The sequence below is a fragment of the Barbus barbus genome (genome assembly GCF_936440315.1).
Source record: "Barbus barbus genome assembly, chromosome: 36".
NCBI classification, from domain to species: Eukaryota; Metazoa; Chordata; class Actinopteri; order Cypriniformes; family Cyprinidae; genus Barbus; species Barbus barbus.
The window spans coordinates 13,126,187-13,235,775 of record NC_136714.1 but is presented as its reverse complement, the minus strand read 5'-3'; the positions used below and the strand labels follow the sequence as shown (position 1 = coordinate 13,235,775).

Sequence of the window (109,589 nt, the reverse complement as noted above, 5' to 3'; positions counted from 1 at the left end):
GAAAGCTGATGGTTTGCGTTTTGAATGTGTGCACTTTCTTCTCTCAACAGAGCCGAATGACTGGATGTCTTTTCCCACAGCTCATTTCAACTAACTGTTATTTGCTCATCAGTGATTCCCCTCTTTTTTGGTGCCTAGAACAAGCCCTAAATTGGTCCTGTGTGGAAAGCGAGACCTCGCGTCTTCAGGCACGTCCCCTATTACATTTCCTGTTTTTGTTACTAAAGACAGACAGCATTAAATTAATGAGGCTGTTAAATGCACACCATTTTCAAACCAGAAAGATTCTTTGTGTCCATCCCAAATGTATTAATCTGATAAACACGTGCATCAATTTACTAGATATTTGAATTTGAGAAGGAATTTTTTCCCCATTATGTTCTGCTATTCTTTGCCGGCACCGCTGCAAACCCAACAGTTTTTCTCTTAGCAATTATTAATGTGGTAGCTCTATACTCACATGCTCTTAATGGTGTATTTAGGAGCAAGATTCCTGATTTAGTCTACTTGCGCAAGTAAACAAGACATTGTCTCAATCTTCAGCTGTGCACTGTCACTATTTTTCCTCAAGAGTGAAACATGATCATTATTGGCTAATAGTTTCATCTACTCTGCTAGATGTTGTTGTGCTCAAATTAAGGTAGGTGATCCCTCCAAGGTATGAAAATGTGTATGTTAATGAAAAAGAAATGCAGTGAGAAAGACATTAGTACGATGGCATGCTTGAGACTGCCTGTTTTATTGCCCCTCATCAGTCGATGTGTCTCTGGAGATCTCCTGCAAGGGAACCCAGCTGAAGGGCAGATTCTCACTTTCAAAACTTATTTTGAAAGTCTTTATGAAGTGTAGTAATCCAGTCCATAGGAGTTTTATTTTTAATATGTAGGCAATTATTTGATTTTAAAGCTACACTAACTCCAGCAGATGAAGCCAACACACTCATTGCACTGGTGACTAATTCTCTGATCTCATTCATACTTTCTTACAATCTGCTTATTCCCCATGACAGTTAGGTTGAGGCTTGGGGTTAAAGGTGGATCTAATTGCATTTTTCTAAATATTGTATGTTTTTGTAAAAAAGCTAAATGATATGGATTTCGTATAAAATCGCCACTAAAATGGTGTTCTCTCATAAGATCTGTGTCACGTTTGCAAACTGTGGCAATACAAGGAACAAGGATAAACTCAAACTAAACCGTTTTTAATCCACAATCCAAAAAGGTTAACACAAGGCAGGGGGCGATACTCACATGAACACAACATAGACGTTAATACCAGACAGTGGAAAACACAGGATTTACCTAACAGAAACTAAACAAGGTAATTAATCAAACACAGGTGGAACTGAATTAACTAAATTGGGACTTAACAGGAATATGGACATAAGGGAACACAAGGGCGAACTAAGTCATGGGGAGCAAAAAGACTGAAAACACACCCACAGACAGTCCTGTTTTTTTGAAGCATAAAACTTGCAATAATTGTTACTTGGTAATTACATGAGTTTACACTTGAATTATGTATTGTGAAAATGACGAAACATTGAACCAAAAAGAATGAAGTTATAATAATAATTTATAATAGCTCCCACTGTTTGGCCTTTGATATTACTATTAATTATGTCTACACTGTAAGAAAAAAATCATTAAAAAAAGGTATTTATTTAAGGACATTATTTGTAGAGTTTACAGACATTTCCCTAACTCTCTAAAGCAGGGGTAGGCAACGTCGTTCCTGGAGTGCCGATGTCCTGCAGAGTTTAGCTCCAACCCTGAAAAAAGCCTCACCTGCCTGTCGTCCTAGTAATTCTGAAGACCTTGATTAGCTTCTTCAGGTGTGTTTGATTAGGGTTGCAGCTAAACTCTACAGGACAGTGGCACTCCAGGACCGACGTTGCCCACCCCTGCTCTAAAGTCTATAAGACATGTTAATATGAAGGGATTTTCTGTTTTGACTTTTGATTTTTTTTTTATCCATAGAAAAACAAAAATAGTAATTTTCTGACAGGACATTATCGGTTGTTTATGGACATTTCTTTAAGCCTTAAAACACAACACAATGCAATGCATAATTCAGATTGCAAGTAAAGAACCTGTGAAAAATCAATATGGAAGATCCTTCATACTAACACAGTACAATTGGTGATATTTTTACATTTAAAGGAAATGGCCATAAATCACCTTTTCTATGGATGGATGCATTTTTTTCTCTCGGTGTTGACATAACGATTAATATCAGATAAGGTCAAACGGTGAAAACTATTATGAATTTTTATTATAACTTCACTCTTAGTCTTTTTGGCTCAATGTTTCTTGGTTCAACCATGGTTGTTGCTTTGATCGATTCATTATTAATGTTGCTCACTTGTCACAGCTACAAGCTTCCAGCTTATTTCAATCTACCACCATACATGCAATATAGTAGAGCCATGCAATTTACTACGAAATACTTTGCGACAGTTCTAAAACATGAATCATTATTACAGATTTACCATAGAGGTGTCTGATGTACTTGCTCAGTAATGAAATTATGTGTATAGTAGTACAGTGTGGCTTTAATTAATGAATGTCACTAGGCCATAAGAAGTCAATTCAAACTTCTAATAGAATGTCGCACATTGAACTCTTTTTAAGTGCAACAAGAAATTAGGTAATAAAGGCTCAAAATCCAATTAACAGCAGCTGAGTTATTCATAGTAATTTGCATAACATCTGTCTTATCCAAATGATCTCAATCGGCTAATTACTGCCCATTTATTGTGTCTGCCTCGGTAATGTGCCTTGAGACAGAGTGAAGTGAACGTGACTTTAGAGTGCTCAGGTACTGTACTGCAACTCCAGAGCTTTCGACTGACTGCCTTTAGTCCGCATTTTAGACTCATGATTAAACAAAGGGGTTCTCTGCTGCATTAAATTGGAAGAAGAACATGACAGGTTTTAGAGCAGATTGTTGTGCAACCCCAAAGTAATGCTCTCAGGAGCTTCCAAACAAGAACATAATTGCACTCTTATACATAGATAAAATGTTTCGCCAAGCATTTTCCACAAATGTAATGAGCAAAAAAGCAGTCAGGATTATGGATCCTAAAGATACACAATGCAGCAAATTAGCTCAAAGTGAGATGAACATAATTAATCATAATGGGTTGTTATCAATTATATATTCATCTTCAGGAATTAACTGTAGCATTAATAGTACAATAAAATGATTTGTTCGTCCGCAGTATGGACAGATTTAATCGTCTATTGACTCTAAGGACAATCATTTCTCTGGCAATGGCAATTTAGCACCCATATAAAGGTAGAATGTGGGTCCAGGTCTGTGAATTATATGCAAATGTCAAAAGGCTAAAAGGGGCCTCTTAAGACATAAAGTCCCAACGACCATCAAGGATCATAAGCAGATGCTACAACAAGTAACATAATGCAACTTTGATTGGAGGAGTGCTTCAAATTATTCATCAGGCCCACAAGGATGGTTTTGCCTGAAGCTGATGGACAGTTTTTAGAAGCACTGTTGCATTAACAGTAAAGGCTTATTTATTTAGCTTACCACATTTTCCGAAACAAAGCTGGTCTTTTCTTAAACAAGAAATGTAAAGAGGGCAAACCCATTGTTTTGACCCCGCAAAAACTATCATGAGCAAGTAAAAATAAAATGGAAGAAAATAGGAAAGAAATTTTGAGCTACATGATAATAGCTAATAGTTGTTTCTGGCAAGGTGTCATTGACATTGCTTGAGATTGTATCCATTTAGAAGGAAAAAGGACCAATTTAAAAGCCAATATTTCTCACTGGAAGGCTCTCTGGGACGCAGCTGAGGGTTTCAGCATTTAGATGATTCATCATGGCAGATTCAGGGATCTCATAAAGCCTGTGTCAATTTATAGGATTCTCACCTAGCTAACAAACTAATCTCCATTTCAGGATCTGGTTGGAGGAACTGTGGCATCAAAAAAATACCATCCAATTCAGAAACGGTTACAACTCCCAGACGGTACACCCAACGAAGCAGTGATAACACTGAATGACCCTCATGCTCAGGCTTTATTCACGCTTCGGTGCTTTATTATACTTTTCCAGCTCATGATTATTATCACTATCATTGTGACATCACTTGCTATACTATCTACAGGTTGAAGGTTGAGTCCGGGGGGTTTGGTTTTAAAATTACTGTCTTTTTATTACACTTTGCAGTACTTTGTAACATTTATCAATCCTTGCTGTTTGTATTGCACTGATTGTTTTTCTGTATGAGAAAGTTTTTTAACCTGCATGAGAAAAATGTTTGTTATTGTTGTGAGTAGGGATGCACCAATATTACAAGTCAGGATGATAAACAGATCATTTTCAATTTTCAAAACTGGTAAATGGTTAGTATTCAAATAATATGATTTTGTCAGAATAAATTAAATATAAATTAGTCAAATAAATAAATAAAATAAGTAAAGGCTACAAATGGCTTCTATGCATCACAGTATGACCAAGTATAATATGAAAAATTAATATTCACTTTGAGAATTGCTAAGAAATAACATTTAACAGAGCGTTGGGTGATGGCAAAGGTAATCTAATCGTGAAAAGGGCATCCACAATTAAATGTCCAATATTGACCATTACTGATAAATTAAAAAAAAAAATCTAAATGCTAAAAATATTGTGCATACCTAATTGAGATCTATCAATCTTTGAATCATATGATCAATTAAATGCAGTACCACAAAAAGTAAATTAAAAAAAGTAAAAACTAAAAACTAAAAAAAAAATGTAAAAAAAGTAAAACTAATTATAGTACTTTAATTTAGTTAAATATTTAAGACTGCTCTTTTCGTATTATTCATTATGAATATTTGATATTTTTTCTGAGATGAATGGGTAGATCTTGTTTTATATTGTCAGTTCCGGTGAACAGATCAGAGAATTCTTTGTACAAAGTGGCAAAAAAGGAGGAGGGATCCATCAAGCGACTGGAAAAGCGGATGCTCTTTGATGGGACTGTGATAATAAGCGTTAAGATGCTCAATCACTAACAAACACCCACACGGCTGATCCCGTCACTGACTCATTCACAAAACAAGCTCTCCCAGTAGCATTTAATGTCTAATCCCACCTGATCCCATGTTTTACTTAGAGCAGTTGCTGAATAATCAGAACAGATCTCAACAAAGGACGATCAGATCACAAGCTCTTAACAAATGCAGCATTATGTTGTTAAGTTGTGTTACAGTGTTTCAATGGAGCAAGGCTTTGGTGTCATCTTTCAGATTTTGTGTTAAAGAATGGAACTTCCTGACACATAAGAAAAAAAATGCTTTGTTTAACCATATTTTTTTTTTAAATAAAGTCCTAATTATGACACGAAAAGTCAAAATTATGAGATTAAGTCATAATTATGAGATGAAGAGATAATTGACAAAATTGAGATATGACAAAAAGTGATAATTATGACAACTACATTTTTTATGTGAATTTCTATGTATGTATATTTTATGTGTAGGCTATATGTATATAATGCATATATTTATTTATTTATAATTTAATTATTTACATAATTTCACAGTTTTTCATCTTTTTATTATAATTATTACTCATATTTTCTCATAATTATAACTTTGTATCTCATAGTCATACCTCAAAGTCAAGTCATAATTATTTTTATGGTTCGACGAGTGTGAAAAAAATCTTCATTTTTGGGTAAATAATTCCTTTGTTGGTGTATCAAGGTGGAAGAATTTCTATCATATGGACAGATGTGATGTAGTGGGCATCAGGGAAATAACGTAAGCACACACCAAGCATCATGTAACTGTGAACATCACCCTTTTCAGGCATGATGAAATCTCCCAATGTCATCTGAATGTTGTGAGAACAGAGCCAGTGGATGTGCTCGCTGAGCTGAAAGAATAGTATTACCCCACTGTTGTGAGCTGATAAGTCCCGCTGAACTTCCAGAGGCCCCTCTGGCTGCTTGCTGGAAACTCTATCAGCATGCTGCAGTGAGTTTGTCTCGAGCCAATGAAATTAGACAATGCTGTTCCTCTACTGTCATGCCTTTTATATAGAGGCATAACACAAAGTGACTTTGCTTAATTTTTTTAACAGCACCCATGTTATGTTGTGTTGTTTGTACTTTGGCCACAAGTCACTGAGCCAAGCAAAAGAGCTGATCTGTCAATACCGAGGAAGTATTTGCTTTGGATAGTAAATGCTTGACAAATGCTGAGATGTTCCCGTAAGGCCTTATATAAACAATAGGCACTTTGGCAGCAACATATCTGCCATTGTAATGCAAATTCAGATCTCTCTCAAAAGGGCTGACTTGGAAAAGCACTGTAAGAACTTACAGATTTCAGTCGAAAATATTTCCTTATTCAGTCACACATCCTTTGACTGAGATTTCTTGTCCTTTGATTTTTTTTCAATCATTGCATAAACATGCATTTTTAATACATTACGAGAGATAATTGTTGACTATAAAAAAGACACTTCCAATTATGCAACTGTGCAATTAAAACCTTACATTACCTAGCAATGCGTTATTATAAATAGTTTTATCTCAGACTGAATTAGACTGGCCGGCACTTGACCCAACAAGCTCACTCTGGGTCCTAACAATTTAGACATGAATAATATTTTTATTTTAGCCTTATAGGTACATATAAATGATTCATGGATCTTTAATATATTAGAGTTAATAAGTGCATACATTTACAGAGTTTTAAAAAGTATCTGTGGCTATGAGAAGGATTTGAATGGCATTTAATTGAATACAACTGTCAAAAAATGAATCATGACATTTATTTTTGGCACCATTTAGTCTAACATATCCTAATATTGCACTCCATTATTTTTAAAACAAGTTCCTATGTAATTTTTTTTACAGTGATCTTTGCCAATTCGAACTTCTATTGTGAGCAATAATAATTTTATTGGAATGATATGAAATAGGGATGTCTAGGTCAGTCTGGCCAGACAAGTTCAATTAAGGTCTTCCTAAAAATCTCTTTCCGCATTTAAGATTGCATTTTTGAATTATTCATGCTTTTTATCTTTTATTTCATCAGACAGCTGCATGACTATATCTACAGTCTAAAATGAGTCACAAATCCCGCTTTAGAAACACTCCCTCAGCATGAACTTCCTTCAAACTTTGTTGTCCCGTCACACGACAATACAAAATCACAATGGCATGTCCTTCATGAAAAGAAGTCAGAATGTTTTCTGGCACATGTCACTAGTTAATTCAATAATCTTTGTGTCTTTCCTTGCAGAATGCCATCCTTTCCTTTACGTTTTACAGAACATTTATGAAAAAAATGAAGGTTACAAATATTTCAAATATGCATTACCTATCCACAATTGTTTAATGGCCTTTACGTTTGTACTGTCAGCTTTTAATTCAGATCCTTAAAACTCTAAGAGCATTTATTCTTATCATTAAGTTCCAGGTAAAGACATTGCATGATGCAGTCAGCTTTGCCAGATTTGTAGTCTATGCCTGTATGACTATGGGCAGATGTTGACCTTATAAAGATGATAAAAAGCTTTGTTATCTTGAGTGCAAGGACATGTGACCCCGTTTTTACTTAGCTGCTGCTGTCAGTTGTGTTTTTCACTTATTAGATGTGCATTATATCAAAGCAAACAACTGCTGGACACATTTTCTAGTTCCAGAGGGCCAAAAGATTTACGATGTCAAATGTTTACATGTGTAAAACATTCAAATAATAGCACAGAATATTCTTTTCCCTAATTGATTCTGCAGATTTCACTTAGCTACTTGGGTACATCTTGTAAATCCAGATTTAGAGTGCAACTTACGTCCTGGGGCCAGTAGGTCTCTCCTGCTCCTGAAAGATAAGCCTCCATCAGCTAGAGGACATGCATCATGCACAGGCCTCCTGTCACCCATGAACCTCTAGTGTCCGTCAAACTTGGCAGTGCTGAGGCTTCCTTACGCTGAGGAAGTCTGCAGATACCTTGGTATGTATGTTGGTAAAGGAGCAGTGGTCTGACAGTGAAGTGAGTGAAGTGACATTCAGCCAAGTATGGTGACCCATACTCGGAATTCGTGCTCTGCATTTAACCCATCCAACGTGCACACACACAGCAGTGAACACACACACACCGTGAACACACACCCGGAGCAGTGGGCAGCCATTTTATGCTGCAGCGCCCGGGGAGCAGTTGGGGGTTCGGTGCCTTGCTCAAGGGCACCTCAGTCGTGGTATTGAGGGTGGAGAGAGCGCTGGACATTCACTCCCCCCACCTACAATTCCTGCCGGCCGGAGACTCGAACCCACAACCTTTGGATTACAAGTCCGACTCTCTAACCATTAGGCCACGACTTCCCCTAATAGACAGTGATGAATGCAACCTGCAAGAGCAATGGTATGCAGGGGTTTTGAGGGTCTTTAGATTGTCAGGGGATGGCGATTCTCCACCACAGAAATAAAGCCACCTGAATGTGTGAAAAACGTCATAGGAACCAGTGATGTTGAAGGTATTATTTATGCCAAAATTAAAATTGTTCATCATTTACTCACCATGTGAGTAATTTCAAACGTCTATGTCTTTCTTTCTTTTGTGTAACCCAAAATGATAATGTACTAGCCAGAGGCATCGCTACATACTTTTTAGTGGGGCATGAGCACCAGTGAAATACCGCAGTGCCCCAGTAATGCAGCAATACACAATAAAGCGCTATATAAATGCATCATTCATTCATTCAGTAAAATATTACCAATAAATCGTTGTCTGATGGTGTAGATTACAGTATACAGACTTGATAATCATTATCCCTGACATTTTGGCAATAATGTTCTGTGTTTTCTATGAGCAGTTTAGAAACAGAACTAGCGATTCACAAATGAATCAATCAATCTATTCAGTCAAATGGATTTGTAAAAAGTTCTGAAAAAGGTTATTTAGACAGTTCACTCACACACTGAATAATTTGCAGTGGTTTCTCAAAACTTGAAGGGATAGTTCACTAAAAAATGAAAATTCGGTCATTAATTACTCACCCTCATGTCGTTCTAAACGCGTAAGACATTTGCTCATCTTCAGAACACAAATGAAGATATTTTTGATGAAATCCAAGAGCTTTCTGACCCTGCATAGACAGCAAGGTTACTACTACCGAGGGCACAGAAAGGTAGTAAGGACAGTGTTAAAATAGTCCATGTGAAATCAGTGGTTCAACTGTAATTTTACAACAATACTTTTTGTATGCAAAGAAAACAAAAATAATGACTTTATTCAACATTTTTTTTCTCTTCCACCATTTTCCACCACCACACACACACACACACACACACACACACACACACACACACACATATATATATATATTATATATATACAGTGGTGTGAAAAAGTGTTGGCCCCCTTCCTGATTTTTTATTTTATTGCATGTTTGTCACACTTTAATGTTTCAGATCAATCAAGAAATCATTTAAATAGGACCTGCCTGGCAAAGTGAAGTAGACCAAAAGATCCTCAAAAGCTACACATCAGGTTGAGATCCAAAGAAATTCAGGAACAAATGAGAAAGAAAGTAATTGAGATCTATCAGTCTGTAAAAGGTTATAAAGCAATTTCTAAAGCTTTGGGACTCCAGCGAACCACAGTGAGAGCCATTATCCACAAATGGCGAAAACATGGAACAGTGGTGAACCTTCCCGGCCGACCAAAATTACACCAAGAGCTTAGCGACGACTCATCCAAGAGGTCACAAAAGACCCCACAACAACTTCTAAAGAATTGCAGGCCTCACTTGCCTCAGTTAAGGTCAGTGTTCATGACTCCACCATAAGAAAGAGACTGGGCAAAAATGGCCTGCATGGCAGAGCTCCAAGACGAAAACCGCTGCTGAGCAAAAAGAACATAAAGGCTCAGTTTTGCCAGAAAACATCTTCATGATCCCCAAGACTTTTGGGAAAATACTCTGTGGACTGACGAGACAAAAGCTGAACTTTTTGGAAGGTGTGTGTCCCATTACATCTGGCGTAAAAGTAACACAGCATTTCAGAAAAAGAACATCATACCAACAGTAAAATATGGTGGTGGTAGTGTGATGGTCTGGGGCTGTTTTGCTGCTTCAGGACCTGGACGACTTGCTGTGATAAATGGAACCATGAATTCAGCTGTCAAACTAAAAATCCTGAAGGACAATGTACGGCCATCTGTTTGTGACCTCAAGCTGAAGCGAACTTGGGTTCTGCAGCAGGACAATGATCCAAAACACACCAGCAAATCCACCTCTGAAAGGCTGAAGAAAAACAAAATGAAGACTTTGGAGAGGCCTAGTCAAAGTCCTGATCTGAATCCTATTGAGATGCTGTGGCATGACCTTAAAAAGGCGGTTCATGCTCGAAAACCCTCCAATGTGGCTGAATTACAACAATTCTGCCAAGATGAGTGGGCCAAAATTCCTCCACAGCGCTGTAACAGACTCATTGCAAGTTATCGCAAACGCTTGGTTGCAGTTGTTGCTGCTAAGGGTGGCCCAACCAGTTATTAGGTTTAGGGGGCAAGCACTTTTTCACACAGGGCCATGTGGGTTTGGATTTTGTTTTCCCTTCATAATTAAAAACTTCATTCAAAAACTGCATGTTGTGTTTACTTGTGTTATCTTTGATTTATATTTACATTTGTTTGATGATCTGAAACATTAAAGTGTGACAAACATGCAAAAAAAAAAAAAAAATCAGGAAGGGGGCCAACACTTTTTCACACTACTGTATATATATAATATATATATATATCAAACATGTCCAATCAGTAAGTACCATAAAATCATAAGAGTAGCAAAATATAGCTACTTACAAAAGGATAGAAAACACTCCTGGTGCTAGCTCAAAAGAATCATAAAAGTAGCCTATATGACTGAATATTACAAGTCTTAAATAAAAAGTCTCTAAATTAAAAGTCTTAAAATAAAAGCCTTAAATTTAAATTAAAATGTGTGAATATAGCGAATACAGAATAGCCTACAGTGCACAAGGTATATAGCCTTTAGTTACAAAAAAAGTGGTCAGTGTATTCTTCAACATTTCTCTTCAAATTCCCCTGAAGAAATAATATCATTTGGGATTGGAAGCAAAGTTTTGTTTGACCTTTGTGTCTGCCTGAGAGAAAATAGGACTGAATTAAGTGAGAGAATGCCATTGTGGTGCCTCAGTGCAGATTGTGACAGGAGTAATGTACTGTTGTTAATGGTAGGTCAAATGAGAAGTGTCTGGGTTTGCCCTTGCTTCCAAGCATCCCAATGGGTACTCAGCTCAGAATACATCTCAGTCTCCTTAAACTACATGTTTATGAATCTTTGCACAACTGTAAGACCTCGAATCTGTTCTTGATATACCGTCACTGTGACTTTTTGTATCACTATGATTATCTTTGTTAATGCATTCCAGACAGACTGTCAGTTTATGCATATTTTAAAGGCCATTGCACACTGAGTCCGAAATTTTTGCACGTTGAAAAATAAATACGACCTCACGCTGTGTCAATCACGTTTACACACTGCCTCCGAAACGTTCGTCCATCATAAAAAAAAAAAAAAAAGGATCGGGTTCAATTTTCTGCGTTTTTCGCATCAGTAGCAAGCATTTTGAGAGGTGTTTTGACAATTCAGAGCCACCGTACAAGCGAACGCCAAAATCCAGTATGGCGATTGTCAAATTGATCCATTTCGTCTCCATTTGATCTTTAAGCACTGTAAAGATCCTTGGACACTGAGTTCACAGAAATTGGCGGTCTTCTTTTTAATACGAGGCTCTAGTATTGCTAGCAAAGCATCAAACTGATCCACTGACATCCTGAAGTAAACTTTGAATCACCCGGGATGATCCCGCTGCTCCTGATGGGGAACTCTCCTTCCTCTTTATATCTGACTCAGGATTGGATGAACCCAATATTTCCTTTCTTTTTCTCTTTTTAAGAAGCGAGAGGACAACAAAGTCATCCTCACTGCTTGAAGACTCCATTTAGTACTGTTTTGCTAATTTTTTCGCCACGGATTAATTTATACACATTGGACTCCGTGTGCAAGATTTCTGTGCGTGATGAATTTTTTAGGATAACGAAAACGCATATAAAAATTGCAGACTCATTGTGCAGTGACCTTAACTTCCTTTGCAGGTTACATCAGTATGCCAGAAGGTGGCAAAAAGTGACTGTTTCTTTGGGTGAGGCATTACATCACCGATTCATTCATAAACACTGATTCATTCAGGAATGAAACACCACTGATTTGAGTTTCTCAGAGACACACGACAGTTTCGTTTGGAATTATCCTTTAATGTTAGCTACTCCTATGTTAGCCTATTGAAAGCAATATCACACAATCAGGCTGTTGTTTGAATGACCCTGATTGTGTAAATTAAAATTAAACAAACACAAAACTAGTTTTCCATTAACAAACAAATGTTATACATTAACTGTTCATAATTTACTCACACATTATGTTATATTCTTCTATAGCTCTGGATCGTTCTGCATGGGAGCAAATTACCAAATGATTTTTTTTCTCCATCTGCTGGTGGAGCATCATCAGCATAGTGATCATTTAATGAACACTAGCCTAGCCTCTCTCCTGTCTGGGGCTTCAGAGACGCTTGTAATGGCCCCTCATTAGTGGCTCTATCTGAGAGAGTCCTGCTAAAGTCTAATTCGTGATGATTTCTGAATCCAAGCCAAGAGAGAAGTTTAATGCATGTTCAGTGGAGTAATTAGTCAACCAGAAACACTGACTTTAGTTTGAAATAAAAGTAGATTGCTATTTTGATTATGAAACTTTAAGAATATATTATGTGAAATATGATGAGAAATTCAGCCCTCAGATTTCACTTTCTTTCTTATGTAAAATGCATAGCACATAACAAACCTGGAGGAACCTAGATCACATATTTGGCATAAATAAGAGACCTATGAAGGGCATGCATAATTTGCAGTCAGGTTGGATTTATGAATGATTTATGATGTAAATGACATCAGTTCAGGCAAAGGTTAGATCCAATGACTTAATAAAAAATTAAGTTTCTTTTAAAGTTAAACAAATGTTTAACATTCAGTCGAAATTGCAAATTGTTCAACAGAAGTAGTGTTCAAGGTGACTCCAAGTGAGCTGACAATTACCTAATTTAAATACCAATATACAAAGCATTGGGAAGTTTGCTCTGTTATGATTTATGAAATCTTAATCTCATGTGTATCCATATTGTAGATGAATGTTTATTTCTCACTTTAATTTACAACATATTCCAGTGCCTCAAACATGTTTTATTTGTTGTTTCAACCTTGAGAAATGTTAAACATTTCACTGAGAGGCATTCATTGACAAATGTTGTATGCCCCTCTCAAAGCTGGTGCATGTCACAACCTTGATGAAGAGGCCAGTTTATTGAATTAAATATTGATCTTAATTGCCAGGTCATGGCCCTGTCACTGCTGGACTGTGGACCTCAGGTCTCTGATGACCAATTAACTTGAAGATTTGTCAGTTTTCATTCAGCTATGAATCCCATAGGGATCAAATGACTTAAACCAACAGGCTGCAGGGATGTATAATTCAAGCTCAAAAAATCCAGTGAATGAAATAAATAAATAAATCAGATTAACAGTATATTCGCTTGCAATATATTGGGAATTTATTACATGGCTCTCTAGAACTGGGGGTTTTACCTAAAAAATATGATGATGATAGTATGAAGGTTCTTTCTTAAAAATATAAAGGTAGCTATATATTTTTGGTTATAAAAATCCAATTTTATCATACCATTTTTTTTGCCTGCAAATTTTTCATAAAACTTTTTGTTTATGAGGGACCAATATTAGTCAAAATAAAAGCAAAAATGCATGAATAGATCAGATTTTATTCAGGCTACGATCCTGAACCGATAGGGGTGCGTAAATCAGACATATGGAAATATTTGATTTTGACTTAACGGAGTGTCTATTTACACTATGTGCAAATAGCCCATCTTGTTGGCAAAGGCTATTTACACTAACTCCGCCCACTAACGTGTGATTAGGTTAGTCAAAATTAAAAAAAGAAGCGAGTTTAACATCAGTTTCAGTGGCGTAGATGGTAACGCGCATGTTTTTGACGCGAGCGACCCGAATTCGATTCCACCTTTTGCCAAACATTTTTTTCTCCCTTTTCAAATCTCATATCGCATCAGAAAGGAATTTATTTTCAATAAAAATTAAGGAAATAATCAAAAAGTTGAAAATAAAGTATTGGGTAGGGTTAGGGTAGGTGTAGGGAGGGCTTTATTGTCCCAATAAGGTGGCATCCATTTAATAAATTTGAATTAAAATTATAATTTACACTCAGTATGTTATTATTGCGTACTGTTTTATAATGTACTACAATACTGAGGTGCAGATAATTGCCACTATTTGCAATAAGTAGTATAAATAGCAGAAAATCTTGCTATTTTAACTTAGTGTAAATAGAATCTATAGCTATTTGCACTTAGTGTAAATAGCATATCGTTAAAAAATACAACTATTTTCACTTGGTGTAAATAGAATCCATTGCTATTTGCACTTAGTGTAAATAGCATCTGTCACTAAAAAAATATGCTATTTGCACTTGGTGCAAATAGCCGCTGCCTTGACTTAATTTGATCATTCTGTTGGTTGAGGTCATCTTTGTCATACTGCTGTTTGGCTATTATACAAAATTCATCTAAGAGACTCAGCATCTACAAATGACTACCAGATGGTTGAGAATATGCCTTTTCACTCTCCTTTTCACCATCTTTACCTTGGCCTCCCTCATTTCTCCTATTGCTCCTCCTGTTCCATGCTTCAATGTTTTAAGTATCTTTCCATGCCATGCTGTCCTAGTGTCACCTCAAACCATGTCATGTTCACTGAACCTGGAAAAGAACACAGAGCCAGACTCTATACGCTCATTGTCCTTGCAGTTAAAATCAATCAGAGGTCAGCTCACATTGTCCACAAGGCCAGATTGATAGAGACCCAGAAACTTTCCTTCAAATCCCAACAGAAACATATGAACTCACAATACAAATGTCATCCAAGGCCACCCATTGTAATTTGTGGGCCCACCCCTTTACGCTCATACGCTCACCATTTTTCACTCAGTTGCCGAATTTAGAGCTGAACCCTGAGGTGCCCTTTTCTACCCGTAGCCTATTTCCAGATGGACCACGTGGGCAGCGAACGGCAGCGTTGTGATTAAATCTGGAGACCCACAGGTTCCTCAAAGCCCAGAGGCATCTCTCTGTTTTTCTCTTCGTATTGAGTCTCCTTTCTCTTTAATTAGTGAACATAGCTGGGGGGCGTACGTGGGTGTGCGGGTCTAGTGCACATAGGGGGCAGAACGGGAAAGATTTTGATGATTTGCATATTACAAACATCAGCATTTACCTGAGGAAACCAAAATAAACAACTGAAAAGGTAGCCAAGACTGAGAAATTTCAATCCATCATCCAAGTTTAGGTAGTGTAGGTGTTGAAGTATATTATTGTGTGAGATTAACACCTGCTGCTACTGTAGGTGCTTGTTGTTGAATGAACCTGCCATTCTTCTGTTTAGTGTCATGTAAAAGGGAGTCTCTCCTACATATTAAGCATGTCCTTGATTTCACTCCTCCACTAATGCTGTAATGAATCAGATCCTGCCCTTAGCAACAGTAGTCTCTCTCTCTCATTCTCGCTTTGTCTGTCTTTATCTTCCCCTTTTATACCCCATCATCCGGTTTATGTCTTGCATCCCTCTTTTCTTTCTGTTGACATGTACAGATACATTATCTGTCTGTCATTTTTTTTCATCTGTTCTGAGTCTCTGAGTCTACGAATGGCCCCTTCTCTCAATGAGAACAACGAAGTGTCATTTTTTAATTTCAAAATACTTTCTCTTAAGGCTGCAATTCACTACAGAACTTTTAAAATGTGAACGGATTCATACACTTACCAACTTAGTAAATGGTCACAGAGGAAAACTGGCCATCATTCACTAAAACACTGAGGATCATACTCTACCAGACTTTAAAGTCCTTACGATCACAACAAACTCATGCAGAAACATGCAAATTGTTGCTAGGAGACGCATGACAAATGAAAACAAGATGTGTTCTAAAATATCAAGCATGTTTGATACCCTCTGATTGGATGAATTCATAGTCTGACGCTAAAATAATCAGAATCTGTGACCATCATGCACTTTGCGATTTTCTATGGAATCCGTCAACTCAAATCTGCAGACTGGCTCTGATTTTGGGCAACTATCGTTGACTTATCAAAACTGTAAATCGTGGCAAAAGTTGTGTAGTGTATTCCATCTTTTACACAACTAGATGGGAGCCAATAAGATTTGTCTCCACTGACATTCATTCAGAAGTATTTGTATATGCTGATAACTTCCCTCCATTTGCGTACACTATTAAATATAATAGTTCCAAAGGTTTTTTTTTCGCAATGATGCAATAGAAGAGCCGTTTTTGGTTCCCCAAAGCACCTTTCAGTGAACAGTTCTTAAAATAGTATTTTTTTCTTAGTCTGAAGAACATTTTAATAATCTAAAGAACCTACTATAAAGAATCTTTTGTGGAATGGAAAGGTTCCATGGATGTTGAAGGTTCTTCATTATTAGTGGGTGCTTTTTTGAAGCACTCACTATTGTTATTCGGCATACTTATTATTATTTTCTTTATTCCGCCGTTATTTTGGCGCGCTACTCCTCCCGCATGAGGCGTCAAATCGTGCGGATTATTCGGGAATGGTGTGCTATGACTTTTATAAGCGATCGGGGGTACGGTGTTCGCCCCAGGGGCGAAAAAGTGGCCCAAAAATCGCATTGACTCAACATTGCGACAAACTTTGACGAATCATAGCTCAGAGCGAGGATTTCGCAGAAACTTGTGATTTGCCACATTTGAAGAGGCTGGCAGGCTCTGTAAGAACATACCTCACAATGGGGTAAAAGTTTCACCCCTAGGGCACAAGAGCCCCCCAAAGTTGCCCCATTGACTTACTATGGAGCAGGACGGCCCATGAAATGCATGAGTTTAACCTATATTGTAAATTGCATAGGGATTTTGTATTGAACATAGCTCTGGATCACAGTGTCATAGAGACAAGGGGGCGGGCTCATTTTACTCAGACGACCAATCAATCTCTCAGGATCATTTTGAAGCTATCAAGCCACGCCCTAGCAACCATTTAGAGCACCTTAGCAACAAGTTCCATAGACATCCATAGAAAGAGATTAAAGGGATATCTCCAGACTGAATTGTCATAGAAACATGAGGGTGGTCTCATTTGACTCGGGGCAGCAAACAACCTCAACACTTCCTAGCCCCTCCCTAGCAACCATTGTCGAGCACCTTAGCAACCAAAATCCAAAGAGGGATATCTTCCATTCTGAATGTCACAGAGGCATGGGAGTTGGTTTATATCATTCATAGTGACAAGAAGCCTTTGCAGTTTCATCATTGGCAGCTGCCAAGCAACTCCATAGCAACCAAACAGAGTACCCTAGCAACCAAAATCCAAAGAGGGATATCTTCCATTCTGAATGGCACAGAGGCATGGGAGTTGGTTTATATCATTCATAGTGACAAGAAGCCTTTGCAGTTTCATCATTGGCAGCTCCAAGCAACTCCATAGCAACCAAACAGAGTACCTTAGCAACCAAAATCCAAAGAGGTATATTTTCCATTCTGAATGTCACAGAGGCATGGGACTTGGTTTATATCATTCATACTGACAAGAAGCCTTTGGAATTGCATTATTGGCAGCTGCCAAGCCACTCCCTAGCAACCAAACAGTGTACCCTAGCAACCGAATGGCAAGACCTATATCTTTGCATCAGAATATCGTACAGACATGGGAGTTGGTTCTTTTGACTCATGCTAGCAAACTGGACTTCAAACATGCTAGCCATGCTAGCAGTGAATAGCTACATGCTAATAGTCATTAGCTAAGTGCTAATTTACGCTAAGAACATGCCAGGAACTCTTTGAAACTCCATAGTAACGATCTATGACAACTAAAAACTACCTAGCAACACCCTAGGAACCACCCCAGGTACCATAGCAACCTCCACTAGTACCCTAGCAACCGCATAGCAACACCATAGCAACCACCCCAAGTACCCTAGCAACCACATAGCAACACCTTAGTAACAACCCTGGGTACCCTAGCAACGGCTCTAGCAACCATCCTGGGTACCCTAGCAACCGCATAGCAACACCCTAGCAACCACCCCAAGTACCCTAGCAACCACATAGCAACACCTTAGCAACCACCCTGGGTACCCTAGCAACCATCCTAGCTACCCTAGCAACCATCCTGATTACCCTAGCAACCGCATAGCAACACCCTAGCAACCAGCCCAAGTACCCTAGCAACCACATAGCAACACCCTAGCAACCACCCCAAGTACCCTAGCAACCACATAGCATCACCTTAGCAACCACCCTGGGTAACCTAGCAACCGCCCTAGCAACCATCCTGTGTACCCTAGCAACCGCATAGAAACACCCTAGCAACCACCCTGGGTACCCTAGCAACGGCCCTAGCAACCATCCCTAGTGCCCTAGCAACCGCCCAGCAGTGCCAAGGAAACCACTCAAGCCAACCTAGCAACCGAGTGGCGAGTTTTGCCATGCCAAGCACCCACTCACATTTTCTTCAGGAAATGTACATTCTAGTTCTGTTATTACTATTCTGTATGTCTATCTCTTTCTGATTTGTATTGTGTTCATAGTTTTTTTTCATAGTTTTTGCCCTGGAGGCTATGCAGGACAGGAACAGGGAGGAGACAAAGAAGGCCTCCAGAGCGAATCAGGGAGTTCAGGGGACCATGACGGATCAGGGGACTCGGGAGGCCAAGGAGGAGCCAGCCCTTCAGGAGGCCATGGCTGATGGGCCTTCGTGGCCTTGCCCAAGGTCCCAAGCTCGTCCACTATTGCCACAGACATATGCCCCCCACCCCCAAAAAAACTATTCTTGGGGAAAATTAGGGCCCTGCAGGCCAGGGCGGGTTCTGGAGGAGCGGACACTGGAGGGTGCTCTGGAGGAGCGAAGCTGCCTGGGACCAGTGGAGACAAAGGAGACGAAGGAGGGCTGGAAGGGACTTGATGTTGCGACGGCTGGTGGGCTTGACTGGGGAACGGCTGACAGGCTTGACTGGGGAACAGTTGACGGGCTGGACGGCAGACACTCTCCAGACACCGGAGGATCCCTTCCCTCCAGCTCAGTCTTGTGGTGTCTGGGAGGTCCACGGGGCGATAGTAATTGGCCCCGATCCAGAACAAAGAGTGAAGCGTCACTTCATCCAGCGCCGTACACACAGCGAGCCTGCAGAACTCCCGTGCATACTCCACCAACATGAGATCTCGGCGGGCCAGGACGGAGAACCAAGCAGTGGTTTCCATAGGGAAAAACAGGAAAACCAAAAACTTTCAACAAACGGAAACCAAACGGGGAGAAGGGGCGCCGCTTACTGTTTTGGGTCTCAGATTCTATTACGCGGCCGTGGTTGTAGTAGGAACGCAAGAAGAAGGATTGGACATAGAGTGACCATCAACACACTTTGGCCATTCAAGATAACATTAATCTGAGACAAAGAACACAGAAGAACACAGGGCTTAAATGGAGTGGAGACAAAAGGGATAATGAAACTTAACAGGTGAACAGAATGAATGATGATTAACTAATAATGAGAACAGGAACCAAAACCAAATAAGGGCAAACAGGAACTAAACAGGAACGTGACAGTATGTGTGTGTACAGAGTATATATATATATATATATATATATATATATATATATATATATATATATATATATATATATATATAAAAACACACATACATGTATATATTTAAGAAATATTTACATGTATATACATATAGTATGTAAACAGAAACTTTTATTTTGGATGCGATTAATCGTGATTAATCGATTTGACAGCACTAAATATAATAGATGTTTTCTGAGTGATTGGTGAAATTACCAATGATTACAGATGATTAGGCATAGTTTTAGGCATAGTGGGGCTATGTGTTTTTCCAACCAATGGTAGATGGAGGTAGTGTTCAGGAAACCTATTTGAAACCAGTCATTATTATTTTTGCATTTCCGTTCGGTGGAGCTAGTGCAGAAATTATACACTTCAGCTGTTATTTCTTGGTAATTTCCATCTATTCGATTGTTTTCCTATTAAATTATCTCTCCCTTTCTGTATCTTCCAGTTCAAACTTTGCTGATTAGATGACCGCCTTCTTTTTGTCTTTTGCTCCTTTTCAAGGCCGTTTCCTCTCCCTTCTCGCAGTACACAGGCTTTGATCTCACTCACGTCTTCGTTCATAGCTCTGAATCAAAGCCACTAACCTGCTCTCTTTTCTCTCACTGAACAGCATGAAAATAATAATGGACAGATGAAAGGAAGAGGTGAAGCAAGCACACTAACCACCTACATTAATGAGAGATAAATTTCAGTATTGCCATGGGCTCCACACAGCGCACTTTGTCAATACCATCCCCAGCACGATTTATGCAATCCATATAGATGTTCAACTGATAAGCTGCCATGATTCAAACTGATTGCCGCTGGCTCACCGGTCTTGTAATTAAGGCGATGGTAAATCGAGGAGCCATGTTTTTTTCTTAGGCACTTATTGAGTTATGTTTAAGGAGCAGTCTGGGGTGAAGACGCTGCTAAATACTTCAGTTCTCTAATAGTTTGTCCATTCATTGACCATTCAGTGTTATTGAAGGAGTGTTAAATGTTGATGGTTAACAAACTACTTGAATTAGATAACGATCTAATCCAATTTGACATTTGAAATTTATATCTCACAACTTTGTCATAATTGCGATTTTATATCTCACAATTGTGACTGTATTTTTTCCCATAACTGCAAACTTGTCTCACAGTTACAATTTGTAATAATTCTACCTTTATTTCTCATAGCTGTGACTTTATTTATAATAATTGTGGCATAATATCTTACAATTACAGCTTTTTGTCAAAATTGAAACTTTAAATCTCACAATTGCGAATATTTCTCAAAATTAGGACTTTATATCTAACGATTTTGTAAATTATTTCTCACAATTGTGACTATATTTTCTCCGTAACTGGACACATTTACAGCTCTCACAATTATAACTTTATTTGCATAATTGCGACTTTATTTCTCATAATTTCAACCTTGTTCACAATTACTACATTGTCATATTGACTTTATATGACATAATTGCAACTTTATTTGTCATAATTGTGACATTACTTCTCACAATTGAAATTTTTGCTCACAATTACAACTTTGTCATAATTGCGAATGCACATCTCATAATTGCATCTTTTTTGTTATAATTGTCACTCTGCATCTCACATTTGTGACTTTGTCTGAAAATTACAATTTTATTTGTCATAGTTGCAACTTTTACCTCACAATTCCAACTTTATTTCTCATAATTGCCATGTTGTTTCTCTAAATTTGACTGTACCTCACAATTGACATAAACTTTATATCCTACAGAGTGACTTTATTTGATATTTTTAACATTATCTTGCAATTACCTATTTTATTTTTGGTGGGAATAGACTTGTAAATCTATTTATTTTATATAATTGATATATATATAAGCTCATTTATACATCCATTTTACATGCACTAGAAATAAACGAGAGATAGATGAGAAATAAATTGCCCCACTACTTCTAATAACCACCTTTACTTCACTATTCTGTGCACTGAACTGAATTAAAGTGGTTAAATCGATACAACAACGTATTGCTTTAAATTAGAGTTCCTTAAAGATGGAACCTGCTCTCTCCTTTCTCGCCCTCTCCTTCACCTGCATGCTGGAATTCCGGGGAAAGAGGTTAACTCAGATTTGTCCCATCAGTGCTTCAGTTAATGGATATGTTGTGTGCTCTGTTACTGAAAGAGAGGGGGCTGGGAAGCTCACATCAATGATTCATAACAGGTGTTCTACTCCAACAGACAGCAGATACAGTATTGTGTTAGGATGGTTTGTGGTTAGTAATGTGTATCTAAGTCGATGTGTGTGTGTGTGTGCGCATGTGTTTGCATGAAGTGTTATCCATCTTTTTCCCATATGTGTGTTTTGTTGAGGCCCTGCTGTGTTCTGCTCTGGATACTCTCTCTCATGAGACTGCCGCTGTGGCGTGGACAGTGTCCCAGTGACATAACGTGCTTATGTTTGATTGATTTAGTCGGGGTGAGGTTCAGAAGAATTGTATTTGTTTTCGAATTTCGTGGAAACACAGTGAGAAGAGAATGCCAGTATAATCTAGCCAATCGCAGTGCTGCAGGTAAATACATGGCATTTTGTTGGATCGATCTCCCAGCAGCCCTCCTCCAACTGACTATTTCTCTGAACAATACATCCTGTACATGTGGGGGTCAGGGTTGAGTATTTCGGCGGACATGTAGCGCACTTGCCACTCCACAACCTGTGTCTTAAAGCATAAAAACTTATTTTCCTATTAGGATTCCTTGTTCCAATAGAATAAAATATAGAATAAATAGAATAGAGTAGAATAAAGCGTTCACACAGTAAATTTCCTGGTGTTAAATCAACACTGCTCGCTGTACACAGTGTAATAGTTTTGTTTTTACTAACACCTAAGACACAGCAAGATCTCCCAAATCCATTATTTTTCTCTCTGTACTGTAATTCTGCCATATTTGTCATTTGCCAGGGCAGGAAATTTATTTTTGATTTACAATCGACCAAGCAATGCATTTTATCTGCCTCTGACATGGTTTGTGGAGCATATGTTCATCATTGCATCCACCATAAATCAAATACAGATAGCCAGTGCCATAAGGACAGAGAGAGACAAGGAGGCATCACTCTATGACTGAGATATTAAGGTTTTTGCACTGTTTAATGCCAAGGAAACTCCAAAATGATAATGCTTTATAAAGGGACCCTTATCCTAAAGCATCGTAAGGGTCTCATGTACATTCATTTTTATAGTTTGTACTGTGTATATAAACATGGTTTGTGTTGGTCTTAAAAAGTCTTAATTCTTAACAAGGCCTAATAAGGGCTTAAATCAGAGCAGAAAGTCTTTCTCAAAAAAACAAACAAAATGAATATCTTCCTCAGTATTTTTATTTTACATTTCAGTGTGGTCATTTCCATTTTGCAGTGCGATCAGCAGATACAGTAAAAGTTATTTCCACATTTTTAAAGGTTGGGAGGAGAGAGTTATTCAAGCCATAAGTTTCTCTTTTTTTTTTTTGTAGCGGAGATCTGTTGAAGCATAGCTAAAAACAGTAGTATATTAGCAAAATAATAAAAATAATAAAATAAGATAAATAATTTAGTTCAAATTGATTGGTACAGCTTTTTTTTATTATTATTTTTTTTTTTTTACAAAACATAAAATATTGGCATGTAACCAGTAAACAAGTTAAAGACGATAACAATGACTCTAAGAACTATTTTTTATATAAATGTATATACGTTTAATGGACTGAATGATTGTATAGTTGAAGTTTTTTTCTTTTTTAATTATTACTGCAGTTTTTTTTTCTATGTGGCCATGAACCTCAGTTTGAAAACCCCTTTTATCCCTCATCTAACTGTCTCTTTGTACTTTTCTTTGTAAGTTTCTTTTCCAGATCCTTGTTATCGTTTTTGTGACATTTCTGTTAGCTTTGCTTTTTCATTCTCATGTTTTTCTCTTCATTTCCTCCTCTATATTTGGCTTGTGCCTCCATTCTCATTCTCAATATCAAAGAGGAGCACACTTGCAGAGCGTCTCGATTGGTAAGATGAGCTAGTACACAGGATGCAGGAGAACATTGCCTCGCCGACAGTCATATTTTTGACTCCTCATAGCCTGTGCACACAATCAGAGAGCTCTCCCTCTGCCTAGTCAACATTGATTTATCAGGGAACCTTTGTGGGTGATCATTATTCCGCGGGGTTCCTCCGGCAGCTGATAAGGACCATCAGGATCATCAATCCCCAAGGCTCATACGCTTGTAGATTAGAGAACAATCACGAAAGCATGTTTGGCCCCATTTTTGCTGCTTCGGCTGTGCAAGTAGAGCCTCATTCCTCATGGGACTACAGACATCTACCTTGTACCATGACTGTTTATCCCTGTTTATATGCTGCTGAAGCTACTGCTTTAACCTGCCAGATTGGGTGCAGAAAAGCTCTTGGTGGTCATTGGTGGGTTACTGTACATCTGACAGCAAGATGGACTGAAAGGACATGCAAATTTAGGTTTTCTGAGTTCAGTATAAATTAAGCCCAGTCTTATGGCATGATGTTGACAAAATATCAACATGTCCCTCCTTTTATGGGTTATACAGTGAGGTACTTACAATGGAAGTGAATCCGTAAATGTTAGGCCTATATGTCAATGTAAATTAACACAAGTGTTAAATACACAGTAGTAGGTTTCAATAGCAAAGCCATAAGTGGTAGGCTAAACAATATTATATCACATTATATCATATCATATTACATTATATCATTGTCAAAAAGTTTAATGCAGTAAATACAACTTTAAATCTTTGTTTTCATGACAACCTAAAACCTTGAAATAACCGAAAAATTTACGAGACAAATTTACAGTTCAAATAATTTTTCAAATAAAATTATAAACCTCACATTTCTGCTTTCAATCATGCAAAAACTGGCTCCATTTACTTTTATTAGAAGTGCCTCACAAAGGCCCATTAACAAGGATGTTAATTATAATGATAAAGATATAGTTTTAAAAATCATTCGAAATTTAAAAGAATAGCAGAGTCCACACCACAACAACACTAACAGCACAGAGGAACAATATTGTTGGAAGTACTTTCAAAGCAATATTTTTATTTATTTATTTATTTTACAGCTTCTACTTGTATGGTGGTCAAAATGTCCAAAATTGTATTTTTTTTTTTTCATTGAAATGAATGTACAACAGGTTAGGTTAGGTTAGGTTACTTTATTCATACCCGCAGGTAAATATGTCTTGCAGTAAATGATAATGACAACCATCCATGACACAAATCACATAACATAACATAATAAGACATAATAAAACATAATAAGTAATATAAATACACCCAAACTCCCCCATCCTACAGCTTATTTAACACAGTTAATACAGCAGGAACAAAGCTATTTTTATGTCGCTTTGTTTTACACCTCGGAATTAAAAACCTCCATCCAGAAGGAAGAAGCTGAAACTCACTGTGCAAAGGGTGGGATTCATCATTTAAAATAGAAGTAGCCATTCGTTGCAACTGTCTGGTATACAACGAAGTTGGATCCAACTGTGACTCACCCACCAAACGACTCGACCATTTAACTATCTGGTTTAGAGAATTTCTTGCTTTTAAAGATGTTTGACCAAACCATACGACCAAAGAAAAAGACAAAACTGATTCAATAAACGCATGATAAAATATGATCATTAACGTTCGGTCAATATGAAATTGTGATAATTTCCTCAAACAATACAAGCGCTGGTGACCTTTTTTACACACGGCTGCACAATTAGCTTCGAAATTCAATTTATCATCAATAATAGTACCAAGGTATTTATAAGATTTCACGTACTCAATAGTCTGGCCTTTAATTAAAGTAGCTTTGTTCATGCGAGTCTTCCTTCTAAAATCAATAAGCATATCTTTAGTCTTTGATATATTAAGCTGAAGGTAAGATTTCTCACACCAATGAACAAAGTCATCGACAACCGGACCGTGGCTGATCTCATCCTCCTGAAGCAGACTAACAATAACCGAATCATCTGCATATTTTATGATGGTTCTATTGTCATAGCTGCTCTGACACATATTTGTATAAAGAATAAATAATAACGGTGACAAGACACACCCTTGAGGTGACCCAGTAGAGGAGCTTTTCCGGTCAGATAAAGTACCATTTACTCTCACTCTCTGTGTCCTATTTGTTAGAAAGTCAAGAATCCAACCTACCAGGTTATTACTTAACTCAAACTGTTCTAAAAGCCTTCTGATTAAAATGTGGGGTTGAATTGTGTTAAAAGCCGAAGAAAAATCTATGAATAAAATGTGTCCCATTCCCATCCAAATGTCTAAAAAGCAAGTTAAGCAATGTGACTGTAGCATCTTCCACTCCTCTATGAGGCCTATATGCAAACTGCATGGAATCCAAAGCATGTTCAGTCTGCCTCAAGATCTCAGACCTGACCAATTTCTCAAAATCTTCATTAAAACTGAGGTCAAAGCGACCGGCCTAAAGTCATTAATAATTTTTGGCTGACTACATTTTGGAACTGGAACAACCACTGCATCTTTCCAGTGATTGGGTACATGTTGTGTGTGTAGTGACTTATTATAAATATCATGAAAGACGAGACTTAAATCTTTTGCACATGATTTAAGTAGTCGACCACAAATATTGTCAGGTCCAGGGCTTTTGTTCACCTTTACTGACTTAAAAGCCTTTTCAACATCCTGAAGATCAATTTTAAAATGCTGATTATCCACATGATTAAGACTCATTTCATGAATTTCTTTGCTAAAATCAAAATAATCAAAACGACAATAAAAACTATTTAAAACATTTGCAAATTCAAAATCAGAATTAAAACCATCCAACATAACATGAGTACTGCTGTTTGAATTATTAAGGCCTGCTATACTTTTCATACTCGCCCAGGCCGAACCAGAATTATTTGCAGCCATCTTGTCTTCCAGTTTTACTTTGTAATCTTGTTTAGCTTTCAAAATTTCAATCTTCAGCTCTTTTGTAGCCAAAGACAAATCAGAAGCTGCTCCCTGTTTAAAGGCAAGTGTTTTCCTTTGCAAGCAGGACTTCACAGATTTAGTAACCCAGGGTTTGTTATTAGAATATATTTTAACACGCTTACTGGGAATTATCATGTCTCTGCAAAAAGCAATATATGAACATGTTACATCCACCAGTGAATCCAAAACATTACCACAGGACTGTTTAAAAATGTCCCAATCAGTACAACTGTAACATTCCTGCAAACAGGACACAGATTCTTCAGACCATATCCTTATGTCCTTGATCTTTGCTTTCTCTCTCTTTAAAACAGTCTTGTATATGGGCAGTAAATGAATGCAATTATGGTCAGCAGAGCCCAATGGAGGAAGCGGGAAGAAGAAACATGTGTTAATTCTTCTTCTTTTTTTTTTAGAGGATTTTATGCTACTAAATTATATTTATGGAATATTTGTGATCAATTTATTATCTGTTAACCACTTTTTGAGCAAAGAGCAGAAAATAAAATTTCCAACTTAAACTGTCGTAAATCTTGAATGCTTTGGAGCACAGACTTAAGTTTGGTCTCTTTTAAAGAAGACACTTTATTTCTGCAGTGAAAAAGTAAGTAAGTTGAAAAAAGTTAAGTTTATTGCTATGAAAAATATAAAAAGATACTATTTTTAGATTTTATATGAGATAAATATTTTGGAAAACATATTTTACTCTAAAACTGTGTGAAAATCAAAGCTAAACGAGTTGTGTTCAAAATTTATGGTTAATATCTAAAATCTGAGATTTTGTTTAGGCACAGTAACTTCACTTCCCATTCATTTCCAATGAAGTCATTTTTGACCGTGAACAGTACAAGTGTAACTATTTTTTGTCAGGACCATTTGACCTTTTTGAAACAGGTTTAATGATTATTTGTGTGTGTGTGTGTGTGTGTGTGTGTGTGTGTGCTTACATAGCAAGTGGTGAAACCTTTACCAAGTTTCATACCATTCCGATAATGTAAAAACAAATTCTAAAAATCTTTTCTGGCCAAAAATGATTGAATAGCACCAGAGGGTTAAACAGCTCGAACATTTAGAGCAGCAGAACTCAATCGTTGTGTACATCAACCGGCAAGGTGGTCTACACTCCTGTCACTCTGTGCAAAGTCAGGGAGGACCAGGAACCAGGGAACCAGGTCCAGTTGGGCCAGTAAGGTGCCACCAACAGGACCTGGTTCCCAGAACTGATGCTCCTTGCGACAGCCCTTCCCTGGCGGTATCCTCTGAGGAAGGATCTACTTTCTCAGAAATGGGGCATCTGCGTCCAGACCTCTGGAAACTCCATGTCTGGTCCCTGGACGGGACGCAGAGGTTCTAGGTGACCTACCCCAGGAGGTAGTGGACACCATCACTTCAGCACGAGCTGAAGACACGCGAGGAGAGGACCTCCGAAGGTGCTCAATCACAGCTATACTTTCCTTTCTGCAGCAAGGGTTGGATCGAAGGCTGTCTCCCTCCACCTTTAAAGTTTACATTGCTGCGATATCCGCACACCACGACCTTGTGGATGGTAAGACAGTTGAGAAGCATGACCTGGTTGTCAGGTTCCTTAGGGGGGCGAGAAGGTTAAATCCTCCTCAACTGCCCTACATACCCTCTTGGAACCTGAGTCTGGTGCTCAGAGCAATTCAGCAGGTCCCATCTGTGTCCTTGCAATCAGTTGAGCTTAAGTTTCTGTCAATAAAAACTCTGCTGCTGGTTGCTTTGGCTTCCATCAAGAGGGTAGGGGACCTGCAGGCAGTTTTGGTCGACGAATCGTGCCTAGAGTTTTGGCCGGCCCATGTATCTCTGAGACCTCGGCCCGACTACGTGCCCAAGGTTCCTACCACTTCCTTCAGGGATCACTGACAGGATCCCATATGTGTATTCTTCCACAGTATAGCTCTAAGCCCGTGTTTTTTAGACACTGAAGCTTCTTGGTAAGCAGAAAGATTACACCCGCTGTGATTACACTGAATATGCGTTGCACCTGCTGCCCATTTCTGCTCGCGCTGCTATGAACAGCAGCTATATGCAATCATCACATGCCAATGTCCATTGGCTCGATTAGTTTATACTCAAAGTAGATTGGTCTCGCTGGTGAGATTCCAACACTATCTCATGACCAATTCATACGTATTTTATGAGGTGGCTAACTTAACTTTTTTCTTTTTTAATTTCCTTTTCTTTCTTTCTTTCTTTCTTTCTTTCTTTCTTTCTTTCTTTCTTTCTTTCTTTCTTTCTTTCTTTCTTTCTTTCTTTCTTTCTTTCTTTCTTTCATTCTTTATATTTTTTTCCAAGTGACGGGCTGAAATAATTTTTTGTGGTAATCAACATTGTGCCACAAGTGCTGTTGACTTGTACTGAACCCAGAATATTCCTTTAAAATCTTGAGATGGACAACTGAGCCTCTGTAGTCTAACCACAATATTACTATTGACTTAATTTTCCCCTTTTTCAAAAAAGCAGCATGAAAGAATATTGCCAGAGATATTTACCCATGATCAGATGATCAGTCCCAAGATGGTCCCTTACAATAATAAGCTCAACAAGACCACATGTCTGGTATCAGTGCACTAATTTGTCATCTTCCTCATTTCTGTAAAGAAGGCGTGACACAGGACAGCTCGGAGGGGATTTAAAAATGTTTGCCTGACAAGCAAAGCCATTTTTTCATCAATGTTTGTCTTCATCTGCCACCTCAAAGTGAACAAACAGTGAGAGAGAGCCATTATTTATTCAGAAGTCTTGAGGTGTAAAACTAACTCAAGCTGTTTTATATTTAAAGGCATGCTGCTTTGATTTCTTAGAGCTGTACGTCTTGTGTCTGCCATGACTGATGGCTCAGTTCAGGATTATAAAACAAATTTTACAACTATACAAAAGTAATTTTACAGCAAACTTGTTCCTGAGAGTATTCTTTCATGTTTATTTGCTCTAAACTGAGTTGAATGGTTTTAATGATTAATTCATGTCTGTTGTGCCCATTTTTTCTTCTCATTTTGTGGTCATAGACAGCTCATTTAATTTCGACAAAGACAGATCTTTCTTACCCAAAGATCTGCGATCATAAAATTTAGATTACAGAAAGAATCATGAAACTGCATTTGTGTGGTATCTCTTTTTCTATTTTTTTTTAATCTAGATAATAGCACTCGGCTTCTGTCCATCATTTAGCACTCTTATTAATCTTTATCTCATGTGTTTAAACTTCCATAATAATTAATTGCACATGTAATCAAATAAGTATTAGTGAGAAAGTGTGATGAGGCATGTTTTTCCATATGAGCAATGAAAAATATTTTGAAGATAAGCAGGCTATGAGTATAAATGTGCAGAAGATAATTAATTCAGTTTTCCAATTAAAGTTCTCTGTGCATGTTTTTCCCCTCAGGGATTTACAAGCTTTAAATGAACTAGTGAACTGTAACTACATCTGATGGAAAGGTTGAAGTATTTTACAAGTGAGAGCACTGAAACATATCTGATTACATTTTATTGGCAATGCAACAACACTTTAAGTAAATTGTTCAAAAAAAAAAGAATATGGAGTCAATGATTGTTTCAATATCGCTGATCTTTTGGGCTTGTGAAGACAGCGTCGTTTGTAGCGTGGGCACAGATAACAACTCGGATCGTGGTGAAGAAATTTCAGAGCGAATGGTGGATGAAATTAAGTCCTTTAAGGAAGCTGGTGTTATCTCCTCCTCAGCTTGGACTGGAGCGTTAGCTTTAGCATTAGCTGCCTGTTCGTTCCCCTTGTCAGTCAGCATTTCTACAATGTTTCGTCCTGACTTTCCTGGTTTTGTCATTCTTCTTTAAAATTGTACAATCAAGTCGATTGCTAGATGTATATATAATGAAAATAAATAAAACTACTGAGAGCAAACAAATGAATGTTCATGGAGCGACTTCCAACCACATCTACTTGCCACAAGGCATACCCTGGAAGTCCCCCATGGAGTCAATGATTGTAAAGATTGAGGATTTTTAAATGTTTTTAAAGGCTGTTCCTATTGCATCAGAAATAACGGAAATTATGATTATGATGCTGATGATGGTTTTTGTCGTTGTAATTCTATGACTGTTTTTTATTGCTTTTTCATTTTAAACGCTTCCTTTTTACACTTCACTTGCAATACATATAACTTTCTCTTCAGCCCCTGTAATGCATCACATTTACATTCTGGAGGCCTAGAAAGAGTGACCCACTTTTTTAGGGCATGCAGCATCTTAATACTGACTCTCCTGTGGTGTCTGGAATACTGAGTCACTTGTTGTTCACAGCATTATGATCTGAAATGTTTCTTATGTGAATTGTGCGGCTGATTGATTCTTTCAAATCCAGTGGGGCCTATTATGGATTTAATGAAGCAGACCATAACATGGTCTTTTAGATCCACTTTGATCTTTACTGCATTAATGGGAGGCATCCGTGGCAGCATTATACTGGATTAGCCAAAAAAGTGTCTAGAAAATAGATGCATTTTGGAGCTACAGAGTGGTTTAATGAGTTCACATTTCCATGTAATCCTTTAGTGATAAGGATGTAAAAATATTTGTCTTGCTGTTCATGATGGACAGCCCCTTTATAAAGATGATATAATTAAGCAAAGCAGTGTTACTTTTATACAACAGTTCAATAAACAATATTAATATTAATATTAATATTTAGTAACCAAGATTTTACACATAATATTGACAGTTACTTTATCTATTTTTGCTTTCCCAACAAAAACAGTTTGCAACGAATCCACAGCAGAATTAATCACTTATCGTCTCTTATTCTGTTTAAATTCCTGAATAAATAAAAAAAATGATTGAATCAACAAATTGTTGAGTAAATGATCCAATGACTCTCTCATAAAGTAAGTCACACGTTCCATTCCTGAATGAATTAATGTTTTGAATGAATTATTTGAGTGAATGATTTAATGACTCACTCATAAAGACTTGCTTTGCAACAGATGAGTGCATGAAATTGACAGCATTTAATGCTTCATTTTTTTAAGTGAGAGGTTAAGTGCATCCTCCAGGTATTCGCAATGCACATTTTAGGAGGGTAATTTTTAATCCGAACACACCATTCACACTACAGAAAAAAATTGAATATTGCATAAGTATGTAAATTGGGACTTTTTAACAATTGCAAAGTAAATATTAAAAAGAAATACCTACTCACACAGTATACAATTTTGATATAACCAATATTGGTACCTATATCGATGTAGCCTGCAGAAAGAGTCCGTGAATATCTTCACCATTGAAGGATTAGATATTTTCCTGAATATAAATTTCCTGAATATTTACTCACCTCCATGTCATCCAAGATGTTCATGTCTTTCTTCAGTTGAAAAGAAATGAAGGTTTTTGTGGAAAACATTCCAGGATTTTTCTCCATGTAGTGGACTTCAGTGGGACCCAATAGCTTGAAGGTCCAAATTGCAGTTTCAATGCAGCTTCAAAGGGCTCTACATGATTCCAGCCGAGGAATAAGGGTCTTATCTTGCGAAACGATCGAAAAATACAAATTTATATACTTTTTAACCACAAATCCTTGTCATGCACTAGCACAACTTGCGACTTCCCATGCATTGCGTAGTCACGTTGGAAAGGTCACGTGTGATGTAGGCGGAAGTACCAACCCAGTGTTTACAAAGCGAACATGCAAAGAAAGTCAAACATCCTTTACAAAAAAAAAGGTAAAACAACAATGTTGAACGATTTTAGAGATGGAGTTTTTCGCCCTACCTTTCTGAACCGAAGTTAACTACTAACCACGCATGACCAATGCGATTATGTAATGCGTGAAGTCATGGATGCGCATCGTAGAGCTAGTGAAAGACAAGCATTTGTGGTTAAAAATAAAAAAAAATCACAATTGTGAGAAAAAGTCTGAACTATAATTTTTTTTTTTTTTTTTTTTCCTTATATTTTATTCCAAGCTTGTCTCAGTTCTCACAAGTCTGGCTTTTTTCTCTAAATTGTGAGTTTACGTAGAGTGATGAAAAACAGTGAAACGTCCAAGTGCTGTTGTTATTTTGGCACTTTTAGAAATAGAAGTGATTGGAAAAATGTGGTGGTGGTGCATGGTGGGATTACAGTAGAATTGTCATGGGAGTGAGGTAAGCGGTTGTTTATATTCCCTTGCTTTGTGACTGACATGATAAGATGAACAAACATGATCCTCCCAAATGTTCGCTTAGAGCTCCATTTTTGTTATCTGTGGTTTTCTTTCATCTATATCCCTAGAAAGTTGCTTGTGTAAGGATAAATGTTCCGTTCATTGGGAACAGATAACTTTCATCTTAGAATTATTCATTTCCCTGATGACTATATTTAGCTATTTATGTATTTGTTGGTTTGCTTTTTTTACCCTCAGCCAGTCCTGCCGCACTTTGTTAGTCATTTGATACATAATTCATTTATGCAACATGTATATGTGTTGAAGCAAGTCAATTTAATTTTCTGGCTCAAGGGCAAAGGCTCAGCAGACTTTATTCTGTGCTGAATCCAGGCAAATTCATTTCAGTGATGGCAGTAAAAGTAAATAAACAGATGGATGTTGGTGGTGATCGTGAGTGGAGTAGTAACAAGAGGAGAGGGGCCTTCACAGTTGATTTGTGAGTGAAGAGAAGTTGTCAAGGGGGTTGTATAGGGCTCTAATGTGCAATGACTTTCTGTATATTTTACCAAAAATCTAAGCCAACTTGCTGTTAATGCCCCCCAAAAGGAACATTTGGACCCTGGCCCAGTTTCTAAAACACAAACAAAGAAAATAAATAAATAAATAAACAAACAGGGTTGCATGTAGTTCAAGTATGCTGGAATGCTATGCAGTCAGGATTGCATACTTAAGAACTGTATCCGTATTTTTGTGACTGGTGTGAAAAAAGCATCTCATCCCGACAGCAATTTGCATTCAAATAAGAGCTCAGTTCGTCAGTGTATGAAATTCACAATCATGCTTCGTTCACTTTCCCGTCAGGGGGATTGTATGGTGAATAAAAGCTGTGCAAAGTATGGAGTGAACATGTCTATATCCATGAAGTCAGCATATGTCCTCTGATAGGCCTCCTATCTGCTCCATTATAGCAATTATTGAGAGGTTCATAGATCACATAGCACTATTGTTGCTTTTACAATTCTGAACATGTTACATCATGTTTGTTTGGTGTAGTGTGGTGGCAAACCTAGAAGTGACAGATGACACTAGATGACCATGGACTTCAGGAGAAACCCCCCTCTCTCCCCACTCACCATAATAGATAGCACTGTGGCTGCAGTGGAGACATTCAAGTTCCTGGGATCCATCATCTCTCAGGACCTGAATGTTGGACACTCACATTGACTCCATTGTAAAAAAGGCCCAACAAAGGTTGTACTTCCTTCGCCAGCTGAGGAAGTTTAACCTGCCACATGAACTGCTGAAACAGTTCTACCCAGCCATCATTGAGTCTGTCTTGTGGATCACTCTGGATCCCTCACATCCAAGTTATCCTCTTTTTTAACTTTTGCCATCTGGCTGGCGCTACAGAACCCCAAATACCAGGACAGCCAGGCACAAGAACAGTTTCTTCCCCCAGGCAATCTACCTTATAAACAGTTAAATGTTCCCCACATTATGCAATAAAAATGTACAATAACCATACATTTATTTGTTACCACCTCCATAGCACATCCCTGCATCTCATTCTATTTTATTCCATTCTATCATCTATAGCACAACTGTACATACAATTTATTTTAATTTTCAATTTATTTTTAAATTTTTGTCTATTTATATTTACATATGTGCATTTTTTTATTCTCATCTTATTTTTATTGTCTGTGTGTTGTTGTCTCTATGTACCGGAAGCTTATGTCACTAAAACAAAATCCTTGTATGTGCAAGCATACTTGGCAATAATGCTCTTTCTGATTCTGATTCTAATCAAATTGTCTTTTAAATAAGTACTTTAAAATATTTAATTTGAATCAAATAAGCATGTATTTTAAAAAAACAAATGCCTATTTGTTTTAAACATGTTGGCACATACTGAAATATGAAAAAAATGAAATGTAATTATAAAACATAATTGAAATATATTATATGATATTAAATGTCAATAGAAACAGAAAACAGTTTTATACTTGCCCACAAATACGAAATGATGATATCAGGAATTTTTTTTTAGCTATCTGTAGAAGGAAAAATAGTTTCACCTCCTTGAATGTCTTTTTGTTATTCTTCCACTATTCCCATGAAAATCTCTAGAGATCTCTTAAATGTTGTCACTTTATCTTTTGCAGTGAGCTTGTGTCATTTTTATTAAGCGACAGTAACAAGATCCACTTTCACAAGATTAAAAGGGCTCCATCGCAAATATTGTTTTTATGCGCTGTATCATTTTTGGTGCTCGACTTTACTTGCAGAGATGGATAAAGAAAAGAGAAATGGTGCATTTGTTAAGATAACTGTCTTCTTGTTTAAAAATGATTTTATCTTTTCATTTTAAATCCAAATTTATGATTAACATTTTTGTTGCATTCGTTTGTAATATCTGGCTTTGTGTAAAATCTTCCATTCATCTTTTGTACTGATAGGATCTCATTCTGATCTAATTAAACAGGAGCACACATTAGACAATGTTGCATTTGTATAATGTCTATGTAATTTTTGTTTACTATATTGCTGCTCAGGGGTTGAAGATTAACTTTATAGAATGCAAAAAGAAGAACTGAATATATGACTTGCAGATTTAGCACATTTTTAGGAGGGGTAATTTCCATTCCAAAGGCCTTGAAGCATTTTAATGAAGCTTGGATGAATTGAATTAGACCTGATCTATGAGGTAATGACAGCATCCATATGTAACATCTTGTTTTATGCAGCACATTCTTCAACTCTAAGTGTCATTTACAAACATTTAGTGTTTATGGTGTGTGTGATGGAATGGGATGGAATAGTCTATACGTCAAACCAACCATGACTTCGCATTCACATGGAGTCTTTCAATACAAAATCTTAAAATGACCTCATGAAATATGCAGGATGGATATTGAATCTTCAGACTCCTTGATGGAAGCTTGACCTTTGTTATGAATGATAAATGTAATGAATCCATAATTTGTAGTCAATATATGAAACATTTATTGTTTAATTTATCTCAATATACTGCAATATAAGAAGCATTTTTGAGGAATTTTTTTCAAATCTAAAGAACCCTTTTCCTCTCTAAAGAATCTTTAGTGCAATTTAAAGGTTCCATGAATGTTCAAGGTTCTTCACGGAACCATCAATGCCAATTTAGAACCTTTATTTTTAAGAACGTTGTAGTCAGTGTTCGTTTGAAGACTGTAGATTTATCATTTCTGCTCTGCAGTATAGCAGCAAGCACTTCGATGCCATCTCAAGGTCATTTGTGAAGCTGCTGATGAACTGATTTCTTCATGCCAACATGGCTTCAGTTGCTAATTAAACAGATAAAAGCTAAATATTTAATGCATTTGTGTGTCTTCCTTTATAGGTTCTCAGAGGACCAAATTCATTTCAAATAAACTTCAAATGAGAAAACAACTAAAGTAATTATCATTGACATTCATTCACACTTCTGCTATCGTTTCCTTTTTTGTCACAAACCATTAGGCAGTGCATGTTTACCCTTTGAGACTGTGTTAATGATCTTATTTTTAATTAGTAAGAATACACCATATTTGAAAATGCATGAACATTACATCTTTGGGCAATGCAGCCACAGCCTATTGAGAATAAAAGACGGATAATGATGTAATTCTGCCACTTTCGAAAGAAAGAAAACAGCATAAAATTCTCAATTTGCTAATATATCTTTAATACTGAAATTAATCTTTCAGTATTAAAAAATGAGTTTGTTTGTGTCTGACAGGCACCCGCTATGTCATCTAGACCTCATCTAGTGTTCAACAGGTAGAATATATATTATATATTATAGTCCCTAATGAACCGCACAATGGTCAATGTCATCATGAGCAATGAGTAAAGTAGGCCTATGCTATGACTAAAGTAGTCTACTCTACATATCATTTATCAGAACATGTTGAACATGTTCCTCCAGCTTTCACACAGTAATGTATAGATTTATGTATAGAGTGATGTAAGTTGTAAGACTCTCAGTATCCTCAATTATACATTTTGTGGTAAGAAGTTCAAATTAAAATGTTGTTTATGTGTGATCATTTTGATTATGTGAGGCCATCTAATTTGTAATTTTCTTAATATAAGAATGGGGTAGGAGTTTATATGATTTTTTTTTCTTCATCCTACTCCTATTCTTCTTGTCATGGAATGTATTTTTGTTGTGTTGTTGGATTGTTTTGGCATTTCGTGTTGGATTACCATGAAAAGAGAATAAATAAATGAAATGAAAAATGAAAAAATTATAGGTAAAATGACAAAACTGGTCACAAAATGTTATCAACCTGTCAACATTACAACTTACACCCAATAAATATTGGAATAGTAGGCTATAGCTACTAAATTAGCAAAAAATAGCAAAATACACAGACATAGAGTCAAAGAAGCAAAAACGAGACTCATCTATGTGTTCTTTCCGTCAAATTATAAACCTCAGTAAATGAACAGCAAAAATGTGTGCATTATTTTGTCTCTGTCTGCTAATAGTGATACATTACTGATCTATTTATAACTCCACCCTACACCACTCTCTCTGACACACCTGCCAGATCTCTGAAGGAGGGAAACATTCTGGAGCAGATCGGCTGTACCACTCAGCCGTTCAATGGCTGCAGGGCAGGGCGCCCATCTCAGACGTTATCAGTACAATAGATTTATTGCGACAAAAGAGAGTCGGGTTTTTTGGTGTTTCGGCAAGAGACACACAAGTGAAGGGGGACTCCATTTTTAAGACGCTATAAATCTGCCCGGGTGCATTCGTCAAGGACTTTAAATGCAACACACCCTTGGGCGCGCGGCGGAGAACGCCTGTTACGCACGAGGCGAGCGCGAGACGGGGGCATTTCCGAACAAATCTGTTAGTTGGTTGAACTTAAAAAAAAATACGACAGTGGCTTTTGAAACGAGCATTTCACCTGATGGATCTTCAAAAAAACTCTCCTGCGGTGGCAATGGGGCTGTCACATGCCAACGGGACCGAGAGGAGATAACTGGGGCAACTGAAAAAGCCATTGTTTTTCTTCTGAATTAGTCTGTTCAACATATGAGATCAACGACAACCATAACTCCAACCGGGAAAATTTCACAACACTGTCTTTATAGAAACGCTCTGAGACTTTGAGAATTAAGAAACAGAGTCTTTGAGGAGGTGAGTGGATTTCATAGAATGTCTTTACAATGACTATATGCATAATGCAGGTATAAAGAAGGCGAATAAAAATGGGGTTATATGGCACCTGTTGTGAAAGGAATAGGATGCAATAAACAGATGGATATTCACGACACGATCTTTATCAGGTGGCTTTTTTTTAAGTCTTGTAATCAATAGTCTAATAATGTTAATTTTGACAATTCACTTAAATCTTAGTTTGCTTGTTTTGCCAGTAAATATAAAACTTTATTACACAGTTTACTGGTCAATCACGAAACAGCAAAACAATATTTAGGAATAATGAAGCGCTGATAGAATAACTGACCATACCAGGTCACAATAGCCTAACTCTACATTGTTTATACATAATGCTTGCAGATTAAACCTAATCTAACTAACATCTACACTTACATTTTGACAGTAAAATATTTACAATTAAATGCCACCCAGTGATGCAAAACCTGTTTAAATAATGGTGGCCGGAGGCGTTCATTCACGGTAAGAGCAAGGTGATATTTGAAGGACTAGTGATGTATGGCCCGAGTGAGTTATGGCTTGTCACTCCAGTCTCCAGGGGCGAGGGGACTGTAGGCTACAAGTCCGCACTCCGAGCTTTTCGCCTGGGCTGTCCGTGGAAACGCTAGCGGCAGGGATTTCGCTCGAGTTTTGCTGGAACGTCAATGCTCTAATAGATATTTTCTTCTAAACTACCGATACTTTAATAAACGATAATGGGTCCGGAAAAGCATGGTTTAGAATTGCCTTCGCCCACCGTGAATGTGTCCGGTCCGTGTCCAACTAACGGAGAAGAGGAAACGGAGCTGTGCGTCCAGAGTCACTCAGAGCCCGCTGACTGCGATCCGTGGAGGTAACGGCGAGGCGCCTTGCGTTCACTGCATGTTGTTCGTAGGTTAACAGAGTGGATGACTTGTAAAAAAACGTTTAATTATTTTAAAAAAGGGGACGAAACACCCCATTGTTTTGTTCTTCATTATCAGAGGCAGTTTAGCTGTTACTGAGGGGAGTGAAGTTTTCTGTGCAGATGGTTTACTGGCACTGTGTGAGAGAGCTCTGTTTATCTCAGGTGTCTTTGAATCATAATTGAGTGTCAGAGACTGCTGCTTGATTTTTAGCTTTCACAGGGACCAAACAAGCAAGAAACAAACCTGTAGCTTTTTGAGCTGTAATATTTGACATCTGTTGAAGAGTTGATAACATTGCATTTATTTATTTGAAAAGTATACAATTCTCATTTTTAGTGTTTTGTCAAGTAAAAATATGCTTCATGTAACAAATTATTTAGTGCATTTATTCATGCAAATATATCTTGAATGATTTAACAAGACTACATTCGATTTCATTAAAATATTTCATTTTTATGGGCTGAACAAAGTGGACAACACTTTAGAATATAGGGAACACATATTCACTATTAACTATGACTTTTCCCTCAATAAACTCTTAATTTGCTGCTTATTAATAGTAAGGTAGTTGTTAAGCTTAGGTGTGGAGTAGGATTAAGGGATCTAAAATATGGTCATGCAGAATAAGGCATTATATATATATATATATATATATGTATATATATATTAACATTTAGCAGACGCTTTTATCCAAAGCGACTTACATTGCATTCAAGATACAGTTTCTACATTTTATCAGCTCTTGCTTTCCCTGGGAATTGAACCCATGACCTTGGCGTTGCTAGCGCCATGCTCTACTATTTGAGCTACAGGGAGGCCTATGTGGCCTATATAAAATCATAAAATGCATACTAATAAGCAACTAGTTAATAGCGAGAAATAGGTCCTTAAAATAAAGTGTTACCGAAAGAAAAGTAACAACCGCACATTTCCACTTTTAAACAGTGCATGATGTGCCATAATTGTCATGCAGTTGTCATTCTTCGGTATTTTAAGGTATTTTTATATGCTTCTTGGTTTGCATTAGTTTATCTGTATGAAGCTGGTGTTTCAGCCCTAAACTTCACATGCACGTTTTATGTTGATAAAAGGTGATTATTTAAACCATGGTGGAAGGGTTAAACTGTATTTTTGATGTGACTGTTATGAACACTCAGTGTTAAGTGCTTCACAGCATGCAAAGGGTCCCTGGAGCAGCTCTGACATTTCTCTGATGCAACTTCACTCACAATGTCAGATCTTTTACTGCTTCTCTAGCTCTTTCCTCATCTTTTTAAAAGACCATTCATAAGATTCATATTTGAAGTTTGGCATTATTTGTGGACTAAACATTCCGTTTTTGTATTTCAGTAAAAATCAGCTTCAGTCTGCATTTTCAGTCACCTTGTGAAGGTCACATAATTCTGTCTCAGATGCCATTTGGGTGATTTTGAGTCCCTGACCAGAGATGTCTTATGTGGTACCCTTTGTTAGGCAGAATCTCTTCTATTGCTTTAAGGATGCAGCAGCTGACCTTGTGAAGGTGCATCCATGTTGTTGTGGCTCATTATGTGTTTCTGTTTGTGGTCTTTAATGAACTGGATAACATGAAGGTGCGGCGTCTGTAACCCAAATGCTTGTGAACCCTCTTTAAAAGGTCCTGGATCAGAGCCAGGAGCAGATGTGCAAAACCAAAAAGCCAAGATAGCACCTGCTACACATGACGTGTAAGAGCCTCACACCTTTTCCGGTACCGGACGATGTGTTCGTCCCATGAGTCAGACCGCTAAAGGATGTCTGGAAAGAATCCATTAATATAGCATCATATGTTATTTATCATGCCAACAGTGGATGTCACTTCCTTTCAGTCCCTCGCTCTTTCTCGATCTCATTTCTTTTTTCATCTATTAAATAAACGCTCCCTGACGCACTTAGGGCTTTAATGTGATGGCAATTTCGCTCAATATCTATTCACATCAGCATTCACACATTGCCTGTGAATTAGATATGGGCCAGATTAGGATATACAGGCTTTGGAATAGAATGTTTGTCAAGGTTACTTTGGCAACTGCGGCATAATGTACTTCAGAATCCGTTACCAAAGCAACAACATACAGTACAATTTGGCCCTGGTTATTTGTAATTTGCATGTCTTTTAGCAAGTAAATGCCAAGAAATAGGACTGCTTGAACTGATGTGTTTCAAATGACCTTGTGTTGACTAATGCATTGTGTCAAATCATATTTTGATTTATAATTAGCTTCATGTACAGTACTGTTCAAAATATTATTTATAAAAAATTTTAATTTATGTTTTTTGAAAAATGTATTTTGCTCTTATGTTCTCCATGGCTGCATCTGATTGATAAAAATTACAGTAAAACAGTACTATTGTGAATTGTTATTAGAATAAATTTTAGAATTATTAGTAGAATTAATTAATTAGTTTTGTACACTGTAAAAAAAAAAGTTGGGCAAACTTAAAATTTTAAGGCAACCGGCTTCATCAGATTTTTGAGTTTTCTCAACTTGTTGTTTTAAGTTTATACAATAAAAGTTGAGAATCTCCTACAAAAATAAGTTTTTTCTCAACTTTTTTTTTTACAGTGCATTTTAATATATTTTAAAATGGAATTAATTCCTGTGATGACAAAGCCAAATTTCTATGTTGATTTTTAATGTTATTATATTTTAAAATTTAATACATTCACTACATTTTCAAGTGTTCAAGTATTATATCTATAGTTGGAAACATTAATAATAAGAACAGTGCTTAACATTTTTGTGGAAACTACATTTTTCAGGATTTTTGATGAATAGAAAGTTCAGAAGAACACCATTTATTTGATTATTTTATTTGATATTATTTTATTTATTTATTAGATTTTTTCAACAGTGATTTTTCTGATTAATTCAATGCATCCTTGCTGAATAAAAGTATTAATTACTAATTATAATTAACATTATAGTGTTGGAAGAGTACTTAACATTTTTGTGGAAACTACATTTTTGGATTTTTTGATGAATAAAAAGTTCAAAAGAACACCATTTATTAGATTTTTGCAGCAGCAGCAGCAGTGCCAATTTTGATTAATTTAATGCATCCTTGCTGAATAAAAGTATTACTTACTGATCCCAAAAATTTAACATCATATTGTTGATATCCAAAAGCAAGCCAACCGACTTATCAGTGGATCTTTGAAATATTCACGTGTAGCTGCCCTTAGCTGAGCCCAGTATATCAATCAAACGGCACCCAAAGCTGCCTTCAGCTAAAGCCTCTGTTAATATCTATGCTAATTACAGTAGCACAGAGCCCTGTTGTACAGCTAGGGATCGTCCTTGGTGAGCATCACCACAAATTAGCTGCTTCACTCCCTCTGTCACCTCCTCGTAATTTTCTCTTAATTCATATGACACTCTCTCAACAGAAGCTTTGTGTCTCTGAGTAGAATTAATCAAGAATTCCCCATTGTAACTTTGGAAACTTTGGAAAAGCTTGAGTTTTGAGGTATTTTAGATCATTTTAACAGCATTGGAGCCTAAAATGAGTAAAACAGACCAGACACTCGAGACACATTCAAGCATTGATGCCCTGACAGTATTTCAAAACAGTAAGAAAACAAAAACCTAAATCCTGTGGAAAATTTCTCATCTTTTGGCAGGCTGCTAGAAACGGCTCCACCGTTTCAATCCATGAGCAATTGTGCCACTACATTATACAGCAACTTCTCTACATTGACACTGTCATTGTTTTACTAAAGAAAAGCCCTGTTGTGCTCACAGGGGGAAAAAAATCAATGGCTTGAAATAATGAGCCCTCAGACAAACATTCACAGTGAGGGGCCATAGATAGTACAAATGTATTTATGAAAAATCATTAGCATTATTTATATAAATTTGAAGTGAAAAAAAAACAAAACACTTTTATATAGATCAGGGCTCAACATTTTTTTATCATCAAAATATATGCAGTACTTGTCAAAAGTTTGGAAATGTTATGATTTTTAAATGTTTTTAATTACATCTCTGCTCAATTACCAATTAATTGTTTTTAATTACCATTTATGTGCTCAAAATAAAGTAAAAACATTAATATTGTGAAATAGTATTACAATTTAAAATAGCTGTTTTCTATTGTAATATATTTTAAATGTAATTTATTTCTGTAATGTAAAGCTGAATTTTCAACATCATTACAGACCAGCCTTCAGTGATCCTTCAGAAATCATTCTAATATGCTGATTTGGTGCTCAAGAAACATTTCTTCTTATTATTTCTTATTATCTAAATCAATGGTTTTATTCAGTAAAAAATATGAATTAAATTGATCAGAAGTGACAATAAAAAGATTACTATTACTTACTACATTACTAAACAAATAAATACTATTCTTTTGAACTCTATATTCATCACAGAATTCATCAAAAATGTTACCGAAAAATATTTAGCAGCAAAAACAGTTTTTAACATTGATCATAATAAGATCTATTATTTATAACTGAGCACCAATAACAACGGAGTATCAAATCAGCATACTAGAATAATTTCTGAAGCATCATGTGACACTGAAGAATGGCATAATAATGTTAAAAATTCAGCTTTGCTATCACAGGAATAAATGACATGTATTTCAAATTGTAATATTATTTCAAAATACTATGTTTTTACTGTATTTTTGATCACATAAATGCAGCCTCGGTGAGCATAAGGGACTTACTGCAGAAATACATAAAGAAATTGTATGTGTGTGTGTGTGTGTAGTTCTAAAATCAGAAAACTTTCTATTTATTTATGAGTTTAAAGTATTTGTTAAATCCCTATTGAATCCAGAGAAATTGCTCAAGCCCTTTGACTAGAGTCTTGACAGTAGTGGCAGAAAGAGAAATTTAAAACCAAATGCTGCTCCAGTGAGCTCATATAAATCAGAGTGACAAGAGTTTTGTCACATTTTCATCTTTTTTCTTTGCCCCAAGTAGCATTCTGGACACATGAGCTGTACATGTATTTTTGGAGAGCAAATGAGGTACATTTATTCCAACCCTGGCAGTCTCTTACAAACCCATATGACCAACAGAAGCAAGATGAGTGGGTGTGTATGTCCTGCTGTGGATTTATCTGTGTGTGTACATGTGGGCATTTATGTATTTCAACAGTATCCTTACAAAATTAATTTGATTGAACACACTCACAGTTGTAAATGTATGCACCTTTCACACAGCGGTGTATTGTACACTGAAGAACCTGTTTGCCTGTGCTCCATCCTTCTGTCTAGGTCTAGTCACTTACTTTCAGCAGCAGACATGAGATCATTACTTACTTTTGAAAGCTTCAGTGAGGCTGCAGGCACAGTGGTTGCGTGTTCATCGATTCATCTGTTGTTTGTTATTCCTTTGAAGGGTGAAGATGCCTTTTCACCATGTGAGAGCAGGGCTGCTCTACACAGACAACTACCTGAGCACCTCTCTCTCCGAAACCGGTGAAGAACAGCTTGCCAACATCTCCACAGAGGAGCTTGGCGGTGAGTGAGTATGTGTGTGTCTGTGTGTGTTTTGTTTGGATGGCTGCTATTTGTCTCAGTGTAAATGTCTGTAATTTTAAAGAACATATGTTTTGATTTAAAGTATTGTTTGCACCGGAAATGAAAATTTCTCTCCAAACCTGCTATTTGTTTTTATTAAACACATAAAAACATTTTTTTTAATTATTCATAGAAGTTTCATAAAACTCATTTGTTCATTTGTCAAGTTTACAAAAAAAAAAGTTTTGTGAAACACCAAAATGTTGGTTGTTTTGTAAAAATCTAATTCTATGCTGTCCTCAAATGAAGCATGAATTTTGGTTATGACACAAGCAAGAACCAAATGCCATTTTGGAAATAGTTATGTCATATCTGGCACAAGGCGTCTGGCAAATTTTGAAATTGAATGTGAATATAAATGTAAATACATGTATGGCCACATGAACTTTAAGAATCATATACTTTTTTTTTGTTTGTTTGTTTAGATAAATCGCTCAGAGGGGTTTGACTCGATTAGACAAACTAGGTTTTTTTTTTTTTTTTTTTTTTTTTTTATAAATCATCCAAGCACCCGATTCCTAGCCATTCTAATATACATTTGATATGACTAAATATTATTAAATTGTAGAGAAATTCCAGGATCAGTTCCCTCTTCACGTAGGCCTAGTATTTTCATCGGGTCAGTCGTCGAAAAATCTGATTGGTTGGTAACTTTTGACGTTTAATCCAGGTGTGAAAAGAATTAATATCTGGCGCAAGAGCACGGAGAGATGTATGAGTGCACAGGACAAAGTTTGAGCGTGCAGACGCACACTTTGAGCGAGAGGAGAGACATGTTTTAAGTGCACGCACTCTCTCTGCGCAAGAGCAGCGTATATCCAAGAGCACGCGTCCGGTTTTGTGCAAGAGCAAAGAAAATCCGCGTGTGAGCAGGGAGATTCGCGCTCGTGCATTATATTAATCTACTTTCGCGCTACAAAAATGCGCTCTCGACATTTGGCAGTAAAATAATGCCATTGTATGGGATTCCTAAATGTATCTACTTTCGGAAGGCCAAATAAAATGCTTTTGCTTTTGCCTAGAAACACACAGCTTCTCCTTGACATGGCTGCATCAACACTACTGCGGTTACTGAAACCACGCCTTACGCAAATGTTTCCACATCGTGACGTAGACATTAGGGGCGTGTTTGAATGAGCCATTTTAGGGGGGCGTGGCAGAGTCTTAACTCTGATAAAGAATATCTCTTTTGTTTTGAGACTTTAGTCTTTGCAACTTCAGGGATCTTATCTATGCACAAACAGCTTGTAACACTCCAAAGAGAAAGGAAAACGTCTCAGGTTACATATGTAACCATGGTTCCCTATCTGTCGGTCACTATGAGTTATGTCGTGACGACATAGGGGATTTACTTGGAAGCCCCAAACATCTCTGACTTAAGAGAAAACGGCAATGAAAATTGGCTAGTGGATTTTGCATACCTGAGCCACTCCCCGTACATACGGGTATAAAAAGGCGACAGGTGCATCCACTTATCAGATTTTTGCTTCGGAGCCAAGTGGGTGAAGACTGTGCTGTTCTCCACAAAGCCTCATCTTTGTTTTGTTCCTGGTTGGCGTCACGGTGCAGTCAGTGGAGTCCCTTTTCACCAGCGATTCCCCTGGGCACTTCAACTGAAAGAGCAATTCTAAAAGAGCAAATCACGGACGATCAAGTTTTTTTCAAGATGCCGTTTCGTCCGTGTCCTCTTGTTTGCAGTCGTTTTCTGTCCGCAGATGATGGACATGATCGTTGTCTTCAGTGTCTGGGTCTCCAGCATGCTGAAGCTGGGTTCGTGGATGACTCATGCGCCTGTTGTGGGCATATGAGCATGACATCGCTGCAATCTCGCCTTTCCTTTCTGAAAGGATTGGCACCCTCTGCCGCCACCCGTCCCGGTCTCTCTGGCTTGAGCAGAGGACCGCTGGCCGGCGTTCTGGGAGATCTGAGGGTTACAGTAAGAGCCTCTCCGCTGGGTACGTCCTCACGGACCTCTTACTCCTCACGCAGCGAATGTCCCATCCGGCCTCCGGGTGTGGTCGCCACCGCTGCACCGGACCCAGAGTTGACGGCCATGTTTGCCCGGGCAGCCGTGAGCATCGGGATGGAGGTCAACAGACCGCCCAGTCCCGAGCCCTCGCGGCTGGATGGTTGGTTTCTCTGAGCGGGGCGCGGCTCACAACCGCGTTCTACTCCGGTGCCTTTCTTCCCGGAGATGCATGAGGAGCTGACGAAGTCGTGGATGGCCCCTTTCACGGCCAGAAGCCGCTCGTCTGTCTCCTCTGTCCTCACTACCCTCAATGGCGGGGCTGCCAGGGGGTACGCAGGCATTCCCCAGGTGGAGAGAGCGGTCACGCCACCACTTGGAGGAATCGTCCGCATCTCCCGTCCAAAGCTTGTAAGCTGATGGCTGCTCTCGCGGCCAAGGCTTATAGTGCTGCGGGTCAGGCAGCCTCTGTCCTGCATGCCATGGCTATCCTGCAGGTACACCAAGCCAAGGCACTCACACAAATGCACGAGGGTAGTTCCGACCCGAGGTTGAGGCAGGAGCTGCGCACGGCGACTGACTTCGCTCTACGAGCGACAAAAGTCACGGTCTCTCGGGAAGCGATGTCTACCATGGTGGTCCAAGAGCGCCATCTCTGGCTCAGCCTGGCGGAGATGAAGGATGTCGACAAAGCACACTTTCTCAACGCTCCCATCTGCCAGGCTGGGCTGTTCGGCGACACTGTAGAGGGCTTTGCCCAGCAGTTCACGGCAGTGCAGAGGCGGTGATCCAGCACATCCTGCCACGGCGCGATGCACCGTCAACCGCTGTCCCCAGTTCCAGGCCTCCGTCTGCTCGTCGCCGTGGGCGCCCCCCTTGCGTCCTCCAGAGCTGCTCCGCCCCGTGCCGAATCAACACCTGGGCCGGCGTGTCGAGCATCTCACAGGAGGGCGGCACCCCGGAGATGTTGGAGTATGCTCTTTCTCAGGAGACGGCGAAGATAGCGCCGCTCCTTCCCCCGGAGGAGGGCCGGGTGGAGAATCTTGCGTTTCCTTTTGTTTCTGTTCCGCCGTTGGCCCACGCACCTCTAGCCAGTCCCCTTTGGGACCCAGGGAGTTCTGTAAGGATGCTTCAGAACGCGCTGCCTTCTGTACCATCCAGCTCTACTCCCCTGCGCTGCACCACCGCAGGTACGTCGATTGTGCTGTTGGAACCCCTTGCATGGCGTCTGGAAGCGTGGCTTGCACTACTTCTAATTGTGCCCGCCTCGTTGGCTCCCGCGCACAATTAGACTCAGCTACGCGATTCAGTTCGCCAGGCGACCTCTCAAGATCAGCGGCGTTCTCGGTGGTAGCTCGGAACGCTCCTGTCTTGCACGAGGAGATTGCTGTCCTCCTGGCAAAGGATGCAATCGTGCCGGTCCCTCCAGCCAAGATGAGGCAGGGGTTTTACAGCCCTTACTTCATTGTACCCAAGAAAGGCGGTGGTCTTCGACCAATCCTGGACAGGCTCCCGTTCAAGATGTTGACGCACAGACGCATGATCAGGTGCATCCAGCCCCAGGATTGGTTTGCTTACTTTCATGTTTCGATTGGGGTGAGGGCTCACTCCACACAGAGTTTTGCCTCCTCCTATGCGTTGGCGCACGGCGCCTCTTTGGCAGACATCTGTAAAGCTGCGGGCTGGGCGACACTGAACACCTTCGCAAGATTTTACAGACTCCGCGTTGAGCCAGTTTCTTCCCGTGTGTTGGGTAACAGGTAAGTGGCGGGAAGAGTTGGCCGGTGTCACGCTTGCAGCGCCATTCCCCCTCACCTGGGGATACGAGCGCCTTTTTCCTCCTCCAGTTCAGTTCCTCCAGCACCCCCGGCAGTCAGACTGGGCTGAGCAGTCTGACGCCAGACTGCATCAGACTGAAGAGAAACTATGAACTATGGGAACTATGAGGTACCAGCTGTAGAACCCGGACTCTCTTTCGTGAGGAGGGACCACCTTGATGGCCTACTTCCTCAAGAGAGTACTCTACTTCTCGTTCCATTACCAGAGCCTGCTCAGGGCCCACCAGAGTGGGATTCACCCCATTGAATTGAGGCGGAGGAGAACCAAAATGGATTCTGTAGCCTCTCTCTACAGTATGCAGGACCCATGGAGACACATTTGGCAGTAGTTTTCATGCAGCCAAATAGTCTACTAAAGGAACCAGTCTCTCGAGACTAGCCTCTGGTGTACCCAGAGCAGCTAGCTCGGTGTCCTGAAACAGCACACTGGCAGGAGACGGCCGAACTAGCTGCTCTAGAGACCCCCGAAGGGGTGGCGAGCATCTCATCTCCACTATGTTTCTGATCGAAAGAAACTGAGATGTGTGCTCGCTGGAGATCGATGCACCCTGGAACACCGTATGTGGCAGGGTTGGCAGACCGATCTCCCGAGGGCACTGAGGAGAGACGGGCACCGTGTACCGCGGTGTACGCCGATCTTCCCCAGAGGGGCCTGCCCTCATGAGTCCTGGACCATAGCATCAGGACTGCCTCAGCTGATAGAACCAGAGCCTGCTCAGGCAGGACCCAATGAGACACGCTTAGCAGGGGCTCCCTCACTGCCAGGTGCCTACTAAGGGAACCAGTCTCTCGAGACTGGCCTCTGGTGTGCTTAGAGCTGCTAGCTCGGTGCCCTGAAGTGGAAGACTGGCAGGGGACGGCCGCTCTAGCTGATCTAAAGACCCCCAAAGGGGTGGCAAGCCTCTCAGTTCCGCTACTTTTCTGGGGGCGGAAGTAACCGAGAGAAGCGCTCGCTGGAGACACTGGCAGGGTTGGCAGACCGATCTCCTGAGAGCACTGAGGAGAGACGGGCACCGTGTAATGCGATGTACGCCACTCTTCCCCAGAGGGGCCGGCCCTCAGAAGTCCTGGGTCATAGGCAGCAGGACGTTTTAGCCAAAGACTATCCAGCGAGAATGACGATCCGCAGATCCGCCTTCTGCTAGAAGCCCTTGGCCCCAGGAGCGCAACTCTGACTCCAATATTATGGGGAGTACCAGAAGTGATGCTCCCTAAATGAGGAGCTGGAACACGGTTGAGGCTGCTCCGCCCAGCAGCCCCTGCTGATCACCTCAACCTCCTCAGAGGAAGAGAGGTAAAGCATCGTTCTCTCACTTGAGAAAAGTCCCAAGAGGCTCCTATACACACATATATGTATATGTATGCATAGTATACACATCTAACTTCTCCTAGTTAGATGAAATACATCATTTAATTCCTCAAAATTAAATGCAGAAAGACAACCAGACAAGTGAACACGGTCTGATATGAAAAAGATTCATAATAAGAATGAGAATGACGTAATGCACACGTCGCCTCGGCAACGCGCGCTGCAACAGCGAGCTCTCACTGAAAGGGGGAAGAACCGCACCGCGGGCTTCCAGCCCCAAGCGAGAGTGCTAGATCTGGGGAATGCAGGTAGAGACAGGGCGAACCCGTCTCCAACCCGTCCGCCAGATCCATGTTGCGATCCCCGCGTTCTCACTCGCCGCCATGCCTCAGCAGTGGCGGACCAGAACTGCTAGATCTTACGGCGGGGAGAAGCACAATCAGACCTTTATCTTTAGAGCTGACAGCGCGAATATAATGATGTTGTCATTCATAATATGCTTGTGCAAACACTGCAGCTTTACAAAGCTCATCGACGTCCTTCATGTCCACCTCCTCGGAGGAAGACAGGCGGAGCGTCGAGCCCTCTCTCTGGGGGTAAGAAACCACGGGGCGGGCTTCCGAACACAGAGAGCGGGCGCTAGATCTGATGGGAAAGGAAGAAGATAGGGGCTCACCCATCTTCATTCCCTCCACCTGATCCATGTGCGATTCCCACGAGTGCAGCCGCCGCTCCGCCTTTTTTCTTGTTCTTCGGCAAAAGCAGACCACACACAGACTGTGTATATCCCCAGCAGTGATGTAACGTTTGCAGGGAGGAACATACAGCCTGTAATGCAATCTGCACTCGCCCAAGTGCTTGCACACATTGTGAGCTTATTTCAAGTGATTGTGCTTAGGGACAAACAACACTAAATAAGACTCACAACACAGATCGACAGACACACACACACAGAGTAGCGGTTGCTGAATGACAAAAGGCTTGTTCGAGATGAACTATACTAGCCTGTCACCGGCTGGCGAGAGTAGCCGCTTGCCGTCGGGAGGGAATTAAAAGTGGAGACGTCAAGTCTGCTCCATGCTCTTATCACAAATAAAGTGTATTAAATACAATATGTGTGAAATACACAGAAACGTTTGAACAACTGAAACACTTTTTATATACTGCTTAATACAGCGCAATCTGTTGAAGAATAAAGTTCAGCATAAACATATATGCTACTAAATACCAATAAAGTGTGGGTATATATGCTTTTATCAGGGTTTTTGATAAAAAAAATGACTCAAGATAACAGTGTGATTACACTAAATAAGCTTTACTGTTATAAAACACAGATTTGTGAGCATTATTGGAAATTGTTAGAATTAACACACGCAACACACCTCGTGCTTGTCATGACAGAATCTAACCAATGAGAGTAAAGTGTGTCGTCATCAAGGCTTTCACAGCCGATTTTGAGCAACTGCAGCGCCTGACCTCAGCAGCTGGTCTCGTTTTGCTCTCGCGGTAGTTTTGACAGCACATGTGATCGTAAGGCGGCTGGTCATAGTTGGAGAAATGTCCTAACCAGAATGCATTGCTTTTGTCAGGCGGCAGCCGATTCTTGCAGCGCCGCATGAAGTTGAACGCACCTAAAAAGCTGATGCCGGCTCCACCGCATGTGCTTTTATGCTTCCTGGTCGATTACGTCACCTGCCCGTGGCGTCTCTGCCTTCCATTGGACAGATTACACATGTGATTCAGAGCGCGGTCACGCTGGAGACGTTCCCCTAGCGTTTTCGACGCAGCTTGAGTTCCTGAAGGGGAACTTGAAATCACATCATATGACCCCTTTAAATTTTGTTTGTTCCTCACGCAAACATATAGCAGAAAACTTGAAATATAGTGTCCTTTTTGGAGTTTAATTGCCCCTGGTCACTATGAACAAATTTTTATTTTCTTTTTTTCCGAAAATAATTTGAAATTAATTATTTTATATGAAGAAATTCCACAGAAAAATATCTGCAAATTGGTTTGGAACAATAAGAAGTTGACTACATGATAAAAATTTAGCATTTTTTTGGTAAACTTCATCCTCACTGTTTTTAACATGGTCATTCAGTGGTACTTAATAACAGCAACCAAAGGAACCTCAGGGTTTATTCGCTTATGCCTTCAATGTGACAAACATTATAAACCCATTACAGTTACTGCCCCCACTACAGTCCATTGCAACTGGAAATCTCACTTTCCTCATCTGGAATGTCTTGCCGGTCATGTGTTAAGGCAGTGCCTTAGGGCACACAAGAAGAAAATCGATGGTCTGACTGGTGGGTTAGAGGGTGTTGTGAATACAGTGGTTGATTTGAAGAAATGTTTGAACTATGAAACTCTCAGATGGAATTAAAGTTTGCAGCACCTCATTTGAAAATGATTGTTTTGACAGAGCAGGAACCGAGGGCTGGTCACAGTGGGAGGTTCTATGGTTTGCATATTCATGAAATGAGCGATAAAAAGTGAGAGTAGCAGTTCAGATGAGGTCTGTCTTAGCAGAAAGAAAAACTCTTGAGGGAGATAAAGAGGACCTTGTTAAATAATGAGCCTCTGACTGAATCAACTTATCAATTCAGTTAACTCATAAAAAGAAGCAAAAATATCATTAAGTCAAGACAAAGAGGCTTCTAGGAAAAGGGGTGTGTGGAGAGGATTGGGTTTTGCTAATGTCAGAGGAAGTAACCCACATGTTTTAATGAGATTGACTTTTTGTTCTTTTATGCTTAAGGTTCCAGGGCCACCCAATGCTTTATTTTTTAAATATCAAGAGTAAAATAGTAGTTTTTAAAGTGAATTAACCTATGTTAGTTAATTCCTTTGCTTAAATCCCCTTTTTTTTATTATGTACTTTAAGAAAGGTCATTGTTATTTTGGGTGCGTTCACACTTGAACTCTGAATGAACTCTGGTGTGATTGTTTAATTATTACGGTTCATTTGAATAAGTGTAAATGCTGCCATTTGAACCTTGGAGAGCACCAAACAAGCCAACCAAGACCCACTTTGTCAGGTGGTCTCAGTCGACATCCAAAAAGCCTCTGGTGCGGTTTAACTGAAATATGAATCAAATGCATTGTGTGCACAACTTTTTACACATTTAATAAGCTCTTCATCACGTGTTCTCATCCAGTAAAAATACCACCATATGCACATTGAGCGCATTTAGCCCAAAACACAACACTGTATTAAATGTTCGCTAAGTTCCATTACAAAACATACGTCATAAAAGCTGTCAAATTAGGTTGTGACCTTATCATTATGCCTTTTGTTTTCTATCTTTAACATGTTCTATGTTATAAATGACAATGTGAATGCTGAACCAAACTAAATGTATTTTCTTTTTTGGAACTGAACTACGAGTTTGAACACACCCCTATTATAGTAATGCCTTTTTTTATTTCAATTTGACCCCAGTGAAAAATTGTATTTTATATTTTATTTTATTTCCATTTTTAGACACCAAATATATCCCCCCAAAAATTCAGGGGGCCCATTTAAAGTATATTATCAAATTTTGTTTATAATCCGTTTTCACAAGACTAAGAAATGTCTTCAAATATCTAAAGTATCAACCTGACTCTTTAAGGTAAAGTATGTTATGAGCTATTAATAAAATGCCATTAAGGTCTTTCCGATGCCAACAGAACATGAAGGTTAAAGGTATTTTATTTAAAGAAATGCAAAAACATTCAGGCTTTGTGAAATGCAGGAAGCGCTCATTTCAGCATATTACAAGGCACAGACACCTCTGCCTCTTTATCCAAAAATAACACCAAGTTGGGTCTTTAAGACGGCAAAAAAGTGTAATGCACCTCAGAAAAGATATGCGTGTTATTTTGGTTGTTCCCGCTTGCGACTTGGTGTGGGTTGCTTAACCCAAGCTGAACTGAAAAACCAGCACTGATGCCCTTTGAAATGGTGGATAAACGTTCAGTCACAGCACACTAAATACACGGCTTTGAAAACAGAACGAGCTGCATTTAGTATTTCTGTTTGTGCGATAGTACACTGTGTTACTGCTGAGAAAAGCAGGCAAGTTATATAATACATACTGCTTAATGCTTACCAATGACATGCACATTCCACTTGAATTATGAATGTCAATTGAGTTATTTATGTTTACTGACTGTTCTGAATTTCTATTTTGTCTCGTTTCTCTGCAGAGATTCGAGAGGCGTTCCGAGTTCTAGATAGGGATGGGAACGGATTCATCTCGAAGCAGGAGCTGGGTATGGCCATGCGCTCTCTGGGGTACATGCCCAGTGAGGTGGAGCTGGCAATTATCATGCAGAGACTGGACATGGATGGTGAGTCAGTCTCTTTCTACATCTCTCTTATTCTCTGGTTCCACACAAATAAAAGAAGCATCTGTCTTCTGATAATCTGTGAAACAGTTTTACAATCTGTCACAGACCCCTTCCAGTCCTTGCACTGGACAGATATATGATATTCTGAACAGTTCATGCTCAGAAGTGATCATAGAATTGAACAATTTATCCAGCACAGGTGGGCTGTAAATACACCAGTGAGCAAAGTGAATGTTAAGAACCTTGCATATTACTGTGTGTGTGTGTGTGTGTGTGTGTGTGTCCGGCTTCAGTGGTCGTCAAGGTCAGGTCACTGTTGACTGAATGGTTTGAGAACATGCATTGATTTAGCTCATTAATCCACCTGGAAGGTTTTTTTTTTTTTTAGTAACAAATGTTGAATGTAACTCACATTGTGGGTCTAGGAGGAATTTTTACACCTCATAATATGAATTTTGTTTGTTTAAGATCAGTGTTGCATTCTTTCTAAGATACAGCAAAATAAAATGTCATTTCAAAATATCTTTTACCTCAAAAACTTCTGTACTACACTCTACTACACTAAAAATAAAGCTTCTTTATTGGCATCAATGGTTCTAAATGGTTCTGAACCTTAAACATCCATGGAACCTTTCAAATGCAAAAAAGGTTCTTTGAATTCGAAAAAAGGTTCTTTAGATTTCTAAAATATTCTTCAAAATGGTTATTTTAGGAACTGTTCACTAAAAGGTTCTTTGGGAACCAAAAATGGTTCTTTTATGGCAACACTGCAAAAACACCCATTTGGAACCTTTATTTTTAAGAGTGTAAGCCTAGTTGGGCTACATCTAAAGTTTTTGACTCTTAACCAGAAAGATCTTCTTTAGAACAGCCTATAACCTCAGTACAGAATGCATATACGGATGCACCTCTTTACTGTATTTCAGTAATAAATATTTAAGATTCAGCAGTAGAGTGGAGACAAGGTTTTGCAGCACAGTGGGGGCATTAGCATGATAACAGCTCTCTCTGACTTATCACTTTAAGTTCCACTGTTGCTCTCAGCTGGTGTTGCCTTTCATACATGTCAGACCAGTAATTTTCTTTTTTTCAGGTAAGATTGAGAGAGAAAGATTGATAGCTGTTATGCATGCTCACCTTTGTTCACATGCCATAATATTTTCTAGTTTTTAAAAGAGTTCTGGTCAAATGTATACGTTCAAGAGCATGCACTTTAGGAAATGATTAGATTCAGTTATTAATGAAAATAAAGGAATTAGCTGCTGCAAGTTGATAAAAAAATGTATTTGCTTGGTGCATGATATTGGCTGTTTGAATGAAACAACACAGGAAACCAATGACAAATGAAATGTGAAAAGAAAAATATAATTGTCAGTTTCATATGTAATGGTTAGATTAAGTGAATTTGAATATACCAGATCTGTAGCCTATTTCTTAGTTCAAAGACCTGAACGGTTTCATTTAGCTGAACCGCACCAGAAAAAAATGGCAGAACAAAGCAATCAGCACAGCAGTGCAGATCCTATTAAATTATAATAGTTCCTGAGATTTAGGTAGATGTAGATTACTGATCCCTGAAGGGCAATTAATAATTCTATTCTGTTCTATTATTTAACTGATTTTAAGAACTTTAACCATCTGTTCTCATCAGGTGGAATGTAAATAGTTTCTAGCGACAAGCAATGGAAACTGCTGTGCAACGTAACAAATTTTCAACCAATCAGAATCTATTTAATGATTATATTTAGCTGCTGTTTTACAATTTGTTGATTTTGAAGATTAAATTAAAGGAATAATTCACCCAAAATAAAAATTTGCTGAACATTTACTCACCCTCGGGCCATCCAAGATGTAGAGTTTGTTTCTTCATCAGAACAGATTTGCAGAAATTTAGCATTACATCACTTGCTCACCAATTGATGCTCTGCAGTCAATGGGTGCCATCAGAATACAGCTGATAAAAACATCACATTTGGGTGAACTAATCTTTTAAGTGACCGTTAGACGACAGTGAAAGCAATCCAAATGTAAAAATAAGAAAATATCCTATATGCGAAGATATTTATTCTATATGGACAAATTCTGTAAAAAATCTCTCATTCAAACTGATAACCAACATGGTACTAATATACACTATTATGCCCAAGATCCCTAATATGTTTTACTTAAACTAATTAAAGCTCTTATTTGTTCTCTTCCTGATGCAGGTGATGGACAGGTGGACTTTGATGAATTTATGACAATATTGGGACCTAAACTTGTTTCTTCTGAAACCAGAGAGGGCTTCTTAGGAAGTACAATAGACAGCATATTCTGGCAGGTATGAAAAGCAGCCATCTATTTTCTATATCTCAATGTTCTCTTGTCTCTCTCATTGTTTGGGTGTGCATTTGTATTCTGAGCATGAGGATAAGATTACGGGCCACACTTTGCCCTCTCCACCTGCTTCCTCCGTCCCATGACAACTGGTGAATGTGATTCTTCTCAGACCGTGGGCTTCAAAGTGAGCAGGCAGATCTTACCATTTCAAAGTGAACATTCATTCATATAGTGAGGAAATCCCAGTTTCACTTCCAAGAGATTTCGCTGAGCATCGAGGAAGGCATATTAATTGAAAGATTTGCCACTTAAAAGGGAAGTATAGATCTGAATTAGTCATCACAGACATTTGGGCAGCGTTTTCACTCTCTCTTTCTTGCTTGGTCTTCATCTCTGCTTTTATTAAATAAGATTTTAGACCGAAAAAAATAGCTGACTTGCTGTCTTGATTAAACAATTGCATGGCTATGTATAGTGTCTTTCCCTCACAGAGGAAGCCGAGCGGTGTGTGTAGGAGTGAGGAACAGCAAGGTCACAGACACTGGTTGTCTCGAAGGTGATTTAAATGCTCATCTCAACACACCTTTTGTGGGACACAGTGACTCATAACTGCAACAGTAATCCATGTAACATCATCACACCAGCATACCAAACACCCTCTCCCTCTCTGATGTTATTATGAGGCCAATACAAGTCTAATAATGGCACAATGACAAAACCACCTGGGAAATATTGTGTTTTGACAGAGCAACTGTTATTGGGATCATTTTAGTTTTCTACTAGAGATCCTATACACTTTTCTTGCACAATTTAGTTTTTTTGAGTATGTGATTTAGTGTTGTTGTTCAAAAGCTTGAGATCAGTAAGATTAGTGACAAACCAGTTATAAGTAGCTCGGGTATGTTTGTAGCATTAGCCAACAATACATTGTATGAGTCAAAATGATCAGTTTAGGATATTAAGTAAAGATCATGTTCCATGAAGATACCGTAAATATATCAACACTTAATTTATGTTTAGTAATATGCATTGCTAAGAACTTCATATGGACAACTGTAAAGGTGATTTTCTCAATATTTCGATTTTTTTGCACCCTCAAATTCCAGATTTTCAAATAGTTGTATCTCGGTCAAATATTGTCCTACCCTAACAAACCATCAATGACAAGCTTATTTATTCATCTTTCAGATTATGTATAAATCTCAGTTTTGAAAAATTGACCCTTATGACTAGTTTTGTGGTCCAGGGTCACATTTTTTTAAATAAATTAATACTTTTATTCAGCAAGGATGCATTAAACTGATAAAAAACATCTTAAAATCTCATCTTTAAAATGTTTTGTTGCAAACATTGATTTTAAAAAATAGAAAATTAAATAAAAATGGATTAAAAATCTAATACTACAAATATATTATTTATATTATTTGTAATAATAATAATACCATTATTAATAATAACTGAATAATTTAAATAGACTACATTTAATGATTTTAGTTAATGAATGATTTACACTTCATTTATATCAATTTACAATACAGTACACCAATACAGTTACCTTTTGATTTTTTTTTTCCAAGGTTTTTTTTTTTTTTTTTCTCAAGGTCAAGCGCATCTTTGCAGGCATTATCTGTAAGATTCCTGTCAAATACATTGAAAGCTGTTTGCGTCATAAAACCATTCTTATAAATATTGACGCACCATGTCTTTGACATTGAGGTCTGGCAGACTGATGGCCTTTACGTACACTCTTAAAAATATAGGGGCTTCGTGATGCCATAAAAGAACCTTTTTGTCTAAATGGTTCCATAAAGAACCTTTAACCTCTGAACAACCTTTCTGTTTCTCAAAAGTTTGTTTGTGGCAAAGGTTCTTCAGATTATAGAAAGGTAAGGAAGAGATGGTTCTTTAAAGAACCTTTGACTGAAAGGTTCTTCTATGGCATCGCTTGAAGAACCTTTTGAAGCACCTTTATTTTTAATGGTGTAAAGTGTCACACACCATGCATTGGAACCAGATCAAACCCAAAAAAGCTGCTGATTTTTAAATCTGTGCTGTAGATGTGAAGTCATAAACCAGTGAGAAGAAAGTTAGCTCTTATCTGTCAGCACAAAGAAGTTGTGTGTGTCCTCATAAGGATGTCATCTCAGTTTGGATTTGCATGCTGACTAGGACATTTTTCATCCCAAGAACCTCGAGGCCATTTGTGTAACATGAAAGACTGAGCACGTATTAGTGGGGGGGCGTTTAAAAATGTTCTTAACAAGATTGTCAATGGGGACGTCAGAGAGGAGCCAAGAGCTACAGGCAATCATGGATTATTAGGAACACATAGGCATAAACAAGCTTGTTTTCCCCACTTCGAGGAATACAAACCTGGGGAGTATATGTAGTGTTGTTGCCAACAGCCCTGATTTAACAGTGGAAATGATTTGAGACAAACACAGTCAGCATGTATCACTAACAGCACATTCTAGCCATATGTGATGTTTAATTCACATGTACTGTATATTTCTCTGTTGTTTTACTATTGTTTCAAAACATCTCTACTGCAGCAGCTCCAGAGATGGTGATGCATTAAATTATGTAGCTGATACATTAAAGTGTTTAGTCTATGTTGTGTTGCATTACAAGCACATTTCTGATGTATTCTATGATTCTAGAAAAAATAAATAAATAAATAATTTAATTTAGGGGAAAAAAACTTAAATTCACAGGAAAGACATTTTTAATGTTATAAAAGATTTCTCACAGTTTCCACAAAAATGTTAAACAGTACAACTGTTTTCAACATTGATATTAATAAGACGTTTTCTGGAGAACCAAATCAGCATATTAGAATGATTTCTGAAGGATCATGTGACACTGAAAATGTCTCAGGTTATGTATGTAACCATGGTTCCCTGAGAGGGAATGAGACACTGCGTCCTCTAGAGGTCGCTATGGGGAACTCCATCTACGTGACCCGTGTCTGAAGCATATATACAAAAACACCAAATATTGGCCGGCGACAGCCTGTGACGTCACTCCCGGTGTGACCACAGTATAAAATGGCGCTGGGAGAAAGCGTCATCCACTTCTTCGTCTGAAGCTGCATCCGAAGCATGGCCTAAAGTCTATAGGACGCAGTGTCTCGTTCCCTCTCAGGGAACCATGGTTACATACGTAACCTGAGACGTTCCCTATCAAGGGAACTTCGAACTGCGTCCTCTAGAGGCCGCTATGGGGAACGATGTACCCACGCCGCCATGCTGAGGGGAGTGCATGCCATTCCACAAAGGCAAGCACTAAGCATCAACTCTACCAAAAGGATATGTTGTCCCTGGGATGAATTGACGGCTGTCAGTGACATTATCCCCTTCGGCCAAAGGCCTGAGCTGCATACCCCGGAACTCACCTGATAGAGGCCGGACCTCCTGGAGCCAGGGTAAAGCTCAAGGCTTGGAATCAGAAAAAGGGATTCCTTTAAGGGGATACAACCAAGCACTTAGGATAGTAACTAAGCCTGGCCTGTCACCCAGGGCCTACTGCTTGCTCCTACAAGAGCTCGCTGAAGGAACTGGATCAACAGATCCTTGATAGTAGCCCCTGTTCAAGTAGTATCACTGGAGATACATAGGTAGAGTGGGGCCCAAGGAGAAAACGGGCCTAACCGACTCAAAGAGTGGGTACGAAGCCGCAGCGCATAACCCATACCATACAGGATTTTAGAAAAGACTGCAAAACACTCTGTGCGATCTTACCACAGCGTGGCTTTCAGAAAAGTGCACAGAGACTAGCGTGCGCACTTACCAAATATGGATTTTAGAAACCGTATTGTCAGATTCTCTCTGGAGGGAGCAGCATGTTCATAGATGACCCTCTAAATGAGGGGAGAAATGCTAGCTCTACCAAGAAGGAGCTCTGGAGAGCGGAGAACTTAACTCTCAACATGAGAGGGAACTCAGACGCTCAGAAGAGAGCGACACACTCATAAGTGACCCTCTAATAAGGGAAGCGATGCCAGCTCAACCAACAAAGAGAGCTCAAAAGGGAGCAACATGCTCATAAATAACCCTCAAAAGTGAAGAGAGCAATGCTAGCTCGACCAACTATGAGAGCAACCTGACAAGGAAGCCTAAAGAAAGGCCTGACGTGCTGAGGTTTCTAAATAACGGAGCTCTGGGAGCGGAGACTCAACTCTGATATGAGAGGAAACTCGAACGCTCAACAGGGCGCGGCATACTCATAGGCAACCCTCTATAGTGAGGGGAGCAATGCCAGCTCGATCAACAGGGTAGAGCTCGGAGGGGTACAGCAGCAACAAGGAGTAGGTTGTTAAGTAACAAAGCTCTGGGAGCAGAAACTCTACTTACAGCAAAAAGGGAACTCACACGCTCATAAGGGAGCAGTATACTCAAGGTGACCCTCAACAGTGAGGGGAGTAAAAAACTAGCTCTACCATGGTAAAGCTCTGGAGAGCGGAGAATCTACCCTCAGCATGAGAGCTCAGACACTCAGGAGGGAGCGGCATGCTTATAAATAACCCTACACATTCTAGGCGAGGGGAGCAACGCTAGCTCGACCTACAAACAGATGATACCTAACAACCTGAACAAGCTGCTGGAAATAGTATCAGGGTAATAGGTAACTGAACAAAGGCAACAAGGGCTCAGGGAAACTGCTACTTAAACCCTAATAAGGGTGGCAGTTCTAAGCTAAACCTCTATGCACCTATCATGGCCTCGTTTGAAGAACAAAAGTGCCAGACTAGAAAATGCTGCTCCTCAGAGCCAAAGCATTGTAATAAAGTCACTCAGTACCACACCTGATACCAACCTGCAGCACTGGAATAAAGGTTAGTTCGAATGGTATAAAACACACATACCAGCGAATCTGATAAAATTGGATCGTACTCACCCATTCAAGGATCCCGCGCATAAGATGGAAAAATGTGAGCGCAGGAGGTGCTCACCTAATCTCAGTTAGGTGGATTGAACGGATGTTGCAGGGGAATTAGAGAGGGAAAAATGAGGGCAGATGTACAGGCCCCCTGAAGGAAAGAGAGATGTCTCAACTCTCACCCTGGCCCGGGCGAGAGCGTTGTGAACGCCTCATCCGGACCACGTCCCTCAGGTTCTGCCTACCTCTCTTCGACCCGCGCTTCCCTGAAGCCCTACCCGTAGGCGGGGGAGGGGCGCGAGTCGCGACACTAGCCTTCTGCACCCATCTTTGATCCTTAGATCCAGATGGGCCAGGACCCCCGCGTTGTTTGGGCTCAGACCTGGACCTTCTCGGGATGAAGGTTTTAAAAGCCGCTGAGCGTGCCTTCGCCTCCCTAAACTTTTCAACCACCGCCTCGACGGAGGTACCAAAAAGTTCGGAAGGCAAAACCGGAGAAGAAAGCCCCTCTCTTTCTTCCCAACATCTGCCAGGTTCACCCACAGCTGTCTCTCCGTTACCACCATGGACGCCATGGACCTGCCCATAGCAGAGGCGGCCTGCTTAGTGGTTCGAAGAGCCAGATCAGTGGTGCGGCGCAACTCAGCCACCTCGTCAGGTGACAGACCCTGACCTTTATCCAGGTCTTTCAGCAGATCAGCCTGATATGCCTGAAGCACTGCCATAGTGTGCAACGAGGCAACAGCCTGACCTGCTGCTGCGTACGCCTTGCCATTTAAGCGAGATGTAGTCTGAAGGGGCTTAGATGGCAAGGAAGGAACCTGAAGAGAGGATGTCTTGCCCTCAGAGAGATAGCTAGCCAGCGTCTCTTCTATGGGGGGCATCCGCTCATAGCCGTTCTCACGCATCCCCTCAATATTAGCATAACTAGTATGCTGAAATCTATAAATACGAGAGGAAAACTGCTTTTTCCATTCCTTCTCAACCTCCGCATGAAGATCAGGAAGGAAAAGAAGGCTCACTCGAGCTGGGGGGTTATGGCCAGAAAGATAGCGCTCATCGAGACGACCCCACGGCGCCACCACCCTGGCCCGCTTCCACGGCAAGTCAAGCCTCGCCGAGGCGCGTTCCATAACCTCCAACAACTTATCATACGCAGGGCAGGATGATTGAGAGGGCTCAGTCTCAACTTCTTCACCCTCAGACATCTCCTGCTCTTCCTGGGCAGAGCCCAGCAGAGCACTAACTGCTGAATCAGATGGCATCAGAGAAACCGCGTCATCGTCATCCAGCAGCTCGCCCTCGCTCGCGACTGATGAGCGTGAGAAGGAAAGCCCTTTCTCTAACTCACAGGCGAGACTCACCTGTGAGCCCCATGAGCTCATTTTCCTCCGTGCCTCAGCAGCAGAGGGTCCTGAACCGCAGGAAGCAGATGGCTGTCCCTCTTTCCTCAAAAAGAGAGACAGACGAGAGTGGAGCTTTTTCATAGAAAAACGCTCACAGTGCACGCAAACTGCTCCCTCGAGAACATTGCGTGCGTGCTCTTCGCCCAAACAAAAGATGCAAAGATTATGTGAGTCATCAGGTGTCAGATAACGCGGACACGGATGCACACATTTCTTGAACGCCTTGCTAGTGCTCGCCATAATAAGGGAAAAAACGTTCTTACCTCGCGAATGCACGCTTCAAACAAAACAGTCATTGAAGACGAAGAAGAGGATGACGCTTTCTCCCGGCGCCCTTTTATACTGTGGCACACCGGGAGTGACGTCATAGGCTGTTGCCGGCCAATATTTGGTGTTTTTGTATATATGCTTCAGACACGGGTCACGTAGATGGAGTTCCCCATAGCGACCTCTAGAGGACGCAGTTCGAAGTTCCCTTGATAGGGAACTAGGGTTGCTGAAAATTCAGCTTTGCCATCACAGAAATAAATTATATTTAAGATATATAAAAAATTGTACTGCTTGATATCTTTGTAGAAACATGAGGATTCAGGATTCTTTGATTAATTGAAAGTTTAAACTAACATAATTTATACTTTTGTAACATTATAAATGTTTTAATTAAAATATATATATATTTTTAATCGTACTGACCCAAAAATGTTTACAAACTACTGTAAATATATAAATATTTGTCAAATAAATTGTCACATTCATTTGTACTTAGTAATTAAGCAGAAAGCTTTATGCAAGCTTTACACAAGTCACATTTCAAGAGACCAAATTCATATTTATGTACAGAAATATTGCAATATTATAAAATGTATTAAATGATTTTATATTCCATTTCTGACATCTCAATTAATGTCAATAAATATCTGATAGCAAAAATATCTGAGCAGAGAGGAAAAAATATCAGAGCAAATGTAAACCTGGCTTGATATTGTATGTCGATGCCAAAAATAAAAGCATGGAAGTACTATGGTTCATGAAAATTAATTAGGTAATGTAATATCAGAATAAGCTAATTAATAAGCAGCCTGGTCTTTACTCCAAATAGTGACATCACAAGCCACAAACTTTGCAAAACCACTGGTGTATTGGAGACTTTGAGCTGGCCAAAGAGTCTACAGAAGTAAAGTAAATATGCCAACAAATTTTTAGTGCACAATATTTATCCTACAAGTGGATTGGGCTATGTCCTCATGGATTTATTTGTTTGTTTCAAATCAGCCCTCTGTTTAGTATTCATGTGAGCAAAAACCAATCCTGGCTCTGTTGTGTTCTGTGATGAAGATTAACATATTTTTAGACAGATAGTTGAAGGAGTGGGTGAATAAACAGAAGAGAGATAAACTAAGATAAATATGAAATATACAGTGGACCAAAATTATAGGAGCATTCAGGAGTATCCCCAACAGTCACCACAACATTACAGAGTGTGTCTCTTTTTCAACTCGACACAGCTGACAACTCAATTAAGCCGTGAATCAGCCCGACTCTGTCCTCTTCCATGTCCGGCCCAGATGAATGACACCGGCATCTCTCGTCTGCTTGTATAGCCAGCGGCATCATTGCTACGCTAGAGCCATAACTGTCTGATAGTAAACCAAAAACCTCTGTGGAGGCATTTAGAGCAGCATGACAAACAAACTCAGCAGGACTGAATGCACAAATATTCCCTTTTCAGAGGCGTTTGTGCTGACGAGTGTACAAGGGAGATTACCACTATAGGCAGTGAATTTAAAATACTGCAAGCTTTTAACAACACAAGAAGACAACCACATTAGTGCAAACCACAAAGGCTGCATTTATTTAATCATAAACACAGTAAAAACTGTAATGTTGTGACTCGTTCTTAGAAATTAAAATGACTGCTTTCTATGTTAATTTATTTTCAAATGTAATTTATTCCTGTGGTGGCAAAGCTGAATTTTCAGTGGCCATTACTCCAGTTTTCAGTGTCACATGATCCTTCAGAAATCATTCTAATATGCTGATTTGCTGCTCAAGAAACATTTATTATTATTATTATTATCAATATTGAAAACAGTTGTGCTGCTTAATATTTTTTCAGGATTTTCTAATGAATAAAAAGTTTAAAAGAACAGGCTTTATTTGAAATCATCCTCTTTTGTAGCATTATGCACATCTTTACTCTCACTTTTGGACATTTCTATGTGTCATTTCTGCATTAAAAAGTGTGAAGTATTAATATATATATTAATACTTCATATTAATATATATATTATATACTTATATATATATATAAATATTTATATATATATATATAAATACATACAGTCATAGCCAAAAATATCGGCACCCTTGGTAAATATGAGCAAAGAAGGCTGTGAAAATTAATCTGCATTGTTAATCCTTTTGATCTTTTATTTTAAAAATTCACAAAAATCGAACCTTTCATTGAATAATAAGAATTTAAAATGGGGGGAATATTATGAAATAAATGTTTTTCTCTAATACACATTGGACACAATTATTGGCACTGCTAGAAATTCTTATAATTAAATTCAGTCAATAAGTCAAATATAAAAAGTCAAATAATTAAATTTTGAGCACTCCAGGGTGATTATGAACATGATATTATCCAGCCATGGCTTCCTGTTTCACAGAAATATAAATAGGAGGGAAAACAAAGTCCAAATTCCCTTAATTATCCATCACAATGAGAAAAACCAAAGAATATATTTCTGATGTGCACAAATTAGTGAAGTGGCTTTAAGAAAAGAGCTAGAGCATGGGAAAATTCCCATTTCCACCATCAGGACAATAATTAAGAATTTCCAATCACCATAAAATGTTATGAAACTGCCTGGAAGAGGACGTGTGTCTGTATCGTCCTAATGCATGGTGAGAAGGAGAGTTTGAGTGGATAAAGACTCTCCGAGGACCACAGCTGGACAATTGCAGAAAATAGTTGAGTCTCGGGGTCAGAAAACTTTAAAAACAAATTGTCAAACAGCACCTACATCACCACATGTTGTTTGGGAGGGTTTCAAGAAAAATTCTCCTAGCTCATCCAAAAAACAATCTCCAGCATATTCAATTATCAGACACGACTGGAACTTCAAATGGGACTGGCTTCTATGGTCAGATGAAACTAAAAACTGAGCTTTTTAGCAGCAAACACTCAAGATGGGTTTGGTGAACACAGGGATAAAAGGAACGCCATGTGTACAATGAAATATACTGCTGTATTTTTGATGTTGTGGGTCTATATTTCTGATGGAGGTCCTGGACATATTGTTTAGACACATGGCATCATGGATTCTATCAAATACCAACAGATCAATAAGTGACTGACTCTGTTAGAAAACTCATAATGGACCATGTTTGGATCTTCCAACCATACAATAATCCAAACACAAACCTCAAAAACAACACAAAAATGGGTCACTGAGCACAAAACCAAGCTTCTGCTGGCCATTCCAGTCCTCTGACCTGAACCCTGTAGAAAATGAGTGAGGTGAACTGAAGAGAAGAAGCACCAACATGGAGCTGTGAATCTAAAGGGTCTGGAGTGATTCTGGATGAAGGAATGGTCTCTGAACTCTTGTCAGGTGTTCTCTAACCTCATCAGGCATTATAGGAGAAAATGTAGAGCTGTTAAACTGGCAAATGGAGGTTTCAAAAAATATTGAATAAAAGGTGCTGTTAATTGTGGCCAATGTGTATTAGAGAAAAACATTTATTTCATAATGATATTTCCCCCATTTCAAATTCTTATTATCTAATGAAACTTGTTTTTAGTGAATTTTTAAAATAAAAGATCAAAAGGATTAACAATGCAGATTAATTTTCACAGCCTTCTTTGATCATATTTGCCAGGGGTGCCGATATTTTTGGCTATGACTGTATGTATGTATATATATATATATATATATATATATATATTAGTGGTGTCAAAATTAGCGCGTTAACGCATGCTATTAATTATTTTCAGATTAACGCGTTAAAAATATTAACGCAAAATAACGCAGGGGCGGGGCTAGGGTTGGCCACCTCATTCGCAACTGCTGCCACTGTCTCTTTTTTTTCTTGCAAAGGATTGCGTTTATTTAGATGCAGAATGTCTTTATGACCACATCAAACGGGAGAAGTTTCAGACACGTGCTCTATACGTCGCCTCCACGCCAGACGCGAGTCAAACAAGCGCGTAAAAGATACTGTGCTCGTAGCGCGCACTCTTCAAATACACGCACAAAGGTGCGTGTGCGCACAGTAGCCTATATCATTTCATATCATACAGCGAAAGAAACTACGTGCATGCAATGTCGTAGTTATGCCGTCAGTTAAGGCATGAGGTTACCAAAAAGGCGATTAAAGCTGCCTTAAACTGTGTGCACGCATGCAATATGTTATATATGCGTCACATTTAAGTACATGTCTCTGAAATGGTTTTAAAAACTGTCCTGAGGCACCCCAGCACTGTCTTCCTCATCTAAAATACCCAATTCAACTCATCCGCTCATTAGTTGAGACTTTCAGACCTGAAGTGAGTCAGAAAATCTAAAGAGATTTGTCAGAAAATAAGATGCATGTCAGATCCCCATCACCTTCAGCAGCAGCAGCTTTTAAAGCAATAGCAGGCAAATAAGTTAATAACCAGCTGCTGTGATGTCTATTAATCCAAGAACAAAAGAAAAAAAGAGGAAATCAATAACTTTTATAGTTTTAAGGGGTTCATCTGTATTTAATTTAGAATTTAGTGTTTGGTAAGTATTAATTTTCTGTATATTTCTGCTGAAGGGCACAGCTAGCTAAATATGTAATTTATTATAATGGGTTCATGTGAAGATTGTTTTAAGTTAACTTAAATTAGACGTTAAGTCTAATAAATGTTAAAATTGATAGCTCTCAATTATACTGTAATGCTGAATGGCTACAGTCAATGGTTAAATATTCAGGGGGCAATTTTTTTTTTTTTTATAGAGACATCAGTAGTATTGATATCAGTGATGCTGGCCTTCAATCATAAAAAAGATACCATTAAAGAAATATTAAAAATATACTGTCTTTATGTTGTTTGTACATTGTACATTTGAAGATTGTTTATTTAAAAACTTGAATGTTAGGTGGGGTTAAGCGTGATTAATCACAATTAATTTTAGAAAAATGTGTGATTAATTAGTTATTTTTTTTAATCGATTGACAGCACTAATATATATATATATATATATATATATATAATTAATTGTATTTCTTTTATTTAATTGTATTTGTTTATGAAAAAAAAAAAAATATATATATATGCAATTTTTGATTGAAACATCAAAAGGATAAAAAATCATAATGTTGAGCTTTACTAAATAGAAAGTGGCTGTAAATAATAGCTAAAGCACTGAAAATTCCCATTTCCACCATTAAGGAAATAATTAAGAAGTTCCAATCGACTGGATATGTTACCATTCTGCCTGGAAGAGGAAGTGGGTCTAAATTTTCTTAATACAAAGAGAGGAAAATAGTTTGAGTGGCCAAAGACTCTCCAAGGATCACAGTTTAAAAAAAAACTGCAGAAATTAGTTGAGTCTTAAGGGTCAAAAAACAGCAATATCAAACAGCACCTGCATCTCCACAAGTTATTTGGGGGGGTTTCAAAAAATTCCTCTGCTTTCATCCAAAAACAAACTGCAGAATATTCAGTTGCCAGACACAACTGGAACTTCAAATGGGACTGGGTTCTATGGTCAAATGAAAACAAAAAGAGCTTTTTGGCACACATGAGATGGATCTTTAATGTTGCAGGCCTTTTCTGCCGGAGGTCCTGGACATCTTGTTCAGATACATGGCATTATGTATTCTATCAAATGCCAACAGTTAAAAAACCTGACTACCTCTGCTAGAAATCTTATGATGGGCCATAGTTGGATCTTCCATTAGGTCAATAATCCGAAACAAACATGAAAATCAACACATAAATGGCTCACTGAATACAGGTTCTGCCATGACCTATGGCATACCTGAACCCTATAGAAAATAAGAGGAGAGGCACCATCATGGACCGTGGCATTTGAATGATCTGGAGAGATTCTGTATGTAAGAATGGTCTCTGAACTTTGCATGTTCTACAACCTCATCATGTACCTCACCTGGAGAAAATTTTACTTCAATGAAAGTTTAGATGTTTGTGATTGTTTTTAAAATAAAGGAGCAAAAGAATCCTTCCTTTTGATTGCCTTCTTTGCTCATATTTGCCAAGAAATTGTATATAATTGGCTTTAGTGGCTTTAACTTCCTATAGTTTTTAATCATAGTGGGCGCTCCTAGATGAATATGATTGGTGATCATAATATTTAAAAATCTTATCACAAAAGAGATTTATTTCTGTTAAAATATAAGATCAGTGGTAAAACAAGGAGTCTTTTTGTTGTTGTTGTTGTTTTCATTGTTGCTAAAAATGAACATTCTGGAGGGGAAAGTATTTGAATATAAATTGCAGCAGGGCATAATATATCATATCATGAACAAGATGAATGACTGACAATGCACGGATCACTCCGAATGCAGACAGTTTCTGACACGGTTTTCCAAACATAATTTGTCTGCATGTGGGCAGAAATCTCTCATAGCAGCATTACCTTCTCCATCTTGCCTTCACTCGACAACATGTGCTCCCATCTCTTCACTCCCGTTGGCAGGTGCAGCTCATTTGCATAAAGTGCAACTTTTCTCAACTTTGTCACATTGCTGGACACGCCCACGGTTGCTCGGTGCTGCCAGAAATCACAACCTTCTGGTCTTTTTATCACTGCAAATGGCTGCATGTTAAGACGCCACTCTTTGAGGAGAGAAATGTGTATGAACGTAGGTTAATGACACCTGTTTCTGCTTGTAATTCTCTGGTCTGCAATTATCCTGTTGATTGCCTTCTATCCTCTAGGACACTTCAGCTAATGGAAAGGGGATGAAAGTAGGACAGATACATCGCTTCTTTCACACTGGCGGTCATTAACATGATGAGATAACAGTCAGGCCCACGAGCAGATGGGTCCTAACTGTGTCAAATGTTACATGTGGAGACTGTGACAGAGACACTGCATTGGTTATGTCTTAAACCTTATAATCGGCTCGTCTGTGTGAGTGTTTTCAGCTATGAATGCTGAGTACTGCATGCAGACATGCAAAACTGGATGTGTGTGGGGCCAAGATCACAACAGAGCAATTTAATTTAACCAATATTTAACCAGTTCATAGTGCAAGTACTTGATCTACTATAGTCTCTGTTAGAGTAAGTAGTGGTAAAACTGGCCCAGGATTCGTGGAGCTGAATGAAAATGAGTTCATTCGAAGTAATGGATGGCTGATAAACCAAAGACCCTCCTGTTACAATCACCCTGCTCCCAAACGCACCATTCACGCCCAAATGCCATCTGTTCAGTTCACACTTCCCAAAGTGACAGTTGCAGAACTGGCAGCTGAATTACAGGCTGTTAGTGCCTTGGAAATTATTTCACAGAAGACAGTTGTATGTGTCTGTGTGTGTGTGTTCTTGTAGTTCAAGGTTATAGATCATGCTATAGTAGGGGCATATCACTGCACTTCCTCAAATTATTTTTCAGTGCTTTTTTGCCACGCAGATGTTGAGTCTCTGATAAGACACCACAGACGGTCCCCCCTGATGTCTTGACAGAGTGATAGTATCGATTGGCAGACTGTATGAGATATTCTGAATCATCTTGTCTTGATTAAGGATCAGCTTACTTAAGATTCAGCTTTGGCTTTGAAGGGCCACTGACAAAAATCCAGATAAAAGCAGGAGATAAAAATAGGTCTGTCAAATTAACATTTAATGCAGTTAGTTATTTTAAAATTAACACATTTAATCATGCCTGACTTATATATTCAAGATTGAGAAATGTTCCTTCAGTGGAAGCAGTTTGAGCTGAAGTTCAGGCAGAAATACCTCCTAAATTCAAAGTATATTTTTTTTGATTCCACAGACTGTCCAGAGAGAAAGATATAATAATAATAATAATAATAATAATAATAGCAATAATATATTATTTTATATTATTAAATTAATTAAATTAATTATTAGATTATTATTATTATTATTATTATTAAAGTTAAATTAGTATATATTATTAAAAATAAATGTATTATAATTATTCAATATTTATTATAATTAAAATCATTATAATTATTTAGTAGTAGTAGTGGTTGTAGTGAATAAAGCAATATTTGACATCTAAATGGCTCTTTTGTAATGTCTTTACTCATCTGCCACAATAATGTCTTCATCCATATTATCTTGATCCACAGCCAGGCCAGGGATGATGATAATAATAATAATAATAATAATAATAATAAAACAATATTTTGACTTCTACATGGTCTCAATAATATTTTTGAATTATGTTCAATATATTATATTTTGAGTCCACAAATAATAATAATAAAAACATTATTTTGACTTCTACATGGTCTCAATAATATTTTTGAATTATGTTCAGTATATTATGTTTTTAAACCACAAATAATAATAATAATAATTATTATTATTATTTTAATAAAACAACAATAGTTTTACTTCTATAGAGCCTTTTTTTGTAGAAAAACATCAGCCCAAACAGAGCTATAATTAATTATTAAAATATAATAATAATAATTATTCTCAAGGGCCTTTTTTGTAGGAAAAATGTTAGCCCAAACAGAGCTATAATTAATTATTAATGTATTATTATTATTATTATTATTATTAAACACTTGTAAAGGGACTTTTTTTGTTGCATGAAATTAATTTGAATGTTTTTTTACAGACTAAGAGATCTAGTAAAGTATATGAAAATTTTAATTTGATCATCATAAATAACTTAATCAATGCCAACTATACATTAAATTTCATGCTGCGTCCATAGAGTCAGCTGATATGGTCATTCGCTCTTCTTTCCTCACATCACTGTAGCTTATCGCTCCATCTCAGCATTAATGTGGCTCTGAGTTATAGAGGGGAGCAGGCAGACAAGGAATGGGAGGAAAAAAGAGGTCCTATTTCATTGTGACAAATGTGTCTGGACACCTTCAACACGACACTTACCCCCGTCCCTCGCTCAGTGGGTCAACCAAAGACATCAGCCTCTGACAGATTCCTTCATGGCCCATCTCCCCCAGCGTGCAGATCCGCTTAGCCGTGTGACATGAGAGCTGGCACAAACCAGACACACTTTTAACACCACGTCTAGGCTTTGGAGGGAACAACAATAACAAACGGTGAACTTGAAATATTAAGACACAATTGCTCTGCTCTAAAACAAATCATACATGAAGCCTCCTCGAAAAGATAGGCAACTTAATTATGCAGCTTTTTAAGATGCATCTTTTTGGACAGATTCTATGGCATTCTATATCATATAGATCCTTCCCAGAATGCAGAGCTCAGTGAAAATATCAGTTGCAGACGAAGCGAGTAGAATGGTGATTACACATGAACTTATATTTCATTTAAAAATGACAAGTGTTAATAAAAACAGTTCAGACTAATGAAAAATGTATCATTTTAATCAATATTTGTGTTGTGTATTTTTATGCTTGAGTGTGACGTTATTAGTTGAGCAACATGCTAAAATCAAACTCAAAGTGGTTCTCAGTAATTGTTTCTACCTGATTTAATCCATAAAAAAATGTGTTTTGTTGGTGTAAATGAATGCATTTAGGTTGACTCAGTGATGAGAGTTGCTCCCTGTAGACTGAGGAAGTTCATTTGGTTTTCGGAACAGATTTATTATATTTCATTTACAAAAGGCATGGATTGAATACAAACTGTGTAAGTTTAACGAGCAATGTTTAAATTATCTCAATAATTTGGCAGTAGAACAGGCATTTTAACTCTCTGAATTGTTTTATTATTATGAATTAGTTTGTTATGTCTTTCTTTATGAAAGCTCTCCCAAATAATTCACAGAGGTATTTTCATACTCACATTAATCATGTACCTGCCAATTAAACGAGAGTGTTTGTGTAATTGAAACGTTAATCATCTGCTCTGCTGGGCGGTACTTCAGGATTGATGGTCAAAGATGGAAATCTATACAGGCTTTCAGTGCCACCACTGCAAAATAAGCAACACAGTAAGTGTAAATCTGTAATAATCAGAGGCCGCTCAAATGCCTGTCAGATCAAAGCGACTTGTGGATTACAGCCAGCACACAAACACACACACACACACACACACACACACACACATAAACATCAGCATTTACTCACACAGTGCAGACCTCCTACAAGATCGCTCCTTTATTGATGTCATAAATAAAGTCAAACCGAATATGAAAGACAAGGAGCGTATCATGTGATAATAATGTTTTGGAGTGATTTTCCTTCCTTCATATATACATATACATATATGTGTGTGTGTGTGTACACTATATTGCCAAAAGTATTGGGACACCCCCTTCTTTAGAACTAGAAGAAGGCACTTCCAAAACTGTGGCAACAAAGATGTAAACATAATTCACGTATTTAAAAACTGTATTTCCATCTCTGTTGCAACAGTTTTGAAAGTGTCTAAAATGACTGTACCCATATACAAGTCATTGGTGTTTAGTGATGAGTTTTCGGCTCAAGGTCTGCATTTAAAGTCACACCAGAGGTGTTCAGCTGAGATTAGGACTTTGCTTTCTGCTGACCAGTCAAGTTCTTCCACACTGACTGAATCAATCATTTATTTTTGAACCTTGTCTTATACACAGAGACACTGTCATGTTAGAATAGAAAAGGCTTCTGTCCAAACTGTTGCAATAAAATTAGAAGCACACAATTCCCTAGAATATCATTATATGCTTAAACATTAAGATTTGTACTCATGGAAATTACTAAAGTAGTCAAACCTGTTCATTAGAAGGGGGTGACCCAATACTTTTGGCAATATAGTGTATATACAGGTGCATCTCAAAAACAAATTCTTATATATATATATATATTATATGAAAATAATAATAATGGGTGGTGATGGCGCAGTGGATAAGACACATGCCTTTGGTGTGAGAGACCCGGGTTCGAATCCACTGTGAGACACCAATGTGTCCCTGAGCAAGACACTTAACCCCTAGTTGCTCCAGAGGCGTGCGACCTCTGACATATATAGCAATTGTAAGTCGCTTTGGATAAAAGCGTCAGCTAAATGAATAAATGTAAATGTAATGAAAAAATTAATATATTATAATGTAAATATATAAATCTTATATATTAAATTTAATATAAATAAATAAATCAGCAAGCAAGCATATTTGCCAGTTTGGAAGTTTGGCAATAAATAACTGTTCTGTTCTTTAGTTAAAGAATATTTAAAATGATAAAAAATATTAATGACTAGTATTATATATATAAGAGCATTTTCTTAATATTAATTTATATATATATATATATACAGAGCTGGGTAGTAACTGATTACATGTAATCTGGATTACATAATGAGATTCCAAAAATTAAGTACTTGTAATTAGAGTAAATTACATTTTAAAATACTCATAATCAGAGTACAGTTACTTTTTTATGGATTACATGATTACATATTATTCACACAATAGCAATAAATTATTCATAATTCATTGATTCTCCCTAATTTCTCTTTTTCATCTTTTACATTTTCCTTTCTAAAATAGCCTAGCGATATATACATATTATATATGTATTTATAGTCCAGTTTTGTGGACATTCACACAAAGACCAGTCATTAGTCAAGTGGCGACATCATTTGACCACTGGATTTACAAAAATCATTTCAGGTTTAAGAAGGGTTTCAACATTGCATAAACTACTGATGAACACACCAATTTTTATTTGAATTATTACTCTGTAGGTTTTTTTTAACAATGTATTATTAATTATAACTAATTAAAATGCACATATTCACATTATTTCTAAGTTACATGTATTGCAGGCATAAATAAAGTGTTTTATTTAAAACAGACTATAGAAATACAAAGACGGTTCAATCCTATACTTATGAATGGGAGAAACTGGGAGTAATGCACAATATGGAGGAATAGTCCCACCTTCTAAATGAAAGAGACAAATTTCCCATAGAAACCTGACTAGACCAGCCAATGAACACGCGCAGTATAAGCACGTTATGACTGCTCATGTGCATTGGCTGGTCTAGCCTGAAAAATACGCTTTTTAAACGCTATTTGAGAATACTAAACAACATTCACTGGGCCATTAATTTCAGATTTGTGTTGTTGATTTGACATATGTAATTTAATTGTGAGTTCAGCAAGCAGTTTTTGAGATTTCAGGATTCCCCCATTCATTAAGATTAAGAAGGCATTGCAAATATGGCCGCCGAGTGAAGAGACTTTCCTTGAAAGAGTTTGTTTTCAAATAGTTTTTAAAAAATTTTAAATAATTTAATTAATTGTCAGCTTTTCGTTAAACTCACAACCCCCCTGCAGTTCCTTTATGAATCCTAGTTTGGGAAACCTTGATGTAATATAATGTTTCATGCACTTTATGTTGTAAATTATAATGAATAGAACACGTTTTCTTTCTCTTTGCATTTTTTACATCATTATGGTACAAGGTAATGCTATTTAAATTAATGTGATAAATGAGTTAAATCAAAAGTAATCTAAAAGTGATGTGTAATGTAACGGTTTACGTTACTGACTACAATATTTGTCATGCAATCTGGAATCAGTAACGGATTACAATCTGTAAGTAATCTACCCAGCTCTATATAGATAATAAATGAAAATTCAGCTTTGCCATCACAGGAATAAATTACCATTTAAAGTATAATAAAATAGAAAAGTAATTTTGTATTTTAATAATATTAATTTAAATTGTAATTGTATTTCACAATTATTAATAATAATTACAATAATATTAATAATAAATTATGCTAATTATTATTATTATTATTATTGAGTCTTCCCCATAGCTCGTGGATGTTTCTGTGTGGTGGACTAATCATCTCATTATGTTACCATAATTCAGAGAGCAGACTTTTTGTGTTCAAGCACACTCTAAATGAGTGTAATTATCCTGATAGAGAGCTTCAACACCTCTGCAACAACTTGCGGTAAATTGCCTCACTTAATTCCACGCAGTTATTGGTCATATGAAGAACAAGAGCATTAGAACTGATGCCTCAAGGTACTACATCAACACCCCTTGTTAACACAATAGTGATTCAATCTCTTCTTGTTTTATTGCATCATTGTTTTTTGGCCTTTTGGCCATTTTTATAGATCGAAATGTAGTGTTTCAGAATGCTGATGGGTTTCCATGAGCGTTAGGATTCTTATAGGCAGTAGAGAGTGGGGCTGCTTACTCTGAGGTAATGAGAGACAATACAGTCTGATATAAGAAATGGTATGATATTACAGAGTTACAGAGTTATATTCATAACTAAGACATCAATAGGTCTCTTTCATATAGTTTTCTTTCAGAGTGAGAGAATAGTCAGTGATGGAAAAAGAAGTGCATTTGGAGTTGAAGGGATCCCATGAGAGTGTCTGGATGTGAAGAGTTGAATGACAGAGATACATGCTCAGTGCCGTCATCTCGCTCCTCAGAAGAGACACTCCCAGCTGATAATGTCTCATTGAGGCTTTACGCTTGGTTTTGTGTAAGTGACATTGTCTGACAAGCCTCAGTGATAACATCAGATAAGCGTTGGTTCTGCATCTGCGCTGATTCCCCGCAAGCTTCTAAAGGGCACAGGTTTGTTATAACAAAATCCAGTGTTTGTTATAAGAGGTCAAGGTTTGGTTGTTAGCATGGTCCAGTTAACTATTGCTAGTAGATGCCATAACCACACCATCTGAGGGTGAAAAGCCCCTTGAATGTCCATTCAAAGGTTGGTGTGTGTTCTGATGAAAGATATATAATTTCATTATATTGTAGTATAATATTATTTCATTATATTATATATATTTTCCTGTTTAATTTAAGTAAGAATGGTTAACTGAAAATTAAAGCTGCAATCCGTAACTTTTTTTGGTTAAAAATGATCCGAAATCATTATTTGAGCAAGTACATAACCAGCTAGTGTTCAAAACTATCGCCTTAATTTAGCCCGATTCACAACGGTTAGCTTACAATAATGTTTTGTAATTTGAGTGGTACAGATAGGTTTTCGCTGGAAATTCGTCATTACGTCACGTCTGTAAACATAAAGAAGTTGTCCCAGCTAGTAGACTATCGCACATGGGGATCCTGCAGGTGGAGGATCGTTTATAGCCTTTTCTCACAGCAACTAGAATAATTAAATGTATCATTTTGATGGCGGATTGTCCAGAAATTATTATGAAACACATGTGAATGAAATTAAATTATATTTCAGTTTTAAATGCGTTTCTTATTACAGACAGCCTGGGATTACACAAGATTTGTATTTTAAAGAAAACCAGTTCGAAGGGAGCATAGCTTTTTGGTTTAAAAGAATTTCTTGATATGAAATTCGAATGGCATTACAATTAGATTAGACTGTACAGAAATTGAAATCTACACATTAATACACACTATACCCATAGTCCCGCAATGCTGATGTTGTTAACATTAATAATTTGAGAATAAAGTACAACAATAATAATAATTTTCCCGGTTTAATGTGATATGAGCTAAGTGATATGGTAATGATTTTTTCCTCAGTTGGTCAGAACAAATGTGGCAGACTTGTTACTTATTTGTTCAGATGACAATATATGGTGAAAATTCTTATTTGTGTCATATATTCCGAGACGCAGGCTAGAATCTGTGATTCCTAAGTACAGTAGCCTGTCCACAGGACCATCTCTCCACACCGGTGCGGTGACTGACAGACTGACACGCAGACTCCTCAAAACATTAGATTCATCCGTGCTGGAGCCATGCCTGAGCACAACCCCATGCAAGGAAGATAATTCTGCAAAAAGCTGCAATTCCAGGTTTTCAAACAGAGATGGCGACAAAGAGGCAAAACTTGCGGGCTGCAGCTTTAAATAACGGAAATGTGTATATTTATGTAGTAATTTGATTACAACTGCTGTTCTTTTGGAAACTATATTATTTTTTATATTTGTTTTATGTATATTTTATTAAAATTTAAAATATTTATTGGATTTTATTTATATAACAATTTTAATTTAATCAAGAATGGTATAATAATTTGTTATGTAAATTAAACATTGTAATTGTGTACATTTATGTAGTAATTTGATTGAACTGCAGTCTCATAGGAAATAATTATTTGCTAAATTAATTTTTAATCATATTTTTATAAAAATAAAAAAAAATCCCACATTTTGTTATGTTGTTGCCTCATGATAACTGCTTTAAATAATTTTTTTCCCACATCAATTTACACTCCATACCCCATAAAGCAAAAAGCAAAGCAAAGACAGAATTGTCACAACTTCGTAAATTTATAGAAAATTAAAATCTGAAAGTACGTTGCATAAGTTTTTATAAGGCACTTATGATTTAATTTAAGCAAGAATTGTATAATAATTGATTAAACTGTCAGTTAAACATTATAATTGTGTATATTATGTAGTAATTTGACTAAACTGCATTCTCATATAGGGAATATTTAATTTTTGTAGTATTTATTTAGTAATATTTATTTTTTCTTTATATTTTATTAAAATTAGTTTATTTATTGTATATACATTTCCGATTTAATTTAAGCAAGAATGGTAATTTTGAAATTCAGTAAACTGTAAATTAATGTAATTAAGATTTATTTTCTAATTTATATTTGTATTAAAGCATTTATTTATTCAATATATATTTCCAATTTATTTCAGCAAGAATAGTTATTTAGAAATTCAGTAAATTGTAAATTAAACAATGTTATTTTATACATTCATGTAGTCATTTTTGATTTTGAAAAAGGAAATGTTTAATTTACTTGTAATAATTATTTCTTTCTCTTTTACATTATTCTGTTTTCTGCATTTTATTTGTTGCTGCATTTTTTTATTTGTTAGCCTGATTAAATAAAAGTTTACTAGCAATGTTCATACATTTTGACCAGCTTTTTTTGATTCGTTGAGTTAAAAATTAAGCAGATATGTAATCACTGATGCACATTACACATGATTGAACAGCATCAATGAAAACACTTCAGAACGACTTGCAAAGATTTCAAGAGTCTGGAATAAATGTGTTTGAGTGGATGGAATCAGGGAGAAGGACACTCTCTCAGCAATGTAATACATATTTTCTCATACAGTTCAATAATTTATTGACTCTGCCAAGACAGGATAACACCCCCACCACCAAAGCTCATTCACGGCTTCTGAGGAGACCCTTGACACAGAGTTTTCCAGGAAATTGAAAAAGTTCAAGTCTGTCTCTCTCAGTGATTCTGAATTATTGAACCAGCCCAAATTTCCCTCCTCTTCTTCTTCTCCTTCTTCTTTATTCAGCTTTCACCCAGCTCAACATTGCAGTTCAATGAGGAGAGTCTCTTAGATGAGTGTGTTTCTGTTAAGGATGCTTTTGGTTGCAGAAGAGTAAAGATGTGAGGAACTATTGAACACGTCAACATGGATGTTGATTCTCAATTTGTGTGCTGTGCTTTTTTCATTGTTCACCACTGCCTGAGCGAGAGTGAGTGTGATTGAGCAAGTAAACACTTGATTAACGTAGTGACTGGCTCATCTGGTCATTTTCCTCTTTTCTTACTAACTTCACTTCTCTAAACTATCTGTTGGAGGAAATTCTCCCATAATAAATGACTGTAAGATCTGAGCACTTCCCCGTGCACAGAGAAGCACTAACAGATTTGACAACAGGCCTCTTGTGTTTCCACCCGCAGTTTGACATGCAACAGATGTCCCTGGAGGAGCTCAAACATGTCCTGTTCCACGCCTTCAGAGACCATCTCACCATGAAGGACATCGAGAATATTATCGTCACCGAGGAAGAGAGCTTGAAGGAGAACTCAGGAAACTGCCAGACCGAATTTCAGGGAGGTAAATAGCAAAGAGAACGATTTCATGTTAATTGACGGATCCTGCAACAGTTTGTTGAACTCACGCTGATTCAAGTTTACAGACACTGGAAACTTTGCGAAGCTCTGATGAGGTGAAGCTTAAAGTTCTGACAGTAACTCGAGAACTGAGCTCTGTATGAATACCAATGAAAAGATTTCACATTATCAGCGGGCAGTTTTTCAGAAGCCAAGAAGTATTTTTTATTTTTCAAGAGTTAAATCAAAACTTACTAATTGTTTTATTTAAATCAAGGTACAAGACTGTGTACTTAATGCATTTAATGAGACAATGAAGTACTCCTCCCATGAAACATTAGAAATTATGTAATTGAATCAAAAAATTATGATATATAAAATTATGGACTCATTGTCATTTATAATAATAATTAATCCCAATATCACCTATAGTTAATTTAAATTTAAATATATAAAAATAGATATCTTTTAATTTTATTGCAAGCATATAACTATATATAATTAAGTATTAAGAGTATAGCCAATAAAATTATTTTCAGTGAGGAAATCTTTTGCATTCCTGCATGTTTTTTGTAAATTAGGCTAAAATGACAGATTTTTGAATTAAACAGAAGCATGTATCATGGTGCAGTAGAAACTTTTTAACTTACAGTCATTTATTCAAACTACAGTATAATAAACAAATGAAATTAAAACAATAATTATATTTAAAAATTGAATTACATATATTTAAATTTGATTGATTATATTTTGATTGCATATTTAATTATAGATGAATAAGCAGTAAGAATGTAGTCAGTATGTCATTCATAATGCTTTATGGAAGTGACAGCGACTTCTCTGATTGGTGGATCTAATGGACGCTTTAAAAAAAAAGAAGAAAAAAAAAGAAGCTGAAATTGCATTGACTTTCGGCTTCTACAGAAGTATGTATTATGTTTGTAATTGACTTGTAGACAATTATTGTAATTATACAAATTATATTAAATATATTTAAAGGGATAGTTCAACCAAAAATTGTGTCATCATTTACTCATCCTCAAGTAGTTCCAAACCTGTATGAATGTCTTTGTTCTGCTGAACACAAAGGAAGATATTCTGAAGAATGTGGAAACAGAGCAGTTCTGGGGCATTTTTTTTTCCTACTATGGAAGCCAATGGTGCCCCAAAACAGCCTGGTTATAAACTTTCTTCAAAATATCTTCCATTGTGTTCGACAGAACAAAGAAATTCATACGGGTTTGGAACACATTTTCATTTTTGGGTGAACTATCCCTTTAAATGTATTTACAAAATATTTAATTACAAATAAATAAATAAAGAGTGTAGTCAATAATGTTCGCAATGCCTTATTAACTTCTCTGATTGGTGCATCCAATGAAAAGTTTGCTTTTTTAAATGAAGCTAAAATCGCATTGACTTTTGGCATCTGCAATAGCATATATCATCACTTAACAATCTCAGTGCTCATAGTAGGTCTTGAAAGGTTTATATGTTATCATTAAAAATCCATTTCTTTATGGATTTTTACATCTGGAGCCTGACTATTAGGTTGTATAGCCTGATGTGTTTCCCCAGAAACTGGGCATTTAATGAGATGGAAGTTCTGTGCTCTGAGTACATTATATGTTTTTTGGAATGAAAAGCATCTGATAAATGAAAGCAATTAGTGTAATATTTTCTTTACTCCCTGCATTGGTTACTTTTGAATTTCACCCGCTTTATTGAACCAGATGTTTTCATCAGCCAACAAAAGTAAAGGGAATAAATGGAATTCAGAAACAGGGAAATTATCATAAAAGCTTGTATGCAATTATGTTTCAGCAGTTCAATATTTAATCTCAATATGCAGCAAAGAATAACAACACAAACTGAATGGAATTGAATCTGCTGGCCTGAGAAAAAAGTTAATAAAATATAACAATTTCATGCTTCGAAATCCAATTAGTCTGTCAAATTGTTTTAAAACATATGCTTTATTGGCCCACACTGTGCCCTTAAACAGTTTCACATTCAATATTTATTTCTGTCTGCGTGTGTGCGATCATGAGTGTGTCGAGTCCAGTGAGGCAGCTCAGCAGAACCACACGTTTTGTTTCATTATTGTTTATATTCAAAGCCTCATTATGCACAGAGATCAGCAGCACTGCTGGATCATTGTTTGAATGGCTTATGCTCATTGTGTGCTATCATCTCTTCTCATTGATACTCTTTCACAAATGCTCTGTTCTACTCCATCAGTGCATTCGAAAAAGAAGAATCGCCAGACGTGTGTCCGCAAGAGCCTCATTTGCGCTTTTGCAATGGCCTTCATCATCAGCGTCATGCTCATCGCAGCCAATCAGATGTTGCGGAATGGCATGGAGTAGCCCCGCCCACTGTGAACCCTGCTTGATCTGACCTCTCTTAAGAAACATGCATCAAAAACTCCACTTTCTTTTAGTGTGAAGAGCTTGGAACAGAGGATGTGAATCCCGAGAAAGAGTTTTGTGTTTTATATTTATTTTGGCGATTGTGATTGTGACAGACTTATAAGCAGCAGTGAGGGATGTCCTCCATCATCAGCTTGACAGGAACATGCAAGGGCTCCTCACTGGATACCATTTAATGCAATAACATCCCGTGTCTCTCCGTGCTGCGTGTTTTTCTCATTCCTGTCTTTGAAGACAAAGACTTTGTCCTTTATCTCACTCCAAGTCATGTCAGAGGGGAAGGATGAGGAGTGATTGGCAGCCGCCGCCGCTGCAGGATGTCTGGCATCAAGAGCGTGTGCATGTTCATCTCAAATGCACTGTTTGTTTTGTTCGCAGCGTTGCGGTGTTGAAGCTTATTTATGGAATTTATTGAAGATATTGTTTAATGTTGAAGGGACTGTGGTATTTTTGGAATAGCATACTACCATAATATTACTTTTACAGTATGCAGCTTACTGTGTACATGCAGTATGCAAAGAAAATCACAAATTACCACAATATGCAGGATATAATCTGCATGGAGTACTGTATCCAACAATGCATCTTAATGTTTTGAGTGTGATTTTTTCTCCTTCTTTGATTGGACTGTCAATTAGCATTTTATTGGGTTGAAAAAAATGAAAATAACTTTTTTTTTTCAAGGAAAGTTTATTTATACTGCACATAATGATCACATAAAGTGATTTACATTAGCATAACTGAGAGATAGGGAGAGAGAGAACATTTATTAAAAATTATTTAAGAACAAATATGGTTCAGGAGAAAAGAAAAACATAAAAAATGTCTAAAATGTTTAAAATGGTAATTAAATAGCAGCTGCTGAACTGAACATACAATTAAATGACACAACATAAAATATTACTGCCTAAAACATTTATCATTGCATACTGTGTACTTTTTCCACATACTAAGAAGTACCATTAAGATTTTTTGGAGGTAAAGAAATTAATAATTTTTTCAGCAATGGTGCATTAAAGGGATAGTTCACCAAATATGAAAATTCTGTCATTAATTACTCATGTCGTTTCAAACCTGTAAGACCTTCATTCATCTTCGGAACACAAATGAAGATATTTGATGAAATCCGAGAGCTTTCTGACTCTGCATATACAGCAATGCAACTGACACGTTCAAGGCCCAGAAAGTTAGTAAGAACCTCATTAAAATAGTCCATGTGACATCAGTGGACATTTTACTAATTTATTCCCTTGGTTTGATAATCAGATGAGGGAATAAATTAATACAATGTAGCCATTATTTAAAAAACAAGAGAACAAATTAATAAGGTCACGTGGCCACAATTTAACTAAAATGAGAGAGCAAGGGAAATCAATTTTAATAAACTGAGGGAACAAACAGACACTGAAGAATGGAGTAATGGCTGCTGAAAATTCAGAAATAAATTACATAATAAAACAGTGACTTAACAATATCATTGTTTTTAATGTATTTTGGATCAAATAAATGCAGCCTTGGTGAGCAGAAGAGGCTTTTTTCAAAAACATTACACATTTTATTGACCCCAAACTGTTCCCCAGTGTGAGCAGAAGCAGACCGATTTTTAATTGTTTGCTATATAATTTGAGTTACAAATGCATTGTGGCTTTCCATATTCTGCAAAGCAAGTGGGATAAATTCAATTCCACACATCTCCATTTTGCAGTACGCCTTGTGCATTATGGGTAAACAGGATAATTTTTTAAAGTCTGTTGCATTCATGCCATTACCCAGTCTCTTGTTTTGTGTATCTACCGAAGAAAGAAGAGAGTATAATACTCTCTTTGATTTTAAATATAGTATCAAGGTCTTCTAGATGTCTGCATACATTGTCTGGTTAAAATATATGACACTGAACTTCTGCGGAAGTGTCTATGCTACATAGTTGGACTTTTTGGTCCATTTTGAGATTTTTCTTCACTCTCAGGCTCAGAGAGTCAGTGAATGCAACACAAATTGCTTCTGAAAAGAAGTAAACTGCTCGGTCTCTACAATAGCACTTTTTCTTTTACAGTTACAGTCTGAGTGTAATATAAGTATTTGTCTACCTGTTTGTCTATATTTATAACTTATAACGTGTGTGCACATCAGTCCTCTTCCCTGTGTTCCTTATTATTGTGTATACTTACAGCCCTGTCACAATCCCCTGTATATTGCATGTGTATTTATGTATATAGTGCCACACAAAAGTCGTCTTTGGATTGTCTGTTCGACTGTGTCATGTGTGCATGTTCAGAACACGAATGCAGTGCTTTTCCAAGATACCATAACGCTTGCAGGCATTTGCTGAGAGCATCAGTCTAAATGTCTGAACTCCCATTGTTTCCTTCCTGTGAGCAAATATTATATGAAACTGTGCCAGCATTCTATGCCAAAATTCACTGCAAAGGAAAAGCAGATTACTGGGAACCATTTACTGGACAAAGTTCCTGTCAGTTTCCTATATTCTGTCAGGCTGTGCTTCGGAATGAGGAGATTTCCAAATCAATGGCCCCATCTAGTGGCTATTCTGAAGATGTGATGGGAAAATTGTAGGTAACAAGGAAACTTACTTTTAGCATTGTGAAGTAACTCTAGTAAAGAAGAAATGTTACTTAAAGAAAGAAACAAAGTAACCTTTACCAAAAAGAAGTTGGAAACGGGAGTGGAATTCAGTGTAAATTCCATATATATCAATTTAAAGTGTTGCACCTTGGTATTTTATTTAATAATATAAGAATATTTGTTCACTGTTCCTTTCATTTATCACAAAAGCAGATTAGTTAGATTCTTGCATCATTTAGTCATTATTCTATGTATCCTCCTGCTTGTTGCCATCTTGTTAGATTCTACATTGTACTAAAATTACCCTCTAGTTTATGGGCATTTTGGATATATAAATTGGTAAAGGTTTTATTTGCTACTGTATTTTGTTGATTAATAATATTTTTGTTTTCTATTGTTTTGTTTTTTGTTTTTAATCTTGCAAAGGTTGATGGAATTTTTTATTTAATTTACTCTCAATCCAGACCCTAACTTCATCTGAATTTGAAGCATGCCAAATAAAATTTTATATGTATGTATTTTTATGGAGTAGATCAAAAGAAGGATTATTAATATGCAAAACAGTATACATATTTGCATGCAGGATGTGGATTGACAGATTAAAGCAATATGGTTTCTAAACTAAATGTATCATTACTCGTATCATTACACAAAGAATATGAAGAAATAAAAGAAAGTTATTTATTGAACATGACAAGGAATGTCTTTGCATCCAATTATTGATATAATGATGATAATAATTTTTGTTATTGTTGTTGCCTGGGGCAGTAGGGGGAAGCATTGGATTTTCTACAAATAAGATTAAAATTCTGTTTACATATTATCAGGTGAACCCAGCTGTACAAATGACAAATAAATTACTTAATCTATTGTTTTTCTGATAGATAAAAAAAACACTGTTAATGAATAAACAAGTCTGGATTTCTTTAATTTAAAGCATCTACAAAATAACATGTTTACACAAACCGTCTGTTTGAGGTGATCAATTCTAAAGGCTGTTTAATTCTTCAAAATCTGTACTAATGCTTCTCAGTTGGTACTGTGTGTAATGTATTACCAAGTCAAATGGTAGACAGCTGTGAACCCAATCATGTAAACATAAAGTATACAGGTCATTTCAAATGTTACAGTATCTACAGTATATGTAATCATAGTATATATGAAGAGTTCAGATGCAAAAGCCTCTAAGTGCCGTCTGAAATTTTCATGTAAAATGAGCATTTTCTATCAGGCTCCTATATTTATGTTCAGTTATTTCACTTTAATTGCACAGAAAGGCACCTATACATTGCCATTAGAGTAAAATTACCGAACCTACACATAGGAGCTTGATAAAAATGCTCATTTTACATGAAAATTTCAGACGGCACTAAGAGGCTTTTGCATCTGAACTCTTCATATGTGACCCTGGACCATAAGGGTCAATTTTTAAAAAAATTTATATTTATATATCATCTGAAAGCTGAATAAATAATATTTCCATTGATGTATGGTTTGTTATGATAGGACAATATTTGGCCGAGACACAACTATTTGAAAATCTGGAATCTGAGGGTGCAAAAAAAATCAAAATATTGAGAAAATCGCCTTTAAAGTTGTCCAAATGAAGTTCTTAGCAATGCATATTACTAATCAAAAATTAAGTTTTGATATATTTACAGTAGGAAATTTACAAAATATCTTCATGGAACATGATCTTTGCTTAATATCCTTGTAATTTTTGGCATAAAAGAAAAATCAATCATTTTAACCCATACAATGTATTTTTGGCTATTGCTATAAACATACATGTGCTACTTATGACTGCTTTTTTGCTCCAGGGTCACACGTGTAAATATTTAACAGGCACTTAATGTAATTACAATTATACATTTAGAGACAAAAATGGATGATTTTCTTAGAGAAAAGACACATGCTTTACCAGAGTGTTACTAGTGTAATCTTCAGATGTGCAAGTATTATAGTAATGGCTGTATGTATAGAAGCTTTGTTATAAGTAACTCACAGCTTCCTTTAGAAAAATAGCCTAAAACATCATTACATAGCACCACTTAACTGCAAGTCTCTCAATGAGATTAATATTAATACTGCTGCAACATAAAGTAGCATTGATGCTGCAGTGATTTCACTCTGAGGTCAGCATCAAGCAATTCAAGTGAATTCCAGCTTGTTCGGTAGGCAATTCATTCATATTTGTGGTTTTAAATTATATCCCAATTTTGTTATTTAAGGATTTGTTGTTTTTAATTTAATATTGCTTGTAAGATGGCCATGGTTTTTCCATTTTAATGGCCATTAAATATTCTTAAAGGTGTGCTGCAAGTTAAAACTTAGTTAAACTCTGAATGAACTTTTGCCTTATAATTATGAAATCTGTAAGATTGTGGAATTTTTAAAATTAAGCTTGAAAAGTTGCTTCTTTCTGCATTCCAAAAATCTAAACGTTTTTTAAACAAAGTATTCTCTTTCAATTTTTACATTTCAATTTCCGTTTGTCTTATTATACACTACCTTTCAACAGCTGAAGTCAGTGAGATTTCTTTAAGGTTTTGAAGGAATGCTCTTATGCTCGCAAAGGCTGCATTAATTTATCACATTGCAGTAAATGCATCATTATTGATGCATTTACTGCAATTTGAAAAAATCAAAAATCATCTTTCAAAAATCATTCTAATATGCTTATATAGTGCTTAATAAACATTTCTTACTACATTTCTTACTCAGAACTTGAACTTGAACTATCATTAATGTTGTAAACAGTTTAACAGATGTTTAATATTTGTAGTCAAAACCTTAATAATCCTTACTGACCCCAAACTTTTGAACAGTAGCGTAGGCTGTGCAATATAAAGTGTTTAAAAAATAAGCAAGAGGCACAATTTGATTATAAAAGTCTTTTTCATAACAATTCAAGGCTCCTCTTCTGGGGCAGTGGGTAAAGAAAAAAACAATAGAAAAAGAGTCCAGCAGATTCAGCTTGTATGAAGTGTTTCTCTAAAACTCAGTGTGTAACGGACCGCTGAAATCCCTGGATCCAGTCTCACTGGGCTTCATGAAGACGCCCTCCATTGTTTTCCAGTAGCTGTGTGAGCTGCTGACCATCAGCCCGTGCACTTCTCTCTGGCCGTGGATGGGTCTGCCGTACCGTTCACCCGTCACAGACAGCAGAGCCTCGGTGGCCGTGTGGCGGAACCGAACGGACTCATCCCGCTGCCAAACAGAGCCTGCACACAGAACGGTCCACTCGTCCAGATGGTCACCCTCGCCGTTCTCACCAAAGGTACTGACCTCCTAAAAGGGAGAGTCTTTAAGTAAAATTCCACAGACTCTTGCAACATCAGATTCAACATACAGTACCTATACATTACAGTGTGTTTTTAAAAAGGTTGACATATTAAAACCTGATTTGAAGAAAGAGGAGAAGTGAAGTAGTGGCTGTGTAGATTGCGGCCCGTGTTCACATGGGTCAATCGGATGTTCTGTCCACACTGTACCGGAGTCCCTCGATGACATGCAGCATCACTGGTGCCCCGCACACTCCAATAACTGTTACTGTCCTCCACTGCTGTCACACCGGTCACCGACTGCTGACCACTACCTGGAATTATCATTAACAGATCATAGAGAGACTGCATGCTGCTGCAGCTTCTTTCCTCATTATTAAGAAAGAAAATCAATACTTTTATTCAGCATCAACAAGGATGCATTATACTGATCAAAAGTAACAATAAAGACATTAATATTGTTACAAATATTTCAAATAAACACAAAAAAGTCAAACTTTCTATTCAAGATTCCTGAAAAGAATAACAGCTTCCACAAAATATTAGGCAGCACAACTATTTTCAACATTAGTAAGAAATGTTTTCGAGCAGCAAATCAGCATATTAAAATGATTTCTGATAATCATGACACTAAAGACTGGAGTAATGATGCTGAAAATTCAACTTTGCCTTCAAAGCAATGAATTACATTTTGGAATATATTCAAATAGAAAATAGTGATTTTAAATTGTAACAATATCACTGTTTTACTGTATTTTTATCAAATAAATGCATCCTTCTTTCAAAAACAAAAAAATCTTATCGACCCCAAACAGTATATTCTTGTAAACCCTCCAGAACATTTACAAAGTAATCATATAATATATTTATTTAATAGCTTTTTAAAACTGTTGTTAATTATGTGTGACCCAAGACCACCAAACCAGTCATAAGGGTCAATTTTTGTTTTTTTATTGAAATTCATACATCATCTGAAAGCTAAATAAATGAGCTTTCCATTGGTGTATGTTTATTTGGCTGAGATACAACTACAGTAGTCAACATTTGAAGTGGATCAAAAAAGTTCATCTAAGTTGTCCGAAGACAAGAACACATTTTGGTTTAAGGTTTTAGGACAATTTTGACGCAAGGTTTTGATCCACTTCAAATGTTGTCCACTATATTTGAAAATAAGGAATCTGAGGGTGCAAAAAAATTAAAAATAAATATTGAGAACATTTTCCAAAGTTGTCCAAATGAAGTCCTTAGCAATGCATAGTACTAATTAAAAATTAAGTTTTGATATATTTACGGTAGGAAATGTACAAAATATCTTCATTAGAACATGATCTTTATTTAATATCCTAATGATTTTTTGGCATATAAGAAAAATCGATAATTTTATGTGCTACTTATGACTGGTTTTGTGGTGCAGGGTCACATATTTTATAACACATCAAACGTTTATATCACTGCCATGATACAGCTGAGGCGAGCAGACTTTATGAATGACAGTCACTCACCAGATCCATAGCGGACATCATGAGAGTGTAATCTAACGTTGTGTTTCACATTGAGCAGCTTCACCACAGACCCGCACGTTACAAAATTCATTTCACTGCCGGAGCAGAATGTAAACATACATGACAATAACACTGTTATACGTAAATGCACCCGTAAGAACCCCAAACTATCCATGGCTTACTGAGTCCTGTCGAAAAACTAATCTTTAAAAAGCCTACGTGACGTCATGTGGAACGCGCGAAGCACTAAAACACAGAGCGCCGTCTTCAGGCCCGGAGAAACTCTAGTGCAGGAGAAACGAAATTGTTGTTTTTTTAGTAAAATCTATTTTAAAATGGTTGAATGTTGGTTTTAAATTATTTTACACGAGGAAACGTCTATAATTCGTCCCTGAACGATATGTATCGGTACGTACATTAGCTAACCTGAACTAACAATGTCAAATTATTCGAATTTATGTACTAATCTTAGTTACTTTTAAGATTTAATAATGCGTTATTTATAAAAAATCTGCAAATGAAAATTATTGTATTGTTATTTGTTTATTTATTAATATTAATTAATATATTTTTATTATTGTTATTTATTTATTTATTTTTAAGTCTACCAAGTGGTGAGATGGGTTGGGGTGGGTTCTAAATTTGCACAGCTGCTTTTTGTTTTGTACTACTGTTCCACAGAATAAAATTCTATAAACAGTTAACAAAAAAATAAAAAATAAAAATCAGCAAATTAATTTATCCTGACCGGAAGTAAAATATGTGTATACCGGAACCAGAATCCCGACTGTAACCCTCAGCCATTTTTTGTTGTCACTATCAAGCTTCTTCAAAAGTGACGCTTCGTTCTTCATCTCAGCGCTTATTTTCAAGTCTTTAATCGAGCTTCCTCGCAAGGAAAAGTAGGTGCGCTTTCTTGTTCGATGTCTAATTTCAATTAACGTTAAGTGTTTTTAAAAGAGTCATGGGGTTGTTTTTCTTAGCGCTCAGGCTAGCTGTTAGCACGAGGGCCTTGATTTCTCACAGTGTCGTTACGTAATTATTTAAAAAACAAAACAATTTTTACCTGTTTACGTTCGATTAATCGCTAGCTTTCTGAGTATTTCTTAATAGTGACAAACTTAGTATTTTCGCGTCCGACATTCCTCGGCTAAGCTAAAATCTCGTTAGGCGCATGGATTTCAAGCTCATCTTCATGTGTGTTTTGGTATCTAAAAAGGCCTTGATTTACACAATAAGTATTCTGGTGTTATATTTTAACGTGTACACATTCGATCATATAAATCAAATTACACAAACCAAGTGTTGTTTTGAATGTCCAATGTAAGTTAACTCCCCAGTGAAGCTGATCTTTGTCAGTCTTTTGTTTACTGCGAGAGGTGTCAGATGTATGACCTGTTTTTGTTATCATTATTAAACTAAGTTTTACTGGTAATGACAAGGAAAGTGTAATGATGCCACTGTTACTGCAACATTTCACTCTTTATTATAATGAATACTCCAAACCCTTAGTATATTTTGCCACAGCCATACTGTGTTTATGACAGATCATTGTAATAAAAATAATTTGAAATTTCACACAGGCCTTGGAAACATGTCTGACTTCATCGAGAGCGAGGCTGAGGAGTCAGAGGAGGAGTTCGAGGAGAAAGACCTGAAGCCCATAAAACAGCAGAGATTTATGGAAGAGGATGGTAAGATGTTATCTACTTAAAGCCACATCCTGCAAAAGGCATGAATATGAAGGCGCTGAATATGAACAGTTTTATCAGAGTACTGTTGTTATTGGCACGTTGCATCATTGCTTGTGTTCTGTGTTGTTGATGTCTCCAGAAGAAGAAGAAGAGAATACTGAAGATCAGGATGAGCATGGAAACCTGAGAGGACTCATTGATGATGGCGATGTGGAAGAGGAAGAACCACAGAGTGCGGGAGAGGATAGTGACTCTGGTGAAGAGGTCCGTCATCGTCGCAGAAAACGAAGTAGGTTACTCTGAATTTAAAGCCATATTAGTAAATCCTTCTGCGTTCTGGTATTTTTCAGTTCTCTAGTGCATAATGTTGTTCTTAATAAGACTAGGGGAAATCAAATATTTAAAACATTATTTTGCTGGAGACAACCAATTAAATGAATAGTTCACCTAGAAATGAGGCCAGCCAGTTTGTTTCTTCATTGGAACAGATTTAGAGAAATTTACATTGCAAAACTCGCTCACCAATAAATGACATCAAAATGAGCATTCAAACAGCTGGTAAAAACATGATGATATTCCACATGACTCCAGTCCACCAATTAACATCTTATGAAGTGAAAAGCTGTGTGTTTCTGTTTATAAGACAAAAATCCACAATATTCACTTTAAACCATTACTTCTTGCCAAAATATGAGTCCCTAATCCGTAATAATGCTTTCTCCAGTGGAAAAAAAAAAATCAATATACTGAAATGTGTGTTTGGAACAGTTTTGGACCGTTTTTGCATGTAAACAGTGCTTAATCTTTGTATAATTATCTCCTTATTCAGACAAAAAGTTTTTTTTTACTGTAATATTATTGCTAGAGAACTCTATTTTATTCAACCGAAACGGTTTGAAGTTAAGTCGTTTGCCTTAATGATCAATTTGTTTACTATGAACAATTATGGTTCCTTAGATTGGAAAAAAAAACAACTTTTGACAATAGGCAAAATGAAATACTGGTTTCTATATTGCTTAACATTTGTTCTCATCAAACAATGTGTGTTTGTATCTGTCAGGTTATGATGACTATCTTGATGATGATGATCTGGACCTCATCGAGGAGAATTTAGGCGTAAAAGTGAAGAGAAGGGTGAGTCACCAAACTTCCAGCCTGTGCTAAATTGCAGAATTTGAATTAATTTAACTGATACTGGTTAAACACAGTTTTGAACTCATGAAAAAATATGTTCAGAAAAAGAAATACTCGCGTGTGAAAACCATGGATGATGAGGGGGAAGATGATGAGAAAGACATGATTGCTGATGAGATCTTCACTGGGGATGGTGATGGAGATGGAGAGGTGGAGGATGGAGAGGCTGTGGACACACTTCACCCTAGAGATGACGAAGAGGAGGAAGATGATGAGGAATCTGGTAGGGAAGATGTTTACCCAATTCATCATGGGTTTGAACTGTGGAATTTGTATTTATTTATTTTTTTCAATATTTGCAGATATTGATGATTTCATTGTGGATGATGATGGGCAGCCCATCACTAAAAAGAAGGGAAAGAAATTCTCTGGTTACACTGATGCGTAAGTGTTGTAAACAGTGGTTTGCTTTAGTAAATAGAGACTTCTCTGTGTGGTATGAAGAAGGACTAAAGTCCTGACTCAGAATCTCAAATGTTGATCCTTTTCTGACATTTTAGTGCCTTGCAAGAAGCTCAAGAGATATTCGGTGGTGATTTTGACTTTGCTGAGTTCGACACTGAGGCATATGATCATGCGGAAGAGGAAGAGGAGGATCAGGATGATGAGTCATGGGATCGGCCAAAGAAGCAGACCAAGAGAAGAGTTGGCCGCCGTAGCATATTTGAGATCTATGAGCCCAGTGAGCTGGAGAGCAGCCACATGACCGATCAAGACAATGAGATCCGCTCTACAGACATGCCAGAAAGATTCCAGGTATGGAGCAGTATTGGTCTGCATATAAATCTTTCATTTGCAGTATGCTGTCCAATGTGAAGTATACCAGAAACTTTTGCATGCCCTGTACCAGTGTGTTTCCTTTCACGGGTGGAAATGAGGATATAACTCTTGTCATTTGCAGTTGAGGACCATCCCTGTAAAGCCTGCTGAGGATGATGAACTGGAGGAAGAAGCTGAATGGATTTACAGGAATGCCTTCTCCACACCGACCATCTCCATGCAGGTGTGAATGGAGTATTTGTATAACATGACGTTTGTTAGCATATTGTCATGACAGTAAGCTAACTTTGATGCTTATTTGCTTTGCAGGAGAGCACAGACTACCTGGATCGTGGGACAACCACTAATTTCAGCAGAAAGGGCCCCAGTACTATTGCTAAAATCAAAGAAGCTCTGAACTTCATGAGGAACCAACACTTTGAGGTATAGTCATGGGAAAAAACAAGTTATAATAAACTTGACTGACAGATCATCTGGTTTTAACTCTTCTCTTCCATCTTACAGGTTCCCTTCATTGCATTCTACAGGAAGGAGTATGTGGAACCAGAGCTGAATATTAATGATCTGTGGAAGGTGTGGCAGTGGGATGAGAAGGTAAGGGCTAATCAAAATGTTCTCTGAATGCAGTGCAGTTGCTGCTCTTTCTTTAATAATGTAGAAATGATTTATGGCTGTCCTCCTCAGTGGACTCAGCTGAAGACCAGGAAGCAGAACCTGACACGTCTTTTCCAGAGGATGCAGTCTTATCAGTTTGAGCAGATCTCGGCTGACCCTGACAAGCCACTGGCCGACTCGACTCGTCCTCTAGACACTGCTGATATGGAGAGGTACGAGTACAAACCTAAAAACCATTTATGCTTTGTCCACAGTAATCACACCCTCTTCCTGCATTGACAGACTGAAAGATGTCCAGTCTCTTGATGAGCTGGGAGATGTCTATAACCACTTCCTGCTCTACTATGGCCGAGACATTCCTAAGATGCAGAATGCAGTCAGGGCCAACAAAAAGAAACTGAAAAAGATCAAAGAAGTGTCAGAGGAAGATGGTACAGCTGGGTTTCCTTTGCATAATTTGTTCAAATAATGGTCAGCCATGCATTAGACTAAAACTGTTTTTGTTCTGCTAGGGGAAGAGGCAGAAGTGGAGGAGGAAGAGGAAGAAGAGGAACAAAAGGGTCCAGATCTAAAACAAGCTTCCCGTAGAGATATGTACAGCATCTGTCAGAGCGCAGGCCTTGGTTTGTACATCTTGCACAAAAATAACACTATGTATTTTTTCTTTTATTTATTTATGCTGGCATAGTCAAATGTGCCAAACATATTCCCTGGCAAAAATGCATATTATTTTAGAATATAAACTTGCAAAAATACATTGATTGAATTTATACTAACATATCTTCTGTCAGAGATATTTTTAACAATGTAACTGATATTGTACATAATTACAGTGTAACTCCATGAAAGTGATGAATTCATACATACACTTTTCTTGGAAAATGATGGCAAATGGTGACACTTTTTTTTTTTAGATGGTCTTGCCAAGAAGTTTGGTCTGACCCCAGAGCAGTTTGGAGAGAACTTGCGAGACAGTTATCAGAGGCACGAAACAGAGCAGTTTCCTGCAGAGCCTTTGGAGCTGGCCAAGGACTATGTGTGCAGGTTATGGATCATTGCAAACTTGAAATTGTTACTTATTAAAATAACTTCTGTATGCATGCCTTTTACCTACTGCTTATTGGAAAAACATAGCAGTTTTCAGATTTATTCATAACTCAAATTTTTTCATAGCCAATTTAACACCCCGGAGGCTGTTCTGGAAGGTGCTCGCTATATGGTGGCCATGCAGATTGCCCGTGAACCTCTGGTTAGGCATGTTCTCAGACAGACCTTCCAGGAGAGGGCCAAGATTAACATCAAGCCAACTAAGAAGGGCAAGAAGGTTGGTACTTTGTGTTAATTTAGGAGTTACAGAGATACCTTCTAGTATGAAGTGACCATTATGTATTGTACAATTATTTTATTAACTGTTGTGTTTTTGTTTATCTTCTACTTTCACTTAACCATATTCATCAAGGAAAGGGTATTAGCAAAAAAGCAACCTTCCCACCCCAGCAGAGCTCTGTTGTGTTAGAACTTTAGCTAGAATGATCAGTTGATTTTGTGTTGTAGGCATAGCTAGTTTACAGTATTACCGTAGTAAACCTGTGACTGTCCTCCTATTCAAACCCAGACTGAACTGATGTGCCAATGGCTGCATTGTTTGCTCATTCATCGGTAATTCCACATCAGCTAATATCGGTCATGTTTCCTAGGATGTGGATGAAGCGCACTATGCCTATTCCTTCAAGTACCTGAAGAACAAACCTGTGAAAGAGCTCAGTGGAGATCAGTTCTTGAAGATGTGCCTTGCTGAGGAAGAAGGCCTGCTTGCCATAGATATCTGCATTGACCTTGTGGGAGTCAAAGGGTATAGTTGTGTTCTGAAAATATTAGCTTGAGATCAAAACCTATATTGACTTGTTAAAGATTGTACTGTATACAAGAGATACAGAGCAGTTCTGTTTGCTCTACAGGTATGGAGATCAGACCTATTTTGATGAGATTAAGCAGTTCTACTACAGGGATGAGTTCAGTCACCAGGTGCAGGAATGGAACAAGCAGAGAACTCTTGCTATTGAACGTTCCTTGCAGCAGTTCCTGTATCCCCAGATGGCCAAGGAATTGAAAAACAAGCTTGTTGCTGAAGCCAAGGACAATATTATTAAGGTGCCACATTAATTGCATGTATTATATTATGTTTGAAAGCTAACAAAGCACTTTCATTTACCAAATTGGGGTCTATAATAAGTTGATTTGTGTTTCTTGTGTTTTTGGTAGTCTTGCTGCAAGAAGCTGTATAACTGGTTGAAGGTGGCTCCTTATCGGCCTGATCAGCAGGTAGAGGAGGACGATGACCTCATGGATGAGTCGCAAGGAAAGGGTATCCGTGTTCTTGGGGTAGCATTTGCTTCCGGCAGGTACATTTTATTTTTATTTTTTCCTGAGTGAGCGAATATATTCCACATGATTTTGAATAGGGATGCACACTGCTCCGGGTGTGTGTTCACTGCTGTGTGTGTGCACGTTGGATGGGTTAAATGCAGAGCACGAATTCAGAGTATGGGTCACCATACTTGGCAGTATTTCACTTCACTTCAATAAAAACTAATATTATTGGATATTTAATTTACATTTAGATCATTTAATGCTGACTTAAAGTGAATCTCAAATTAATTTAATTTCTCCTGTATAACAAAATTTATAACATTATTATTGACCATAACATCATTATAATTATCAGCTTATCATACTTTTAGAATGGTATCTGATAGTGTTTGCTTGTGTTTTTATAGAGATACACCAGTGTTCTGCTCCCTCCTTAATGGTGAAGGAGAGGTTGTGGACTTCCTCAGGCTTCCCTATTTCCTGAAGAGGAGAAATGCATGGAGAGAGGATGAAAGAGAGAAAAAGGTGAAGAAACAGAAGCCTTGCGAATCATTTACTATTCAGTTGTTTGTTAATTCCAGTTGACATCAATATTGGCACTTTTAAAACTTTTGTTTGTTGTGTTTCCATAGCTTCAAGATATTGAAAACCTCAAGAAATTCCTCCTTAGTAAGAAGCCACATGTTGTTGCTGTTTCTGGGGAGAATCGGTGTGTTCAATATTTTTTTGTTTTTAAAAATGCCTAGTTTTAAACTTTCGCTGGACCCACACATGCTGATGCTTTTATTTGGATGTGTGTAGTGATGCTCAAATGGTGATGGAGGACATCAAGCGCACCATCAGTGAGCTGGAGCAGGACTCCTCTCTGCCTGCTGTGGGAGTGGAGCTGGTTGACAATGAGCTGGCTGTGCTTTATATGAACAGCACGAAGTCTGAGGTCAGTGCAATGAGATAAAAACTGAAATTCTAACCATAGACCCTTGTTGAAGGCTCTGTGCCTTTTTCTAATGTTTCTTTCACGTACTGCTCCTCTCATAGGCAGACTTCAGGGACTATCCACCTCTGCTTCGGCAGGCTGTGTCTGTGGCTCGCAAGATTCAGGACCCCCTAGTGGAGTTTGCCCAAGTCTGCAGCAGCGATGAGGACATCCTGTGTTTGAAACTGCATCCCCTGCAGGTACAAGTACATTCCTGCATCCCATGAACTTCTTTTTGCCGTTTACGTTTAAATACCTTTGATTTTCTCCATATATTTGTGTAAAATTCAGCCTTGCAATGTCTGTCAGTGTTATTTTAGTAATGTATATTATTACCATTTTTAAGAATTTATTTGTATTTTGGATTTTTTATTTGTTTTAAATTTAGCAATTTTAGTACTTCAGTAACTTGCCTTATTTCATTTACTGAACCCAATTTTTTGTTTTAGTTAACAGTAACAATACTGACATCTTTAGTAAATGACTGGTAATTGAGTGACTGCTCAACAGGCTTGAGATGAAGGTCACTTGTGAATCATCTCTCATGTATTATCTTTTTAAATGTTCCTCAGGAGCATGTAGTGAAAGAGGAGCTGCTGGGCGCTCTTTACTGTGAGTTCATAAACCGGGTGAATGAGGTTGGTGTGGATGTGAACCGGGCCATTGCTCACCCTTACACCCAGAGCCTGGTCCAGTACATCTGTGGCCTCGGAACTAGAAAAGGCTCACACCTGCTCAAGGTGAGACCTTGTCCAAAAATCTCTATTCTCGCATTTGATGTTCATTGTTTTTTTCCCATCTAAATAAAATCCCAGTGTTAGTCTAGATAATGGGTTGTGTTTCTATGATGTTTAGCTGACACTAAATCACAAGATGTTGAAATCATCATCTACACCTTTCCAATATTCCTCAGATTCTTAAACAGAACAACACTAGGTTGGAGAACCGAACCCAGTTGGTCACCATGTGCCATATGGGACCCAAAGTCTTCATTAATTGTGCTGGCTTCATCAAGATTGACACTGCCTCTCTTGGAGACAGGTAAGATGCTAAACGGAATGTTAGTGAATGACCGGCAGCTCACTCTGAATTATGCTGCATACAGCCAGAAGGTGTGATGAAATAATGTCTACCTTCATTCTGCAGCACTGACTCCTATATCGAGGTCCTGGACGGTTCTCGAGTGCACCCTGAAACATACGAGTGGGCTCGTAAAATGGCAGTGGATGCTCTAGAGTACGACGAGTCAGCAGAAGATGCCAACCCAGCCGGAGCGCTAGAGGAAATTCTTGAGAACCCAGAGAGGCTCAAGGACCTGGATCTGGATGCCTTCGCTGAGGAGCTGGAGAGACAGGTCAGCTTTGTCATAATGTTGTATAGTTCACTTTTATATATTTTGTCAGCAGTGGCAAATGAAGGCACTTAACTAAACAGTTTTTCCTGTAACTGTGCTATTTATTGTTTCCTTCCTTCAGGGTTATGGTAATAAGGGAATTACGCTGTATGACATCCGAGCGGAGCTTAGCTGTAGATATAAAGATTTGAGAGCCCCGTACAGGCCTTCCAACACTGAGGAGGTCTTTAACATGCTCACCAAGGAGACTCCTGAGACCTTCTATATTGGTAAATAATACCTGAATATTTTTAGTGTAAACTGTATTTATCTTGGCATAGTTGAATAATAACAGTTCTGTACATGGAAATGACATACCGTGTGCCTCAAACACTTTGTTTCCTGTAAATCTTGTGAATAAAAAAGACCACTGAAAAATAGGCGAATCAGAACATAACACCGACTGTGACGTAACAGTCGGGATCACTAATAGTTACGCCCCAACATTTGCATATACTTGCCCATGTTCTAGGCCAGCCTCCAGCCAAACAATCAGAAGTTCTGCAGGTATTGTGAAGAAAAATGTTCAAGTTGAGCTTTATTGTCATTCTGCTACATGTGTGGACATATAGTGGAACGAAATGTCGTGTCTCGCAGGACCACAGTGCTACATACTAGTTAAACATAAGAGAAACATACAACAATGCAAGTATAAGAGAAAAAAAAAACAGAGCATCTGACTATACATATACTATATATACTATAACTACTATACCTAGTTGCCTAGACATACACAAACTGAGACTGTACAAGAACTTTACATATATACTGTACATGAAATTGTGCAAAAAGATAGAAAAAAATTCTAATATAAGATTAATAAAGATCTAATAAATATTTCGTACATTAAATTGTTGTGCAGATTAAAGAGAGATTTTGTGGGAAGCAGCGCATAGTGCAAAAAGATTTGTAGTGCAATGCTCAAGTAAAATTTTTTTGAGTCTTTGTTGCAGGGAGTGTTCATAGAAAGTGTCTAGTGTGCATATAGTGGGATGAGTGCGTTACTACAGGTGGTTTGTATAGCCCACTCACCTGTGTGTAGCACACTCAGAATTGCACTTGGGAAAAGTTGTCAACTGTATTAATGAGTTGGGTGAGTGGGGGGTCAGAGGGGGACAGGGAGATTGGAGTTAAGAGCTCTCACAGCCTGGGGAAAAAAGCTGTTGCGCGATCTGACAGAGCGAGCTTTGATACTCCAGTACCTTCTACCTGATGGTAGGAGCTGGAAGAGGTTGTGGGAGGGGTGGGTGGGGTCTTTCACGATGCTGGAGGCCTTGCTGGAGAAATGTCCAGGATGGAGGGGAGAGGGGCACCGATGATCTTTGCGGCAGTGTTCACTGTCCGTAGTAGGGTCTTGCGGTCAGCAGCACTGCAGTTCCCATACCAGACAGTGATGCAGGTGGTCAGCACACTCTCAATGGTGCCCCTGTAGAAAGTGGTGAGGATGTGTGGCGGGAGACTTGCCCTTTTCAGCCGGCGGTGAAAGTGGAGGCGCTGTTGTCCCCTCTTGTTGAGTGACGTGACGTTGGTGGTCCAGGTGAGATCCTCTGAGATGTGCACGCCCAGGAATTTAGTGCTGCCGACTCACCGGTTGAGCCGTCGATGGTTAGTGGGGGGTGATCAACAGAGTTTCTCCTGAAGTCCATAACAACATCTTTTGTCTTACATTTAGGGACAGGTTGTTAGCACCACACCATTTCGCCAGCTGTGCCACTTCCTCTCTGTAGAGCGTTTCATCGTTGTTGCTGATGAGGCCTACCACAGTTGTGTCATCAGAAAACTTGATGTGAATGGAGCTGGACTTGGCAGTGCAGTCATGGGTCAGCAGCGGGCTGAGCACACAGTCTTGTGGGGCACCTGTACTCAGTGTGGTAGTGCTGGAGGAGTTGCGGCCGACACGGACTGACTGAGGTCTTGCAGTTAAAAAGTCCAGGATCCAATTACAGAGGGGGGTGTTAAGTATAAGCAAGTTTAGTTTGTGGATGAGCTGTTGTGGGATTATCGTGTTGAATGCTGAGCTGAAGTCGATGAACAGCATTCATACATAAGAGTCTTTCTGTTCCAGGTGAGTAAGAGCTAGGTGGAGAGTGGTGGATATTGCATTGTCTGTAGAACGGTTTGGACGGTATGCAAACTGGAATGGGTCCAGTGTGTTTGGGAGACTGGACTTGATGTGATGCATGACTAACCTCTCAAAGCACTTCATCATGATTGGGGGTCAGTGCTATGGGACGATAGTCATTCAGACAGGACACGGGAGACTTCTTTGGTACTGGAATTATGGAGGTGTATTTGAGACACGTGGGGACGACTGCCTGGCTCAGCGAGGTGTTGAAGATGTCTGTTAGGACATCCGTCAGCTGTGCAACACAGTCTCTCAGTACACATCCAGGTATGTTGTCAGGGCCCGCAGCCTTCCGTGGGTTAATCCGGGACAGGGTCTTCCTTACGTCGGCTGGAGAGAGACAGAGTACCTGGTCGTTAGCGAGGACAACAGCAAAAATGGCTGATCATGGAAATAAATGTTATGTTCCAGGCTGTGCAGGGGATGAGAAGTGCAGGGATGGGTTGTTGTCTGTATTCAGAAAGGCGCGGAAAGCAAATAACGCGAGCCACTAAAGGGACATGGTTAGCTCCTTGCTAGCGGTAGCCTGTTACATTACAGTACATAAGATTTCACTTACCACATAAACCGAGTAAGGAGAGATGACTGAGGATGATGGCGAATGATTTACAGATCCTGAGCACCACTCACAAGTATCTGATCTTGTAAAATGGGTGGCAAGTACTGCTGCTCCATAATATAAACACAGTGCGATCTCGAAAGTAAAAAGCGATCGTGCATTTGAAAAACTTTTCAGTGCCCCGCATATTAATAGCGGCTCCCTGATGCCTGCATTTTATATACAGTATAACACCCGACGATAGAACTGCGAGAGAAAGTATTGAAATAAGTATTTTCCTCCCTGTGTTTCCTTGAAATCCTGTGAGCTACTGAAATGAGCCGCACTGTGGAACAGCCAATCAGAGCAGAGCTCAACATTTATTATTCATGACCCTTCCAAATAAGCCAATAACAGACCATTTCATTCTAGGGAGAAATCCTAGGGTTGTAAATGGACATGTAAACCGTTTCTGGAGAATTTTTGCCCTTACCTAAGCCACATACCTTCTATGTAGATATCAGATAACAATTTTAAAATATTGTATCAATGCATTCTAATGCACCTTTAAAGTATTCTGTGATGTTTGTGGTGCTCCCTCGTATGGTTCAGTCTTGATACTGTTGGTAATACTTTCCTAAATCTCTGTGCGCACACAGGCAAACTGATCACCTGTGTGGTGACTGGCATTGCTCACAGACGGCCACAAGGTGAGAGTTACGACCAGGCCATCCGTAATGATGAGACGGGTCTCTGGCAGTGTCCATTTTGCCAGCAAGACAACTTCCCTGAGCTCAGCGAGGTGGGAATTGGTTCGGTTTCATTTTGTTTAATTCTGTTTTCATCTGGTTCATTTTGTTTCATTCTGTTTTCATTTTCAAGAAATTAATTTTTATCGTAGGCACACAAGCCAAATTACTCCTATCATTGTGGTTTTCTTAGGTGTGGAATCACTTTGACAGCGGCTCCTGCCCTGGTCAAGCCATCGGAGTGAGAACTAGGTTAGATAACGCTGTCACAGGCTTCATACCGACAAAGTTTCTTAGTGACAAGGTGGTGAAGCACCCTGAGGAGAGAGTCAAGGTGAGCAAATCTCATATTTCCTGTTTCTACTCCATCTAGCGTTCATTTATAAACAATATACACCTCAAATATGTAGCCTTACAAAAGATATGGAAGTTTGGAAATGTTCTGTGGACACTGACTTTTGTCTGCTTCTCTGCTGTTAGGTTAGCATGACTGTGCACTGCCGCATCATGAAGATTGACATCGAGAAGTTCAACGTGGATCTCACTTGTAGAACATCTGACCTGAGTGACAAGAACAATGAATGGAAGCTTCCCAAAGATACCTACTATGATTTTGATGCTGAGACAGATGATGTGAAACAGGAAGAGGAGCAAAAGAAGAAACAGCAAAGAACCAGTCAGTATCGACCAAATCTTTTCTGAGAACATTAATTTTATCATCTTTTTCCATTGACATGACTTTTGTTTTCTGTCTTTAGCTTACATTAAGCGAGTGATTGCACACCCGTCCTTCCACAACATCAACTTCAAACAAGCAGAGAAGATGATGGAATCCATGGACCAAGGTGATGTGGTGATTCGACCCAGCAGTAAAGGGGAGAACCACCTGACGGTCACATGGAAGGTGGGCGATGGGATCTATCAGCATGTGGACATCCGTGAGGAGGGTAAAGAGAATGCGTTCAGCCTTGGACATACTCTTTGGATCAACAATGAGGTGAGCTGTTGTTATGCGTCACTCATAAGCTATTGTTCAAAAGTTTGTGGTCTGAGATATGATTTATTTATTTAATGCTTTTGAAAGAAGCCTGTTATGTTTGCCAGGGCTGTAATTATTTAAAATGGAAATATAGAGAAATGTTTGTTGTAAGACATTAATCCTACAAAATATATTTATTTATTTTATTATTTAGCTTTTAGGGAATCACTCTTAAGAGTTGATCTTCATATGATTAATTGTTATTAATCAGAATGTACAACTTATGCCTTGTTAACGACTTGTCCAGCAAGCATTAATAACAGCAGTTATCTTTTAACACGTTGTTTATTTCATTCGTGGCCAACGATTAAAATAAATCAAATAGTTAAATTGAGTTAGCTAAGTTAGCTCAATGAGCGTAGGTAAAACGCGATCTTTTTGGCAAATAGTTACGACATGTTAAATCACATAACACAGACAAAGATTTCTTAATAAAGTCAAAGTTTTATTCACTATTCTAACACAACATTAACAGACAATTTAACATACACACAAATGGGAGCGAGTTGTTTATATCTGAAGAGAGAGAGACTTAGGTTTTAATGCTAGCTTTTCGACCTGAGGACACTCATAGACAGAACCATGCTATATTTAAACAGCAACAGAGAGGAGTCCCGGTTTCAGTCAGTAAAGAGATTTTGCCTTACTTTGTCGTTTGCGTTGTTTCGATCGAACTCAGTCTTTCCTTCGGTTCAAAGGTGAAGTCCGTTCTTTGCTCAGCTTGAGACGGATCGCGTGCGGATTGGTCGTGTGACGCGGTTGCTCTTCAGTGGTTGGCGGGCTTCGTTCTGACGTGAAGAAGTTTCAGGAAGCCTACTCAGATCTTAGAAGTTTAACTTTGATCGCTGTGCAATGCCTTCGCCGTGATGTTCGAGGCCTGAAGCGCTTGCAGCGTGAGCAGAACGAGAGACTCGCTGGCGTGCGTGTCCTCCTGTTGTTTTCAACTCCAACTCCAACTCACATGGTTGAGTATCCGTTTTTAACGGGACGATTTGGGGTCCACCCCCTTTTGGCGCGTGGCCCAATCGCAAGTGTCTCTGTGGGCGGAGCCCCGCCCTGCGTAGCTGCGTGTTTTGCATACATTATCTGGTCAGTTATTCATCACATAAAACAAATTACTGCAAGCAAGTTTCTATCCGTTATTGTAACCACGGGTTGATAAAGCGGATCATTTTCATTCAACCATAATATTCTTCATAAGGTTAGCTTTCTAAAGAAACCAAACACTTATATTTTGATATGCACCAAAAATACACGTGACCACAGAGGATATTACTGGGTTAGATACATTGATAACAGATCCTAAATTCTAAATACACATATTAATCATGTGAAAATGAACAACTAGTGATCAGGAATATAAAAACGATTACATGAAAAAAGATTACATAAGTTCACACAACCAGCTTATAAATGTCACAAACAAAAACACCCTTTAATGTATAAACTATATTGTCTATAGTGTTTTGTTTCAGGGTATAATTTGTTTAACTTTGTTCTTTAAAACAAAATCCTTCAGGGTGTGGCTCTCTTTGTTAGATAGCACCATGGACCAGTTGAATTCCTTTGTCTGTTTTAGGGAGCGCAACAGAGAAACGGCGCGCATTTTCAGGAATGTGCTGATAGTTGCGAGGTCGTAAAAGTCTTTGGTTTGGAAAGTCTGGAAATTGTCTATTTCGAGTCGACCGTAAAAACGTCATCCTTTGCGATATGTCTTTGAATTTACTGCATGAAGTCAGGGGGGGGGTTCCTATGTGGGGTTCCTCCACATGACAAGGGCTCTCGAAAACCCAAAATATATGTTTTTCTAATCTCAGGAGGTTTAGGGGGGGGGGGCCGTCTATGCGGCGTCAAGAAGTCTGGTGTTAGCTGTGTGTGCGTTCAGACCATTCCTTACATAGTTATTTAAATAATTTAATATTTTTTAAAAAATATTTATTCCTTTGATGTAGAGGTGTGTGATATTACTATTTTTGATCGTGGACGATAAAAATGTCTCCACGATCTGCATTTGAAGAAATATCGTAGTATCGTGCTACAGCGCACATTATCAGTTCTGGTGCCTCCATCTCTATATACTGTACAACACGACATACAGCAGTAGAGTTACTCTGACAGGACACTGCACTTATTCGCGATCACAAAAGTACATTATTTGCATACAAGCCTTGCTGGTTAAATGTTTAATTTGCGCACTAAAAAGCCTGTCTAACAGCGCCTGATTACTCAACTAAGTTATCTTTTGCGCTAATACTGTCAAAACACACAAGGTTTACATACAGACTCAGTTGGTTATCTCTAAAATGAAAGTAAATAGTTAAGAGAGAAACAGATGCGTGCCTGTATATTAGATGCGTGCAGCTCTTAAAGGGACAGGACACTAAACGTGCTGTCGACTGTCATTAAATGGATACTTCACCCTGAAATTTATTTCTGTCATTATTTACTCACTCACATGTTGTCCCAAACCTCTATTAATTTCTTGTGCTGAACCCAAAATAAGATATTTTGAAGAATGAGGGTAACCAAACAGTTGCTGGTCCACATTGACTTTGATAGCAGGAAAGAAAAATCCTATGGAAGTCACTGAGGACCAGCAGCTGTTTGGTTTTCCACCTTCTTCAAAATAGCATTTATGTTCAGCAGAAGAAAGAAATGCATTCAGGTTGAAAACAACTTTTGAGTAAATGATGGTATAAAAATAAAACATTATGACAGAATTGACAGACAGATGACAGTATTTATTTTGGGGTGAACTATTCATTTAACGTTAACAAAACGCAAAGAGAAAAATCACTCACTATTCTTGACTGAAACTTTAATACAGTTGTTTTAGGAATCAGTCTATGTAGTGTTTTATTTTTATATTTGTTCATTTCAATTTCATTGAATGCTCTGCTAAATACACCTATTGTACCTGGAAATAAAGCACTGTTTGTTTTATTTGTATATTATGTGTATTTGTAATGTGTCTCTTTGTTCTTATTTTTTTAATAAGAAAGATAAAATAATGACGACAGATTTATCTTCGCCCACTTTGGCCTAAATATCTGCCATGTCTTTTTTTTTTACCTTTTAAAGGCTTTGTCTTTCAATTTTGGCTATAATGCTCAGACAATTTGTAAAACCAAAATAGTGAAACCAACATGACAAAGAATCGTGATAAAATTGTGATATTTAAAAAAAAATTGTGATAATTTTTCCATATCGCCCACCCCTACTGTGATGCAAAGCTGAATGTTCAGTATCCTTTACTATAGTCTTCAGTGTCACATGACTACTTAGAAATCATTTGAATGTGCTGATTTGTTGTTCAAGATAATAGAATATTTCTTATTGTTCAAAAAAGTTGTTCTGCATAATATGAATCATGATGTGTTTTTTTCAGGATTCTTTGATGAATAGAAAGTTAAAAAGAACAGCATTTTTAACTAGAAATCTAACGGTAGTCGTGGTTGTCTACAGGAGTTTGAGGATCTGGATGAAATCACAGCCAGGTACGTCCAGCCCATGGCTGCATTCGCACGAGATCTGCTCAGCCACAAGTACTTCCAGGAGTGCAATGGAGGTGATAGGAAGGTGTGTTAACATTTTTAGGACCCACACTTTTCCTTTTCTCTTTACCTTGATTTCTACACTTTTTTTTTTTTTTTTTTTAAGAGATAAAATGGCCACTATAAATTGTACAATTGTGCATTTATCCTTTCTTGCCTTTGTACAGAAAATGGAGGAGCTTCTCGTAAGGACCAAAAAAGAGAAGCCGACATTCATCCCCTACTTCGTTTCAGCTTGTAGAGACCTGCCAGGCAAATTTCTGCTGGGTTACCAGCCTAGAGGGAAGCCAAGGTAACACTCATTACCCTACCAAAGCAGGGCGCAACTCCCATATATAGCATGCATTTGTAAATGTTTGCCTTTGGTGTTTTGTTTTATAGGGTAGAGTATGTAACCATCACTCCAGATGGCTTTAGGTATCGCTCTCAGATGTTCCCTACAGTCAATGGTCTCTTCCGCTGGTTCAAGGACCACTACCAGGATCCTGTGCCAGGTTAGTAGTCTCTATCAGCACTCCATCTCTGGCCTAGCATTCTTAATGTTTCCTTGTAATGTAATGTTTTTGTTGTCTCTAAAGGCATCACACCAACCAGCAGCAGAACAAGAACACCAGCATCAGCGAACGCCACACCTGCCAACATCAACATTGCCGGTATGTCAGAAATGCTGATGTCTTCCCTGAGAACAACAGGAATTTTTTTTTTTTAAGTAATGTATTTTTAAAACCCAAATCTGTCCCCTCGCTCTCAGACTTGACTCGAGCTGTCAACGCTCTCCCGCGAAACATGACATCCCAGATGTTCAACGCCATAGCTGCGGTTACAGGCCAGGGCCAGAATCCCAACACGACGCCGGCCCAGTGGGCCTCCAGTCAATATGGTTACAGTGGCAGCAGCAGTGCAGGAGGTGGCGGCAGCAGCAGCGCTTATCATGTACGAAACCTGAACCTATGCACTCAGTCAACTATTTAACTCATTGAATCAAAACCAGGCCTGCTAATATTTCACACTCCTTCCTTTCCTGTTTTTTCAAGGTGTTCGCAACGCCCCAGCAGCCGATGGCCACGCCCATGATGACGCCCAACTATTCTTACACCACACCTGGCCAGCAGCAGGCCATGACCACGCCCCAGTATCCCAGCAGCACCCCACAATCCTCACATGGACACCATCAGCATTCGTCCTCCACACCATCGTCCTCGTCATCGAGAGTGCGGACGCCACAGCCCAAGTGAGTGCTACTACTGCTTTCTTAAATGCAAAACCATGTCACATGAATGCTATAAACATTTTCATTTGAGTGGTTTTTGATGCATCTGTTCCTTCACAAATTTGACCCTGGACATATTTGTACAGTAACAGCAATAGCCAACAATACATTGTATGGGTAATTATCCATTTTTCTTTTATGCCAATAATCATTAGTATATTAATTAAAGATAATGTTCCATGAAGATATTTTGTACATTTCCTACCATAAATATCAACTTTATTTTTTTGATTAGTAATATGCATGGTTAAGGACTTAATTTAGACAGCTTTAAAGGCGAATTCTCTCAGTATTTAGATTTTTTTTTTTTTTTGCACCCAGATTCCAGATATTCAAATAGTTATATCTCGGCCAAATATTGTCCTATCCTATTTAACAATACAACAATGGAAAGCTTTTATTTATTCAGCTTTCATATGATGTATAAATCTCAATTTAATAAAATTGACCCTTATGACCATTTTTCTTTTAGAGTGCTTTCACATCTGTAGTTCGGTTCATTTGGTCCGGACCAAAGGCAAAAAATTATACATTGTAGCTATTTTTAGCCGTTTTGGTTCCTTTTCACACCACACTGTTTGCTCTGGTCCAAACCACCTGAAACGAACCAAAGTGCAGTCACGTGACAACATCCGCTTCACTTGTTGGCTAGATGTGTCTTTGAACGCATTCCCTAAACTGCTTGTCGATTGGTCAGAAAGAGTGTACGGGTAAATTCCAACGGTGCTCCCGGAAGTAAACAAAGACAGGAGTAAAATGCAGCAGACAGCACACTGCTATTTTGAGGCTCCGCACCTCCTCACAACCCCAAGTTTGTCCGCGACCTGCCATGCTAAACTGCAAACTGTCAACAAACACTTCCTCATCCTATAATGCACAGCGCAGCTGACTACGGCAGCTGGTTTAGTCCAAAAATGCACAGCTTTTTTTGCGGTTGGGTCCGTTTAAGGTCGGATCGCGTTCTCACCACAAACGAACCGCTCCAGGGTTCGTTTGAAAGCGTACCGAGACCACCTCTTCAAGGAGGTCTCGGTACGCTTGTTTGGTCCGCTTTTGGTGTGCACCCGAGTGCAATTGCTGCTTTCTCACCTGCCCAAACGAACCGCACCAAGAGGGAAAACGTGTGGTTTCTATTATTATGACTTCTATAGCAGCATCTGTGCTTGATACATTATACATTACAGAACAAAGTACTAAAACTCCATCTGTGTTCCCTCCAGGCCAAGCTCCCATACCGCTGTGGATTGGGGTAAGATGGCTGAACAGTGGCTGCAGGAGAAAGAAGCCGAGCGGCGGAAGCAAAAGACGCCCCGCATGACGCCCCGACCTTCACCCAGCCCCATGATCGAGAGCACACCCATGTCCATTGCCGGAGACGCCACTCCCCTCTTGGACGAGATGGACCGATAGGAGTTGGGAAGGGGGGTGTTCAGACATCTCATATAAAACCCAATCCATCCATATCCCATCTCTCACTCTCCATCTTTCGCTGCTAGAAGTATTTCATTCAGAGTCATTCAGAACTACTGATACAAAGACAAACACTTGAAATGTGGTGACGACAAACAGATTTAGGAAATGGACCTACAATAAATGTTTGTCACACAAGTTTTCTTTTTCTTTTTAAGTATGTGCATAATGCACCCCCTTTTTCATTTCAGTTTTTTAACTAAATTTAAATGGAAAGGCTTAAAGCATGAGACGTTGCATGATTTGTGCTCAGGGGAGCTGGTATTCAATCAACATAAGATCGTTATTTCAGACCCACACAGAGAGCTTTTCTTTTTGTATCTGGCTTAAACATTTAAATAAAACCCTATTTCAGTATGAACCAGAGCACTGTAATGATTCAAAATCTGTGTTCTGTTGAGCTGTTACACGAAGAATTAAGCACTGGTTAGCTT

The 109,589-nt window shown here is 38.1% G+C and overlaps 3 protein-coding genes across 3 annotated transcripts; 2 read left to right on the top strand and 1 right to left on the bottom strand.

Annotated features, from left to right (window-relative positions):
* The first annotated feature begins 37,497 nt into the window (after positions 1-37,497).
* Positions 37,498-85,295, top strand: caln2 (calneuron 2). The gene is made up of 6 exons (XM_079394661.1): positions 37,498-38,088; positions 44,392-44,513; positions 53,881-54,024; positions 56,232-56,344; positions 79,435-79,591; positions 81,829-85,295. The coding sequence occupies exons 2-6, from the start codon at positions 44,399-44,401 to the stop codon at positions 81,954-81,956; spliced, it is 657 nt and encodes a 218-aa protein (XP_079250787.1). The 5' UTR covers positions 37,498-38,088; positions 44,392-44,398; the 3' UTR covers positions 81,957-85,295.
* Positions 85,296-86,555: 1,260 nt separating this feature from the next.
* Positions 86,556-89,621, bottom strand: LOC306855785 (stromal cell-derived factor 2-like). Its single transcript, XM_079394660.1, has 3 exons — positions 89,389-89,621; positions 88,004-88,200; positions 86,556-87,893 (listed from the first exon to the last, which is right to left on the bottom strand). Exons 1-3 carry the CDS (start codon positions 89,561-89,563, stop codon positions 87,597-87,599), a joined length of 669 nt encoding a protein of 222 aa, XP_079250786.1. The 5' UTR covers positions 89,564-89,621; the 3' UTR covers positions 86,556-87,596.
* Positions 89,622-90,154: 533 nt separating this feature from the next.
* LOC306855626 (transcription elongation factor SPT6) lies at positions 90,155-109,365 on the top strand. Its single transcript, XM_079394395.1, has 37 exons — positions 90,155-90,290; positions 90,972-91,082; positions 91,222-91,371; positions 92,143-92,216; positions 92,319-92,499; positions 92,579-92,660; positions 92,777-93,032; positions 93,178-93,279; positions 93,366-93,479; positions 93,561-93,650; positions 93,741-93,883; positions 93,954-94,102; positions 94,184-94,294; positions 94,586-94,715; positions 94,845-94,995; positions 95,369-95,523; positions 95,630-95,822; positions 95,934-96,073; positions 96,449-96,566; positions 96,674-96,750; positions 96,843-96,978; positions 97,080-97,217; positions 97,590-97,757; positions 97,931-98,058; positions 98,164-98,371; positions 98,493-98,640; positions 101,733-101,875; positions 102,016-102,156; positions 102,303-102,498; positions 102,581-102,819; positions 106,327-106,440; positions 106,583-106,707; positions 106,797-106,909; positions 106,994-107,068; positions 107,167-107,348; positions 107,450-107,646; positions 108,906-109,365. The coding sequence occupies exons 2-37, from the start codon at positions 90,983-90,985 to the stop codon at positions 109,093-109,095; spliced, it is 5,157 nt and encodes a 1,718-aa protein (XP_079250521.1). The 5' UTR covers positions 90,155-90,290; positions 90,972-90,982; the 3' UTR covers positions 109,096-109,365.
* The last annotated feature ends 224 nt before the right edge of the window (positions 109,366-109,589 follow it).

Coding starts and splice junctions, on each gene's coding strand:
- LOC306855785 (XM_079394660.1), bottom strand. CDS start 89,563: ATGGATAGTTTGGGGTTCTTACGGGTGCATTTACGTATAACAGTGTTA. Junction 88,201..89,388: donor TGATGTCCGCTATGGATCTG/GTGAGTGACTGT, acceptor TGATAATTCCAG/GTAGTGGTCAGCAGTCGGTG. Junction 87,894..88,003: donor CTCCTCTTTCTTCAAATCAG/GTTTTAATATGT, acceptor TCTCCCTTTTAG/GAGGTCAGTACCTTTGGTGA.
- caln2 (XM_079394661.1), top strand. CDS start 44,399: ATGCCTTTTCACCATGTGAGAGCAGGGCTGCTCTACACAGACAACTAC. Junction 44,514..53,880: donor CTCCACAGAGGAGCTTGGCG/GTGAGTGAGTAT, acceptor GTTTCTCTGCAG/AGATTCGAGAGGCGTTCCGA. Junction 56,345..79,434: donor TAGACAGCATATTCTGGCAG/GTATGAAAAGCA, acceptor TTCCACCCGCAG/TTTGACATGCAACAGATGTC.
- LOC306855626 (XM_079394395.1), top strand. CDS start 90,983: ATGTCTGACTTCATCGAGAGCGAGGCTGAGGAGTCAGAGGAGGAGTTC. Junction 93,280..93,365: donor CACCGACCATCTCCATGCAG/GTGTGAATGGAG, acceptor TTTGCTTTGCAG/GAGAGCACAGACTACCTGGA. Junction 95,823..95,933: donor CCAAGGACAATATTATTAAG/GTGCCACATTAA, acceptor TGTTTTTGGTAG/TCTTGCTGCAAGAAGCTGTA.